The sequence below is a fragment of the Leucoraja erinacea genome, chromosome 10, assembly GCF_028641065.1.
Source record: "Leucoraja erinacea ecotype New England chromosome 10, Leri_hhj_1, whole genome shotgun sequence".
NCBI classification, from domain to species: Eukaryota; Metazoa; Chordata; class Chondrichthyes; order Rajiformes; family Rajidae; genus Leucoraja; species Leucoraja erinaceus.
In genome coordinates this window covers 61,032,037-61,176,215 of record NC_073386.1, presented here as the reverse complement: position 1 = coordinate 61,176,215, position 144,179 = coordinate 61,032,037, and the positions used below count along the sequence as shown (strand labels likewise).

Here is a 144,179-nt window from a genome sequence, read left to right as displayed (position 1 = left end):
GATTTAAAAGAGTGGAGTAAATGTAATGAATGATTGCAGATCCATTTCTGGGTCACCTGGTTTGGGTGCCATCTTGGTTCACGGGGTCGGTGGACGGCACAGTGGCGCAACAGTAGAATTGTTGCCATACAGCGCCAGGGACCCGGGTTCAACCCTAACTGCGGGTGCTGTCCATACAGAGTCTGCACATTTGCAACACATCCCTGTGACCGCGTGGGTTTTCTCCGGGTGCTCTTGCTTTCTCCCACACTTCAAAGATCTACAGGTTTGTAGGGTAATTGGCTTCTGTAAATTGTCGCCGGTGTGTAGGATAGTGCTAGTGTTACAGGTGATCGCTGGTCGGCATGGATAGAGTGGGCTGAAGGGCCCGTTTCCACACTGTTTCACTAAACTAAGCTAAACGTGACTATAATATACCTAAACATAAACCAGTCACTGTATACAACTTAATCTATCTTCATTCTAGATCACAGATACAACATCATATTACAAATGTAATATGAGGACATTACTGATAATGTCAATGTTTTATGATCCTTCCTTAATCACCCCTAAAGTTTAATTTAGCTTAGTTTTTAGTTTAGAGATACAGCATGGAAGCAGGCCCTTCGGCCCACCAACTCCATGTCAACCAGCAATCCCCGTAAACAAGCACTATCCTACACACACTGGGGACAATTTACAATTATGCCAAGCCAATTAACCTACAAACCTGTGCATCTTTGGAGTGTGGGAGGAAACTGGGGCTACCCAGAGAAAACCCACGCAGGTCACGGGGAGAACGTGCAAATGCTATGCATACAGCACCCACAGCCCATGTTCCACCATTAAGAAGCAATTTGCAGTTAGCCACCGTGTGGGTTCTCGAGTCAATAAAATGTGCATTCAGCTGTCTTTACTGGCACACCCTTAATGAATCAGCCCGTTAATAACAATCTTGTGGTTTTTGGCATATTGTTGCAAATAATTCCTTTCTTATTCCAATTGATTCCAATTACTGAGTTGTACAAACATGCGATAAAATTTGCTCAGAGACCACAGTGGAACTTATGATTCTATTCCTGTAAGTCAAGTGTCGCAACAAATTCATGTCCAATGCGCCTAACATTCCAATTATCAACAAGATGGCTTGAATGTTTTGAACTTCGGCGGCATGGTGCCTCAAAACGCCAGAGACCTGGGTTCAATACTGACGATACTGTCTATACGGAGTTTGCACGTTCTTCCTGTGACTGCATGGGTTTTCTCCGGTTTCCTCCAACATTCCAGAGATGTGCAGGTTTTTAGGCTAATTGACTTTTGTAAATCTCTCCTGATGTGTAGGATGTGAAACTGGGATAACATAGAACAGCGGATTTTACCATCGAGAGCTCGCAGTCTCGGAAGTGGCCGAATCGGGAACTCCAACGACGCAGAGTCACGACCAGCCCCGACGTTGGGTCTGATCGCTGGTGCGGGGAAGCTGACATACCCCCCCCGATGCAGGAGTTGATCGCCCCGATGCGGAGGGCCCAAACGCCGCCCTACGACAGTCAAGATCGTCCCGTCAAAGGAGGGCTCGAGGCCCCCGACTGCGGGAGAACAATGAAAGGAAGAGATTGAACTATTTTTCACTTTCCGTCACAGTGAGGAATGTGAAGGAGTCACTGTGGTGGATGTTTATGTTTGACTAACCCGACCGTGGGAGGACAAAGAGGAAGAAGATTGAACTTTATTCCCCTCCATCACAGTGAGCAATGGGGAATCCACTGTGGTGGATGTTTATGTTACCTTTTATGTGGTTGCTTTTCACTTAGTATGGCTGTATGGTAACTCAAATTTCACTGTACCTTACCTGGTGCATGTGACAATAAACTGTCCTTGAAACTCTGAAACAGGAGCACCCGGACAAATCCCATGTGGTCACAGCGCCCGGGGTAAGGATTGAACCCGGGTCTCTGGCGATGTGAGGCAGCAGCTCTACCTGCTGCGCCAACATGACGTTGAGATAATGAAGTTATACAAGAAGCACAATCAGAATCTTATTCCCATGCGTGGAATCGTCCAACACGTGAGGCCATCACCATAAGGTGAGAGGGGGAAAGTTTAAGGGGATGCACGGGGTGAGTCTTTTTACACAGAGAGTGGTGGAGATCTGGAACACATTGCCTAGGTGTGGTGGTGGAGGCAGGTACGATAGTGGCATTTAGGAGGCTTTTAGATAGGCATGTGGATGTGCAGGGAATGTAGGGATATGGATCAACTGCAGGCAGATGAGACCTGTTTAGTTGTCTCATAAATTCATTTCGTTGTCTCAAATTAAGACAATGACAATAAATTTGTTCGGTTCGGCATAGACGATATGGGCTGAAGGGCCTGTTTCTGTGGAGTGCTGATCTGTGTTTCATGAAACACAGAGTATTAAGTAAGAGGGAAAGTAGAGAATGGGAAGGAAGTTGCTCTTCAGGTTTTGAGCAGCTGTGTGGCACTGGGTGTGTTAGTCCATGGTTTGCTGAGGTATTGTTTGACTGCGAGTGACTGCATTAACACTGCAGGCTGAATCCAACACACATGTTATGCTTTCTACCAAAGATCCTATAGCGAGGCTTCTTTGCTTTCAACCATCACTGGCCTGTGGTGAATTAACCAAAGCACCCTAGTCACCCTGGTGTGAATTGCTAGGCCATTTCCTGTCATCTTACCTGAAGCTGGACGCGACATTTAAGACTGAGCTGGTCGAGTCTTTTGGGGGACTTCCAGTTTCACCTGTTTAGGCTGAAAGTTAAGGATAGTCAGTATCAATCTTCCCAGAGGTGCTGCGCTCAGTTTGTGTCAACATGACAATACATTGAGGAAAACCCCTCAGCGAATCTCCACTTACACAAGAAGGTTAAAAAAACAGACGCTTACTTCAACAACAAATATTCCTAAATGTCACAGTTGGCTTAATTACGTTAAGTTCAGACAGATACCTGCCATTTGGCGTACAATTCCAACCAGCTTGGTGCTGTCTTTCTCCAATTGTTTTGGAGAAATTTGCTCACAGTTGACCTCGGGCACAAACTATAATGTTAATCAGAGCTTTTTAACGTAGTTTTAGTTTAGAGATACAGCGCAGTAACAGGCCTTTCAGCCCACCCAATCCGCGCCGACCAGCACACTAACACACTCGGGACTCGGGACTTTTCAACTGAGGAATTTGGTTTGTAAATTGGCAAATTAGGCAATTTAGCAGTGATGGCTCTTAGGGAGCGGCCTTGTGAGGGAAGTGCCCTGTGAGAAAAGTGCGAGTCTTTGGCTCGAGAGTCTTCGGCGAGGAGGCTGAGGAGAGGATGCTACGCAAAACGCTGGAGAGGGAGAGACGAAAGAAGGAGATGTCAGGCAAGCTGATTCAGTGTGATGCTTGCAGTATGTGGGAGGTCAAGGACACCGCTGGTGCCTCTGGCTGCTACAAATGCGAAAAATGCATCCAGGTACAGCTCCTGAAGGACCGTGTTGGGGAACTGGAGAAGCAAGTGGATGACCTCAGGTTCGTCCGAGAAACGGAGTTGTTCCTCGACAAGTCCTACAGTAAGCCCTACATGTTTCTAAGTAAGATTGTTACACCTATGGCAGTGAAAGAGAGAAGGTGGGAGACAGTGAGAAAGGGAGGGAAGCATGGGATGCAAACGTCCCCGGGTGTTGTACCTCTTGTGAACAGGTTCGCCCACTTAGAAGTTGACAGGACAGAAGACGTTATCACACTGAGTGGCGGACTGGCTTGCGAAGCAAAAAGGGCGGTTGAGCCAAATCCAAAGGGGCCAATGTCAGGCAACACCATTGTAGTTGGAGACTCCATTGTGAGAGGTAGGGACAGAGGCTTCTGCGGCAATAGACGGGATTCGAGGATGGTATGCTGCCTTCCTCATGCCAGGAACCAGGATGTCACGGACAGAGTGCAGAAAATCCTCAAGGGCGAAGGTGAAAAGCCGTAAGTGGTAGTGCATGTCGGCACAAATGATGTCGAAAAGAAGGGGATGAATATTCTGCAGCGTGACTTTAGAGAGCTGGGAAAAATGCTGAAAAGCAGGACCTCCAGGGTTGTTATCTCCGGTTTGCTTCCAGTTCCTCGTGCTGGTGAGAGCAGGAACAGGGAGATCTAGGACCTGAATGTGTGGCTGAGGAACTGGTGCACGGGGCAGGGATTTGGATTCTTACATCACTGGGATTTGTTTTGGAGTAAGGGGGGACTGTACAAAAGGGATGGATTGCATCTTAACAGGTGGGGGACCAGCATTCTGGCAGGCAGGTATACCACTGCTACACGGGTGGTTTTAAACTGAATAAGGGGGGTGCGGTGTCAAATGGGATAGTCGAGGACGGAGTTAAAGGGAAATAGTGTATAGGGATAGAATGACCCCAGAATTAACGGGAAAGGAAGCTCACAAAGGGATAGGAGAGTATGGCCAAGTGTAATAGGGATCGATGTGAAAGGTGAGATGTGTAAGGAATTAAAAGTATTGTATATGAATGCGCGAAGTATAAGAAGTAAAGTAGATGAGCTTGAGGCTCAGTTAGAGGTTGGTAGATATGACATTGTGGGGATTACTGAGATGTGGCTGCAGGAGGATCGGGCCTGGGAACTTAATATTCAGGGTTATACATCCTATAGAAAGGACAGGCAGGTGGGCAGAGGAGGGGGGGTAGCTCTGCTGGTGAGGGATGGAATTCAGTCCCTTGCGAGGGAAGACATAGGGACTGACGAGGTAGAGTCACTGTGGATTGAGTTGAGGAATTGTAAAGGCAAGAAGACACTAATTGGTGTTATCTACAGACCCCCAAATAGTAGCCCGGATGTAGGGTGTAAGTTGCAGCAGGAGTTAAAACTGGCATGTAACAAAGGTAATGCCACTGTGGTGATGGGGGATTTCAATATGCAGGTAGACTGGGAAAATCAGGTTGGTTCAGGACCCCAAGAAAGAGAGTTTGTAGAGTGCCTCCGAGATGGATTCTTAGAGCAGCTTGTAATGGAGCCGACCAGAGAAAAGGCAATTCTGGATTTAGTGTTGTCCAATGAACCAGATATGATAAGAGAACTCGAGGTAAAGGAACCGCTTGGAGGTAGTGATCATAATATGATTAGTTTTAATCTGCAATTTGAGAAGGAGAACATTAAATCGGAAGTGTCAGTGATGCAGTTGAACAAAGGGGACTATGAAGGCATGAGAGGGGAGCTGGCCAAGGTAGACTGGAAAGGGATCCTAGCAGGAATGACGGTGGAACAGCAATGGCAGGAATTTCTGGGCATAATCCGGAAGACGCAGGATCATTTCATTCCAAAAAGGAAGAAAGATTCTAAGGGGAGTAGGAGGCAACCGTGGCTGACAAGAGAAGTTAGGGATAGAATAAAACTAAAATAAAAGATGTATAACACAGTAAAGAGTAGACGGAAGCCAGAGGATTGGGAAACTTTCATAGGACAACAGAAGGAAACAAAACGGGCAATACGGGCTGAAAAGATGAAGTACGAGGGGAAGCTGGCCAGGAATATAAAGAAGGACAGTAAAAGCTTCTTTAGATATGTTAAGGGAAAAAGAGTAGCAAAGTCAAATGTGGGTCCCTTGAAGGCAGACACGGGTGAAATTATTATGGGCAACAAGGAAATGGCAGAAGAGTTGAACAGGTACTAAGGAAGACACAAACAATCTCCCAGATGTACTGGAGGACAGAGGATCTAAGGGGGTAGAGGAACTGAAAAAAATTCCATTAGGTGAGAAATAGTATTGGGTAGGCTAATGGGACTGAAAGATGATAAATCCCCTGGGCCTGATGGTCTGCATCCCAGGGTCCTCAGGGAGGTGGCTCTAGAAATAGTGGAGGCATTGGTGATATTTTCCAATGTTCAATAAATTCAGGATCAGTTCCTGTGGATTGGACGATAGCTAATGTTATCCTACTTTTCAAGAAAGGAGCAAGAGAGAAAACGGGGAATTACAGGCCAGTTAGCCTGACTTCGGTGGTGGGAAAGATGTTTGAGTCAATTATTAAAGAGGTAATAATGGGGCATTTGGATAGCAGTAAAAGGATTAATCCAAGTCAACATGGATTTATGAAAGGGAAATCATGCTTGACTAATCTTCTGGAATTTTTTGAGGATGTGACAAGTAAAATGGTTGAAGGGGTGCCAGTGGATGTAGCGTATCTAGACTTGCAGAAAGCCTTTGATAAGGTCCCGCACGGGAGACTGGTGACTAAAACTAGAGCACATGGTATTGGGGGTGTAAGATTTGAGACGTTTTTCCTCATGCTACAATCAACAAAACCAAAGAGCTGCATTTTGGACATTTTTTTATACGGGACTGGGACTGACAGAGAGAAAAGCTGCGGTCAGTTTTAACAAGGGATGTCACAATCAGTGGGGCCCAAGATGGCCGCGGGACCTCGTGACCAGCCACAAAAACGAAACCCCACAGCCCAGTCTCTGGGTTTCTGCAAAGTCACGGCCTGATGGATATTGACTGTGCAGAAACCCCCAAAACCAGGTCGAAGTCCAGACACTGGGCGCTGACATCAGCAGGCATCACAATGCCCCAAGCCGACCTACATAGTTAATCTCGTTAAGGGAGCACAATAGCCCATAGAAACCTACCTGGCCAGTGATGGGAAAACCAGTTAAACCCATCACCTCTTATCGAGAAACAAATTAACAGACCGTCTAGCCATCACCGATACTCCCAGACATAATGCAGAACAAAGAGAGCGCTCGAAAACCCATCTTGTAAGCAAAGAGATCCCGAGATCTGGCGGGAGATAGGACGGGTCAGGATTAGAATAACTGGCCGCGATTTTTGGGTTTAAGAAGGGAAAAAGGAGGGAGACACAGAAGGAGTCACTGAACGAATCTGGAGACTTGCGGAGAGAGAGGACACAGGACAGCGCTTAAAAAGTACACGGTGTCTAGTATGACACACACTCCGGCTGGAGTCCCCGCCACGTGGAAAGAAAAGGAAAGCAGTAGGACCCCTGGGCGAGGGGAACCCCCGGGACCACCCGAAAGACCGAGACAACCGCCGACGACCCTTCCACAGCCACCTAATCAGAGGAAGCAGCACGACCAGCCAGTAACCTCAGTAATCGCCCCATGGTGAGCATGCACCCCGATCCTGCACATCCTGGACATAGTTTAGTGTAAAGGGGAGGGGGAGGGAGTTATATTAACGTGGGTGTAAGTGTAGATGTGCTGGCAAATGTTACGATGTGCCGTACGTTCCCCATCCTGCACTCGAGTATTGTATCGTAGTTATTGCGTCTATGATCCCGAAACAGGAACTGTAATTATGCATCTGCCTTATAGAACTGTGTCAAAATATTCGCGTACCGTAGTCCCAACCGCTAAATAAAAGTTATTTCCTGTTTAAACCCTGGTCTTCAAATCTGGTCTGGTTGAACTTTCTGCACTATCAACGCTCCTGCAACTAAGTCCAGTGTCTAGAACCGTAGGGGGTGAGTGGGTCGAGCCACTCACGGGGAACCAGTGTGTGCGGCCTGGTCGAGGGACCAGAGCAAACCACAGGGACCTTAGGTCGGGCGAAAGCTCGATGCAGAAAACCCTTAAAGGGGAAAATTGGTTGGCAGACCGGAGGCAAAGAGTAGGAGTGAACGGGTCCTTTTCAGAATGGCAAGCAATGGTGAGTGGAGTGCCGCAAGGCTCGGTTGGGGCTGCAACCGTTTACCATATATATTAATGATTTGCAAGAGGGAATTAGGAGCAACACTAGCTAGTTTGTGGATGACACAAAGCTGGGTGGCAGTGTGAACTGTGAAGAGGATGTTAGGAGGTTGAAGGGTGACCTGGACAGGTTGAGTGAGTGGGCAGATGCGTGGCAGATGCAGTATAATATAGATAAATGTGAGGTTATCCACTTTGGCGGCAAAAACAAGGGGGCAGATTATTATCTCAATGTGGTTAGGTTAGGTAAGAGGGAGGTACAGCGAGACCTGGGTGTCCCTGTACACCGGTCACTGAAAGTTGTCATGCAGGTACAGCAGGCAGTGAAGAAATCTAATGGAATGTTGGCCTTTATAACAAGAGGATTTCAGTATAGGAGTAAAGAGGTTCTTCTGCAGTTGTATAGGGTTCTGGTGAGACCACATCTGGAGTATTGTGTACAGTTTGGTCTCCTAATTGGAGGAAGGACATACTTGTGATTGAGGCAGTGCAGCATAGGTTCACGAGATTGATCCCTGGGATGGCGGGACTGTCATATGAGGAAAGATTGAAAAGACTAGGCTTTTATTCACTGGTGTTTAGCATGATGATGGGGCATCTTATAGAAACATATAAAACTATAAAAGGACTGGACAAGCTAGATGCAGGAAAATTTTTCCCAATGTTGGGTGAGTCCAGAACCAGGGGCCACAGTCTTTGAATAAAGGGGAGGTCATTGAAGACTGAGGTGAGAAACATTTTTTTTGACCCAGAGAGTTGTGAATTTATGGAATTCCCTGCCATAGAGGGCAGTGGAGGCTAAATCACTGGATGGATTTAAGAGAGAGTTAGATAGAGCTCTAGGGACTAGTGGAGTAAAGTCCTATCCTTGCCCAACCTCTCCCTATAGCTCAGGCCCTCAAATCCTGGCAGCGTCCTCATAAATCCACCGTGGCGCAGTGGTGGAGTTGCTGCCTTACAGCACCAGAGACCCGGGTTCGATCCTGACTATGGGTGCTGTCTGTACAGAGTTTGTACGTTCTTCCCGTGACCTGCGTGGGTTTTCTCCGGGTGCTCCGGTTCCCTCACACACTCCAAAGACGTACAGGGTTGTAGGTTTATTGGCCGGGTTTAAATGTCAAATTATCCCTAGTGTGTGTCGGAGAGCATTAACAAGTGGGGATCGCTGGTCGGTGCGGACTCGGCGGGCCAAAGGGCCTGGTTCCATGCTATATCTCTAAACTAAATTAAGTCTGCTCAGCACTCATTTCCAACTTAACAAAATATTTCCTCTAAAGAACCAGAAGGTTTTACAGGTTCATCTCGTCTGTATATTAGCAATCCGATAAAAAGTCCAAGATCATCACGCAGTTATTTGCCAATTAATTCCACAACGGAGTTATTTGCAAAGTTGAAATTTAATTGTGGCACTTCACTGGGTTTGTAGGCTAATTGGGCTCTGTAGAATTGCTGCTAATGTGATGCAAAAATGGACGGGAAAGTGGGATGACGTACAACTAGTGTGAACGGGTGATGGATTGCCGACGTGGACTCGATGGGCTGTTTCCATGCTGTATCTCTAAACTAAACTAAACTAGTGTGAACTGGTGATTGAAGGTCAGAGTGGACACACTGGGCTGAGGGGCCTGTTTCCAGTCTGCACCTCTAAACTAATCTAAAACTAATCTAAACTAAACTAAACTAAACTAAATAAACTAAACTAAACTAAACTAAACTAAAGTCTGAAGAAGGGTTTCGGGCCGAAACGTTGCCTATTTCCTTCGCTCCATAGATGCTGCTGCACCCGCTGAGTTTCTCCAGCTTTTTTGTGTACCTTAAACTAAACTAAAGTCTGGCACGGTGGCAAAGCGGTAGAACTACGGCCTCACAGCGCCAGAAACCCGTGTTTGATCCTGACTACGGGTGCTGTCTGCACAGAGTTTGTACGTTCTCCCCGTGACCTGCGTGGGTTTTCTACAAGATCTTCGGTTTCCTCCCGCACTCCAAAGACGTACAGGTTTGCAGATTAATTGGTATAAAATATAAAAAGTATTCCTAGTGTGTGTAGCGTAGTGTTAATGTGCGGAGATCGCAGGTCAGTGCGCACCCGGAGGTCCGAAGGGCCTGTTTACGGACTGTATCTCCAAACTAAACTAAACTAGTGTGAACAGGATTGCAGGTCAGCGTGGACCTGGTGGGCTGAAGGGCCTGTTTCCATACTGTATCTCTAAACTAACCTAAAAAATGCAAAGGTCTGTTAATGATAGACAACATGCTAGATCCCCAGAGAGCTTGACGTTGGGAAGGTTATGTCGTATCTCCATACACCACTTCTCTCTCATGGCGTCTAAACCAAGGTGTAACGATGACCCTTACAAGTCGACCATGCCTGAGGTGCGTTGGGCCACATTTGAAGCACACTTTGCCTCAAATACAGGCTTTAATGTCATTCAGTATCGGAAAGACCACATCATCGCTAACTGCATCAGGAGCATGAAAGAATACAGTGGCAAACAAAAGCCACAAAACGTCAATGTTTGCGGGTGAAACCTGTGGCCGGAAGTGGTCAATGACTTCAAAGCTGAAGAGATGAAGCAGCTTGTGAATCTACGTCGGCATGTCGAGTGGAAGGTTTTAGTGACATTAAGGAACAACGAGTGGAAGATCTGACACAGGGTGAATGCAAAGGTCTAGGAAAAACTGGTCAATAGACAATAAGTGCAGGAGTAGGCCATTCAGTCCTTCGAGCCAGCACCACCATTCACTGTGATCATGGCTGATCATCCACATTCAGTACCCCGTTCCTGCCTTCTCCCCATATCATAAAAACATAGAAACATAGAAATTAGGTGCAGGAGTAGGCCATTCGGCCCTTCGAGCCTGCACCGCCATTCAATATGATCATGACTGATCATCCAACTCAGTATCCCGTACCTGCCTTCTCTCCATACCCTCTGATCCCCTTAGCCGCAAGGGCCATATCTAACTCCCTCTTAAATATAGCCAATGAACTGGCCTTGACTACCCTCTGTGGCAGAGAGTTCCAGAGATTCACCACTCTTTGTGTGAAAAAAGTTCTTCCCATCATCTCGGTTCTCGGTTTTAAAGGATTTCCCCCTTATCCTTAAGCTGTGACCCCTTGTCCTGGACTTCCCCAACATCGGGAGCAATCTTCCTGCATCTAGCCTGTCCAACCTCTTAAGAATTTTGTAAGTTTCTATAAGATCCCCTCTCATTCTCCTAAATTCTAGAGAGTATAAACCAAGTCTATCCAGTCTTTCTTCATAAGACATTCCTGACATCCCAGGAATCAGTCTGGTGAACCTTCTCTGCACTCTCTCTATGGCAATAATGTCCTTCCTCAGATTTGGAAACCAAAACTGTACGCAATACTCCAGGTGTGGTCTCACCAAGACCCTGTACAACTGCAGTAGAACCTCCCTGCTCCTATACTCAAATCCTTTTGCTATGAAAGCTAACATACCATTCACTTTCTTCACTGCCTGCTGCACCTGCATGCCTACTTTCAATGACTGGTGTACCATGACACCAAGGTCTCGCTGCATCTCCCCTTTTCCTAGTCGGCCACCATTTAGATAATAGTCTGCTTTCCTGTTTTTGCCACCAAAATGGATAACCTCACATTTATCCACATTTTACTGCACCCACCAAACATTTGCCCACTCACCCAGCCTATCCAAGTCACCTTGCAGTCTCCTAGCATCCTCCTCACAGCTAACACTGCCCCCCAGCGTAGTGTCATCCGCAAACTTGGAGATATTGCCTTCTATTCCCTCATCCAGATCATTAATATATATTGTAAATAGCTGGGGTCCCAGCACTGAGCCTTGCGGTACCCCACTAGTCACTGCCTGCCATTGTGAAAAGGACCCGTTTACTCCTACTCTTTGCTTCCTGATTGCCAGCCAGTTCTCTATCCACATTAATACTGAACCCCCAATACCATGTGCTTTAAGTTTGTATACTAATCTCTTATGTGGGACCTTGTCGAAAGCCTTCTGGAAGTCCAGATACACCACATCCACTGGTTCTCCCCTATCCATGCTGCACATGCACATCCACTGGTTCTCCCCATATCCATTGAATCCAATATCTTTAAGAGCTCTATCTAACTCTCTTTAGAAAGCATCCAGTGAATTGGCCTCCACTGCCTTCTGAGGCAGAGAATTCCACAGATTCACAACTCTCTGGGTGAAAAAATGTTTCCTCATTTCCATTCTAAATGGCCTATCCCTTATTCTTAAACTGGGTGGTGGGTGTATGGAATGTGCTGCCAGAGGAGGTAGTTGACGCAGGGAGAATCCCAACATTTAAGAAACAGTTAGACAGGTACATGGATAGGACAGGTTTGGAGGTATATGGGCCAAACGCAGGCAGGTGGGACTAGTGTAGGTGGGGCATATTGGCCTGTGAACAGTGAAAAACCTGGATAGAGTGGATGTGGGGAGGATGTTTCCACTAGTGGGAGAGTCTAGGACCAGAGTACACAGCCTCAGAATAAAAACAATACACCTTTAAAAAGGAGAAGAGCAGCAATTTCTTTTGTCATCTGTTGAATTTGTCCAGTTGAACCAAAGGGCCTGTTTCCACACTATATCACTCTGTGAGTCTATAACTCGAGATGATATTTCAGGACACATCTTCAGACTGATGGAGCAGGGGGGGGGGGTTGCTGGAAAAGGGGGAAAAGGGAAAAGGGAGAGTTGGGGCCAAAACATTATTTCTCCTAGGAGCTACAGGAAATCTTTGCCTACTAAACCCAGGTTGTGTCTGCTAATCCTAAAAATCACGAGTTATCAGAAGGCATGAAATATGTTGTGAGGGTGGTTTTATGTCAAGAATCATCGTTAATATGGGATCTAGGGGGTTCCCAACACGACCACGCCAAATTTAACACAGGCAGAAGCACTTGGCTGAGTAGCAATCAGATAAGGTAATCGGCATTCACAGTAACCCTCATCACCAGCAAACAGAAACGAGAAGCACACACGCAGCTGTGAAATGGAGAGGAGAGAGGCAGCAGGGAAGAGGGAAGAGTTGCCCAACCTTTCCCAGAGGTTTGTAGAGGTCCAGGTGCAGGGGATAACCCCGTGTTTCAGGGAAGGCTAGTTGGGAGGGATGTGGGCAGTTAACACACTGGCAGGAAGAGCCTGGAAATGGAAATTCTCTACAGAGGAGCAGATGCACCAGGAGGCTCATGACCTCATGGGTTAAGTCCAGTGTCGCTGCCTCACTCTGACCCTTCCTCAAGCACACATGTACACAAACACAGGCATGCATGCATGCACACAACCACACACATGCACAAATGCAGGGAAAAACCCAACGCATGCAGATGCAGATGCAAACACACAAACATGTAGGTGCACACACACCCATGCATGCAGATCCAGGTATACACATGCATTCATGCACAAACCCATACACATGTCAATGCATATATGCATGCAAACCCATAAATGTGTAGGTGCATATACGCATGCACAAACAAAGGCAATCATGCGAGCAAGCCCATACCCACACACATGCAATGCATGCGTGCATACATGCACAAACTAACGCACATGCAGGTGCACGAACATACTCATATACATGCAAATGCACACTTGCCGGTGCATGCACCCCCCCTCTCATGTGCAGATGCAGGTACGCATGCATGCCACGTGCACAAATGCATACACATATATAGATCCACATGCATGCAGACACAAAGCCACATGCATGCAGCTGCATGCAATCATGTATGCATACAGAAAGACACACATGCAGACATACATAGCATGGGAAAGGATTGTAGCAGTCTCTGGCGTCTCTGGGATTTCCAAATAGTCAAATCACAAATTCACTGAAGTTGACTAAAATGCCAAAAAGTTACTGTTAAGCTTCATGGGCTGTGGCAGTCAAAAGGAAGGTGAGATGCTTAGGAACGAATTGCAGATGCTGGCTTAAACTGAAGATAGACACAAAACGCTGGAGTAACTCAGCAGGACAGACAGCATCTCTGGAGATTTTTAAAGAAATGTGATAGATGTGACTTGAGAGTCTATCACCTAGTTATGGAGACGGTGAGATCAAGAAAGGGGAGGGAGGTGCTGAAGATGGTCCAAGTGAATTTGAGAGAAGGATGGAAATTGGCGGTGAAATTAATGAATTCCATGAGTTCTGCATGAGTGCAGGGTTACAAGCTGCATGGCTGAAGAAGAGCCTCTACCCGAAACGTCACCTATTTCTTTTCTCCAGAGGTACTGCCTGTCCTGTCGAGTTATCCAGAATTTTGTGTCTATCTTCAGTGTAGAACAACATCTGCAGTTCCTTCTTACACTTGTTCCATTTAAGCAACACGTCATATGATGGACGGCTTGAGCACCTTCCATGCAAGTTGACGTTCCTTCTATCCAGTGATGCTGCCTATTGTGCCTATCGATGGCAAGGTGCTGTTCCTTGATGGTGAAATATAACTGGCAGAGGGATTATAGCTGAAACCATAAGGGTTATGGTAACAAAGAATGGGAAGATCAGGGTTATTCTTGTGGACTGAACAAGGTGTTCTATAAAGCAGACAAAGTCTGAAGAAGGTTCATGACCTGAAACGTCACCCATCCTTTTTCGCCAGAGATGCTGCCTGGCCCGCTGAGTTACTCCAGCATTTTATGCCTTTGTGCCTTAATGCAAGGAGCATTCGTAATAAGGTGGATGAATTGAATGTGCAGTTAATAGTTAAGGAATATGATATAGTATAATGTGGATAAATGTGAGGTTATCCACTTTGGTGGCAAGAACAGGAAGGCAGATTATTATCTGAATGGAGTCAGATTAGAAAAACGGGAAGATGCAACGAGACCTGAGTGTGCTTGTACATCAGTTACTGAAAGTAAGCATGCAGGTACTGCAGGCAGTGAAGAAATCTAATGGCATGTTGGCATTAACTGTGAGAGGATTTGAGTGTCGGAGCAAGGTTGTCCTACTGCAATTGTACTGGGCACTGGTGAGACCGCACCTGGAAAATTGTGTGCAGTTTTGGTCTCCTAATTCGAGGAAGGACATTCTTGCTATTGAGGGAGTGCAGTGTCGGTTCACCAGGTTAATTCCCGAGATGGCAGGACTGACATACGATGAAAGAATGGGTCGACTGGGCTTGTATTCACTGGAATTTAGAAGGATGAGAGGAGACCTTATAGAAACATATAAAATTCTTAAATGATTGGACAGGCTAGATGCAGGAAAAATGTACCCGATGCTGGGGGAGTTCAGAACCAGGGGTCACAGTTTAAGAATAAGGGGTAGGCCATTTAGGACTGAGATGAGGAAAAACTTCTTCACCCAGAGAGTTGTGAATCTGTGGAATTCTCTGCCACAGAAGGCATTGGAGGCCAATTCACTGGATGTTTTCAAGAGAGAGTCAGATTTAGCTCTTAGGGCTTACAGAATCAAGGGATATGGGGGAAAAAGCAGGAACGGGCTACTGATTTTGGATGATCAGCCATGACCATATTGAATGACGGTGCTGTCTGGAAGGGCCGAATGGCCCACTCCTGCACCTATTTTCCTATGTTTCTTTGTCTAACTTTGGTGTAAACCAGCATCTGCAGATCATTTCTACGCACAATCGCTGCTCGCTTTCTGCAGTCAAGAGACAACCGTGTGATGAGCATTGAGTGCAGGAGATGAGAGGAGAAGCAAGTAAACTGCTGCTGTATGAGGAAACATAGAAAAAAGAATAGGCGCAGGAGTAGGCCATTCGGCCCTTCCAGCCAGCACCGCCATTCAATATGATCATGGCTGGTTATCCAAAATTAGTACCCTGTTCCTGCTTTTACCCCATTCCCCTTGATTCCCTTAGCCATAAGAACTAAATCTAACTCTGTCTTGAAAACATCCAGTGAATTGGCCTCCACTGCCTTCTGTGGCAGAGAATACCACAGATTCACAACTCTTTGGGTGAAAAGGTTTTTACTCATCTCAGTCCGAAATGGCCTACCCCTTATTCTTAAACTGTGACAGGTGGGTACAAAATGCTGGAGTAACTCAGCAGGACAGGCAGCATCTCTGGAGAGAAGGAATGGGCGACGTTTTGGGTCAAGACCCTTCTTCAGACTGAAATGTGACACCTTCTTAAACTGTGACCCTCTGGTTCTGGACTCCCCCAACATCGGAAACATTTTATCTGCATCGTTTGTCTCTGATTATTCGCGATCTGATTATTTTCCATTAACACGTGGCACACGCCAAGGCTGCCCATTGTCTCCACTTCTTTTTGCGATTGCAATTGAGCCTCTTTCTATTGCACTTAGGTCAACCACGCTATTCCAGGGCATTAGGAGAGGAAACATGGAACATCGTGTGTCTCTATACGCCGATTACCTTCTTCTTTATGTGAGCGAGCCTACAGCTAGCGGCCCTGCAATCGTGTCCTTGTTAGATCAGTTTGGAACTTTCTCTGGCTATAAACTAAACCTCCAAAAAAGCGAATGCTTTCCCATCAACCTAGCCCTCCAGATCCGACAGGAATCCTTGCCTTTTCCCTTATCTCAAGGTGGTTTTGTATATCTAGGAATACGCATTACCTGCTCTGTTTGAAGCTAATTATATGCCTCAAGTTAGACAAATGAAGGCTGACTGAGAGATGGCGTAGTCTACCCTTTACTATGGCTGGGAAAGTGCAGTCGGTGAAGATGATTGTACTTCCCAGATTTCTTTATTTGTTCCAATGTTTGCCGGTCTTCCTATCCAAGTAATTTTTTAACTCAGTTAACCAATCTACAACCTCCTTTATATGGGGTAACAAGGTTCCAAGGGTCAATAAGTGGACTCTACAAAGAGGTCGTGAAGTAGCTTTTTTGTGTACCTCCAAAAGATATTATTCTGGCTCCACCGATCAGATACAGACTGCTTGAGTCACAGTCTTGTTATTCCTCGTCTCTCCCAGCTTTAGTATACTCCTCCCTGCCATTGAAACCCAAGTCGATTTACATCCAATCCTGTCGTGTCACCCTCAAAATTTACATCCTGCCACTATCCTCAGCTTCAGTTCTGGGTCCATTCACCCCACTTAAACCCCCCCCCCCCCCCCCCCCCCCCCCCCCCCCACTTGACTCAACCTTGAGACAATGGGGATTGAATGGTCTTATGTGCATTAAGGATTTATACACTGACAACATATTTGATAGTTTTGATAACCTGCACAGAAAACATGGCCTCCCACATAATAATTTATTTAAATATCTTCAGATCCACCACTTTGCCATGAAAACATTTCCCTCTTTTCCTGGTCTCCCGCTTGTCACAGTGTTGGATAAACTCACTCTTACCTTTGCAAATAAAGGACTAATCTCTGTAGTATATTCTCAACTGATGTCTTTAGGAGATCAAAACCTGAACAAAGTTAAAACTAGGTGGGAGGATGATCTTGGTATAGATCTGTCTGAGGAATGCTGGACAGAAGCGCTGACAAAAGTCCATTCCTGGTCATCATGTGCTAGATTGGGGCTCATACAATTCAAAGTTTTACACAGGGTTCATTTAAGCAAAGCCAGGCTTGCTAACATATATCCAGGGACAGACGCTGGCTGTGACAGGTGCTCCTTCTCTCCAGCCAATCTAGCTCATGCATTCTGGTCTTGCCCCAAACTTGGTTAGTACTGGGCAGTGGTTTTTAAAACCATCAGTGAAGTCCTTGGGATGACAGTGAGACCTTGCCCGCTTGTAGCTGTATTCGGTGTAGCAGATGAAAATTTGGGTTTAAATACAACCCAGTCTGACATAATTACACTCACATCACTTTTGGCCCATAGGAGAATCTTGCTGCTCTGGAAATCTACCACTCCTCCATCTGCTGATGCTTGGCTGGAGATTGTAATGTCTTTTCTAAAAATAGAAAAGATCAAATTTACACTGAGGGGGGTCTGTGAAAAGTGTTTATTCCAAATGGGAACCTTTTTTGTCATACTTTGAGAGTCTAAAAGAACTACCTACTGACTTAGGGCACCTGGTTGCAGTTGGGGATCTGCCTTCATTCATGTTTTACTTTTATTTATTTACTTATTTTTGTCTACACAAATGTTGATGACCTCACAGGACAGTTGAGGGATAATAAATGAATGTATTCTCAACCATCTGACATGTTGTGCGTATATATGGGCCTGCGCCTTGGAAGAATGTAGAGTTATTGCTGTCAAAATGTGCATTTGTATTTGTGATATGTTGTTTTGTGAACACATCAGCTGCCAAGGGGTGTTCAGGGAGGGTAGGTGAGGGTAACTTTGTTGTTATATATAAAAAACAAAATGGAGGGAAATGTAATGCATTACACCAGCTGTTTTGTATCTTTCCTTCAATAATAAAAAATAAAAAAATAAAAAGTTTGTCTCCCTGAGTGGTGAAAGGGTAAGAGATGAAAGAGCAGGTGTTAGAGCAGTGAATGTAGATGAGTATGAGCTTAGATTGATTTGATTTTATTGTCACGTGTATCGAGGTACAGTGAAAAGCTGTTTGTTGCGTCAGCGGAAAGGCTATAAATGATTATGATCGAGCTATTCACCGTGCACAGATGCAGGATGAAGGGAATAACGTTTAGTTCAAGAATCTCTGGTTTTGTGAGGCTGTTCCAGCACAGTGGCATTGTGCAGGAGTGTTTGAGTGTGGCAATAATACAGTATAAACGCACCAATTCGAGCCCTCTATTTCTCCCCCGGCAACCGATGTTACAGTACCGACACAATGCTTAAAACAGCTTTTAACTTAGAAGTTGTAATGTTTTTTTTTTAATGTGGACAATCAATAAGAAAGATGAGAATGCAGTGTATTTTAATCACTTTATTGATAGTCATATCAAACCAATTTGAAACATAGTATCGTGTATAAAATAAACTTAATCTTAAGATCAAAATATCCAGATTTTGTTCAATAAGCACGTTAACTTTTCCCATTAAATAAGTACGTTACATGCAATAAATAAATACAGCTGGGCCTCAGAGTGCTGGAGCCACAGTGGGTCAGGCAGCTCTGAGAACTCTGGAGAGCACGGACAGGTGATGCTTTGGGTCAAGACCCTGAAGATTCCAGTCCGATGAAGGATCCCGGCCCGAGACGTCAGCTGTCCGTGATCGCCAGGGACGCTGCCTGACCCGCTGAGTTACTCCAGCACTCTGCGTCTTTTTGTGTATTAACCAGCATCTGCAACTCATTGTTTCCAAAATAAAAATACAACTCTCTGGTCCATTAATCTCCATTCCAATCAATGGGAGATGCAGGCTGCTTAAAACACTTTGACAGCTTTAGTCCTGAGATGTTTATAAATAATTCTTAGCCCGATTGGTTTTGAACTTGCAGTCCATTGAAATTTAAATTCTGCCTTTCCAATGCACAGGGATTTCGAGGATTGTAAACTGAATGCGCAAAATCTCCCTCGTTAATATTGTCCTGTCATCACGAAAAAGGAAAGCGCGATGTATCTCTTTCACAAACAAGGGAGACATTCACTGGCACCGTGTAAAATAACGAATGTGCAAAGATTATGGCTAAATACTTTCAAGTTGCTAATTTTTCCTGTATCTATGCTGTAACGGAGGCAAAATACCTGGCATCACGTATCTAAGTCATTAAATATAAAGTAGCAAAAAATATACATTCTTTATGAAAATATTCCTTTTATCCTGAACAGAATATTTCATCCACCCAATCCCAGGATGAAAATATATCTGATCTTGGGGAATGGAATTTGCAAAGAGTTATTTACATTTGTCAGTGGGACAATCACTAAATAATAAATAGGACTTTATAAGTTAAAATAATATGGCGGCCAATATATCCCAAGGCCAGGCCAATCGTGGAACGATAATAATTAATAATTAAGCTTATTCTAGGGATTGGAGGGTGATGGGGTTTGCCATATTGAGAACACAAGGGGACAGAGAGGGAGAGAGGAACACAGAACATAACCCGCAATGTCCGTGCCAGACTTTTTGTTTAGAGAAGCAGCGCGGAAACCACTTCTGACCACTGAATCTGCACCGGCCAGCGATCCCCGCACATTAACACTATCCTACACACTAGGGACAATTTTTATATACCAAGCCAATTAACCTACAAACCTGCACGTCTTTGGAGTGTGGGACGAAACCAATGATCTCTGAGAAAACCCATGCAGTCACGGGGAGAATGTACAAACTCCGTACAGACAGCATCCATAGTCAGGATCTAACCCGGGTCTCCGGCGCTGCAAGTGCTGTAAGGCAGCAACTCTACCGCTGCACCACTGTGCCACCACTTGACGCTGAGCTAAACCAATCTCCTCTGCTCGCATGTGATTCGTATCCCCCCCATTCCCTGCATATCCATTGCCCCATCTAAAAGCCTCCTAAACACCACCATTGTATCGGCCTCCACCACCACTCCTGGTCACATGTTCCAGGGACTCACCACTTCATTAAAAAAAAACCTGCCTTGCCCACCTCTTCAAACGTTGCCACTCTCACTTTATAACTGCACCCTCTAGACTTTGAATTTCCACACTGGGAGGAAAAGGACCTGACTGTCTACCCTATCTGCGCCTCTCATCACTACACACTTTTATCACATCTCCCCTCAGGCTCCGACTTTCCTGAGAAAACAATCCAAGTTTAGTTTATTTTAGAGATACAGCGCAGTAACAGGCCCTTCGGCCCACCAGTTCCGCGCCGACCAGCGATCCCCGCACATTAACACTATCCTACACCCACGAGGGACAATTTGTACATTTACCAAGCCAATTAACCGACAAACCTTGGGTGTGGGAGGAAACCAAAGATCTCAGAGAAAACCCACGCAGGCCACGGGGAGAACGTACAAACTCCGTCTGAAGAAGGTGAGAATCTTAAAAATGAAAAGCTAACAGGCTGGGAGTCAATATTAATCAAACTCTAACTACACTTCACACTACCTCTGGAAAGCAGCCAACTTAATAGAAGACCCTTCCCACTCTAATCATTCCTCTTCCCCCCACTCCGCCCGGCAGTAGGTACAATAGCTTGAAAGGGTGGGCCACCAGACTCAGGAATAATTTCTTCCCCTCTGTTATTAGACTTCTGAACGTCCCTTCCATAACAGAGGCATCCAAATCCTGGCATCACATCAATCCAGTCCTCAAACAACTTCACTGGCTTCCCATCTCCCACCGGATCACCTACAAAATCCTGGTCCTCACCTACAAAGCCCTCCACCATCTGGCCCCCGCATATCTCACTGACCTTCTCTCCCCCTACCAACCCTCACGGTCCCTCAGATCCACATCAGCCGGTCTTCCCTCCATCCACAAGTCCAACCTCCGCAGTTTAGGGGACAGAGCCTTCTCCAGGGCAGCTCCCAGGCTCTGGAACTCCCTCTCCCAACTGATCCGCAATTCCGTGTCCCTCACCATCTTCCAGTCCCGCCTCAAGACCCATCTCTTCACCTCTGCCTATCCTTAGCCCCACGTCCCCCTCCCTTTTCATCTGTGCATTAATTGCCTTATTATTGTGTTTTGTATTGAATTCTGTCTATAATTTGTGTACAAGTCATGTCTCTACTATTTATTTCATTCCCCTTACATGTTTTTCCTCTACCTGCTAAATTTTTGTAAGGTGTCCTTGAGACTCTTGAAAGTCACCCATAAATAAAATGTATTATTATTATTATTAAGAAAGGGTACTGTCTGATTCACCTCGACCTCATTGCGGACATTGGACATCATCTCTGGAACTGATGCGTTACAATGCTGAGAACTATATTCTGCACTCTGTACCTTCCCCTCTGCTCTCCCTATTGTACTTGAGTTTGACTAGATTGCATTTATGTACAGTATTGTCTGATATGTTTGGATAGCGTGCAAAATAAAGCTTTTCACTGCACCTCAGTACGCGTGACAATAGCAAACCTAAACCATCGTGCCACATGTGGCTGCTTGAAACGGTGCAGACAGGAAAGCATTGCCTTGCACATGTCGAATGTTATGATTGAAGACGGGTGACTTCACAACTTCTGCAGATGGCTTCTACATCTGTTCTTGCAGATGGAAACCCAGAAAATAATGCACACACACAAGCAAAGATCCTGCAAGCAAAGACATTGAGGTGGCCACCAGATCCCTGGTTTCCTCTTCCTAATGTAAAAGCATCCCTCTCAGGACCGGTTTTGAGTGCAAAGATAAATGTCGGGCCTGCAGGCCAAGAGAACTCCAAAAATAAAAGCTAAATGTTCACTGCATTTTGGTTGAATGCATCCAGATTCTATGGAAAATTACCCTACTGATGGTTTCCCCTCTACTCAACAAGTGTTATTCCCTGATTTTGGACAATGTCAGTTTTCTCCACCCAAGTTCCCCTGGGGAAAACTGCGCTCAGTGTTTGAGGAATATTTCCTCTCTGCTTGTTTCACGGCACTTGCAACTTTGGAATCTGTGTCCACAATGTCATTCCAGTGCCTTGTTATATTCCACCTCGCATTGTAAATCAGCAGCCATGCGGCCAATCCCTTCATCTCTGCTCCACCAGCTCCCCTCGATTCAGTTTATTGTCCTGCCCAAAATGGCTTCTTGGAGACTTAGCACGTTTCATATCCGGTTCGCTGCTGAATGTTTTTAGAGGAGAAGATAAACGTCATTCCAATTTCGTTTTTCTCTCCTCTACGGAATTGGTAACATGTTTTCCTGACACGTTTTCATGTCCGGCTCGGCCTTCAGTAAAACAATCCCTAAAATGCCATCTACTTCTGGCTTGATGTCAGATTGGTTGAGCTTCAGATGGATAGTTTCACCCTTGCGTAGCTCCGACATGGTCACCAAACGCTGGTTCCAATCCATCTTCCCGAGGGGCCATTCGGCGCCGTTGGATCTCTTCTCGATGATAGCCTGCACGGGCAAATCCTTAGGCCATGCTACCCGCACATAGATCAAGTACAGCCCATCGCAAGGAGCATGGATGACGCCATTTTGAACCCACTGGTTTTTGTTGGACTCCACGTAAACCCTATCTGCGGACACTGTGAGGAGAGAAAATTACAGCGTAAGCAACCAGCTAACCCTTTTTCTCCAGAGATGCTGCCTGACCCACTGAGTTACTCCAGCACTTTGTGTCACAATTTCACATCTTATTGGAGTAGAATTAGGCCATTTGGCTCATCGAGTCTACTCCACCTTTCAATCATGGCTGATTTCTACCTCCAAATCCCATTTTCCTGTGTCGCCATAACCCTTGACATCCGTTCTAATCAAGAATTTGGCTATCTCTGCCTTAAAAAGTATTAATTGACGGCCTCCACAGCCCTCTGTGGCAATGAGTTCCACAGGTTAACTACCCTTTGACTAAAGAAATTCCTCCCCATCTCCTTAATAAAAGAGCGCCCATTAAATATCATAAATCCTTTAATCCTCTGGTCCTAGACTCTCCGACCAGTGGAAACATCCTATCCACATTCACTCTATCTATGCCTTGTTTCTACTTTATTCTACTCAATAGCTTTAGTGCAGGGGAATTCAAGGAGACCACAGACTAATTCGCAAAGATCCAGCTAATTAGCACTCGAGCATCTCATGTCAGGTTTTATACCTGCAAACATGCCCTTAATCACGCAAATCCTGACCTTAACATTTTCTAATATTTGTTTTGAGAAGTATTAAATTGAGTATTTATCAATGCTTACCATTTTTTACTTTAGCATGGATAACCATCATGAAAAGTTCCTAAAGAAAAAAATAATTAAAATTATCATCACAAATGATATCCTCTGTGATCATTACAAATGAAACATTATGATACTTCTAGCCTACTTGGCAATTCACGTCAAACCCATTCAGGAATCAGTTGGTGTCTGGAATGGTAAAGTCGCTGCCTTACAGCGCCAGGGACCCAGGTTCGATCCTCACTACGGGTGCTGTCTATTCAGAGTGTGTAGTTTCTCCCTGTGACCACATGGGTTTTCCCCAGGTGCTCCAAAGATGTACAGATTTGTAGGTTAATTGAATTTGGTTAAAAATAAATTCCCTGGTGTGTAGGATAGTGCAGGAGCAGGGGCGATCACTGGTCAGCGCGGACTCGACAGGCCAAGGGGCCCGTTTCCACACGCGGCCCCTGCTCACCCCCGAAGACCGGGAACCAGAGGGGAGGTGGAGGGGGTAGGCGATGGTGGCGGACGCTGGACAAGGGATGGGAGGAAGAACCAGGTGGGGGTCTCATTTTCCGTGTCCTCCATGTCGACTGCGGGTGGTTCCCTCTCCCCGGGGAACAAGGGCTGAAGATGGCTGGGCGAGGGGAGGGACAACGGCTCACAGGATGACCGGAATGGAGGTGATGGCTGCAACGGGCCTTTGTGACCAGCTGTAGCTGGGACTGGGAACGGGCCCCAAAATAGCGACTCTTGCACATGGACTCAGTGGGCTGTTATGTACATTCTGTATTGACCAGGGCATTGTGCTTATGTATGGGGATAGTCTTGCTCATGTGTAAGCCAAAATAATGTTTTTCACTGTAGTTTAGTGCACATGAAGATACCAACACTACCGAGTATGTTACTACTAAATGTATAGATACTGTTTGTATGAAGAGTTTTTGCATAGTTTTTTTTTTAAATTCTGAATAAAATTTATTAAAAAAAAATATTTAAATGCCAAGATAGGGAGGGATCGTTTGACGAGTCATTTCTGGTTTATACTGTTCATTACTTTAGACCAGAATTTATCTACTTTCCACGCTAAAAGTCAGAAAGGGTGAATATAGTCATTTATATTTTTAAAAGGTAAGTCGTATGTCCTACCAAATGTGAAAAAAGGGTGTGTAAAGAGGAATTGCAGAAGCTGGTTTATAGCAAAGACTGGAGTAACTCAGCGGGTAAGGCAGCATCTCTGAAGAAAAAGGTGGGTGATATTTCGGGTCGGGAACCTTCTTCAGTCTGAGCTACTCCAGCACTTTGTGTCGAAAGCATTTTATCGGGATGCATCACAGCTTGGTCTGGGAACAGCTCCATCCAAGACCACAATAAATTGCAGAGAATTGTGGATGCAGCCCAGACCATCACACAAACCAACCTCCTTTCTATTCCCCTCTCCCCCCCACCCCCCCCCCCCATCAGTCACAGCACCTCATATTCCGCCTGGGTTGCTTGCGTCCGGATGGCATGAACGTTGAATTCTCCCAGTTTTGCTAGCCCTTGCTGTCTCCTCCCCTTCCTTAACCCCCGAGCTGTCTCCTCCCATCCCCCTGCCCTCGGGCTCCTCCTCCTCCCTTTTTCCTTCCTTCTCCCCCCCCCCCACCCCCCATCAGTCTGAAGAAGGGTTTCGGCCCGAAACGTCGCCTATTTCCTTTGCTCCATAGATGCTGCTGCACCCGCTGAGTTTCTCCAGCATTTTTGTGTACCTCCTTTCCATTGACTCCATTTATACCTCACGCTGCCTCAGCAAGGCCAGCAGCATAATCAAGGACCAGTCTCACCCTGTCCATTTCCTCTTCTCCCGTCACCCATTGGGCAAAAGGTATAGAGGTGTGAAAACGCACACCTCCAGATTCAGGGACAGTTTCTTCTCAGCTATTATCGGGCAACTGAATCATCCTAACACAACAGAGAACAGCTGAACCACTATCTACCTCGTGGGTGTCCCTCGGACTATTCTTGTTCAGACTTTGCTGGCTTTATCTTGCACTAAACGTTATTCCTTTATCGTGTATCTATACACTGTAAATGGATTGATTGTAATCTTGTATTGCCTTTTCGCTGACTGGATAGCACGCAACAAAAGCTCTACACTGTACCTCGGTACCCATGACAGTAAAGTAAACTGTAACTATCTTATGGAAAAAAGTGTAATCTCCGATGATGCCCAGGATAATTGCAACATCTCTAACACTCCCTGACTTAGTGTAATGCAGAGTGAGGCTATTCACTCCACTGGCTCCATGCTGGCCCCAACTAAACCGTTTCATCAGTCCCATTCCCCCACTTCATCTAACCCCTAAAGTTGTTTCATAAACTGAAAAGCCAGAGTTTGCTCATTAAAGACTGTCTCTCCAACTTAGACTACACTGGGCTGCTGGGGGAAACGTATGTTCGTAAGTTCATAAGTGAGAGGTGCAGAATTAGACCGTTCTCTGGATGCTTTGAAGAGAGAGCTAGATAGGGCTCTTAAAAATAGTGGAGTCAGGGGATATGGGGAGAAGGCAAGAACGGGGTACTGATTGGGGATGATCAGCCATGATCACATTGAATGGCGGTGGTGGCTCGAAGGGCCAAATGGCCTACTCCTGCACCTATTGTCTATGTCTACTCTGCCATTCAATCATGGCAGATCTACCTTTCCCTCTCAACCCCATTATCTTGCCACCTCCCCACAACCCCTGACACCCGTACTAATCAAGAACCTATCAATCTCTGCTTAAAAATGTCCATTGACTTGACCTCCAAAGCTGTCTGTGGCAATGAATTCCACACATTCACCACCTTCAATGTTCTCTGTCAGACTTGGTCATACATGGGCATCAAAATGCACACATGCACAATCAGCACATGTTGCAATCCAAAATTAACATGGTATAAGCATGATATATCGGCGAGACTAAGCACAGACTGGGCGATCGTTTCACTGAACACCTATGCTCAGTCTGCCTTGGCCTACCTGATCTCCCAGTTGCCAATCATGTCAACTCCGCTTCCCATTCCCACACTGATCTATCTGTCCTAGGCCTCCTCCACTGTCAGAGTGATGTCCAGCGCAAACTGGAGGAACAACACCTCACATTTCATTTGGGCATCTTACAACCCAGTGGTAGAAACATAGAAACATTGAAATTAGGTGCAGGAGTAGGCCATTCGGCCCTTCGAGCCTGCACCGCCATTCAATATGATCATGGCTGATCATCCAACTCAGTATCCCGTACCTGCCTTCTCTCCATATCCCCATATACCCAGATCCCCTTAGCCACAAGGGCCACATCTAACTCCCTCTTAAATATAGCCAATGAACTGGCCTCAACTACCCTCTGTGGCAGAGAGTTCCAGAGATTCACCACTCTATGAATATTGATTTCTCTAACCTTGCTTTCCTACTCTCCCCACCTCTCCCTTACCCAGGCATCCTGCTAGTTTCACTGTTCATATCTCTTCACCTATCACCTCTTCCACATTGAGTTAATGGTGGAGTAGACTTGATGGGCCGAATGACCTAATTCGGCTGCTAGACTGGTCATTGATAATACTGGTGGCCTACCGGAGGCAGCGTGAAATGCAAACAGATAACAGCCAGCCGATTCTCTTAGTTTTGGTACAGTTGCCAATCAGATACATTTTGTTGAATTACACCCTTGGCAAAGCTTCCAGGGTAGGAAATATACTTTCTAATTGTGAGCTCTTTAATGTTTAAACAAGATCGTTAATCTGACGTGATGAGTGATTTAGTGCCAGTCCCTATTCGCACTGCGTGAAATTGAGTCATCTTTCACGCTTGCTTATGCAGCCACTCATAAAGGGCGCTGCACTTGCGATCTAATGTTCAGATCATCCCACACTGCAGAACAGGAACAGGCCCCTCAACCCACAGTCCTTGCTGAGCATGAAGCCAAATTAAAACTAATCCCGTGTCCGAAGGAACTGCAGGTGCTGGTTTACACCGAAGTTCGACGTGAAATGTTGGAGTAACTCAGGGGGACAGACAGCATCTCCGAAGAGAAGGAAAGGGTGACGGTTCGGGTTGAAGAAGGGTCTCGACCCAAAATGTCACCAGTCTTTCTCTTCAGAGATGATGTCTGTCCTGCTTAGTTACTTCAGCATTTTGTGTCTGTCTTCGGTTTAATCAGCAGTTCTATCCTACACAAGCTATAAATAATAGTCTGAAGGGTCTTGACCAGAAACGTCGCCTGTCCATTCCCTCCACAGAAGCTGCCTGACCCCCCGAGTTTCTCCGGCACCTTGCGTTTCAACCTTTAAATAAGTCCACCCCAACATTTATTTAAAGTGAAAATGCGTGTGTACATACATAATCACTTGGTCCAAGACCTAAATCCTTGATAAAGTCCCTCAAATCCCGAGGGGCAATCCCTTTCTGGATTAGTGCAGCTATATTGATTGGTTTAGTTTAGTTAGTCTGAAGAAGGATATCGTCACCCATTCCTTTTCTCCAGGGATGCTGCCTATCCCGCTGAGTGACTCCAGCATTTTGTGCCGATCTTCAGTTTAGATCAGTTTAGTTTATTGTCACTTGTACCGAGGTCCAGTGAAAAGCTTTTTGTTGCGTGCTAACCAGTCAATGGAAAAACAATACATGATTACAATCGATATGAATACATATTTTATCCATTAATAACTCACGGAAATTAAAAAAAACATTAATATTTGTCCACAGGCAGCCCATTCAATCGCCACCGCTAATCATTTACCAGTTGATTTTTTAAAGAAACTTGCGCTGGCCTGGTTCCAGACTGAACACTGAAGATAGACACAAAGTGCTGGAGTAACTCAACGGGTCAGGCAGCATCTCTGGAGAGAAGGGAAAGATGGCGTTTCGGGTCGAGGTCCTTTTTCAACCTCCAGAGATGCTGTCTGACCTATTGAGTTACTCCAGCATTCTGTGTCTGTCCTCGGCGTACAGTAGCATTCGCAGTTCCTTCCTACACGTCCTGTGTAGCATCAACTGGTGATCTAACGCCTTCAGATTTAAAGCCAGACTGCCGATGCCTCACCCTTGCCTCTGGTAAGCCGCGTTTGCTTAAAATCTGACGCTTGTCCGCACTTTGTACGCGTTCAGTTGAGCAGAGGCGTTTTGCGTAGGTAGAAGATGAGGAATTGGTCATTACAGGCAGTCCACCGTCCGGCTCAACTCGCCGAATCTGCCCAACGTAGGAGAAGATTGGATTGACGATGACAAACAAATAGCTGCGGTCTTTGGGGCGGTCACGGTGGCGTAGCCTTACAGCGGATGCAGCGCCAGAGACCCGGGTTCGATCCTGACTGCGGGCGCTGTCGGCTCTCGGTACAGAGGAGAGAGACTGAGACACTGTGATAACTCAGTGTGCAAACAAGGCGAGCGCCTTAATTTCTCACCGAGAACCAAAACGGTGCTGCTAGATGTCCACCCCTTCTCTTTAAGCCCCCTCCCCCCCCCCCTTCCCTCTGCCGTGATGCGGGTACAAAGCAGTCCCCGGTACGGGTCCACAGCGGGAGACACCAGGCGTGAGCATGGAGACCTTTTCTCCGCAGTTGCAGCGAGATGTCACTGCGCCGGCTCGTGGAAACACTGAAGAAGGGTTTCGGCCCGAAACGTCGCCTATTTCCTTCGCTCCATAGATGCTGCTGCACCCGCTGAGTTTCTCCAGCTTTTTTGTGTACCTTCGTGGAAACACTCACTTGCCTTTTCTGTCCGACTCTTTGTCACTCTGTTTTCCCCACTTTCCCACTGGTTTTCTCTCTCCGTTTCTGACTTTCTCTGTTTCTCTATGTATCCCCTCTTTCCTCTCTCTCCTCTCACCCCGTTTCTCTCTGACTTTTTTTCTCAACTTTTCCTCTCTCCTCCCTCTTCCTCTCTGTCTCCGTTTCTCTCTGTTTCCTTTTTTCTCTTTCCCTTCCTCTGATTTTCTCTCCCCTCTCCGTTCTCTCTATTTTCCTCTCTCTCCTCCGCGTTCTCCCCGTTTCTCTCTCTCTTAATTTTTCTCTTTTTCTCTATCTTTGTGCAGTCCGTTGCACCTTCACCCTATCCCTCCCCCCCCCCCCCCCCTCCCCATTTTGTGTAGTTCATATATTAACCAGTTTCAACCTCCAACACTTTGTCTTTTACTCAAAACCAAGCGAGAAGCCACACACACACTCTCTCTCTCCCTCTGAAGAAGGGCATCGCCCGAAAAATCACCGATGAATATCCTCCGAAGACTGGGCGATCGTTCCGCTGAACACCTTCGCTCAGCCCGCCTGAACTAACCTGATCTCCCGGTTGCTGGACACTTTAATTCTCCTTCCCATTCCCTTTCTGTCCTCAGTCTCCTCCATTGTCAGATTGCGACTAAACGCAAATTGGAGGAACAGCATCTCATATTTCCCTTGGGCAGCTTACAGCCCAGTGGTATGAATATTACATAGAAACATAGAAAATAGGTGCAGGAGTAGGCCGTTCGGCCCTTCGAGCCTGCACCGCCATTCAATATGATCATGGCTGATCATCCAACTCAGTATCCCGTACCTGCCTTCTCTCCATACCCCCTGATCCCCTTAGCCACAAGGGCCACATCTAACTCCCTTTTAAATATTGATTTATCTCACGAGTTATTCCCTTTCTCTCTCCCCCCACCCCACCCAAGTCGCACCAGCTTCTCATTTTCACCTTACAAATAGCTAACAATGGCCAGTTTCCTTTATCATCGTCACTTTTTTGCATATCTTTCATTCATTGTTCTTTATCTCACCACATCGCCGTCTCTATCTCTCGTTTCCCTGATCCCTAACCTGTCTGAAGAAGGGTCTCGACCCGAAACGTCACCCATTCCTTCTCTCCAGAGAAGCTGCCTGTCCCGCTGAGTTACTCCAGCTTTTTGTGTCCATCTTCGGTTTAAACCAGCATCTGCAGTTCCTTCTTACACACAGCGTTCTCCGCGGATGCTGCCCGACCCGCTCAGTTACTGTTCAAATTAGTTTAGAGATACAGCGCGGAAACCGACCAGCGATGCCCGCACGTCAACCCTACCCAACGCACACTAACAGAGGCGGAGAGCGGAAAATCAGGAACGCAGTGCGGGTCAGAAAGAAACGGATAGAGAGAAGTGAGGAAGGATAGAAGGAAAAACAGAGAAAAGGAGAGAAATAAAGAAGAAAAAAACAGGAAGTCAGAGAGAAACAGAGCGAGAGAAATAAAAAAGAGGGAAAATATAAAATGAGAGGAACGGAGAGAGAAAAAAAATCCGAAAGAGGAAGGGGAGAATTGCTTAAAAAATTCCAACTCGCCAACGCTGAGGCGACTAATCCAACGTGAACCTGCAAATTTGTGCTGTCATCTCAGCCTGGTGTTATTATTGTTTCATTTTTTAAAGATAAGAAAACAAACATGCAAAAAACTTCCTTCAAAAATCACATCTAAAGGCAGGGAATAGTGAAGGACAGAGGAAGAGCCAGGGTGAGAGGGCGCTTACCTCAACGCGACGCTCTTCTGGTCGCTGCAGTTTGTACACAGCCAGAGCCGCACTCGCCAAACAGATAACAGCGAGGATGGTATTGATAAACTCAAAGGGGAATCTTCTTTCGCGCCGCCTGATGGCGACAGCTTGAGCTTCGGGCTCGTTTACACCTGTGGCCGCTTGCTCCATTTTGCACTTGAATGGACAAGGACAGAAAGGTGCCTAAAAGCGAGCAGGCAGCAAAATAGCGTTGCATGGAAACGCCACTCCGTTTTATTTGCTCGCAGAAGCAGGGGGAAGTTTAGTGACGAGTCTAAAATTCCCTGCCGCCGCTTCTTTGAGGAGGGAAACCGTGCCACCCCCCTCCCACCACACACAAGTTATCTAATCTTATTTTTCACCCCTAAACTTTCATTCCAAGGCATGGTTGGGACAGTGAGTCAAGACGAGGTGCTATTGAGGTTTTTTTTTTTTCTCTCTGTGTGTGATCACTGTGATGTGATCAAAATGTGATCGCTGATACAATCCACATCATTACTGAACATGCACAGAAGTAGAATTCCCCGGTACTCCCATTCATTTGCAACTATAAGTAGTTGTAGCAAATGACTGTAGGAAGGAACTAAGAAGGTGGCTTGCTCTAACTTCGAATAGCCCCTCTCACCCTCCTTCCCCACCCAAGTCGTCCAACTAATTTCACTGTCACCCGACTCATAGGAGTCTCTATCATACTCTCTCATGCGAGTCTGTATAACTCGTTATCACCCAGCCCACACCCCAACAATGGACCATTGTGGGCTCCACCTTTCCTTGATCTTCGTTGTTTTTTTGCATATCATTCATTCTCTATACATCACCTCCAATATCTCTTATTTCTCTTTCCCCTGACTCTCAGCCTGAAGAAGGATCTTGACCCGAAACGTCACCTATCCATTTTCTCCAGTGATGCTGTCTGACCTGCTGAGCATTTTGTGTTTGTCTTCTGCGACAAGTATAATAAACCCTGACTTGGAGTGACATTGAAAGAGGCCAGTTATGTCGGAAGGAACTGCAGATGCTGGTTTAAACCAAAGGTAGACACAAAAAGCTGGGGTAACTCAGCGGGTCAGGCAGCATCTCTGGAGAAAAGGAATAGGTGACTTCAGACATTGTTGTTGAGAATCCAAAAGTCTGAAGAAAGGGTTTCGACCCGAAACATCAAGTTATTCCTTCTCCCCAGAGATGCTGCCTGACCCGCTGAACTACTCCAGCTTTTCTTGTCTACCTTCTGCGACAACTATAACACGCCCCGATTTAGCGAGATGCAGAAAGAAGCCATTCGGTCCACTAGCCCTATGCTGGCTCCAACTAAATCATTTGATCCATCCCGTTCCCTCACCTAGTCTGATACCCAGCATGTCTTTCGAAGCCTCGGTTTGCTAATTAAGGATATAGTCTTTCTGAACAACGCCAGTATGGGTGTCAGGGAAAACTCCATGTCCACTGCAAGATTCATTCTTTACCTTACATGTGCATGAAAATAGATGTCTGGGCCCATGTTTCAGTCCAAAACCAACATGGCATAATGCAGAAGGGCTCAAAGTGCTGGAGTAACTCAGTGAGTCAGGCAACATCTCTGGGGAACATGGCTAGATGATGTTTCGGTTTGGGACTATTCTTCAGATCACTGATTCTGTGAATTAATTCAGCGTAATCCAATCTGAAGAAGGCCACCGTCGCAAAATGTCACCCATCCTTTTTCTACAGAGATGCTGCCTGACCCGCTGAGTAAGGTCGTCAAAGGTCGCGAATTAGGTCGTGAAAGTGGGACAGGGGCCTTACTCCAGCATTTTGTGTCCATCACCAGTTTCTTTATCTTCTGTTGATAGACACGCACAGATCACAGTGACCGTAAATGCACAGTCATGGGTCTTGGAAATAATGACAGAGATTGTTAGGAGTCTCAACCAGACTTCAGACTCAGTCTGAAGAAGAGTCCCGACCCGAAATGTCACCTAACCATGTTCTCTGAAGATACTGCCTGACCCGTTGAGTTATTCCAGCATTTCGTGTCGAACTTTGGTACAAACCCAGCATCTGCAGTTCCTTTATATTACGTTATGGTATAAAGTAGTTTGTTGTATTTGTCCACGTTAAGTTAACATTCAAGCTGTAGATTTCAACATGACCATTGATAGTGGTCCCTAATACCTCCGAGATTGCACACACTAACAATGATGAAGTAGAGTGTCGACCCGAAACATAGGAGTCTCTATCATACTCTCTCATGCGAGTCTGTATAACTTCTATCCAGAGATGCTACCTGTCCTGCTGAGTGACTCTAGCTTTTTGTGTCTATCCTAGGTGTAAAAACACAATCTTCCTATCTGAGCTATCTACTGGCCCTGATGACCTTTGTGTACAATTGTGATTTTACAAGCAGAAGAATCACTTCCCTAACGATGCCGAACCGTTCATGAATCCATCTCCTTGTCTATTGTTGCCAACGAGCCTTTAGCCTGGAGATCAATATGCCCCCTTTCAAACAAGATTTCTTCCTGATTTATTTCTTCATCCAAATTCCTCCAAGCTAAGATTTTAGATGACTGATGTATTTCGATATTTCTTCTGATAGAGGTTGGGATGTGGTGACATTTTAAAATTAAGTGTGACTCAGGATAATCAACCCAATGCAGGATTACAAAGTTACAGCAAAACACTGCAAGGCATAGGAATCAAATACCTCATAACTGAGTAAGAAAATATCATAATACAAATGTGAATTCTAGTTTTATTTGGAGATGCAGCATGAAACATGAAAGGGTAGGTGCACACAATACATTAGTTTAGTTTACAACTTTGGTTTTACTTTGGTTTAGTTAAGTTTAGTTTAGTTTAGTTTATTTTACTTTAATTTAGTTTAGTTTTGTTTAGTTTAGGGATACTGCATGGAAACAGGCCCTTCAGCCCATCGAGCCCACGCCGACCATTGATCACCTGTACACTAGTTATCCCACTTTCTTATCCACTCCTTACACACTAAGGGAATTTACAGAAGCCAATTAACCTACAAACGTGCACATGTTTGGCATGTGGGGGGATGCCAGAGCACCCAGCGGAAACCCACATGGTCACAGGTAGAATCTTTCAACTCGGCACACAGCATCTGGGGTCAGTACTGTGCCCAGGTCTCTGATGCTGTGAGGCAGCAACTCCACCATTGTGCCACTGTGCCACCCTACAGAGAATATAATTAATTGTGAATATAAATGACCAACAACAGTAGCATCAGCACCAATCCCTGTGGTACATCACTTTATTACAGGCCTCCGGTCAAATAAACAATGTTCTTTCACAACTTTTGCTTCCTACCTTCAGGCCAAATATTTCAAATAATCAAGTTGGCAGAGTTTAACAGATGTGTGTTCAAACAAGGATCAACCTAAATATGGCTCCCGGCACCCTGGTCACTCCCTCTGCTCTCCTCTCCCATCGGGCAAGAGGTACAGAAGTGTGAAAACGCACACCTCCAGATTCAGGGGCAGTTTCTTCCCAGCTGTTATCAGACAACTGAACCATCCTGCTACCAATGTAATTGGAGACAATTAAACTATGTTTAATTGGACTTTGTCAGACTTTATCTTGCACTAAATGTTATTCCCTTTATCCTGGACAGTGGACGTCTTGATTGTAATCCTGTATAGTCTTTTGGCTGACTGGGTAGCAGGCAAACTAAAAGCAAAAGCTTTTCACTGTACCTCGGTACACACGACAAGAACCTAAACTGAACTATGGCCACTGACAGTCCAAGGCAGAGTGAAAGGCAATCACTTTACCTCTGCCCTTTGCTGTTATGGACATATCCCCAAGTCAAACTAGTGAGGATTCATGCTGTGATATATTTTAGTAAAGTCCCAAGTGGAATAATCCAGAGAACTCCTAATTGAAACCACGGAAGGAAATGAAGTAACTGAGATCTGCAGGTTGCCCTTTGCTTTGGAGTGGAGAGCTTTAATGTCATATGTCCCAGATAGAACAATGACATTCTTACTTGCTGTAGCACAACAGAATATGTATTCATAATAAATAATATGATAAATGAGAAAAAATAAAAGTTCAGTGTGTATATATACACATACTCATATATGCTATGCATACATATTCAAAAAACAAACAATATCAGTGCAATAATAATAATAATAATAATAGTCTACTGTAGTTCAGAGCTTATGAGGTTGTAGTGCTTAATAGCCTGATGGCTGTAGGGAAGAAGCTGAAACGTCCAGGTTCAGGAACAGCTTCTTCCCTACATGGCAGTGGTGAGAGATGAGTGTTTGGCCAGGATGGTGAGGGTCTCTGATGATGTTGCTGTCTTATTGAGACAGTGACTCTGATAAACCCCTTCGATGGTGGGGAGGTCCTAGCCGGTTATGGACTGGGCAGTGTTCACAACTTTTTGCAGTCTAGAAATCAATGTAAAATTGATGGTGACTGAAATGATTGGAATCAAGGCAGCTGCACTTTTGGCAATCACTTGAACCCAGTGTCATTCATTGTGCTGGAATATGCCTTGCAGCATGAGCTTTCAACCCTTCTGCCCACATGCCAGCATGATATCGCTTTCACTAATGTTACTTCCATTGTTTAACTCAAAGAGGAACTGTTGAATGTCAAACATACGATTGCAAGCAAAGAAAAGTTTTGGGCATTTTACCAAGCCAATTAACCTACAAACCTGTACGTCTTTGGAGTGTGGGAGGAAACCGAAGATCTCAGAGAAAATCCATGCAGGTCACGGGGAGAACGTACAAACTCCGTTCAGACAGCACCCGCAGTCGGTGTCAAACACGGGTCTCTGGCGCTGCGTTTGCTGTAAGGCAGCAACTTTACCGCTGCGCCACCGTGACAGGCAGGAACCAATTTCACCCATTGTGTTAATTGCAGCTCAAATATAAGATGTCACAACACCCGACAGTGTACAATTCAGGGAAGTCAAACGTTTTTAATTTTCAAACACACCAAGAACAGAACAATGAAATTCTGTATGAAGGATCTGCAGATGTTGGTTTACACCGACAATAGACACAAAATTCTGGAGTAACTCAGCGGGTCAGGCAGCATCTCTATAAAGAAGGAATGGGTGACGTTTCGGGCTCGAGACCATTCTTCAGAGTCTTACTTGCTGCAGCTTTACCCATCACTGACATGAAATGTATTCCTTTAATCGATAAAAGTATTGCTTCCGGCAGCTTTTAGTATAATTTATGTTTTTGTATTGCAGTTTGGTTTAGTTTATTCTGAAGAAGGGTCCGGACATGAAACGTCACCCATCCTTTTTCTTCAGAGCTGCTGCCTGACCCGCTGACTTAGTGGTCTATCTTTAGTTTGGTTTAGCATAGAGATTCAGCGTAGAAACAGGCCCTTCAGCCTGCCGAGTCCACGCCGACCAGCGATCACACGTACATTTGCTGCACCAGTACAAAAGCTTTACACTGTACCTTGGTAAATGTGACAATGAACTAAACTGAATTTAATTAGTTCTATGTTATCCCACTTTCTCATCCACTCCTTACACACTTGGGGAAAATCCAGAAAACAAACAGGTTTGTAGGTTAATTGGCTTGTGATGTAATTTGGCCCCAGGGTAGTGTTAGAATGCGGGAATCGTTGGGCGGTGCAAATTTAATGGGCCGAAGGGCCTGTTTCCGCGCTGTATCTCTAAATTAAAACTAAACTTAGTCAATTATTCTACAAACCTGCACATCTTGAAGGAGACCAGAGCACCTGGAGAAAACCCTCGCAGTTACAGGGAGAGCGTGCTAACTCCGCACAGACAGCGGCCGAAGTCAGGATCGAACCCAGGTCTCTGGTGCTGTGCGTCAGTAACTACGGCTGCGCCACCGTGCAGCCCCATTGTTAGGCAATTATCTATAGGTGCCTAAATTAGATGAAATGTAAAGACAGGAGAAATAGGAGTGGAGGTGCACTGTGCCACCGTTTGTGTTTGCTCTCGTGTTGAATAAGATCACGTCTGGCCTAACGCAAGGCTTCAGTATCATCATCAGCCTTGTATGATAGAGTGGTGGAGACAGATATGATCATGCCGTGTAAGAGACGTTTGGATAGGCACACGGATGTGGAAGGTTAGGGCTCAGGTGCAGGCAGACAAGGTTTCTTTATCTTGGTATCATATTTGAGACAGATACTGTGGACCAAAGGCCTGTTCCTCTGCTGTAGTCTTCTATGTGTATGAAGGAACTACCGATGTTGGTTTTCATACAAGATAAACACAAAATGCTGGAGTAACTCAGCGGGTCAGACAGCATCTCTGGAGAAAAGGAATAGGTGACGTTTCGGGTCAAGACATTACTTCAGAGTTCAAAGTCTGGGTCGGAAGCCTTCTTCTGACCCAAAGAATGCTGCCTGACCCGCTGAGTTACTCCAGCTTTTTGTGTCTAACTTCTGTACTGTTCTATCCCCGTAATACCTGATTTCTCTTTAGTTCAGAAATATTTAATGTCTTTGTATGAAAAATACAAATATTTTTTCACCTTGTTCCAGCATTGATTGCCGTTTTTAATATATTGTACTATTGATTATTACATATGATGTGTGTGTTATTATGTTTATGGGTCTGTTAAGGTGCAGCAAGTAAGAATGTCATTGTTCCATTGTTGGTACATATGACAATTAAACACTCTTGACTCTTGAGAAAACTAGACTTTCAGTGTACATCTGATTATATAGAACAGAGCTGCCAACTCTCACGCATTGAGTGTGAGACTCACGCATTTCGCCCAATTCTCACGCTCTCATGCTGATCACAGAATTTCTCACGCACTGTCGTGAGAAATTCTGTGATTAATGAGAATTTCAAAACTAATATCAACTGCTTGTGTGCGCGTCTGTTGACAAGACAGCAGCATTCTTATTCTCTGTTATTCTCACTTGACCGAACCGTCACACACCTCCAAACCATGTCCCCGTGCAAATTTACATTGAAATACACGGACTGGGTAGTGAATGAGTGTCACCCAGCGCAGCAAGTAAGGCCATGTCCTGCTCCCGACGTCAGTCGGAATGTAAGGATTTGCGGGAAGCAGCTGACATGAGCGAGGCCGGCGAGCGGCAGGAGAGAGTTACATGGGCTGCGGAACTGGGGGGGACTGCAGCCCCCCCACCTTTTTGGCCAGACATGTTTCAATGTCTCCAGCTTTGCACGAGGCGCTGCTGTGCTCTGCGCAACCTGGTCGTGGGTGTTGGAGAACCGGGGCGGAGGGAGGGATGGAAGCAGATGTGGATGGGGAGTCGGGGCTGGCGTGTGATTGCCGGGCTGGCGAGTCGCTCGCTGCAGCTCCGGCCGTGGAGCCACCTCAGTGCAAGAATCCCGGGCCATCGGAGGCGTCGGAAGCGTTGCACCGTGGCCGTGTGAGTCTCTGAGCCAAATTCGCCCTGGTGACCGGCATGGACCAGGCTGTAGCTTGGTGCATCCTGGAGGACAAGCAGTGGCTGCTGGAAGTAGGTACCAAGCACTGGGTAGAAACGGTGGAAGATAGTGGACTTCAAATGGGGGTGGTTGGAGAAAGCATCCTGCTTGCCTGCTAGATTTTCACTTACTGTAACTGCAGAAAAAATGTTCCCGATGTTGGGGGAGTTCAGAACCAGGGGGCACAGTTTAAGAATAAGGGTAGGCCATTTAGGACTGAGATGAGGACAAACTTTCTTCATCCAGAGAGTTGTGAATCTGTGGAATTACTCTGCCACAGAAGGCAGTGCAGGCCAATTCACTGGATGTTTTCAAGAGAGAGTTACATTTAGTTCTTGGGGCTAGCAAAATCAAGGGATATGGGGAAAAAACAGGAAAGAGGTACTGATTTTAGATGAACAGCCATGATCATATTGAATGGCAGTGCTGGCTCGAAGGGCCGAATAGCCTATTCCTGCACCTATTTTCTATGTTTCTATGCCTGAGTAAATGGCAATAAAATTCGACCACTTGATTTTGAAGCATTCATGCATGGTGGAGGTATAATGTAGTCATAGAGTGATACAGTGTGAAAACAGGCCCTTCGGCCCAACTTGCCCACACCCGCCACCATGGTCCCAGCTACATTACCTGCTTATGGTCCATATCCCTCCAAACCTGTTTCTTAAGTGTTGGGATAGTCCCTGCCTCAACTACCACCTCTGGCGGCTTGTTCCATACACCCACCACCCTTTGTGTGGAAAACGTTACCCTTTAAAAAGTTACCTCTTAAAAATACTAAAAACAAAAATCATTAAAATCATACTTCTACAATGCCCTAAAACATGATTTTATTAATCAAATTTCAAAAAGTCCCTTTGAACTTTTTCAAACCTCCCACACCCTGTGCACCCCCCTCCCACTCGGTCGTTCCACTGCCTCGTCGGGTACCCTCAAGGCCAGTGATCAGTGATCGCTCAGCCCCCCCCGCTTTCAAAAATGCTCCATGGCCCCTGGTTCAGACGGAGATGTGAGCGGGGAACTGAGGCCAGTTGTCCGTGATGTCTGGATCCCAATGCTCAGTGCTTCGTGTTTCAGAGTTGGCTAATGTTGTTGATTTGTAATTAGCCTGATTTGTAATTAGTGGACAAAACCCTAATTTATTAATCCGGAATATCCAGGGGGATGGGATAAGTGTAATATAATAATGACATGCAACATGTCAGGCTGTCTGTCACAACAAACAGCCCTGATAACCCATTATTTCCTTCAGTTAAATATTGAGAAGGTAGCACTATTTGTCATTTGCTACTCAACTATTATGTTTGTTTACCTCACTGACTATTTCTAACACCCCCCCCGAATTCCTTTGACAGGTTGAATAGAAATGTTCCCAATCTTGTTGTTTTATTAATTGAACATATAGATAAACATCCTCAAGGAGTGTAATCAGATGGAAACTGATTGAGATGCGATGTTTAAGAGCTTGTTCAAAGAAGAGGCATATTTTAAAGTAGTGACGGAGATACTTACAGGGGAATGTGTGAGGGGGTTATTATTTGTCTTTAGTTTTAGCTTGAACCAAGACATCTGAAGATTCAAAGTTTAATATAGTAATTGTGCTGATACTGATTCCAACCAACCACGTAATGAATATCATCCATTCTGGAGGTTTTATTCTTCAGATGCCACTTAAACTTCACTTGGATTTCAATCACGTCAATGTAAAAGTAATTGGGAATGGGGAGCATTGGAACAAAAATTTGCCCTCGGTACATATCAACTGTAATATAATAATGCACGCATGTTGGTAGGTGCAATCAAAACAAAGATCTTTGTATCATTGTTGCTTTATGAATACCACAGAAAATATTATGTACTCTTAAAATCACATTAAATAGAATATTGCTTTAAATATTAAATAGAATTAAATATATATTGTTATTGGACTTTGCATTTCGGAAAAGTCCCAGCCGAGTGGAAGACAGCAAAATACTGAAAACATTGGTGGTGAAAATGACTTCAGGACAGTTTGTAAGGAAAATGAAGGAAATGGTAACAGAATACTTATCCAGTTGAGTGAGTATAATTTTATGGATGAGAAATTGTGTTCAACCAATCGATGGCTTCTTTGACAAAGTAACTAGCATGTTAGATAACAAGGAAGCCAATGGATGTCGCAAATTTTGTTATACAATCTTTGTAAATTATAAGGCAAAATAATAGCAAATATGCGATGCAAGATGCCACAGTCATAGATTCGTACAGCTCGGAAACAGGCCATTAGGCCCAACCTGCCTGTGCCGGCGAAAGTGCCCAAATGTATTTTAAATGTAATAGTACCTGCCTCAACTATCTCTTCTGGTAGCTTGTTCCATACACCCACCACCTATTGTGTGAAGAAGTTTCCCCTCACATCCCTATTAAACTTCTGTTATACAAAATTTGGTCCATGAAGTCCCCATAAAAGATTACCACATTAGATAAGCACCTGTGGACTTGAACGTAATAGGTTAAGTCCAGGGGGTCAGATATGGGGATTTATGTGTGGGCCAGATATATTCTGCAAGGCCAAGTGTGCATCCAGAGCCAAGGTCTGGAATAGTACTAGGTGTGCAGTCAAAGTGGGACAATGGGAGTGTTTCAGCACTGGGAACCTAAGCAGGTAAACAGCTATGATCAGGGTAGAATAGGGGGCCAGGTGTAAGGCTGGACTTAGGGTCAGGAATGAGAGAAGGTATGCAACCGGAGTCAAGGTCAGGAGTAGTACCAGGTGTGCAGTGCGACCCAGGTTGGTCAACATGGGACAAGTATTTGATTATAATCTGATTTCCATACATGAATACACTAACACCATTCATGTGCTGCAACTGTTGATCAGAGCCTGGCTCTACCGTGGAATGTAATTAGGAATGTAATTTAGCCTAACCTCATTCATAGCTAATCCAAATTCAAGCATAAATATTGCATTCAAGTGTAAGTTAAAAGACTCGCTACAGTATGCACCAGATTGCACAATTTCAAGCTGAAAAATGCAAAAGCTCCGCCCCTACGTCGCTACACTCCCTTGGGCTTGGTTTCTCGCAACTCCTCACTCCCAACTCTCACCCAATGTTGGCAGCCCTGATTATAGAATTAAGTAAATATTGAAACTGCAGAATGCATTGGCAAATGTCTCAAATATAGTTCACTAGCACCCTCTGTTGATGGAAGACGGAATAACAAATGCAATGGAAAGGGTACGGAGAAGATTCATGGCAGAAATCGAGGGTCTGAGTCTGAGAGGTTGGGCAGGCTGGGGCATTACTCCTTGGAGTGCAGGAGGATGAGGGCTGTCCTAATAGATGTGTATGTGGTCATGAGGGGAATAGGTAGGGTAAATGCACAGAGTATTTTACCTAGAGTAGGAGAATGAAGAACCAGAGGACATAGGGCGAGAGTCAAGAGTGTTTTATTGTCATATGTCCCAAAACGGAGCAATAAATTCCTACTTGCATACAATAATAAACAACTACAGATATACATATATATATGTGTGTGTGTGTGTGTGTGTGTGTGTGTGTGTGTGTGTGTGTGTGTGTGTGTGTGTGTGTGTGTGTGTGTGTGTGTGTGTGTGTGTGTGTGTGTGTGTGTGTGTGTGTGTGTGTGTGTGTGTGTGTGTGTGTGTGTGTGTGTGTGTGTGTGTGTGTGTGTGTGTGTGTGTGTGTGTGTGTGTGTGTGTGTGTGTGTGTGTGTGTGTGTGTGTGTGTGTGTCCTGAGCCGAAACATCACACATCCTTTTTCTCCAGAGATGCTGCCTGACCTGTTGAGTTTCTCTAGCACTTTGTGTCTATCTTTGGAAAAAAAACAGCATCTGCAGTCCTTTGTTCCTATGTTTACATGCTTAAAAATATATCATATATACAGTGGCTTGCTAAAGTATTCATACCCCTTGAACTTTTCCCCATTTTGTCACGTTACAACCACAAACGTAAATGTATTTTATTGGGATTTTATGTGATAGACCAACACAAAGTGGCGCATAATTGTGGAAGGAAAATGATACATGGTTTTCAAATTTTTTTACAAATAAAAAACTGAAAAGTGTGGCGTGCAAAAGTATTCAGCCCCCTTTACTCTGATACCCCTAAATAAAATCCAGTGCAACCAATTGCCTTCAGAAGTCACCTAATTAGTAAATAGAGTCCACTTGTGTGTAATCTAATCTCAGTATAAATACAGCTGTTCTCTGAAGGCCTCAGAGGTTTGTTAGAGAACAATAGTGAACAAACAGCATCATGAAACCCAAGGAACACACCAGACAGGTCAGGGATAAAGTTGTGGAGAAGTTTAAAGCAGGGTTAGGTTATAAAAAAAATCCCAAGCTTTGAACATCTCACTGAGCACTGTTCAATCCATCATCCGAAAATGGAAAGAGTATGGCACAACTGCAAACCTACCAAGACATGGCCGTCCACCTAAACTGACAGGCCGGGCAAGGAGAGCATTGATCAGAGAAGCAGCCAAGAGGCCCATGGTAACTCTGGAGGAGCTGCAGAGATCCACAGCTCAGGTGGGAGAATCTGTCCACAGGACAACTATTAATCTTGCACTCTACAAATCGGGCCTTTATGGAAGAGTGGCAAGAAGAAAGCCATTGTTGAAAAAAAGCCATAAGAAGTCCCATTTGCAGTTTGCCACAAGCCATGTGGGGGACAAAGCAAACATGTGGAGGAAGGTGCTCTGGTCAGATGAGACCAAAATTGAAGTTTTTGGCCTAAATGCAAAACGCTATGTGTGGTGGAAAACTAACACTGCACATCACCCTGAACACACCATCCCCACTGTGAAACATGGTGGCAGCATCATGCTGTGAGGATGCTTTTCTTCAGCAGGGACAGGGAAGCTGGTCAGCGTTGATGGGAAGATGGCTGGAGCCAAATACAGGGCAATCTTGGAAGAAAACCTGTTAGAGTCTGCAAAAGACTTGAGACTGGGGCGGAGGTTCACCTTCCAGCAGGACAACGACCCTAAACATACAGCCAGTGCTACAATATAATGGTTTAGGTCAAAGCATATTCATGTGTTAGAATGGCCCAGTCAAAGTCCAGACCTAAATCCAATTGAGAATCTCTGGCAAGACTTGAAAATTGCTGTTCACAGACGCTCTCCATCCAATCTGACTGAGCTTGAGCTATTTTGCAAAGAAGAATGGGCAAACATTTCAGTCTCTAGATGTGCAAAGCCGGTAGAGACATATCCCAAAAGACTTGCAGCTGTAATTGCAGCGAAAGGTGGTTCTACAAAGTATTGACTCAGGAGGGCTGAATACTTTTGCACGCCACACTTTTCAGTTTTTTATTTGTAAAAAAATTTGAAAACCATGTATCAATTTCCTTTCACTTCACAATTATGCGCCACTTTGTGTTGGTCTATCACATAAAATCCCAATAAAATACATTTACGTTTGTGGTTGTAACGTGACAAAATGTGGAAAAGTTCAAGGCGTATGAATACTTTTGCAAGCCACTGTACACACACACGTGTTAGTTTGTGTGTACGTGTGTGTGTGTGAGTTTGTGTGTGTGTGTGTGTGTGTGTGTGTGTGTGTGTTTGTGTGTGTGTGTGTGTGTGTGTGTGTGTGTGTGTGTGTGTGTGTGTGTGTGTGTGTGTGTGTTTGTGTGTGTGTGTGTGTGTGTGTGTGTGTGTGTGTGTGTGTGTGTGTGTGTGTGTGTGTGTGTGTGTGTGTGTGTGTGTGTGTGTGTGTGTGTGTGTGTGTTTGTGTGTGTGTGTGTGAGTGTGTGTGAGTGTGGACGTCTGTGCGTGTGCGCGTGTGTGTGTGTGCGCGTGTGAATTTGTGTGTGCGTGTGTTTGTGGACGTGTGTGTGCGTGTGAGTTTGTGTGTGTGTTTGCGCACGTGTGTACATTTGTGTGTGTGTGCGCACGTGTGTGTGTGTGTGTGTGTTTTTGTGTGTATGTGTATACTGAACTTTTTTGCACCATATATATAAAAGAAAACAAATAAAGTTGAAAGCTAGAAGGGGATAGATGTAATAGGAATCTAAGGGGGACCTTATCACACAGAGGATGGTGGGAATTTGCAACAAGCTACCAGAGGAGGTGGTTGAGGCAGGTACGAGAACACCATTTGAAAGACATTTGGGTAGGTACATGGAAGGGAATGATTAGACGGGTGCTGTCTGTATGGAGATTGTACATTCTTACTGTGACCGCGTGGGTTTTCTCTGAGATCTCCGGTTTCCTCTCACACTCCAAAGACGTAGGCTTATAGGCTTCTGTAAATTGTAAATTGTTCCTGGTATGTAGAATAGTGCTAGTATACATGGTGATGGCTGGTTGGTCGGCACAGATTTGGTGCTTCCTCACTGTCCCGAAAGTCTAAAGTCTTATCTCGTCAGGTTACTTTCCTCATGAAAAGGGAAGGTAACTGGATGACTTAATAAAGAAATGTAAAATGTAAAGACGATTATATTAATAATTTCACACCCTGCTGCCATCCATTCAATGCATTATTTTTATCTATTTATCTCCTACCCTCACGACCACTTAAAAATAATTTGTGTAGGAAGGAACTGCAGATGCTGGTTTACCCCAAAGATAGACTCAAAATGCTGGAGTTACTCAGCGGGACAGGCAGCCTCTATGGAGAGAAGTAATCGGTGACATTTTGTGTCATGGCCCTTCTTCAGTCTGAAGAATTTGTCATTGTGATCTAAGTACCTGATCTACAAACACACACGTACACATGCGTGCACGTACACACACACGCACACACACAAACACGCACACAAACAAGTCTGAAGACTTGTCATTGTGATCTATGAACCTCATGCCCTGTGAACACCATCAGGACAATGAATTTACAGCCTCCCATCTTTAGAGGGTTTAGATTTAGACAGATTTAGAGGGATATGGGCCAAATGCATGCAAGTAGGATGATTGTAGATGGAACATGTCGGTTGATGTGGACAAGTTGGGTCGAAGGGCTTGTTTCCATGCTATATGGCTCTATGGCTCTATATTCTAAGTAATGCCAAGGACAAGGAATTTGGAAGATTCTACTCAGCAGCGGTGGAAAGCATCTTGTCCGGAAATATTACCATCTGGTTTGGGAATTGCTCTGCCCAGGACAAGAAGGCTCTGCAGAGAGAAGTGCGTTCGGCCGAATGCACTATGGGTACTTCACTCGCCCCCCTGCAGGAACTATACATCAGGAGGTGCAACTCCAGAGCCAATAAAATCATGGGAGACCCCTTCCACCCCTGCAACGAACTGTTCCAGCTGCTACGGTCAGGCAAATGCCTCCGTTGCCATGCTGTGAGAACGGAGAGGTTGAGAAGGAGTTTCTTCCCAGAGGCCATTCGGACTGTAAACTCCTATCTCACCAGGGACTAACTTTACTAAACCTTTTTCCTTCCACCCACAATATTTAATATGTAAAAGAAAATGTGATACTGTTTGTAGTTTGTTTGGTTGATTGTTTGTTTGTCTTTTTACGTAATGTCCGCAAGCATTGCCATTTTTCATTTCACTGCACATCTCATATGTGTATGTGACGAATAAACTTGACTTGACTTGACTTGACAAGGTGGCTAACTCCTCAGGTAGTCCTCCCGCATCGGGCAAAAGGTATAGAAGTGTGAAAACGCACACCTCCAGATTCAGGGACAGTTTCTTCCCAGCTGTATTCAGGCAACTGAACCATCCTAACCCAACAGAGAGCAGTGCTGATCTACTATCGGGGGGGAAGATTACAACCTTCATGTGGTCCGCCCTGTTTCGACAGAGCCTGCACAATCAAATAAGATCAAATAGAACAACTTTAGGCTGTGCATGCCATACGCAAGAAGAACTACTATCTACCTCTTTGATGACCCTCAGACTATCCTTAATTGGACTTTGCTAGCTTTACCTTGCACTAAACGTTATTCTAAAATCACGTATCTGGACACTGTAAATGAATCGATTATAATCATGTATTGTCTTTCTGCTGACTGGCTAGCACGCAACAAAAGCTTTTCACTGTACCCCCATACATGTGACAATAAACTAAACTGAGTATTTAAATTATTGACCCTTGTCCTAATTTCTCAACTGTCTGCATCTTCCCCACATTCCAAAGTCTCACAACACCACAAGAATTCTCTGAATCCTGCCCTTTGTCATTCATACATATCTCTGTATATTCTTGTCTAGACAGGAGAATTGGAGATCTCCGTCTCTCTTCCTACTGCTTGTCCCAGCCAAACCACAGTCTTCTGACGATAGACACAAAAAAGTGGAATAACTCCATGAGGCAGGCAGCATCTCTGGAGAGAAGGAATGGGTTACGTTGCAGGTCGAGACCATCTTCAGTGAGAGGGAGTCTAGAGACATGGAAGGGCAAGGTGTGAAAAACGAGAGATCAAAGCAGATGTTGATAAGGAAATGTGGAACAGTTCATTGTTAGCTAAGGGGAAGGTGACAACGAGGCATACAGTCAGTAATATTTAACCAGGAGGACAGTAGAATCAGTCGGAGATCTGGGATGGTGGCGGGATGGAGAGTGCAGGAATAGAAACATAGAAACATAGAAATTAGGTGCAGGAGTAGGCCATTCGGCCCTTCGAGCCTGCACCGCCATTCAATATGATCATGGCTGATCATCCAACTCAGTATCCCGTACCTGCCTTCTCTCCATACCCTCTGATCCCCTTGGCCACAAGGGCCACATCTAACTCCCTCTTAAATGCTGGGGTTATTTGAAGTTAGAGAAATCAATATCCATATCGCTGGGGTGTAAGCTGCCCAAATGAAATGTGAGGTGCTGTTCGTCCAAATTGCATTGGGCCCAATTCCTCCATCAAAACTGACCTCACTGGAGCAGTTTAAAAATGGAGCGGGTCCCTGTCACCTTTATTGGGGAACAGCTGAAGGATAATCTCATGGATTTTTTAAGATGAGAAAGTTAAAAAATTTCCAACAAGGATTTGAAAGAAACGACAGATGCAAAACCAAATAGAAAGGACCATGCAAAAATATAAAATTAAAATCATGAATATAAATAGAAAGTAATGCGTAGGTTAGCATATGATGAGCGTTTAACAGCACTGGCTGTTCGCTGGAGTTTAGAAGGTTGAGGGGGGACCTCATTGAAACTTACAGAATAATGAAAGGCATAGAGTGGATGTGAAAAGTATGTTTCCACTGGTGGGAGAGTCTGGAACTGGAGGTCACAGCCTCAGAATTTTACTTCGGAGTCACGTGAGTGACTACGTGAAGAACCCACCCAGTGCGCAGGCGCGGCATTACGCCAGCAGCGCAACAGCGGCGGCAGCTGGAGTCGGGCTCTCCAGCTGCAGGATAAAAACAAGACCTCAGGTTAGTGTGTTTTTTGTTGTATTGGAAAAAGCAGTCACTAGTATGGCTACGAGAAAGCGACTAGCAAAAAGGACTGCCTGCCCGACTCCCCCTGAGGAGGGTTCGATATCCGGGCGGCAGCCACTGGCGGCGGGACAGCTGTTCGAGCGCTCCCCAACACCTGAACCCGAGCCGCTCCCTGTGCCGCCGACTTCTACACCGCGCACAGGGAGGAAGTCCACCTGAAAAACGGACCGGCCGGTGGTCTCTGACTCGTCGGAGAAACAGGATTAGTCTCCCCCTAGGAAGCGGAGAGACAGCCGCCTGAGCTGTATGAGGCAGCTCCTCGAGCAGATGCTCGAGCAGGAGATGCGAGAGAAGCATCACCACGGAGGACGGGCTGAGGCCTCCTCAAAACTGTCACCACACCCCTCTGCTCTCTGCTCCCTCTTTATTTGAGGTTAGCAAGGGAGGCCAGGGCTGGGCTGGCTTAACTCATGGGCAGGCGGACGACTGCGCCAGTATGCCAGGGGAGCAGGAGCACGAAGAGCTGCTGGGTGTAGTTGACCGCTATGCGGCACCTCCAAGGGCAGGGAGAATGCTGGAACCAAGGATGGCAGCAAGCATAAACAGGCTCTCGAACAAAGCCCTGCAGGAGAAGGTGATTCTAGAGGCACTTGAAACCTACACAGCACCTGAAAACTGCGAGGCGCTGCGAGTCAAAACAGTCAATGGACAAATTTGGAGCCAGCTCGGACAACATATCCGTAGCCAAGAGCTGAAGATGCAGCGCATCTTAAAGCTCCACACAGCGGCCATCACCGCCTTTGCTCGGTCCGCTGAAAACACCGACCTCACCACCTGTCAACAGGACGTACTGGCACTCATGTGCAACACCCAGTATGAGATGAATAATCTGAGGTGGGAGAACATTAGACCTGCCCTCAACTCCAAATATGCGGGGCTATGCAAAGCCCCTGCGCCAGAAAAAGAGGCACTGCTGTTTGGGGCCGACCTTGCAAAAAGGCTAAAAGAACTGGAAGAGGCAGCCAAACCTGTGGGCCTCATGAGGGCAGGCCCAGCACCGAGCACGGCGAAAACACCCAGTTGGCAGCACCCCTCGGCATCCACCAGCAAATACCGACCAAGGACTGGTGAAAGCCTGGCGACCGCTCCTCATTACCCCACAGTTCTTTTTTAGAGAGGGGCCCAGAGCGGAGCCGTGGGAAGATGCGCCGCCCTATGACAGCACCGTTAACAGTACCACAGACCCAAGCCTACAAAAGAAGACGTTCCCAAAAATAAGAATGAACTTGGAGGTAGGTGGGTCTGGTTCCTGTCAACATACACTGAACAAGGGTGCTCTATTAACAGGAGGGCGACTACGCTTGTTCAAAAACGTTTGGGGTACTATCACTAACAACAAATACATACTCAACAGTCTTAGTGGATACAAAATTGAATTTAAAACAGGCATAATACCGCCGGTTCAGCATATACCCCAAAGGGTATTCCTTCCCACTGAGAAAGAAAAGCGGGAAGGACAAGCTGAACTAGATAGGCTCATGTCAAAAGGAGTCATTGAAAGGATCAGACATGAGCCATTGGAATTTGTATCAAACATATTTACCAAAACCAAAAAAGATGGTGGATGTCGCATCATCATTGATCTAACATCACTAAATGAATCTGTTGAGTATATACATTTCAAAATGGAGACATTTTTGTCACTGCCAGACAACTGATCTCAAAAGGATACTTCATGGCAAGCATAGATATCAAAGATGCTTACTATTTAGTACCCATTCATAAGGATCATTATAGATACCTAAATTTTATCTGGATGGGGCAACAATGGCAGTATAAAGCATTGCCCAATGGCCTAACGTCAGCCCCCAGATTATTTACCAAAATACTTAAAGTAGCCATGAAAATACTAAGAGAACAAAAATATATAGTCATGGCATATCTGGACGATATTCTCATATTAGGAAGAACCAAGGAATTAGCTGTGGCAGCAGTTTCAGCTACTAAACAGCTCCTTGAAACGTTGGGGTTTGTCCTACACCCAGATAAATCAAAATTGAAGCCGTCAACTAACATGGACTATTTAGGCTTCACGATTGATTCAATCCATATGACTGTTACTCTGCCAAGGGATAAAAAGGTTGCATTAGCACTCACGTGACTCCGAAGTAAAATAGTAAGATTAAACGAGTACTTACCAGTACAAAGTTTGATCTGTATTTTATGAGGAGTTACGATGAGGGATTACGTGCCCTCCGCTCCCACCCTCATTATATGGATCAAACTAGAAAACTGATGTCCCCTTAATCTTTACTATCTTTACTTCAACTAGTGTCTATCTGTGATTCCACACCGCTGCTTGGAAGTATGCCGCGCCTGCGCACTGGGTGGGTTCTTCACGTAATCCCTCATCGTAACTCCTCATAAAATACAGATCAAACTTCGTACTGGTAAGTACTCGTTTAATCTTACTATTAAAGGGTGCTCTTTTAGAAAGGAGGTGAGGAGGAACTTCTTTAGTCAGAAAGTAGATAATCTGTGGAACTCATTGGCACAGAGGGCTGTGGAGGCCAAGTCAGTGGATATTTTTAAGGCAGAGATAGACAAATTATTGATTAGAACGATTGTCAAGGGTTATAGGGAGAAGGCAGGAACATGGGATCAGGAGGCAGAGATCAACCATGATTGAATGGCGGCGTAGACTCAATCGGCCGAATGGCCTAATTCTACTCTTAAACTTTGTGAACCACTATGAGAAAATGTACCAACTTCTAGCAGCCACAGGTTGGCCTCCATGATGCACCGAGCTGCAGCCTGGTCCATGCCAGTCACCAGGGCGAATTCAGCACAGAGACTCTCACGGCCGCGATGCAACGTTTCCGACGGCCCGGGACTCTTGTGCTGAGACTGCTCCATGGCTGGAGCTGCAGCGAGTGACTCGCCAGCCCAGCAATCACTCGCCAGCCCCAACTCCCCATCCGTATCTGCCCCCGCCGCTGCTTCTGCTTCCATCCCTCCCTGCGCCCTGGCTCTCCAACACCCACGACCAGGTTGTTCAGAGCACAGCAGCGCCTCGTCCAAAGCCGGAGACATTGAAACATGTCGAGCCCATGTACCTCTCTCCTGCCGCTCGCTGGCCTTGCTCATGTCAGCCGCTTCCCACAAATCCTTAAATTCCAACTGTTACTGGGAGCAGGACATGGCCTTACTTGCTGCGCTGGGTGACACTCATTCACTGCCCGGTCCTGTGTCTTTCAATGTAAATTTGCATGGGGACATGGTTTGGAGACGTGTGCGGTTCGGTCAAGTGAGAATAACAGAGTATAAGAATGCTGCTCTTTTGTCAACAGATGCGCACACAAGCAGTTGATATTAATTTTGAAAAATTCTCGTTGATCACAGAATTTCTCACGACTGTGCATGAGAAATTCTGTGATCAGCGTGAGAATTGGGTGAAATGCGTGAGTCTCACGCTCAATGCGTGAGAGTTGGCAGCTCTGGGAATAGATAAACTGATTGCACAGGATAGGGGAATTAAAGGCAAAGGAAATAGGTTTAACGTGAGAGGGGGAAACATTTAATAGGAATCTGAAAGGCAACTTTTTCACTCAGAAGATGGTGGGTATATGGAATAAGCTGCCAGAGGGAGGTAAAATAATAACATTTACAAGACACTTGAACAGGTACATGACTGGGAAAGGTTTAGACTGACATGGACCAAATGCAGGTAAATGGGGCCAGCTGAGATGGCATCTTGGTCGGCATGGACAAGTTGGGCCGAAGGGCCTGTTTCAGTGCTGAATAACTCTATTAATCCATTTCAAACTACTCCCTGGGTTCATGTCACTTTGGGCCATTGTGATAGACATTACTCTTTAATTACTGTAGTAATTTAATGCTGATGAATGTGAGGTGCTACACCTTGGCAGGACAAATCAAAATAGGACGTACATGGTAAATGGTAGCGAATTGAAGAATACAGTTGAACAGAGGGATCTGGGAATAACTGTGCATAGTTCCTTGAAGGTGGAATCTCATATAGATAGGGTGGTAAAGAAAGCTTTTGGTATGCTAGCCTTTATAAATCAGAGCATTGAGTATAGAAGCTGGGATGTAATGTTAAAATTGTACAAGGCATTGGTGAGACCAAATCTGGAGTATGGTGTACAATTTTGGTCGCCCAATTATAGGAAGGATGTCAACAAAATAGAGAGAGTACAGAAGAGATTTACTAGAATGTTGCCTGGGTTTCAACAACTAAGTTACAGAGATAGGTTGAATAAGTTAGGTCTTTATTCTCTGGAGCGCAGAAAATTAAGGGGGGACTTGATAGAGGTCTTTAAAATGATGAGAGGGATGGATAGAGTTGATGTGGACAAGCTTTTCCCTTTGAGAATAGGGAAGATTCAAACAAGAGGACATGACTTCAGAATTAAGGGACAGATGTTTAGGGGCAACGTGAGAAGGGAATGGAGGGTTATGGTATGAGTGCAGGCAGGTGGGACTTAGGGAAAAAAGTTGTTCGGCACGGACTTGTAGGGTCGAGATGGCCTGTTTCCGTTCTGTAATTGTTATATGGTTATATGGTTAAGCAAGATTACAATGTTCAAACATGCCCAAATACTTTATTCACCTATTTCTATGAAATGAGTGCTGTTGCAACTGTGTTACTTTGCTACCTTGAAATGAAAAACATTTCAGCCCCCTTACGAGCGAGCATTGAATAATGTATGTAACATTATCATATGCTGTTGGTAGAAGTCCCACATATTTCAAACACGAAAGGCCAGGCACCAGTTCAATTATATTTTGGCATGACATCATCTAAAGGCTAGACAAGTGCTTACGTTCTGAATAGTTACACAAATGTTGTGGCCTAGACTCTTCCCAGGGGTTTCAAGATTGTACTTGCCAATATAATTTGGAGAGAAGGGCCTACTTTCATCCGGTTACATTTCAGCCACAGAGGTGGAATGTATTTGTTTAATGGGTATGGGCTCACTTGGCTGTTGAATAAAAAGTGCCGAAGAATTTCAAGTGAAAATGCTAAACGTTGGTACCCTGCATTCTATGGCACAATATATAAACATAGAACAGCACATCACAAGAACAGGCCATCTCATGTTCGGCACAGACATTGGGGGGTTCTTCAGTCTGAAGAAAGGTCCTGATCTGAAACGTCACCTATCCATTATCTCCCGAAACGCTGCCTGACACGCTGAGTTACTCCAGCATTTTGTGTCTGTCTGTAGGACAGTACAGCACAGGAGCAAACCCTTTGGCCCATAATATCTGTGCCGAGCATGATGCCAAGACCAACTCCTATCTTACCACTGAAATAATTTTAACATATTATGGGCCCACCACGTCCACACCGACCAGCCCGCACATTAATACTGTCCACTAGGATTAACACCAGGGACAATTTACACTCACACCAACCCAATTAACCTACAAACCTGTCTGTCTTTGGAGTGTGGAAGGAAACCAAAGATTTTGGAGAAAACCCATGCAGGTCACGGGGAGAATGTACAAACTCCGCACAGACAGCACCCATAGTCGGGATTGAACCTGGGTCTCTGGCGCTGTAGGACAGCAACTCTACCGCTGTGCCACCGTGACCGCCCTAAAGTTACATCTCCTTAAAACCTTGCCCTCTCACCTTAAATCTATGCCGTCTTGTCTTTATTATCGCCACCTTGGGAGAAAGGTTCTAACTGTATCCCCATCAATGCCTCTCGTAGTTTTATGTACTTCGATCAGGTCTCCCCTCATCCTCTGATGTTTCAGAGAAAACAATCCAAACATGTCCTCCTCTAATACGAGCACCATTCTGGTAAACCCCTCCTGCACCCTCTCCAAAACCTCTTTGCCTTCCTGAAATGGGATGGCCAGCCTGATCAAACACATGTAAAGCTATATCATGCGTCTTGACTCCTATACTTATTGCCCCAACTAAGGAAGGAAAGCATACCATATACCTTCTTGGCATTGTCATACAGTGTGGTAACAGGCCCTTCGGCTCAACTTGCCCATGCCGACCAATATACCCCATCTGCACTAGTCCCACATGCCCATGTATAGCCCATTTCAATCCAAGCCTATCCTATCCATGAACTTGTCCATATGTCTCTTAAATGTTGTGATAGTTCCTGTCTCAACTACCTTATCTGGCAGCTCCTTCCATACGTTCAGTCCGCCTTACCCCACGTGATCTCCCAGTTACAAACTCCCCTTCACATTCCCACACTGTACTTTCTGTGGTGATGGGGGATTTCAATATGCAGGTAGACTGGGACAATCAGGTTGTTTCAGGACCCCAAGAAAGAGAGTTTGTAGAATGCCTCCGAGATGGATTCTTAGAGCAGCTTGTAATGGAGCCGACCAGAGAAAAGGCAATTCTGGATTTAGTGTTGTCCAATGAACCAGATTACATTAATAACAGGTATAACCTAAATATGAGTGGATATTCAGTCAAAATACATTGGTGGAACAGCAATGGCAGGAATTTCTGGACATAATCCGGAAGACGCAGGATCATTTCATTCCTAAAAGGAAGAAAGATTCTGAGGGGAGGAGGCAACCGTGGCTGACAAGAGAAGTTAGGGATAGAATAAAACTAAAAGAAAAGATGTATAACACAGCAAAGAGTAGCCGGAAGCCAGAGGATTGGGAAACTTTCATAGGACAACAGAAGGAAACAAAGTAGGCAATACGGGCTGAAAAGATGAAATACGAAGGGAAGCTGGCCAGGAATATAAAGAAGGACAGTAAAAGCTTCTTTAGATATGTTAAGGGAAAAAGAATAGCAAAGACAAATGTGGGTCCCTTGAAGGAAGACACGGGTGAAATTATTAATGGTAACAAGGAAATGGCAGAAGAGTTGAACAGGTACTTCGGATCTGTCTTCACTAAGGAAGACACAAACAATCTCCCAGATGTACTGGAGGACAGAGGATCTAAGGGGGTAGAGGAACTGAAATAAATTTTCATTAGGCGAGAAATAGTATTGGGTAGGCTAATGGGACTGAAGGATGATAAATCCTCTGGACCTGATGGTCTGCATCCCAGGGTCCTCAGGGAGGAGGATCTAGAAATAGTGGATGCATTGGTGATCATTTTCCAATGTTTAATAGATTCAGGATCAGTTCCTGTGGATTGGAGGATAGCTAATGTTATCCCACTTTTCAAGAAAGGAGCGAGAGAGAAAACGGGGAATTACAGACCAGTTAGCCTGACTTCGGTGGTGGGAAAGATGCTGGAGTCAATTTTTAAAGAGGTAATAATGGGGCATTTGGATAGCAGTAAAAGGATTAGTCCAAGTCAACATGGATTTATGAAAGGGAAATCATGCTTGACTAATCTTCTGGAATTTTTTGAGGATGTGACAAGTAAAATGGATGAAGGGGTGCCAGTGGATGTAGTGTATCTAGACTTTCAGAAAGCCTTTGATAAGGTCCTGCATGGGAGACTGGGGACTAAAATTAGAGCACATGGTATTGGGGGTAAGGTGTTGACATGGATAGAAAATTGGTTGGCAGACCGGAAGCAAAGAGTAGGAGTGAACGGGTCATTTTCAGAATGGCAGGCAGTGGCGAGTGGAGTGCCGCAAGGCTCGGTGTTGGGGCCGCAACTGTTTACCATATATATTAATTAGTTGGAAGAGGGAATTAGGAGCAACACTAGCAAGGAGCAACACTGTGAAGAGGATGTTAGGAGTTTGTAGGGTAAGCTGAACAGGTTGAGTGAGTGGGCAGATGCGTGGCAAATGCAGTATAATATGGATAGTGTGAGGTTATCCACTTTGGCGGCAAAAACAAGGGGGCAGATTATTATCCTAATGGGGTTAGGTTAGGTAAGGGGGAGGTGCAGCGAGACCTGGGCGTCCTTGTACACCGGTCACTGAAAGTTGGCTTACAGGTACAGCAGGCAGTGAAGAAAGCTAATGGAATGTTGGCCTTCATAACAAGAAGATTTCAGTATAGCAGTAAAGAGGTTCTTCTGCAGTTGTATAGGGCTCTGGTGAGACCACATCTGGAGTATTGTGTACAGTTTTGGTCTCCTAATTTGAGGAAGGACATCCTTGTGATTGAGGCAGTGCAGCGTAGGTTCACGAGATGATCCCTGGGATGGCGGGACTGTCATATGAGGAAAGATTGAAAAGACTAGGCTTGTATTCACTGGAGTTTAGAAGGATGAGTGGGTATCTTATAGAAACATATACAATTATAAAAGAACTGGGCAAGCTAGATGCAGGAAAAATGTTCCCAATTTTGGGCGAGTCCAGAACCAGGAGCCACAGTCTTAGAATAAAGGGGAGGTCATTTAAGACTGAGGTGAGAAAAAACGTTTTCACCCAGAGAGTTGTGAATTTGTGGAATTCCCTGCCACAGAGGGCAGTGGAGGCCAAGTCACTGGATGGATTTAAGATATAATTAGATAGAGCTCTAGGGGCTAGTGGAGTCAAGGGATATGGGGAGAAGGCAGGCATGGGTTATTGATAGGGGATGATCAGCCATGATCATAATGAATGGCAGTGCTGGCTCGAAGGGCCGAATGGCCTCCTCCTGCACCTATTTTCTATGTTTCTATGTCCTGGGCCTCCTCCACTGTCAGAGTGAGGCCCAATGCAAATTGGAGGAAATTGCACCCGATATTTCACTTGTGCAGTTTACAGCCCGGCGGCATGAATACTGATTTCTCTAACTTCAAGTAACCCCTGCACCCCTCTCTCTCCGTCCCTCAAACACCCTAGGCGTCGTACTAGTTTCACTGTCGTCCTTTTGAGTTTCATTATCTGTATAACTCGTTATCATGTAACCCACAGCCAACAATGGACTATGTTTCCTTGTTGGCTACTTTCATCGCTACTTGTTGCATATCTTTCATTCAATTGTTCTTTATCTCCTCTATCACCGTTTATATCTCTCGTTTTCCTTTCCCCTAACTCTCAGGATCTCGACCCTAAACCTATTCCTTTTTCGCCAGATAAACAAGAAATAGAAACAGTGATATCCTAGAGAAAACCCACATGGTGACGGGGAGAACGCACAAACTCCATACAGACAACACCCATAGTCACGATAGAACCCGCTGTAAGGCAGTAACTCTACCGCTGCACCATCGTGCCGCATCATGTATAATCCTTAACCATGTTTACGGGGTAATATGTTTACACATCCGTTATGCTGTTGCAAGTAAGAATTTCAGATCTGAAGACGGGTCTCGACCTGAAACGTCACCCATTCCTTCTCTCCAGAGATGCTGCCTCACCCGCTGATTTGCTCCAGCATTTTGTGTCTACCTAAGAATGTAATTGTTTAGTTTCGGGACATATGACAATAAAACACTGATGACTCTTGAGGTTCAAGGCACACAAATCTGAGAACCAATCTGAGAACCAATGCCTCAAGGTTTAATAACAGCAACTATTAGATTCTTCAAACAACTGCACAACCCTAACCACAACCACAACTCAGCACTGGTTAACTTGGTGGGCCAAAAGGCCTGTTTCCCTGCTGCATCTCTAAACTAAACATGCCATTAATCCGATAGACACAAGATGCTGGAGTAACTCAGTGGGTCAAGCAGCAACTCTGGAGAAAAGGAATAGGTGATGTAGAAGGATCCCGACCGGAAACATCACCTATTCCTTTTTCTTTAGAGATGCTGCCTGAGTTACTCCAGCGTTTCCTGTTTATCTTTGGCGTAAACCAGCATCTGCAGTTCTTTTCTACACATGCTATTAGTCTGTCCTGGAGAAATGTTCTTGCACTCTTTCAAAGAAAGTACCACGATGACTGACTTACTCAAGGCGGTGCAATTTAGCAAGGCTATGACAGATTTTTTTTTTTTTTTTTTTTTTTTTTTTTTTTTTTTTTTTTTTTTTTTTTTATTTTTTTTTTTTTTTTAATTTTTTTTTTTTTTTTTTTTTTTTTTTTTTTTTTTTTTTTTTTTTTTTTTTTTTTTTTTTTTTTTTTTTTTTTTTTTTTTATTTTTTTTTTTTTTTTTTTTTTTTTTATTATTATTGGAGATAAGTACATAGTCTATTACATCATTACTGTCTTACATTTTTAAAATGATAACATTGACAGTTATTATTACATTGTCTCCAATATTTTTTACATTTTTCTTCGTTTTTTTTTTTATAACTAGATAGAACTAAAAGGATAGGTGAAATAGAGGGAAAGAAGAGGGAAAGAGAGGGGGAAAATTAAAAAAAAAAAAAAAAAAAAAAAAAAAAAAAAAAAAAAAAAAAGAGAGAGGGGTGAAAAAGGTAATTAAGGAAGAATGGAAAAGTTTGTTTAAGTTTAAAGACATCATTCGAGATATGTTCGTATATTTCAAAGTGTAGTATTTCATCCAATCTTTAGTCCGGGTGATGACAGATTTTAATGGCCAACTTTCACTTCAGTTTTTGGTTGAGTCAGTAGGGAGACTGTCAACTGCCTTCTGGCTGATTAAGTTACTGACAAAGCCCTGGAAACATGTAGGCCGGCACACAGCTACAGCGTTGGGATATAAAAATGTAAAAGCTACACTTTAACTGAGTAAAATTCTGGACACATTTCGAGGAATAGTTACCAAGGGAAATCTGAGAAGACCAGGCATATACTGTATGAGTTTCAAATGATCAGAAATAAAGCAAGTCTTCCCCAGGCTCCAGAAACTGGAAAGGGCCTGTACCACTTTTACGACCTAATTCACCACCTTTTTTACTCGTGGACATTTTTCATCATGTTGAAAAAACGCCCCGACCTACTTGATGCCACGAGTACCCACGACTAGCATCACAACCTCCTATGACCTCGTGACGACCATGCTGCGAGTATGAGTCAAGGGCAAACTCGGCAGAGGTCGGTAATTAGGTCGTGAAAGTGGGACAGGCCCTTAACAAAGAATGGAAGGGATTCAAGCCCAAAGCATGGAGGAACTCAGTTCCCCTCGTTTCCTTCCCTCCCCAACCCACACCCACGCCCACCAAACCCCAACCGCTCCCCCTCCCCTGTTCCAGTTCAGTTTAGTTTATTTACACCTATGCTGAGCTACAGTGAAAAGCTTTTGTGGCATGCCATGCAGTCAGCGGAAAAACAATACATGATTACAATTGAGCCATTTACAATGTATAGATACATGACAAGGGAATAATGTTTAGTGCAAGGTAAACTTAGACTTAGACTTAGACCCTTTATATGTCATTCAGACCTTTCGGTCATAACGAAATGTCGTTGCCTGCAGCCATACATGTAATAATAAACAACAAAACACACAATAAACACAAATTAACATCCACCACAGTGAGTTCACCAGGCAAAAATCTTAGGGTTGCTGTCTCTTCCCTCCTCTTCTCACTCTGCGCTGAGGCGATACCCCACCGGGCGATGGTAAGTCAGTCCCGCGGCTCACCGAGTTCCGCGAACGGGCCGGTTCAAGCTCCGCGGCCCGGGGTGGTCAAAGCTGCCGCCCTCCAGTCCAGCGGACGCAGCTGTTGCCGCGGGATCTCCAGAAAACAGGCACCAGTCTGTGACCTGAGAGCTCCCGACGATGTCGCCTACTGGCCCGCGGCCGAGCCCCGGATTCAGAACGCCGCCTCAGCTGCCGGAGCATCGTCTCAGCCCCGCGCCAGACCGCCCTCACGTGAGCGCCATCTCAGCACCGCGCCGGGGCCGCCACAGTCACCGGGGCACCGTCCCAGCCCCAAGCCGGGCTGCCCTCACGTCAATCACGTCCGGCAACTAAAGTCCAATCAAGTATAGTCCGAGGGTCACCAATGAGGTAGATAGTAGTTCAACACTGCTCTCTGGTAGTGGTAGGATGGTTCAGTTGCCTGGTAACAGCTGGGATGAAACTGTCCCTGAATGTGGAGGTGTGCGTTTTCACACTTCTACACCTTTTGCCTGATGGGAGAGGGAGTGGCCAGGGTGTGACGTCCTTGATTATGCTGCTGGTCTTGACAAGGCAGCGTGAGGTAAAAATGAAGCAAATGGAAGGGAGGTTGGTTTGTGTGATGGTCTGGGCTGTGTCCACAATAAGCGAGTTCGGTATTCCGAATGCATATGCCCAGGTCAAAGGTCACTGTGCATAAACAGCCCTGGGAAGCAGTGAAGCAGTGGACCTTCATTTTCCAGCTTTGATTCTTCTAGTTAAGAAAATATTGCTTTCAAACTATGAAATAGTTGAATTTATTGTTCCTTTGTTAAAAGCTAAGATTATTTTGTCGTTTTTATTGCTGTATTATGTTTTGGTGAGTGAACGAGATCATGCTCGTCCGTGGTTGGTGTCGGCCTGGATCTGTTGAGTTGCTGTTGGGCCATCCCCGTCCCTTCCAAGGTGTCTCGTCCCTGTCCAAGGGCGGCCGGAGGTGGCCGGAAATGTTGTGACCAACGACAACAGCGGTCCCAGGCCCACAGCCAGCGTGGAGAAGAAGCGCCAACTCCAGCCCAACCCCACTCCCCGAAGCGCCGGAGACCGCCGGCAGCCAACTCCCCTAGCGCCCACGGAAGCCATGCACCAGCCATCAACCGAAATACACAAAGCGCTGCAGCAACTTGGCGTCCTCCCTGTGCCGGCTGCAAGCACGACCCGGCCCAACACCTACAGCCGCTCCCGGACAGGGATGAGACACCCTGGAGGGGATGGGGATGGCCTAACAGCAACTCAACAGACCCGGACTCGACACCGACCACGGACAAGCACGATCTCGCTCACTCACCAAAACATAATAAAGTAATAAAAACGACAAAATAATATTACCTTTTAACAAAGGACCAATAAGTACAACTATTTCATAGTTTGAAAGCATTATTTTCTTACCGAGAAGAATCAAAGCTGGAAAATGAAGGTCCACTGCTTCACTGCTTCCCAGGGCTGTTTATGCACAGTGACCTTTGACCTGGGCATGCACAGTAGGAATACCGAACTCGCTTATTCTCTGCAATTTCCTGTGGCCTTGGATGGAGCTGTTCCCAAACCAAGCTGTCATGCATCCTGATAAAATGCTTTCTACGGCACATCTGTAAAAGTTGGTGACAGTTGTAAGGGACATGCTGAATTCCTAAGCCTTCTCAAGAAGTAGAGGTGTTGGTTTTCCCCTTGTTATGCCACCAACAGATAAATGCAGCAAACTGCCATTGTGAATTTCACTGTGAAGAGTAAATTGTTCATGTCTTCCTGTCAAATGTTAAAGGACACAAGTAAGGTTTGTCGTAGGAACAGACATCTCCTTAGGGCAAGATCGGCCTTTCAGAGACTTGGAAGTTGAGATAGTGCTGGAATGTGGCGACTCTCTGATTGCTGTTCCAGAAGAGGATCTACTACAAAATAAATCCTGGATCAGTAAGGCAATCAAAAGGAACTGCAGATGCTGATTTATGCCAAATAGAGACACGAAATGCTGGAGTAACTCAGTGGGCCAGGCAGCATCACTGTAGAAACGGATAGTTGACATTTTGGGTCGGAACCCTTCTTCTGTCTGAAGAAAGGTCCTGCTGTGAAACATCACCTATCAATTATCTGCAGAGATGCAGCCTGACCCGCTGAGTTATTCCAGCATTTTGTGTCTATGTATAGAACAGTATAGCACAGGAACAGGCCGTCCGGCACACATATCTGTGCGGAACATGATGCCAAGATCTACTCAAACCCGTCTGCACATAATCCATATCCCTCCATTTCCTGCATATCCATGTCCCTATCTCCAGGTTTCGTAAACACCACTATTTGATCTGTCTCCACCACCACCCCTTAGCAGCGCATTAAAGGTACCCACCATTCTCCGTGAAAAACTTTCCCCACACATCTCCTTTAAGGGCCTGCCCCACGAGCATGCGACCTGCATGCGGCAAGCGCGACCTAAAGGGCCGGTCCCACCAGCATGCGCCTGCATGCGGCAAGCGCGACCAAACCAGAAGCAGGAGCCGCGCGGAGGTCGAGTGAGTGACATGAAGTGCGAGTGAAGTCCGCGGGAAGTTCGCGTGGTGTTTACGGTGTCGAGGCGGCTGCGGGCCTGCAGGCCGTTGCCACGCGGAATTTTTAAACACGGTCAGTTTTTCAGAGCCCCGCTCGATGTCGGGATCAGCTCCGCACAACTCCAAATGGCTCCAGCGATCGAAGTGGGACCGACCCCGCGAGGCCGTACAGCTCAAGCTTTCCGCATTGGTCGCGCTTGCCGCATGCAGGAGCATGCTGGTGGGACCCGCCCTTTAGGTCGGGCTTGCCGCATGGAGTTGCATGCTCGTGGGACAGGCCCTTTAAACTTTATTCATTTCGTCTTAATGCCATGCCCTCTCTTCTTTGACATTTCCACCCTGGAAAAAAAAGATTCGGACTGACTACTCTATTTATGCCTCTCAAAATGTTATATAGTGTGGGAGGTAACTGGAGTCCCGGAGAAAAGCCACACGGTCACGGGGAGAACACACAAACCGTACGGACAATGTGTTCAGGATCAAACCCGTGTCTCTGGCGCTGTGAGGCAACAACTCTACTGCTGTGCCACCGTGCCGCCCAAACTGTTCTTCAAACCTCATCCATTCCATTCAGCGTTGCCGATGTGGCCTCCTTTACATCGGCGGAACCAAACGAGACAGGCAGCATCTCTGGGTAGAAGGAATGGCTGACGTTTCGTGTCGAGACCCTTCTTCAGACTGTCTGATGAAGAGTCTCGACCCAGAACGTCACCCATTCCTTCAACCCAGAGATGTTACCTTTTCCGCGGAGTTACTGCAGCATTTTGTGTCTATCTTCAGTATACACCAGCATCTGCAGTTGTTTCCTATACATGTTCTATGCTCCACTGCGATATGTCTTCTAGGTATGTCTACTTTGAAGAAGTTCTCCTCCAGTCTGAAGAAGGGTCTCGACCCGAAACATCACCCATTCCTTCCATCCAGAGATGCTGCCTGACCCACTGAGTTACTCCAGCATTTTGTGTGAATCTTTGTCGTAGACTAGGCGACTGTTTTGCCAAACTGTCACGCTTTACCAACCAAAGCCTCCTGGTTGCAAACCAATTCAACTTCCCTTCCCAGTCCCATATCAGCCTTTCTGTCCTGGGACTCCTTCACTGTCAAGAGTGAGGCTACAAGCAAACAGGAAGAAAAACATCTTACAATGCCCTCCATAATGTTTGGAACAAAACCCCATCATTTATTTATTTGCCTCTGTACTCCACAATTTGAGATTTGTGATAGAAAAAAATCACATGTGGTTAAAGTGCACATTGTCAGGTTTTATTAAAGGGTATTTTTAAACATTTTGGTTTCACCATGTAGAAATTACAGCAGTGTTTATACATTGTCCCCCCCATTTCAGGGCACCATAATGTTTGGGACACATGACTTCATAGGTGTTTGTAATTGCTCAGATGTGTTTAATTGCCTCCTTAATGCAGGTATAAGAGAGTTCTCAGCACCTAGTCTTTCCTCCGGTTTTTCCATCACCTTTGGAAATTTTTATTGCTGTTTATCAACATGAGACCAAAGTTGCGCCAATGAGAGTCAATGAGGACATTATGAGACTGAGAAATAAGAATCAAACTGTTAGAGTCATCAGCAAAACCTTTGGTTTACCAAAATCAACGGTTCTTCCGGTTTGGTCGCGCTCGCTGCTTGCAGGCGCATGCTGGTGGGACCGGCCCTGTACGGGGATCACTCGACATCCCCACAGCCCCCGCTTCCGGTTTGGTCGCACATGCCGCATGCAGGTCGCATGCTCATGGGACAGGCCCTTTACTAATCGCAAAAGGATTGGTAGCACAAGGAAGACCTCCACAGCTGATGACAAACAATTCTCTCTATAATAAAGAAAAATCCCCAAACACCTGTCCGACAAATCAGAAACACTCCTCAGGGGTCAGGTGTGGATTTGTCAATGACCACTGTCTGCAGAAGACTTTGTATTGTATTGTATTCAAATTTATTTAAAAGACATCATGAACAGAAATACAGAGGCTACACTGCAAGATGCAAACCACTGGTTAGCTGCAAAAATAGGATGGCCGGGTCACAGTTTGCCAAGATGTACTTAAAAGAGCAACCACAGTTCTGGAAAAAGGTCTTGTGGACAGATGAAGGGGACTAGCCCCCAAAACAAGCATAAGCTAAAGATGGCTGCAATACAGGCCTGGCAGAGCATCACCAGAGAAGGCACCAGCAACTGGTGATGTCCATGAATCACAGACTTCAAGCAGTCATTGCATGCAAAGGATATGCAACAAAATGCTAAACATGACTACTTTCATTTACAAGACATTGCTGTGTCCCAAATATTATGGTGTCCTGAAATGTGGGGACTATGTATAAACACTGCTGTCATTTAAGAAGGGAGGGAGAGATTTAAGAAGGGAGGGAGAGAGAAAATGGGGAATTACAGACCAGTTAGTCTAACATCGGTAGTGGGGAAACTGCTAGAGTCGGTTATTAAAGATGGGATAGCAGCACATTTGGAAAGTGGTGAAATCATTGGACAAAGTCAGCATGGATTTACGAAAGGTAAATCGTGTCTGACGAATCTTATAGAATTTTTCGAGGATGTAACTAGTAGCGTGGATAGGGGAGAACCAGTGGATGTGGTGTATCTGGACTTCCAGGAGGCTTTCGACAAGGTCCCACATAAGAGATTAGTATACAAACTTAAAGCACACGGCATTGGAGGTTCAGTATTGATGTGGATAGAGAACTGGCTGGCAAACAGGAAGCAAAGAGTAGGAATAAACGGGTCCTTTTCACAATGGCAGGCAGTGACTAGTGGGGTACCGCAAGGCTCAGTACTGGGACCCCAGCTATTTACAATATATATTAATGATCTGGATGAGGGAATTGAAGGCAATATCTCCAAGTTTGCGGATGACACTAAGCTGGGGGGCAGTGTTAGCTGTGAGGAGGATGCTAGGAGACTGCAAGGTGACTTGGATAGGCTGGGTGAGTGGGCAAATGTTTGGCAGATGCAGTATAATGTGGGATAAATGTGAGGTTATCCATTTTGGTGGCAAAAACGGGAAAGCAGACTATTATCTAAATGGTGGCCGATTGGGAAAGGGGGAGATGCAGCGAGACCTGGGTGTCATGGTACACCAGTCATTGAAGGTAGGCATGCAGGTGCAGCAGGCAGTAAAGAAAGCGAACGGTATGTTAGCTTTCATTGCAAAAGGATTTGAGTATAGGAGCAGGGAGGTTCTACTGCAGTTGTACAGGGTCTTGGTGAGACCACACCTGGAGTATTGCGTACAGTTTTGGTCTCCAAATCTGAGGAAGGACATTATTGCCATAGAGGGAGTGCAGAGACGGTTCACCAGACTGATTCCTGGGATGTCAGGACTGTCTTATGAAGAAAGACTGGATAGACTTGGTTTATACTCCCTAGAATTTAGAAGATTGAGAGGGGATCTTATAGAAACTTACAAAATTCTTAAGGGGTTGGACAGGCTAGATGCAGGAAGATTGTTCCCGATGTTAGGGAAGTCCAGGACAAGGGGTCACAGCTTAAGGATAAGGGGGAAAATCCTTTAAAACCGAGATGAGAAGAACTTTTTTCACACAGAGAGTGGTGAATCTCTGGAACTCTCTGCCACAGAGGGTAGTTGAGGCCAGTTCATTGGCTATATTTAAGAGGGAGTTAGATGTGGCCCTTGTGGCTAAGGGGATCAGGGGGTATGGAGAGAAGGCAGGTACGGGATACTGAGTTGGATGATCAGCCATGATCATATTGAATGGCGGTGCAGGCTCGAAGGGCCGAATGGCCTACTCCCTGCACCTAATTTCTATGTTTCTATGTTTCTATGCTTCTGCACGGTGAAACGAAAATGTATAAAAATATCTATTATTAAAATCGGACAGTGTGCACTTTAACCACAAGTGATTTTTTCTATTACAAATCTCAAATTGTGGAGTACAAAGGCAAATAAATAAATAATGGGTCTTTGTCCCAAACATTATGGAGGGCACTGTAGATTCCACTTTGGTTACTTACAACCCTAAGGTATGAATTTCAAACAAGATGTCCTCTACTCTCGCCTCTCTCACCATGTTCAGGAATAGCTACATCTCCACAGCCATCAGGCTAGTAAACTTGGCTCGGACAAAACTCTGAACATTAATAGCCCATTATCTGTTATTTGCACTTCATCAGTTTATTTATTCATGTGTATATATATTTATATAATGGTATATGGACACACTGATCTGTTTTGTAGTCAATGCCTACTGTGTTCTGTTGTGCTGAAGCAAAGCAAGAATTTCATTGTCTATCAGGGACACATGACAATAAACTCTCAAGAATTTTGAATACACCGCTGAAAAACAAGCTTCCTTATCTATATATTGTTTAGTTTAGGTTAGTTTAGTGATACAGGTCCTTCGGTCCATTGGGTCCACGCCGACCAGCGATCCCCACATATTAACACTATCCTACACACACCAGGGACAATTTTCGTTTTACAATTAACCACCAAACCTGTAGATCTTTGGAGATTGATGCTCTTCCAGGATGAGAACGGCAGGAGTTAAATTGCTGTGCAGTTGTGACACCTCATTGTTCACAGCTACTTTGTACTAGACACAGCTCTTGCAGCGCCGTTTTATCAGAAACAACAATCCAATCTCTGCAAGACATTCAATTCTATCAATAATGTTCAAGCTCCCACATCGACCATAAAATAGAACTTAGCAGGTTGAAAGAACTCAGCAGGTTAAACAGCATTTGGTGGAGGCAGTAGATGTATGGTGATATTTGTCAGTGTATGCATCAGGATTTGTTTTGAATTCAAATATCCAGCATGTGCAGATTTTTGATTCTCATTCAGCGTAGAATGCAGAGGTGTACCTTTCTTAGCCGTTCATCAGGTGACAACTCTTTCAATCCCAGGTATTCGCCTAGTCAATGGTGTAATGGCACAGTGGTAGAGCCACTGCCTCACATCGCCGGAGAGCCAGGAGCGAAACTGACATTGGATGCTGTCTGTGTGGAGTTTGCATTCTCCCTGTGCCCTCGTAAGTTTCCTCTGGCTCATTTCGGTTTCCTCCCACATCCAAAAGATGTGTGGGTCTGTTGGTTAATTGGCCTCTAAGTTTCAGAACACTTTGTTATCCGGTTTCGGAGCAGTCTTTCCATAAGCTAGGATACTGTTCGTTACTCAACCATCCCATTGCGGACATTGGACTTTGTCTATGAAACAGATGTGCTACAATGCTGAGAACTATATTCTGCACTCTGTATCTTCCCCTTTGCTCTAGCTATTGTACTTGAGTTTAATTTGATTGCATTTATGTATAGCGTTATCAGATTTAGTTTAATTTAGGGATATAGCGTGGAAACAGGCCCTTCGGCTCACCATGTTCACACCGGCCATTACCACTCGTTCTATGTTATCCCACTTTTGTTTCCTATATACTAGGGATAATTTACTGCGATCAATTAACTGACTTTGGAATGTGTAAGGAAACCTAAGCACCCAGAGAAAACCGCACGATAACAGGGAGAACATGCAAACTCCACACAGACAGCACCTGTAGTCAGGATCGAACGTGGTGTCTCTGGTGCTGTGAGGAGGCAACTCCATCACTGTGCTGCAAGAACATTGATTGTATAGTGTGCAAAACAAAGCTTTTCACTGTACCTCAATGCACGTGACAATAAACCTAAACCGACTCATTCAGTCAATAAAAATTCACAGCAAAAATTATTTGGTGATAACTTAAGGTGGTGTATGTCAGGGATGTACACAGTGCCTCAAACCTCAGCATACACCTGTAGTGTGGGATGATGAGATGATATATGGCAAATAATGAGCCAGAAACGTCCCCTGTAGAAGCTGGAAAGAGTGCAGAGAAAATTTGAAAGGAGGTTGCCAGGATTCAAGGTGGGCTATAGGAAGAGTTGGGCAGGCTCAGACTTTATACCTTGGAGTGCAGGAGGCTGAGGAGTGTTTAGTTTAGTTTAGAGATACAGCACGGAAACAGGGCCCTCCGCCCATCGGGTCCTCGCTGGCCAGCGATCCCCGCGCACAAACACTATCGTACACATACTAGGGTCAATTTACAATTATATCCAGCCAATTAACCTACAAACCTGTACGTCTTTGTAGTGTGGGAGGAAATCGAAGAACCCGGAGAAAACCCACACAGGTCATGGGGTGAATGTACAAACTCTGTACAGGCAAGCACCTGTTGTGAGGTTCGAACCGATGTCTCTGGTACTGCGCCACTGGTAATCTTATAGAAATGTATAAAACCTTGAGGGGAATTGATCTGGGTAAATTGGTACGGTGTTTTACCCAGGGTAGGGGAATTAAAAACAAGAGGACATTTGTTTAAGGTAAAAGGGTCATTGATACAAATACATCGATAGATGCTCCTGAACACATCATCAGTGATGTAACCTAGGGTCATTGGGTGTTTCGGGTCTTTCAACATCAGACACCCTCACCCAGGCGACCCAGCCGTGGTTGATCAGACCACGACTTGTGTTCAGGTGGCATTCGCTCCTCCCCATGGACCTCCTCTCCTGATCCAGAGCCATCTCGAGGCCTTCTCCGCTGCCTCTTTGGTGTTCTTGATGGCCCTTCTCCTCGCCACTCCGTTTATGCCCAGTGCACTCAAGGCTTTGTAGAGCGATTGCCCTGCAAAACCTCTGCAGCCAACCTCGATGGGCATACACCTTGCCTTCCAGCCCTGCTCACGGCAGTCTATGACCAGCTCATCATACTTGGCCATCTTCCTCTCGTGGGCCTCCTCCAGACGGTCCTCCCATCTGGAGGAGGCCCACAAGAGGAAGATGGCCCACAAGAGGAAGAGGAAGGCAGTTCCAACAAGACGATGTTTTTGGTCGCCTCTGAGACCAGGAGGATATCTGGCCTCGGGGTGGTCGTGGCAATGTGCTGTGGGAACTTCAGCTGTTTCACCAGGTCTACGGAAAGCTGCTAGTGCTGTGCAGTTGCCAGGATTCCTGACTGATTCCTGGCTGCTGAGGTTCTTGGCAGCTGCACTCCGGCCTTCACGAAGGTGATCATCTGGGTGGTGGGGCATTCTCGTCTGCAGCTGCTGATTCCCATGCTGATGGTTTCTGCAATGGGTTTAAGAACCTGGTCGTGATAACCATATAACCATATAACAATTACAGCACGGAAACAGGCCATCTCGACCCTTCTAGTCCGTGCCGAACACATAATCTCCCCATGTCCCATATATGATGCCATGTGTACGGGCCCTGCCCAAGAGCCTTTGGGCAACAGCTCAGGACGTGTTCCAACGTCCCCTTGCCTGAGCATTGCGGGCAATCTGAAGATTCCACATTGCCCCAGATGAAGAGGTTCGATGGGCTGGGCAGGACATCATACACTGCCTGGACCAGGAACTTGATGCGCTGTGGTTCAGCCTGCCAGAGCTCAGTCCATGTGACTTTACGGTCCATGGCATGCTCCCACCTTGTCCAGGCCCCCTGCTGCCTCAATCCAACTGCTCTGGTTAACATAAACTTCAGGGTCAGTTCAAAAGTTTTCCATGTTTATAACCTGCTCCACTTTCAATTATACCTCTGAATAACTTTGATGGTGCAAAACAAAGGACTACTTTACATCCGAAATGAACGCTTTGTCTAACTTATAGATATTTAATATATTAACAAGGGGGCAGAGTCTTTTACCCAGGATAGGAGAATCACAAGAAAGGTGAGAGGGGCAAGATTTAATACAAACCCAAGGGGAAATCTTTTCACTCATAGGGTGGTGGGTATACAGAACGAGCTGCCAGTTAAGGCAGGTACTATAACAGCATTAAAAAGACACTTGGGCAGGTACATCTATAGGAAACGTTTTGATTTATACTAGACTAAGGGGAACCCGTTGGGTCCCGTCCCCTCAACGCGCGGTTGCGCGGGGGGGCGGGGGAGTGGCCTGCGGCGTCACACACACACAAACCACCCCCCTTGTTGTTATATTAATATTATTCATTTTACCCCATCCCCGCCCTATCCACTGACGCATCTCCCCCACCTCACAGGCTGCGAGGGGGAGGGGAGGGGGGGAGGGAGAGAGGGGGCAAAAGAGGGGGAAGAGAGGGGGGAGAGGGAGGGGGGAAGGGGGAGAGGTGGGAGAGGGGGAGGGGAGGCGGAGTAGGGGGAAAGAGAGGGGGAAAAGGGGGAGAGGAGGGAGTGGGGGAGAAGAGGAGGAGGGGAAGAGGAAGGGGAGGAGGGGGAGAGGAGGGGAGAGAGAGGAGGGGGTGGGGGGGGAGAGAGAGGGAGGGGGCGGACTTGAACTCGGCGAGTGGGCGGCGCAGACACTGAGTGGGCGGGGCCGACTGCAAGAGGGTGTCGGGCCTCGGACCTCTGAAGCCCATTTTGTGAACATTTTTAATAAATAACTCAAGAAATAATTAATCAAATTTTCAGAGAAGGTGATTTTTGAAATCATGAGGTTAATCTCCATTGGAATTATGTAAAAATGTCACCGTTAGCTCACAGTGCTTTCGAAGAGATGTGAAACACACACACACATACACCCACCCACCCACATCCAAGATCAGAGTTTTATAAGTATATAGATGGGCTGATTGCAGGAAAATGGGACTAGCTTAGATGGGGCTTCCTGATTGAACGGGACTGTTCGTGTGCTGGGTGGCCCGAATTGCAGGACTATTACTTCAGGAAACTGAAGTCAGAAGGTTTGGAGTTATTGCGGTGAGTATGGGTGGCATGTTTGAATTTCCTTGCTGAATATATCTGTGTTCACTATGCACAAGTATTGAGCATTTTGTAGATACCAATTATATAATTAAATGCTGTACATTCTCGCCAATAGCTTGGTAAACAATTTTAGATAACCTTTTAACGGGCGGCACAGTGGTGCAATGGAAGAGCTATGGCCTTACAGCACCAGAGACCTGGCTACTGGCTTGTCTGCACAGAGTTTGTACGTTCTCCCCGTGACCTGCACGGGTTTTCTCCGAGATCTTCGGTTTCCTCCCACACTCCAAATACGTGCAGGTTTGTAGGTTAACTGGCTTCGGTAAAAATTGTAAATTGTCCCCAGCGTGTGTCGGGTAGTGTTAGAATGTGCGGCGGTCGCTAGTCGGCATGGACGTGTGGGCCGAAGGGCCTGTTTCAGCGCTGTATCGCTAAACTAAACATTTAAATCAGCCTCAGAACATACATTCCAAATTCAGAGATTAAAATACTTTCAACATAGTCTAAATGACATTTGACTTTATTGAGATTTAAATGAATTGATAACAGCTTTTTTGCACATGAACTACAAAATAAAATTATAAATACACAAAACATGTAAAACAAAAATGTAAAAAAACATGTATACAAAAAGCACTTGTATTATACAGATTAAATCTCAATTTCCTACCGTACAAAAATAAACATATTCCATGTCGTTATTACAATGCCTTGACAAATCATGCACTCCTGATAAGGATATTTTCCTTCAATTAAAACATTTCTGGAAAAAACTAGCAAAAGCAAAGAGGAATTTGAAGTTGCCAAGCAAAGTTATTTCATCACGTCAGTTCACAGATGTTAAACACCAAAGGCAAACCACACAGGCCTTGAATATTTATGGCTATTTCTTGCTCAACCTGTTTTATGTGTAATTATCAACTCTTCTTCAGCAGAGTGGGTAACCAGTTTATGCGTAGGAAGGAACTGCAGTTCCGAAGGCACCCTGTTACCCCAGAGAGAGAAACATAAAATGCTGGAGCAACTCAGCGGGACAGGCAGCACCTCTGGATGTTTTTGGTGGAGAAGACCTGAAACGTCACCAGTTTCTTCTCTCCAGAGATGCTGCCTGTCCTGCTCAGTTACTCCAGCATTTTGTGTTTCTCTTTCTGGGTTAACCAATTTACTTCAGAATTCATGCTACAACAGGGTGGCTGCAGGAAGTACAGCTGATTAATTGTTCCAGTGACCTGGGTTTGATCCTAATGCTCGGTTCTGCCTGCGTAGAGTTTGCAACATTCTCCACGTGACCGCATGGGACTCCTGGCACATCCCAAAGAGAAGTAGGATGTGACCTTGTGCAGGAAGAAGCTGCAGATGCTGGTTTATACACAAGATAGACACAAAATGCTGGAGTAACTCAGCAGGACAGGCAGCATCTCTGTGAGCTTACTTGACGACTGAATATCATCTTCAGAATAGGTGGCAGGTGGGAGAATCAGGTGTGCTAATGTGCATGTATGGAAAAATAAGTTAACGGGAAATAACTTGTAGTGGGGGGGAGAAGGAGTTGAGATTGTTCTGATGTCCAAAATAAATTATTATCATCAAAGCTGATGCAATTGTGCAAGGTTTTGTTAGTTCATGTTGCACGTTCTGGGAAAGGATTTTAGACAACCAATCTTTTAAAACGATCACAAACTATATGCAGCACTGTCACGGGAAAATATGAAAATACAAATAGGGTATTTGAGAACATCATGAGACAATACCACAAGCGGCAAGCTGAAATGTAGACCGCTTCAAAGCTTGTGTGGCCACACCAACCGTCTGTGGTGCATGTATGCCAGCAATGTTGCTGCCTCAGTGGATCAACATTTCTAAGACATTTATGGTGCATATTTTATCAAAACTGTCAAACTGAAGTAATGCCTTGCATTTGTTTAGACTCACATCTGCCAATAATGCCTGCTAGTGTGGAGATTATCCATTGATGGTACGGACACAAAATGGAGGTTGAGGATGGATCTAACGTATTTGTTTTAAGCAGTTGATGCGACGCAGGTTCTGAGCTCCAGAACTCAGACTACAGCCAGTCAACATACGAGGCCCTCTTTGGCTGCCAGCCTCTGTCGGTGAATCTTATCTTGTTCGAGCTCCTCGTGGCTCGGGTGCCAGAGTCGAGCCAATATCCTCTCTATATTCAAGGCGTAGACTGTGTGCGCTGGTATCACTTCCCGGTGTACCTGCGGAGGGAACACAAAGCAATACCTAAGTACGCAAGGAAGGCAGCAAGTAAAGAGGAAATAACTTGTGAGGATTATTTCTTGCCCTTAGTATATTTACCCCCATCAGGAAATAAAATCCACACAGATCAACCAGTCTCCTTCTCATTAGATTTGGCAGAATGTATTACCAGCTGTTGTATTAAAAAAAACCCAGCTAAAGTTTGATTTCAGGGAATATAGGGCGTTAACATGTTTTGGTTTCTTTCACATTGAATTCTCTCTCCACAGATACCACAAGACCTGTCGTTCAAATTCCTGAATCACAATGTTTTCATAAGTTATTGGAGCAGAATCAACTCCGCCATTCAATCATGGCTGACCTATCTTTCCCTTTGATCCCCATTCTCCTTCTTCTCCCCATAATCCCCGACATCCATACCAATTAAGAATCTCCGCCTTAAAAATACCCAGACGGCTTCCACTGCCTTCTATGGTGATGAATTCCATAGATTCACCACCCTCTAACTAAAGAAATTCCTCCTCATCTCCCTTCTAAAGGTACATCCTTTTATTCTGAGCCCATGCATAGCCTCTGGCCCTAGATTCTCCCACTAGTGGAAACAGCTTCCCCACATTCACTCTATCCAGGCACTATTCGGTAAGTTTCAATGCTATTCAGAATGGTTCCTAAAATTAGATTCTGCTGCTTTCAGTACAAAATCCTGATCAAATGTTTAAGAAAATCATTATGCTTTAAAACCATTAATTTTGTGCTTTTTGAACATTCCTCCAACTGAAGCTGAAATGTCGTTTTAATTGGGCAGAACCAAAAGTTATTATGTGCCTGTATTTGATGTGATCGACGAAAGCAGCTTTTTGTTTTAGTTTAGAGATACAGCGTTGAAACATTCTCTTTGGCCCACCGAGTCCACACCGACCAGTGATTACCACGTACACTAGTTCTATCCTACACACTAGGGACAATTTGTAGAAGCCAATTAACCTACAATCCTGTACATCTTTCGAGTGTGGGTGGAAACAGGAACACCCGGCGAAAACCCACACAGATCATGGGGTGAACGTACAAACTCCGTACAGACAGCAGTCGTAGTCAGGATTAAACCTGGGTCTTTGGCATTGTAAGGCAGCAACTCTACCGCTGTGCCACCGTGTCAATTTAATATAATAGCTGGTAATACATTCTGCAAAGCTGTTTAATACTGCAGTTGAATACGAAATAAAATATAGAGCAACTAATTGCACGAATGTTATGTTGGGTTACCAGGCCAAACTTAATTAAGGATAGGCATATTTAACATAGAAACATAGAAAATAGATGCAGGAGTAGGCCTTTCGGCCCTTCGAGCCTGCACCGCCATTCAATATGATCATGGCTGATCATCCAACTCAGTATCCCGTACCTGCCTTCTCTCCATACCCCCTGATCCCTTTAGCCACAAGGGCCACATCTAACTCCCTCTTAAATATAGCCAATGAACTGGCCTCAACTACTATCTGTGGCAGAGAATTCCACAGATTTATCATTCTCCGTGAGAAAAATGTTAATGTCATCTCGGTCTTAAAAGACTTCCCCCTTATCCTTAATCTGTGACCCCTTGTTCTGGACTTCCCCAACATCGGGAACAGTCTTCCTGCATCTCCAACCCCTTAAGAATTTTGTAAGTTTCTATAAGATCCCCCCTCAATCTTCTAAATTCTAGCGAGTACAAGCCGAGTCTCTCGAGTCTTTCTTCATATGAAAGTCCTGACATCCCAGGAATCAGACTGGTGAACCTTTTCTGTACTCCCTCTATGGCAAGAATGTCTTTCCTCAGATTAGGAGACCAAAACTGTACACAATAGTCCAGGTGTGGTCTCACCAAGACACTGTACAACTGCAGTAGAACCTCCCTGCTCCTAAACTCAAATCCTTTTGCTATGAATGTTAACATACCATTCGCTTTCTTCACTGCCTGCTGCACCTGCATGCCTACTTTCAATGACTGGTGTACCATGACACCCAGGTCTCATTGCATCTCCCTTTTTCCTAATCGGCCACCATTCAGATAATAGTCTACTTTCCTGTTCTTGCCACCAAAGTGTATAACCTCGCATGTATCCACATTATACTGCATCTGCCATGCATTTGCCCACTCACCCAACCTATCCAAATCACCTTGCAGCCTGCTAGCATTCTCCTCACAGCTAACACTGCCCCCCAACTTCATGTCATCCGCAAACCTGGAGATGCTGCATTAAATTCCCTTGTCCAAATCATTAATATATTGTAAATAGCTGGGGTCCCAGCACTGAGCCTTGCGGTACCCCACTAGTCACTGCCTGCCATTCTGAAAAGGACCCGCTTACTCCTACTCTTTGCTTCCTGTCTGCCAGCCAGTTCTCTATCCGCATCCATACTGAACCCCCAATACCGTGTGCTTTACGTTTGCATACTAATCTCTTATGTGGGACCTTGTCGAAAGCCTTCTGAAAGTCCAGATATAACACATCCACTGGTTCTCCCTTATCCACACTACTAGTTACATCCTCGAAAAAGTTTATAAGGTTCTTCAGACATGATTTACCTTTCATAAATCCATGCTGACTTTGTCCAATGATTTCACCACTTTCCAAATGTGCTGCTATCCCATCTTTAATAACCGACTCTAGCATTTTCCCCACTACCGATGTTAGACTAACTGTAATTCCCCGTTTTCTCTCTCCCTCCCTTTTTATAAAGAGGGGTTACATTAGCTACCCTCCAATCCTCAGGAACTACTCCAGAATCTAAAGAGTTTTGAAAAATTAACACTAATGCATCCACTATTTCTGGGGTTACTTCCTTAAGTACTCTGGGATGCAGCCTATCTGGTGCTGGGGATTTATCGGCCTTTAATCCATTCAATTTACCTAACCTGGATTTCACTCAGTTCCTCCATCTCATTTGACCCCCGGTCTCCTGCTATTTCCGGCAGACTATTTATGTCTTCCTTAGTGAAGACAGAACCAAAGTAGTTATTCAATTGGCCTGCCATGTCCTTGCTCCCCATGATCAATTCACCTGTTTCTGATTGCAAGGGACCTACATTTGTTTTAACTAATCTTTTTCTCTTCACATATCTAGAAAAGCTTTTGCAGTCCGTTTTTATGTTCCCTGCAAGTTTTCTTTCATAATCTATTTTCCCTTTCCAAATTAAGCCCTTTGTCCTCCTCTGCTGGACTGAATTTCTCCCAGTCCTCTGGTATGCTGCTTTTTCTGGCTAATTTGTATGCTCCATCTTTTGTTTTGATACTATCCCTGATTTCACTTGTTATCCACTATTGTATGCACTACCTTTCCTGATTTATTATTTTGCCAAACTGGGATGAACAATTGTTGTAGTTCATCCATGCAGTCTTTAAATGCCTTCCATTGCATATCCACCATCAACCCTTTAAGAATCAATTGCCAGTCTATCTTGGCCAATTCTGGTCTCATACCCTCAAAGTTACCTTTCTTTAAGTTCAGAACCCTTGTTTCTGAATTAACTATGTCACTCTCCATCCTAATGAAGAACTCAACCAAATTATGGTCACTCTTGCCCAAGGGCCCATGCACAACAAGACTGCTAACTAACCCTTCCTCATTACTCAATATCCAGTCTAGAATAGCCTACCCTCTCGTTTGTTCTTCTACATGTTGGTTTAGGAAATTATCCCGCATACATTCCAAGAAATCCTCTTCCTCAGCACCCCAGCCAATTTGATTCACCCAATCTATATGTAGATTGAAGTCACCAATTATAACTGTTTTACCTTTGTTGCACACATTTCTAATTTCCTGTTTGATGCCATCCCCAACACCACTACTGCTGTTAGGTGGCCTGTACACAACTCCCACTAGCGTTTTCTGCCCCTTAGTGTTCCACATCCCCCAAGCTAATGTCCTTCCTTTCTATTGCGTTAATCTCCTCTCTAACCAGCAACTCTATCCTGCCTCCTTTTCCTTTCTGTCTATCCCTCCTGAATATTGAATATCCCTGGATGTTCAGCTCCCCGCCTTGGTCACCCTGGAGCCATGTCTTCGTTATCCCAACTATATCATATTCTTTAATAACTATCTGCACATTCAACTCATCCACCTTATTATGAATGCTCCTTGCATTGAGACGCAAAACCTTTAGGTTTGTTTTTACAACATACTTAACCCTTATACAATTATGTTGGAAAGTGACCCTTTTTGATTTTTGCACTGGATTTGTTTGCCTGCCACTTTTACTTTTCACTTTGCTACCTATTCCTTCTACCCTCATTTTACACCCCTCTGTCTCTCTGCTCATGCTCCCATCGTTAGTTTAAATCCTCCCCAACAGCACTAGCAAGGAAGAAGATTAACTATTTTATATTGGTTGGAGATGGTATCAAACAGGAAATTAGAAATGCGTGCGACAAAGGCAAAACAGTTATAATGGGTGACTTCAATCTACAAAAACTACAAAAATTGTTCATCCCAGTTTGGCAAAAGAATAAATCAGGGAAGGTAGTACATCCGTGGATAACAAGGGAAATCAGGGATAGTATCAAAGCGAAGGATTATGCGTACAAATTAGCCAGAAAAAGCAGCATACCGGAGGACTGGGAGAAATTCAGAGACCAGCAGAGGAAGACAAATGGCTTAATTAGGAAAGGAAAAATAGATTATGAAAGAAAACTGGCAGTAAACATAAAAACTGCAGAAGTTTTTATAGATATGTGAAAAGAAAGAGATTAGTTAAAACAAATGTAGGTCGCTTGCAGTCAGAAACAGGTGAGTTGATCATGGGGAACAAGGATATGGCGGACCAATTGAATAACTACTTTGCTTCCGTCTTCACTAAGGAAGACATAAATAATTTGCCGGAAATAGCAGGGGACTGCAGGTCAAAGGAGTTGGAGGAATTGAGTGAAATCCAGGTTAGCCGGGAAGTGGTGTTGGATAAATTGAATGGATTAAAGGCCGATAAATCCCCAGGGCCAGATAGGCTGCATCCCAGAGTACCTAAGGAAGTAGCTCCAGAAATAGTGGATGCATTAGTAATAATCTTTCAAAACTCTTTAGATTCTGGAGTAGTTCCTGAGGATTGGCGGGTAGCAAACGTAACCCCACTTTTTAAGAAGGGAAAGAGAAAACGGGGAATTACAGACCAGTTAGTCTAACATCAGTAGTGGGGAAACTGCTAGAGTCAGTTATTAAAGATGGGAACCCAGCTGTTTACAATATATATTAATGATCTGTATGAGGGAATTGAAGGCAATATCTCCAAGTTTGCGGATGACACTAAGCTGGGAGGCAGTGTTAGCTGTGAGGAGGATGCTAGGAGACTGCAAGTTGACTTGGATAGGCTGGGTGAGTGGGCAAATGTTTGGCAGATGCAGTATAATGGGGATAAATGTGAGGTTATCCATTTTGGTGGCAAAAACAGGAAAGCAGACTATTATCTAAATGGTGGCCGACTAGGAAAAGGGGAGATGCAGCGAGACCTAGGTGTCATGGTACACCAGTCATTGAAAATAGGCATGCAGGTGCAGCAGGCAGTGAAGAAAGCGAATGGTACGTTAGCTTTCATAACAAAAGGATTTGAGTATAGGAGCAGGAAGGTTCTACTGCAGTTGTACAGCGTCTTGGTGAGACCACACCTGGAGTATTGCGTACAGTTTTGGTCTCCAAATCTGAGGAAGGACATTATTGCCATAGAGGGAGTGCAGAGAAGGTTCACCAGACTGATTCCTGGGATGTCAGGACTGTCTTATGAAGAAAGACTGGACAGACTTGGTTTATACTCTCTAGAATTTAGGAGATTGAGAGGGGATCTTATAGAAATGTACACAATTCTTAAGGGGTTGGACAGGCTAGATACAGGAAGATTGCTCCCGATGTTGGGGAAGTCCAGGACAAGGGGTCACAGCTTAAGGATAAGGGGGAAATCCTTTAAAACCGAGATGAGAAGATTTTTTTTCACACAGAGAGTGGTGAGTCTCTGGAACTCTCTGCCACAGAGGGTAGTCGAGGCCAGTTCATTGGCTATATTTAAGAGGGAGTTAGAGGTGGCCCTTGTGGCTAAGGTGATCAGAGGGTATGGAGAGAAGGCAGGTACGGGATACTGAGTTGGATGATCAGCCATGATCATATTGAATGGCGGTGCAGGCTCGAAGGACCGAATGGCCTACTCCTGCACCTAATTTCTATGTTCTATGTTTCTATATCTATAACAGACATTAGGACAGGTACAGATAGGAAAGTTTTAGAGGGATGTGGGCCAAACAAGGGCAGGTGGAACTAGCATAGATGGGACATGGGTGAGATAGCTCAGCATGGACAATCTTGGTCTGAAGAAGGGTTTTGAACCAAAACGTCACTTTTCTCCAGCCTTCCCACATTACATTCCCCAAGACCATTTCACCGTTTCCCCAGAGATGCTGCCTGAGTTACTCCAACATTCTGTGTCTATCTTGTGTTGAAGGGCCTGTTTCCGTGCTGTATGACTATGACTCTATTTCCACTTCACTGCTGAATGCACAGGTAATGTTATTGAATATGTTGCTCCTCAGTTTTGGATTCTCATACTACACATTCTCTGCAGAAATTGCACCTCTTTGCTGAAGACATTGTAAATGAATACTGTTCCGTTTCTAAATTCATTCCATGAATATCCCCTCCGAGTGACATCATTAATAGTAAGGAAGTTCATGACTTTCCATGGCCAAATTTTGATTTTCCACATCTTAAACGTTTTCAGGTGCATTTTCAGAACTGTTTACTTTACTTCTTCATTATATATGATTCACATCAGCAGATTTACAAATCACTGACAGGAAATATATGTGCGTGCCACATGGCTCATTAATATTTCACAATATGCGTCAGGGCAAACTGGAGGAGACATGTACATAGCACAAATCCTTCAACACATCAGACACAAGCATTAACCCATTCAATGCTTTAGCTTTTCTCTCTGCTGGTCGACAGAGCAGTTATATTGAGTACGAACTATCCTGAATTAAAATTATACTTCTCGACTGCTCACTTATCTTTCAGTGCTGTGAGGAATTGCAATTCAAGCCACAAACACTTCATTTGCCATCGTTTTGGCAAGGGGCCGATCTAGCTAAACAAAAATCACTGTAGATAGCGACACAAGGAACTGAAGAAGTTGGTTTACAAGTAACAAAGGTCCGTAATTATATTCTTTAATTAAGAGGGGCAACTGAGCAGGTTTATCTAAGGGTAATTCCCAGCGGACCTGTGAAATGCTCTTGGAGTATGTAATGTGGGAAGTCAGAAATACCTCCATGGGGTAAATGTACAGATGTACATCCAGCTGTAGCTACTGGCTAAGCCCAGCACAGAAGTGTAGCTGGAGATGTGTTCATGGTGCAGCATTCACAATGCCAAGATGTGCATGGATAGTAGGTTTAGTGAGGTGTTCTCACCATGGGAATATACCGAATAGAGAGGACGGAAATTGGTGACAGTCAGACAGAGTGCAGAGGTTTGAGAGTTAGGGCAGTAAAATGGCACAGCGGGAAGAACTTCGGTCTCAAAGCGCCAGAGATCCGGGATCGATCCTGACTTCGGGCGCTGTCTGTGTGGAGCTTGCACGTTCTCCCTGTGACAATGTGGGTTTCCTCTCACATCCCAAAAAGATGTGCGGGTTTGCAAGTCAATTGGCCCCCGTGGTGTGTGCGGAGTGGATGGGAAAGTTGGATAACATAGAATTAGTGTGAACAGGTGATCAATGTTCAGCATGGACCCGGTAGGCTGAAGGGCCTGTTTCCATGCTGTATCACTAACAAAATGAAATGATCTCCTCAGAACACATTGAGTGGAGGTTAAAAACAAGGGACATAATCCATTGGCAAGAATACTACACAGGAATGGGTACAAATTAATAAATCAATGGGGTTGTAAAAAAGGTGCAGTGCAATGATCACACAAAGACTGTAATCTTTGTGCTCATTTGGTGAATCAAATTGAAAAAGGTAGCTGTAATAATATATGCCGAGTACATGGACAGTATATAAAGTAAATTTCTCTTAGCACTTAGAGCTATAAATTACGAAGCAGGTGATTTTCGATGTTGAGGCGGTTTAATGAGTAGAAATTCTTCAAGGAAGTAGTTCAGTTTAAAGGGCCTGTCCCACTTTCATGACTTAATTCAAAACCTCTGCAGAGTTTAAAGGACCTAAAAAAAACAATCAAGATTGTGGTCATCTACGAACTACTACGACCTTCCACGACTATGTTCACAAACTCCTACGAGTATGTCTACGAATTCCCACGACTATTCCGATGCCCTCCTTAGGAGTAAAAAGTTGCAATTTCTTTCACCCCGACCATTTTTTTAAAATCGTGGACATTTTTTTATCGGGCTGGAAATAAACGTCCCGACTTACCTGATGCCATTTTACCTACGGCATAACGAGCCGCTACCGACATATCTACGAACTCCTACGACCTCCTACGGACTCGTTACGAACATTCTGGGAAGACTTGTGAGAATTTGTGAATAACTCGGGAAAGTGGGACAGGCCCTTAAGTGAGTGAAGATTGGGTCCAGAAACAGTTTCACTTTAATGAAGGGGATTAACATAAAAGACACCCGGGTTCCATCCTGACTATGGGTGCCGTATGTATGGAGTTATTACGTTCTACCTCCGACCTGGATATTCTCCGGGTGCTCCGGGTTTCTCCAAAGATGTGCAGATTTGTAGGTTAATTGGCTTCCGTAAAATAAATTGTAAATTGTCCCTCATGTGTAAGATAGTGTTAGTGTACAGAGTGATTCGCTGGTCGGCGCCGACTCGGTGGGCTGATCGGCCTGATTTCTCCCTGTATCTCTAACGTCTAGAGCCCTGCTAATGACCAAGGGCAGCCAAACTATTAAATAGCAATAAATTGCATTTAAATCCCATGCTCTCTGGAGCTTTCTCATAGTAGGCCATTTACTTGTGTCTGCAAAAGGAAAACTGCAACCAATAAACTAGGGCAATGTTTACACAGGACAACTTACCTGGAGGGCTCCAAGAAGGTCATACATGTTCACTGGTGGCAGAGAGGCCAACATATCTTCACCAGAGCAGGCTAAAAGGAGGGCTGCTTGTTGCTCTGCATCATCTGATGAGATATGGGAACCAGGGCTCGGTCCAGTATTTACAGGTGTACCTGGAGGGGGGCTGGGTCAAAAGACAAAAAATAAGGAAAATCATCTTTCTTTGGACAACACACATCCCCACTGTTTTTGGTTGCAAGTTCTTATCACCTGTTAATTAGCACATTATAAACAAAAATAACAATTGCTACATAAAAATGCAAATATATGCACCTTCGTTTTAAGTATTGGTTCATTCTATACGTTTTTAAATACTTTACTGCAGAAAATTAATGTGAGCAGTAATTAAAACAATTCATGCTTAAAAAAAACAAGATCCTGAGTAACTCAGTGGGTCAGGTAGCATCTTCAGGTAGAATGTGGATAGGTGACATTTTGGGTCAGGGTCCATCTTCAGACTGATTCACAGAGAGGGAGCAGTGAGAATTAGTTTAAAATGTTAAGTTTAGTTTAGAGGTACATCGTGGAAACAGACCCTCCGAGTCCACGTCGACCACAATCACCCGTACAATAGTTCTATCCTGCATGCAATACACCTCCATAATGTTTGGGACAAAGACCCATCATTTATTTATTTGCCTCTGTACACAATTTGAGATCTGTAATAGAAAAACACATCTGGTTAAAGTGTACATTATTAAAGGGTATTTTTATACATTTCGGTTTCACCATGTGGAAATTACAGCAGTGTTTATCCATAGTCCCCCCCATTTCAGGGCACCATAATGTTTGGGACACATTGCTTCACAGTTATTCGTAATTGCTCAGGTGTTTTTAATTGACTCCTTAATGCAGGTATAAGAGCGCTCTCAGCACCTAGTCCTCCAGTCTTTCCATCACCTTTGGAAACTTTTATTGCTGTTTATCAACATGAGGACCAAAGTTGTGCTAATGAAAGTCAATGAAGACATTATGAGACCGAGAAACAAGAATCAAACTGTTAGAGACATCAGTCAAACCTTAGGCTTACCAAAATCAACTGTTTGGAACATTATTAAGAAGAAAGAGAGCACTGGTGAGCTTACTGATCGCAGAAGGACTGGCAGTACAAGGAAGACCTCCACAGCTGATGACAGAAGAATTCTCTCTATAATAAAGAAAAATCCCCAAACACCTGTCCGACAGATCAGAAACACTCTTTCAGGAGTCACGTGTGGATTTGTCAATGACCACTGTCCGCAGAAGACTTCATGAACAGAAATACAGAGGCTACACTGCAAGATGCAAACCACTGGTTAGCCGCAAAAATAGGATGGCCAGGTGGCAGTTTGCCAAGTAGTACTTAAAAGAACAACCACATTTCTGGAAAAAGGTCTTGTGGACAGATGAGATGAAGATTAACTTATATCAGAGTGATGGCAAGAGCAAAGTATGGAGGCGAGAAGGAACTGCCCAAGATCCAAAGCATATCACCTCATCTGTGAAACACAATGGTGGGGATGTTATGGCCTGAGCATGTATGGCTGCTGAAGGTACTGGCTCATTTATCTTCATTGATGATACAACTGCTGATGGTAGTAGCATAATGAATTCTGAAGTGTATAGACACACCCTATCTGCTCAAGTTCAAACAAATGCCTCAAAACTCATTGGCCGGCAGTTCAGTCTACAGCAGGACAATGATCCCAAACACACTGCTAAAGCAACAAAGGAGTTTATCAAAGCTAAAAAAATGGTAAATTCTAGAGTGGCCAAGTCAATCAACCGATCTGAACCGAATTGAGCATGCCTTTTATATGCAGAAGAGTAAACTGAAGGGGACTAGCCTCCAAAACAAGCATAAGCTAAAGGTGGCTGCAATGCATGCCTGGCAGAGCATCACCAGAGAAGACACCCAGCAACTGGTGATGTCCATGTAAAGGATATGTAACAAAATACTAGACATGTCTATTTTCATTTACATTACATTACTGTGTCCCAAACATTATTGGGGGACTATGTATAAACACTGCTGTAATTTCTACATGGTAAAACCAAAATGTATAAAAATGCCCTTTATTAAAATCTGACAATGTGCACTTTAACCACGTGATTTTTTCTATTACAAATCTCAAATTGTGGAATCAAATAAATGACTGGTCTTTGTCACAAACATTATGGAGGGCACTGTACTAGGGACAATTTACAGAAGCCAATTAACCTACAAACCTACATGCCTTTGGAGTGGGAGAGAAAATTGGAGTTCTTGGCGAAGGATGTGCTGGCTCTGGAGAGGGTCCAGAGGATGTTTACAAGAATGATCCCAGGAATTAGTAGGTTAACATATGATGAGCGTTTGACGGCACTGGGCCTATATTTGCTGGAGTTTAGAAGAATGAGGTGGGACCTCATTGAAACGTATAGTGAAAGGCTTGGATAGAGTGGATGTGGAGAGGATGTTTCCACTAGTGGGAGAGTCTAGGACTAGAGGTCATAGCCTCAGAATTAAAGGACGTTCCTTTAGGAAGGAGATGAGGAGGATTTTCTTTAGTCAGAGGGTGGTGAATCTGTGGAATTCTTTGCCACAGATGGCTGTGAAGACTAAGTAATTGGATGGATTTATGGCCGAGATAGAATTTTGATTAGTTAGGTGTCAGAGGTTATGGGGCGAAGGCAGGAGAATGGGATTTGGAGGGAGAGATTAATTAGCCATGATTGAAAGCAAAGAAGAATTGATGGGCCGAATGGCCTAATTCTACTCCTATCTCTTAAGGTCTTATGAAAAAACCCATGCGCTCACGGGGAGAATGCAAAATCTCTGTATAGACAACACCCGCAGTTAGGATTGAACCCGGGTCTCTGGAGCTGTAAGGCAGCAACTCTACCACTGTACAATTCTTCTGTAAGTTACAGAAGAGGACAAGCACCTTGTCGCACATGATCACAGTGAGCAAAAGATTCATAAACAAGACAAAACAGCAAACACCCTACAGTAGGAAACCATGTACAAAACGACACGAAGATGCAACAATGAATTTTACCTTCAGACTGGCTAAGATACATCAGTAAATATGCCACAAACCAACAAGTCACTCAGCAGTTTTATATTAACTTTTATTTCACATGGGTCAAACTCAATGTTGCCACTTAGTTAAAGTGACTACAGTAGGAACTGAAGCAATCTGCAATTATGTTCTATTCTTAATGTAGAAACATATCAAGCACACTCTTAATATGTGAAGCAAATAATGCCAAACAAAAAAGAAATATGTGATCAAATGACTTGAAAGTTTTCAACTTCTTGCCCGAATCCTATTCAATACCCTTGGAGAAAGCTTACCAATATCAATTCTTCCACAAATTCTCTAATGTAAAGTTTTCCAAAGGTTCACAACCTTCTGATTTGAAATCATCCTGTCCGACCTCCATTCCAAATGTACACTTATCCTAAATTCACGAACATCCCAAATCTAATTTCAGATTCAGCAACCAAGGGAATCTAACCTGGTCCTTTGTCAGCATCTAATATTTCAATAAGAGTACCAAATACCGAATTTGTGCATTCTCCCTGTGAGTCACAAGCTGTGACCACGTGGGTTTTTCTGGTTTCCTCCACATTCCAAAGACGTGCAGGCTTGTAGGTTAATTTGTTTCTGTAAATTGCCCCTCGTGTGTAGGATGTGAAACTGGAATAACTTAGGATTGGTGAACAGGTGATTATTGGTCTGTGCGGACTCCATGAGCTGCTGTCCACACTGTATCTTTAATTAAACTAAACCTCACTCATTTAAATTAGAGCAAAAATAAGTCCAATCACTAAATCTTTCCTCAAAAGACAGCTCTGTCATTCCATGAGACCAGAGCTGAAGATGGAAAAGTAAGTACAGTGAAGCAAAGTGTGTATGTAGCAAAGTGTATAATTCACCTGGAGCTTCAGAAAGCACATATAATGATCTGTAGTTTAAATTCCTTTGGTTCTGAGAATGGAAAGAGAGTGGAGTGAAGCGTTACAGCAACACAATATGTGGCAACGTAGAATTCACCTGCAGCTTCAGTAAGCACGTGGACCACACACGGCCTACAGCAGCAACGACTACGCTTGGCCAGGCTGACCCTGCAACGCCGCCAGGGCAACAGAGCTTCATGGTCAGGTCAAGACCCCTGCGCTTACAACAACTGGGACTTGAAAATGGGGCCAAACTGGCAACTCTGTGTACTGTCTCAGTGTACTACTACTATACACTTGTACTCTATCTGAGATGCTTATCTAACATGAATCTAAGTGCTTATGTATGGTGATATGTACTGAACTGTATACAAAAATGAATTTTGCTGTACTCGGTACATGGAATAAATAAAGTACCACCCCATACCATGCCCGTTTAAATTCCTTTGCTTCTGAGAAGTGGAAGGAAGGGAGTAGGGGAGGAAGCTAAGCGGAGGTAGGTAACTGAGGACTGCGCCAGAAACCCAAAAATGTTTGTTAGTGGCCAGAGGAACTCAAGTAATCCAGAGGTCGATTTCAACCCCTGAATTTAAAAAGGTCACTGCAAAGTCTAATTGATTCTGAAGATGGGAACAAAACACAAAGTGACTGAATGAAAGATATACATTCCAAACCTATGCCATATACTACCACAGCTGGCTGGAGAAGTCAGCAACAATTTATAATGCAGGTGAACTGAGGGAAAAACAATTATTACCTGACAAGATTAAAATAACTGCAGAGATTAAGAGCAGTGACAAAACCATTAGTTGTGAACTTTTATGGCGTTCTCTCACAAATACACGCTAACCTTTTACTTTCCTATCTATGTTTTCTTCAACAAATTAATTATGGATTACTCTTACAAATACATATTAAGTTGTGTTTTTTCTTATTTATAGTTTCTTCAACAAATTAACATGTCAATATACGTTTGATATATTCCTTACCAGTCAATAATGTTGTTGTAAGCAATAATGCTGTTCTTTAAATATGGCTGGGGATTGATGCTACTTCCAAACGCATATTTAAAATGGCCGTCACGTAAACGGTATGATCTTCTCCTGGATATCACTGCCGTTAGGATGTCCTTCAGGTGATTCTGGGGGATGTAAGACAATTGTTTGCAATTACAACAGAAAATGCAGGAAAACAGTAGTGACTCTGCAAAGGGAAACAAAGTTAATGTGGAGGATTTTTCACATTCATTATTCACCATTCTAGTCCTTTAATAATTCAAATAATTTCAGGAAATGGTCCAGTGATTTTGTTTTCTCAAATCCCTTTGAGGACAGCTGGTAGAGTGAATACGAAAGTGAGATAACAAAGGTGAACGTGTGATCAATGGTCAGTGTGGACTCGGTAGGCGAAGGGCCAGTTTCCATGTTGTACCTTTATTAAATTAATACGTTATTGAGTTTTCGTCACATTATTTACTTAGTATTTTGTGTTGTGTTGGTTGGGCTAGTCCTGTAATCTTCCCAAAGCCGTATTGAGTTTAATTTAATTTATAATTTGTACTGAGGTACGGTGAAATGCTTTTTTGTTGCCTGCTATCCAGTCAGTGAAAAGACTATACATGATTACAATCAATTTTACATCGGCAACTAAAGATACAGAACTGAAACATGTAGGCTGCTAGTGTTCTCTCTGAGGTATGAATCCCTGTCCCCAACTTGCAGGGAAACAAGCTACATATCTAAAAAGACAGGACCCAGAGTAGCAGCATGCATCGTGGGCAGGTCTTAACAACCCTACCCACAAATCAGATAAAATAAAACTCTGATTTAGACTTGAGATAGTGCAGAAACAGGTCCTTCGGCCCACTGTGTCAGCGCCGACCAGCGTTTAACCCCTTAAAGGGCTTTCTCACGGTGCGACTGACGCAAGACTTAACAAGAGTTTAACATCGTGGGAACCTCCTGCGATAACAGTACGGCATTCGTGGACCACCGAGGACCTCCGTGGCGCTAACGGCAGGTAGTCGTGTAACTTGTTAAGGTCGGGAGAAAATTCAAACATTTTTGAATTTCTCCAAGAGTGACTTGAGCAGCGTTGCAACATTGTATGAACGCAGATGCCAGTGCGATATCCGTGCGATATCCGTAATGACTCTTGCGGGTACCGTGGGAACTCCTGCAAACGGTAATATGGGTTGAGCACAACACCGGCTGAAAGGAGGCCATCGAGAAGCAGATGTACGCCTTTGAAAATTTTTGGGCATTGGCTTTTTAAAATGTTTTATGTAATTTATGTGTCTTGAGTTCTATGTGCAAATCCTTTTCAGTTCCAGGTATCAGAGCGTTGGAAGCGATGCCAGAGGCCACTCTAGCCTGCTAGGATGGTCACTGCACTCTTCGGGCCAGTGCAGGGGTGCGAGCGGATGGCCAGCGTAGACCACTGGCAGCAACGTTACCCCACCCACGTGGCCGATGTGGTCCTGGTGTGCCGGCAGCTGTCCGAGCGATGGCTACAGGTCAGTGCCCCCCTTCCCCTCCCTCTCCAACGCTCACCCCCCCCCCCTTCACTCACCCCCCTCCCCATTCCATCCCCCACCCCCCCCCCCCCCCCCATCCACGTGCCTTGATGTGTCAGCAGCTGTCCGAGCACCACCTGTGGGTGTAGAGCCCCAACCCCCGATCCCCTCCCTCTCCCCCACCCGGGAGAGAGGGAGGGGCGGCGGGTGGGAGTGGGGAAGTGAGCGAGGGGGAGAGACGGGGGGGGGGGGTAGAGGGAGAACAGTTGACTGTAAACTATCACAGCTGGAATCTTGCTTTGCTTTACTGTGCTGTCCCTCTGCTGATGCGGAATACCTCCCTACTGGACTCCTCGGTCAGTGGGGTTTTCCACTGGTCTGGCAATGAGCAGATGACCAAGTTCCAGATGGCTTGCACCATGGCAGACGTCTTCAGACTCCCCAATGCCCACCTGCGCCCGGTAAGTGTGTGTGGGTGGGGGGGGGGGGGGGGCAGGCTAGAGTGGCTGAGTGGCCTCTGGCATCCTGCTTCCAACGCTCTGATACCTGGAACTGAAAAGGATTTGCACATAGAACTCAAGACACATAAAAACATAAATTACATAAAACATTTAAAAAAGCCAATGCCAAAAAATTTTCAAAGGCGTACATCTGCTTCTCGATGGCCTCCTTTCAGCCGGTGTTGTGCTCAACCCATATTACCGTTCGCAGGAGTTCCCACGGTACCCGCAAGAGTCATTACGGATATCGCACGGATATCGCACTGGCATCTGCGTTCATACAATGTTGCAACGCTGCTCAAGTCACTCTTGGAGAAATTCAAAAATGTTTGAATTTTCTCCCGACCTTAACAAGTTACACGACTACCTGCCGTTAGCGCCACGGAGGTCCTCGGTGGTCCACGAATGCCGTACTGTTATCGCAGGAGGTTCCCAAATGTTAAACTCTAGTTAAGTCTTGCGTCAGGTCGCACCGTGAGAAAGAGCCATTACACTAACACTAACAAAAGGGTCTCAGGTCGTCTTGGACTCCATGCCACTGGATCCTGACCCAGATCTGTCAAGGACCGTGGGGTGGCAGTCTGTGCACGTTAAACAAAGTCACGCACAGACGTCCAGGACAGTCGTACTCGTTTCAAGTGACCGCCGATGATGATGACACTTCCACTATCCTACTCACTCGGGACAATTTACAATTTTTACCAAAACCAATTAACCTACAAATCTGTATGTCTTTGGAATGTGGGAGGAAACCAGAGCACCCGGAGAAAACCCACATGGTCATGGGGAGAACATACAAACGTCTGCAGGCGGCACCTGTAGTCAGGATTGAAACCAGGTCTTTGAAGCTATACCGCTGTGCCGCATTAATATCTGATAACTAGCAAGACAGCCCTCCAGCTTTTCTTGATGTCAAGGAGTTTGAAAGCTTTTGATTGCCCTGACATTTAGAAGCATTCAAAACTAAATTGTACAAAACATTTTAAAATATATAACCATATAACCATATAACAATTACAGCACGGAAACAGGCCATCTCGACCCTTCTAGTCCGTGCCGAACACATAATCTCCCCTAGTCCCATATACCTGCGCTCAGACCATAACCCTCCATTCCCTTCCCATCCATATAACTATCCAATTTATTTTTAAATGATAAAAACGAACCTGCCTCCACCACCTTCACTGGAAGCTCATTCCACACAGCTACCACTCTCTGAGTAAAGAAGTTCCCCCTCATGTTACCCCTAAACTTCAGTCCCTTAATTCTCATGTCATGTCCCCTTGTTTGAATCTTCCCTACTCTCAGTGGGAAAAGCTTTTCCACGTCAACTCTGTCTATCCCTCTCATCATTTTAAAAACCTCTATCAAGTCCCCCCTTAACCTTCTGCGCTCCAAAGAATAAACTATTTCCTTAATGTATGAAGGCTCACTACAAAATGCCTTTGGCTCTTTAGGTTGCAAGTCTTCCATATGCCACGTTATCTTTCATTATAACAAATGGCATGTATAAAATACGCTGTACCAAAATGGCCGCTAGCATTTCACTATGGATCACAGCCCTCTTGGCATTCTCCCACTCCATTGTGTTGTCAAAGGGATTACTCTGCTCTGTAAGTAACTGTGAATTATTACCCTGCATATTGTAGACACAAAATGCTGGATTAACTCAGCAGGTCAGGCAGCATCTCTGGAGAGATGGAATGGGGGACATTTCGGGTTGAGACCCTTCTTCAGACTGATGTCAGGGGAGTGAGTGAGACAGAGATAGTATGTAGTCGAAGACAGTAAGACTGGTGGAAGAACTGGGAAGGGGAAGGGATGGAAAGAGGGAAAGCAAGGGCTATTTGAAGTTTGAGAAGTCAATGTTCATAATGCTGGGGTGGGGTGTAAGCTACCCAAGCAAAATATGAGGTGCTGTTCCTCCAACTTGTGATGGTCCTCATTCTGACATTGGAAGAGGCCCAGGCCAGAAAGGTCAGATTGGGAATGGGAGGGGGAAGTTAAAGTGTTGAGCAACCGGGAGATCAGGTAGGTGAAGGCGAACTGAGTGGAGGTGTTCAGCGAAACAATTGTCGAGCCTGCGCTTGGTCTCACCGATGTACAGAAGTTGATACCTGGAACAGCTTTCCTACACACCATGCATATTGTGTTCCCCTCATAATAGCTTCAAAAGCCCCAGCAGTTCCAAAGAAGTCACTTTCATCAAAATATTGCGGCAATAACATGCTGGAAGTAATTAACAAAAGTAAATTGGTGGACATTAGTTTTAGAGATACAGCATGGAAACAAGCCCTTCAGCCCACTATCTTCACACCAACCATCGATCACACTAGTTCCATGTTATCCAATTTTCTCATCCACTGGAGGCTCACACACTGGAGGCTCTTTAGAGAGGGCCAAATATCCTACAAACCCACACGTCTTAGGGATGTGGGAAGAAACCGGAACACCCGGTGAAAACCACAGGGTGAACGTGCAAACTGCACACAGATAGCATCTGAGGTCAGGATCAAACCCGGGTCTCTTGCGCTGAGGCTAGAGCTATTCATTACATCTTGCAGTATCTCAGTGCAAGCTTGCCTTAACAGCACTGAGAAAGTCAACAATATAAGAAACAGTTACCATTTCAGTGATTCAAATTGAAGATGACCAAAGACCAAATATTTAGAGTATTGTGTTCAGTTCTGGGCACCATGTTGTAGGAAAGGGTACAGAGAAGTTTTATAAGGATGTTGCCAGGACTCGAGGGTCTGAGCTATAGGGAGAGGTTGAAGCGCAGGAGGATGAGGGATGATCCTATAGAGGGTGTATAAAATCATGAGAGGACTAGATCGGGAAGATGCACAGAGACTCTCACCCAGAATAGGGGAATCTAAGACCAGAGGACATAGGTTTAAGGCGAAGGGGAAAAGATTTAATATAATCTGAGGGGTAACTTTTTCACACAAAGGGTGGTGGGTGTACGGAACAAGCTGCCAGAGGAGGTATTTGAAGTTTAAGAAGCAGTTAGACAGGTACATGGATAGGACTGGTACATGGATAGGACAGGTTTGCAGGATATGGACCAAACGCAGGCACGTGGGACATGTTGGCCGGTGTAGCCAAGTTGGGCCTGTTTCCACACTGTATAACTCCGTGACTGTGTGACTCTAAGCTGTAACTGAAGGAGTCTGCAAGGCTCATTAGAAATATTGGAAAAGGGAGATTAGAACAAGGGTAGGATCTTTAAAATCATATGGCCATAAGTGATTGTAGAATTAGGCCATTCGGCCCATCATGGCTGATCTATCTATCCCTCCTAACCGCATTCTCCTGCTTTCTCCCCATAACCTCTGATACCCGTACTAATCAAGAATCTATCTGTTTTAAAAATATCCACTAATTTGGCCTCCATTGCCTTCCGTGGCAAAGAATTCCACAGATTCACCTCCCTCTGACTAAAGAAAATTCCCCTAATTTCCTTCCTAAAAGAACATCCTTTCATTCTGAGGCTATGACCTCTAGTCCTAGACTCTCCCACTCATGGAAACATCCTCTCCACGTCCACTCGATCTAAGCCTTTCATTACTCTGTAGGTTTAAATGAGGTTGCCCCTTATTCTTCTAATCTCAAATCAAAGTGCTTAACAGTGAGCTGTTGAGTTATAGAAACATAGAAACATAGAAATTAGGTGCAGGAGTAGGCCATTCGGCCCTTCGAGCCTGCACCGCCATTCAATATGATCATGGCTGATCATCCAACTCAGTATCCCGTACCTGCCTTCTCTCCATACCCCCTGATCCACTTAGCCACAAGGGCCACATCTAGCCACAAGGGCCACATCTTATCGGGATCATGTACAAGTTAGGATGATGATAATAGATTAACTTAGAGGGTAGAAGACAGAGTTTATTCCAAAACATTGCTGGAGTAACTCAGTGGGACAGGCAGCATCTCTGGAGAAACTGAATAGGTGATGTTTCAGGTCGGGACCGAAACGTCATTTCCCCGTTCTCCAGAGAAGCTGCCTGACCCGCTGATTTACTCCAGCACCTTGTGTCTATTTTTGTAAACCAGCATCTGCAGTTCCTTGCGTTTCCATTTATCCAGAAACAGTTTGGAATACCAGGTCTAAGTGTTACACAGAGATAGCAGATGAGATGAGTTGAGATGGAGTGAGGCAATAGTAGAGAACAATATAGGCAACTAGACCAAGTGCAGACCCGTTGTCACTGGATCTTGGACTTTCTGACAGAGAGACCGCAGTCAGTCCGTGTGGGCAAGAACACTTCAGGCTCGATCACGCTGAGCACCGGCTCCCCTCAAGGCTGTGTGCTCAGCCCGCTGTTGTTCACTCTGCTCACACATGACTGTGCTGCCAGATTCAGGGAAAATAAAATCATAAAATTCGCGGACGACACTATAGTGGTGGGACTCATCAGTGGAGATGACGAAACAATGTACAGGGAGGAAGTAGAACAACTGGTGGACTGGTGCGGCAAAAACAACCTAGAATTGAATGTCGACAAAACTAAGGAGATGGTTGTCGACTTCAGGAGGGCGCAGCCAAAGCATACACCGCTCAACATTAGTGGCACTGCAGTGGAGAGAGTGGAGAGCATAAAGTTCCTCGGTGTGCAAATAACGGACAGCCTCACCTGGTCCAGGAACACCACTGGGGTGGTGTCAAACGGGCCCATCAGCGACTGCACTTCCTGAGGAAACTAAAACAGGCCTCACTCCCCACCAACATCCTCAGGACTTTCTACAGGGGCACGGTGGAGTCTGTACTCACGTACTGCATAAATACGTGGTACTCCACCTGCGGCAACTGTTCGGACAGGAAGGCTCTGCAGAGGGTAGTGAGGGGAGCAGAGAGGATCATTGGCGTCTCCCTACCCTCGGTACAAGAACTGTTCCAGAGCCGCTGTCTGAAGAAAGCACCCAGAGAAGGCATGCACCCCCTCCACGCACACCTGGATCTCCTGCCATCAGGCAAGAGATATCGTAGCTCAAAGCCCGGACTACGAGGCTGCTAAACAGCTTCCTACCACAGGCTGTGAGGCTGCTAAACAGTCACTCTGCACCCACAGTCACTTGACTTGACTCTGCGGCTGGCACGGACACTTTAATACTGGCACTGGCCACTCGAATCAGCGGCCCCGGACATTTTTTATGATTGGTTTATTGAATTTTAACATTGTGTTTTTTTTTTACCTGCTTTTAACTATTTATACGGTTCCATCAGGGACTGGATTGTTTTTAGTGTTATTATGTGTGAAGTGTTTTAAATTTCATGTGCGATGCTCCGCTATTCACTGGGAAACGTCTTTTCATTTTGCACTGTACTAACTGTTAAGCAAGATGACAATAAAGGTGATTGATTGATTGATTGGGTCTGCTCCCCCAATGGTGTGATCCCCCAACCCAATATTCCACCATGCACCCGTCTCCTCCATTGGAACTGAGCCCGTTCCCAAATGTAAGATTGCAGCCCTCCCCTGCCTGCTGCAGCAGTGAAAAGTTCAGTGTTCCTCTCTTGCAACTTTGTTTCGAAGTGTGTTGGAAGCTGACATGTAAATGGAGAAGCCTGTTTATTTTGTGCACCTGTACTTGGGGGTGGGTGGGGGGGGGGGGGGAGAAAGGATTTGATTAAAAACATGTACTTCAACACGACGAAATGAAATGAGGAGCGGATACTTAGAATGAAAAGCGAAATGTCTACGGAAATGGAAAATATCTCGGAGATTGAGCGTCTGGATTGGGCGTGGCAATGAATCAAAGGAAGAAATGCAGCCGGCAGCCGTACATGCAAATGAATCCATTCCGATTGGACATCTGCGAGCATCGGCCATTCCGATTGGACATCTGCGAGTATCGGGCACGAATCGAAAGGCAGGAAGGGATCCGTACTGCAGGCGGACGGACGGATTTGAGTTTTATATATAGATAGATAGATAGATCATGACAGGGATATACGGTTCAAAGCCCAAGTTCAGTTTAACCAGCACCTTCCTGCCTACAAATTCAGTTTAACCAGGGTAACAACAGTCAGGTTAACTGTCAAACGGAGAGAAGGGCGGAATTGATGGCAATTTAAAAGAAACTGCGGCAGCAAACTAAGGTCATAACTGGGCAGTTCCATAAATATGTCAACCAGTAGGCCAAATTTTCAAAATAATCAAATTGGTTCAAATGTTATATCATTTTAAAGGTAAAGATGGGAACTATCAAAATATGTAAGTTACAGATACACTGGACCAAGTTCAAGGTCACCAGACTGCTCCGACGGAAGCATTCAACGACAACCAATATTTTGCCACTTGCATGTACTAATTCATTTCTTGTTTTTTCTAATAGAAAATGAAGTGAATTATGTCACTCACTATGATAGATAGAAACAGTATAACCAATGTATCCATGATCATACATTAGAAATTGTGAAACTTTTTAAAGTTATGATTTATTACTTATAATATTATATGTACGTTGGTCATGTATGTCCTTCATTTAAAAAAAGTGATTTTTAATTTTACAAAAAGACAAAGAACCCAATAAACTGCAGGATCTCAATCCAAAGCAAGTTTTTGATCCTCTGCAAAGACTGTACATTAGATTTATTTAATTATCTCTAATTAAATAAAACATGTATGATCGGACGTTCACTTTTTTTGTAAGTCCGACATCATATATTCATGTACGTCTGACACGGCATTTATGTGAATAAGTTTCTTATATGCCTTATCTTATATTTATAATGAATACGTTTCTGCCATATTAATATGCCTTAAGGCCTTGTAATTACAGCACAATATCTCTGCATCATTATAAGTGTGTAGCAATAAAACTATTTAACATAAGTGTTAATAAAACTTTGTTTCCAACACAAGTTTACTAAGATCATAATTTCAAAAGTATGAAGCCGATGGAAAAGAGAAGTTCTTGCACACTGTGGTGTGTTCAAACAGGTAAGCATTCATGTAGGTTACACAAAAAAGCTGGAGAAACTCAGCGGTTGCAGCAGCATCTATGGAGCGAAGGAAATAGGCAACGTTTCGGGCCGAAACCCTTCTTCAGACTGATCGGGGGCGGGGGTGGGTGGGGACAAGAAAGGGAAAAGGAGGAGTAGCCAGAAGGCTGGGGGATGGGAGGAGACAGCAGGGGGGCTGAGGAAGGGGAGGAGACAGCAAGGACTAACAAAATTGGGAGAATTCGATGTTCATGCCCCCGGGTGCAGACATGTAGGCCTTCATGCCTCATGATGTGATCCAGACTTCTCAAGATCCTGAGTGTCCAGCTGCTAAATGTGTCATTTTCAAGGCAACTTGAAGATATTTATGGCTTGGATTCTGCATTGTAGGTCACTAGTTCTATAAATTTTGCTTCACCAAAATTGAGCAACTGCCCCAAAGTGTTTCAAGCTTTAGCAGAACACACGTTTTGACCATGTGCATTTGTGACAACACTTACATGGACTACACTCTACATTGACGAGAAAGCATCCTTCAATCAGCACAGTCCATGTGGTATCAGATAGCGCCAGCTCACAATTCAAACAGAAATTCCTCTTTTCCAACTTGGCCAAGTGGGAAGAGGACATCGCCATCAGTCGAAAGTGGCATTTCTTTGCTACGTCCCATGGCAAGGGTGAGGTTCAATGAAGCGGTCGGTTCGGAGATTTGTTCATAGTGGAAAAGAAATGGCATCAATGCCAATTACTTCCTCTGAAGTTGCAGTTCACAGAAACCCTACCTTTGAGATCTTGTATATTTCCAAATATGCAATTGTAGAAGAGAGAGAGAGAATTTGGAGGCATTCTGGCAAACCACAATACCTGTACCAAACACGCACAAAATTCATAGTGTGCTACCAGTTGGACAACATCACTTGTTTGTCAGTGACGTGTCCAACAGTAGCGAGTAACGGCATGTTTGCATCAGAGAGAGGTTGAAGATCTCAATGAGTCCCTTGACAGCATGGATGAATCACCTGATGATGAAAGTGATGAATTACAACTGCAAATAGGAGACTGGGTGTTGGTTGCCTATCAAGGGGAATCTTTCCCTGGTGAAGTCATTGAATTTGGTGCCAACAACACTGATCTCAAGGTCACTGTTATGCATCAAGCAGGTGGGAACTGGAGATGGCCACAACACCCAGATCAAATTTTCTATTTCAGGAAAATGTTATCATCACAATTTCTCCCCCAGTGGTCGCTGGCAGCAGGGGACAGTACGTTGTTACTTTCTAAACCCTTTTCCCCAAGGTCTTCCACCCCTTTCTGTGTAAACGTGCATGTACAGGATAGCTAAAACTACCATGGTTATAATCTTTTCACATGTACCTTAGTGGTTATGTTTCTAATTCTGAGTCATTAAAATAAAAACAATATTCATTTGTATAATGTGTGAGAGGAACGAAAAAATCAATTTGCGAGAATGTTCTGCCATTGTTTGAAGGCATGACAATTCAGTAAGTGTGCTAAAGTTGTTGGATTAAATGTTACTTTCACAGTTGTATTAACAGTATTCAATTTGTACTCCAATATACAGAATTATATACCAGATCTCAAATTTATGAGCAGCTTTATTTTCAATTTAATAATTCTGAAGGGAAAAGATGTTCCAGTTCTAATGACATGATCCCAATGCACACTGTACATTAACATCTATTTGTCAAATACATTAAACCCGTTTTAATGTTGAAGTGTTATCAAGTATATGGTTAATAGTTATTTTCTTTGTTTTGTGTTGGATGAGGTTTCTTTTGTTTAAGTTTGATCTTGTTTTGTTGAGTTTTGAGATAGGTGTAATATTTGGTTGTTGTTCACAGCCCATAGAAACATAAGGTACTAGACTAAGTGGGACCCGTTGGATCCCATGTTCACACAGGAGGGCAGGTCCCCCGACGCAATATTCCACCTCCCCACCAATTACTTCAACCCAAACAACCATTTGCAGTGCATTTTTACTTCAACCCAAACAACCATTTGCAGTGCAGTTTTACTTAAAACCAACCATATTTTCATTTTCAAACCACATTAAGGGCACTCACAGTTGAGTAGACATGTGTTCAGTGTTATTCAGAGCTCAGAGAGACGTGACCCTCTGGCTTCCTCCATCTTCCAGACACTAAGTGAGGCACACCACTTCCTGGTTTTATAGTCCCTCCCCTTCCCTCCAGCAGGGGCAGCAGAGAGAATGGATACTTTTTTTAAAAACATTAATATCTCTCTGATTTTTCATTGATGGGAAAAATCCTCTGGTCCCGGAAGGTGGAGGGGGTTCTGAGCGACGTGGCCAAAAATGACGGCCGTAGGTGGCGGCGTTCTCTTTCGGAAATCACAGCACAGTGAGCCAAAAGCGGTCAAGATCAGACTTTTAGTAATATAGATTGTATTAAGTGCTATATCAATGTCATTAATATTATCAATAAGTAATGCTACCAATGGTGTGTTTCATTTGTCATGTCAGACAAAGTCAAGTACAGGTGCACAACCTTTATCCGAAATTCCGGAAACCGAAAAGCTCCGAAAAATGGACATTTTTTCCAGGATGTCGTCTCCACACCAAAGCTCGCGTTTGGCGCCAAACTTGACCCGAAACGACCCACGGTCAACCCAGGTCTGTATTACTGTAGCGGCTGCCTCTTCCCCGGAGACCGGGGAGACACTTAAACATCTGTAAATCATTGCTTAAATGTTAGTCAGACTAAATTAAATAAAATCTTTCCTAATGTTTCACCAATCTGTGATAAATGCCTGTGTCAAGAAGCTACCATAACGCACTCTTTTGTTTTTTGTACAAAAATCCAAAAATTCTGGTATGAAATATTTGATATTTTTTCAAAATTGATCAAAATAAAACTGGTACCAAAACCAGAATGGATTATCTTCGGAATATCGGAAGGTAACCCTGAATTAAACGTGTTTCAGAAGAATTTATTTAATTACGGGCTAATAATGGGAAAAAAGCTTATACTTAAATTCTGGAAAAATGCGCCGACACCAACAATAAAAATGTGGATATCAAATATGTTTGAAACATTACATCTGGAAGAGATGAGATTCCTCCTAGCAGGTAAAGCAGACCAATTCCAAAAGACGTGGTCTATGTTTCTGGACCTATTACAAATATGAGGTGCAATAGTAATTAAAAAAAAACAAATATATAAATAAGTGGTATCAGGACCTGGTAACGGGAGGTAAAACAACAAAAACAGACTTGGTTGGTAGTCCCCTTTCTGCGGAGTTTAATGTTATAATAGAGCGATTGTTTCTATTTTCTCTTTCTTTCTTTTCTAGGGTCTATTTTCTCACTTTACTTCCTTCTCTAACTTCTTTCCTAAGGGGCTTTCTTTTCCCAACACTCTTGCACTTCACGACTCTCTTGCACTTTCTTTACTTTCCTTACTTCTACCTTTTTCTTAAAGCTCAAAAAAAATGAAGCGGTACAAAAAATGTATTAAGATATATGTGTTGTGTAGGATTGTAATTTACCGTACTTCTAATAAAAATAAAATTTAAAAATAAATAAATAAATAAATAAATAAATAAATAAATGTAGCTCCGACCCCGGCAACTTTACCCCGGCTGCGCGGCGCTCCAAATCCAGCGCCGCCCGCGGCCGGACGCCCACAGCCCCAGCTCTGCAATGTTGGGAGTCGGCGGCCACAGCGCTCTGGAGCATACTGCACGGCGACCCGGTAAGGCATTGACCGCTCCCCACCTCTCCGACCAGGTAGGGGACTAAGAATTAAAGTTTCCCCCTTCACCCCCCCCCCCACCACATAAAATCCCTCCAAACTAACCGACTAACATTTAAGCAATGATTTACAATGATTCCCCGGTCTCCCCGGGGAGGAGGCAGCCGCTCCAGACTTTTCAAGCCGCCTGCGCTACCTACCTAATCTACGCTAAAAATCTTCAATTCCAAAATCCGAAAAATTCCGAAATCCGGGAAGTGTCTGGTCCCAAGGCTTTCGGATAAAACGTTGTGTACCTGTAGTTAGTAATGTAGTAAGGGCTTAATTACTAACAAAATGTCTGCAACAAATAGACATGCACACGTACATCCGACATGACAATACTGTACGTCCGACATTGTACGTCCGACACAAAGAAAAAACGTAATTATTCATTACTGGAAAGTAGAATTGACACATTATTCTTGCCATTTCTCATCATTTTACATCTAACTGAAATGGTTATGAGTGATTTTTGAGAAAAAGCCAGTATACTTCAGAGATTTGCAGTTGAATTTCCAATGTCAGAAAAACGCACTTTTCTGTGTACGTCCGACTACGTGGTGTTTTTTAAATAGTACAGTCATTATGGTGTTTGTACTATATTTATATCTATAATTGTTTTCTACTCAGTAGATGTCACATATTGGTCAAATAAAAATTCCTTGTTTGTAATTATTTTTCCATTGGCAACTCATTTAAGTGTCTGAAATGTACATCCAAAATTATGGAATTGCCCAACTTTGGTCTTCCCAGCATCCAGGTGAAAGAAACATTGATTTATTTAGTTTAGTTTAGAGATACAACACATAAGGAGGCCATTTTGCCCACCTAGTCCGCGTTGACCAGCCCATACACAAACACTTTCCAGCACACTAGAGACAATTTACTGAAGCCAAGTTAACCTACAAACATGTACCTTTGGAGTGTGGGAGGAAACTGGGGCAGCTGGAGAAAACCCACACGGTCACGGGGAGAAGGTACAAACTCTGTACAGACAGCACCTGTGGCCAGGATCGAACCTGGGTCTATGGCGCTGTAAGGCAGCAACTCTACTGCTGTGCCACTGTGCCGCCCAGCTTTACTGCTAGTACATGGGATGCAACTTTGGTTAAATGAACAAGAACCAAAATATGTTTGTAATGAAATAAAACAACATAATGCAGTACCTCCAATGCATGCACCACTGCTGCCACTGCATCTTCAGAAACATTATCCAACCCACATTCAAATGCTGTTACGATCATCCGGCCTTCTAATTGCCCTCTTGAGGGAAGCACCATGGTGTGAGTGCAAAACTTCACATCATCCTCCTCTTGGGGATCCTTCATTACAAAGTTCTGTGCCCCTGACAAAGGGTTCTGTGCTTGGAAACGATGCTGGAGGAAGATGCAAGTACTTCAGCAAAAAGCTTCATGAAATATGAAAACTATCGGATTGCTAAATTAAATGAAATGTTTACACACACACTATCTACTGAAAAAAAATGGGATCTGATCCTGGCATTAAGTTGACAAAAAAGATCAAATACAATGTTATTCCAAATTTACTATTTTTTATAAGCAATTCTAACATTATCTCCATTGTAGATGGACCAGGGCAATGTTTGGCTGAATGTTGCTGGATCTGGGTCACTGCCTGCATATACTGACCTGTGGAGGCCCATTCCTATTAATCTTCTGTACCCATGAATCAGGCTACAAGGCATGAGTTCATAAGGGATAGGAGAAGAAATAGGTCATTCGGCCCATCATGTCTACTCCACCGTTCAATCAGGGCTTATCTAACTCCCCCTCCTAACCTCACATCCATAACCTCTGTCACCTGTCTAAACAAGGATCTATCTATCTCTGCCTTAATATTATCCATTGACTTGGACCTCACAGCCTGCTATGGCAATGAATTGCACAGATTCACCACCCCCGGGCTATAGCAAGATTCAGAAGTATTTCCGCTGGACCCCCTGCCCATTCACCCTGGGTCCCATGCATCCCCTCCCCTATAAACCCCCCCTCCCCAGAGCCGATCTTGCACCCATCTCTTCCCTCCCCCTTCATTCTGACACAACTCGAACCTCGTCAATCCTCTAGCTTCACAATTCGCAACTCACTAATCCTTTTATTTCGCACCTTTGTACGTGATCATCTCTGGCCTTTGTCCAAATATCTGCCCATCACTAACCTGCCTCGCCTGTGTTCACCCATGACCTACCATGCTTTGTCCTGCCCCTCCACCCCTCTGGCTTCCTTCCTCCCACACACGCAATCAGTCTGAAAAAGTGTCCAGACCCGAAACGCCACCTATCCATGCTCTCCAGGGATGCCACCCGACCACTGAGTTACTCCAGCACAGTCTTTTTCCTCAGGAGCCTCTGATGCTCAGATTCATTATTCATTAGTTCAAGGAGCATGATTAGGCCATTCAGCCCATCAAGTCTACTGTGCTTTTTAATCATGGCTGATCTATCCTTCCCTCTCAAAACCATTTGCCTGCCTTCTCCCCATAACTCTTGATAGCCCTATCCATCAAGTATCTGTTACTCTCCACCTTAAAAATACCCTGAGAGGGATGTGATTCGGCGATGAAAATGTGAGTTTCTATCTTTAAAACCCATGGATTGAGTTAAATAGCCATCATCAGAGCATGTTTTGGTTGTAATTGTCGATGTGAGACCAGCATAGACTGATATTATTTAAAAGGTTGATGTAAATAATGGAAAAAAAACTAGTTGACCGAAACTAACTAATCAAAACGCAATAAAACAAGCCATAAACACATTAAGTTAATTAATAAGATCTTTTGTCTTCCCCATCCTCCAGGCCTGGAAACCAAATAAAGCCTCCAACCACATAACCGAGATGGAGATATGCTGGGTGACTACAATCTGCTGCTTTCAATATTTAAACTGTGAAGATTTTTATTTAGTGATCATTGTTAAATGGTAACACAGTGCAAATAAAAACATAATAACACTTTTTTCTTTTGCATGCTTTTTTTGCCCTCAATCACCCCGTTATAGTCATATAATGTGGAAACAGACCCGACCTGCCCACGCCGACAAAATTACATCATTATTCATCAACGGAGTATCAGGTGCCTTTAGTTTGTTCTTTTTAATTACGGGAAACGAAAATAATTTTACCAAAATGTCTTCCCTAACGAGCTCAGCAAGTAGCCAAAAGAAGAATAATCGTCGGCTCGAAAGTAACTCACTTCAAACTTTGCCCGGAGGGATGGGAACTTTTTTTTGCTTTTAGGTTTACCGGGTTTAGCAGCCGATTGACTGTTCCATAGTAGAGAGGACGTACCTTCTGTAACGTGAACAGTACAAAGGCAGTATGAGTTGGCTTCATTTCTTAAGAGTCACTAGTAGTCTTTGCGAATGTTGTTGATAAAGTTATCCTGCGGGTCACACAGGACATTTATCAGCAAAATGCATGGCACGTGCCACATTCCCCACATGATTTAATAAAATGGAGGAAAGTCCCGCAACACTGTTCCTGTGAAATAAGGTGACAGGAATGAGTGGGTTAGCATATGATGAGCATTTAATGGCACTGGGCCTCTACTCGCTGGAGTTTAGAAGGATTAAGGGGGAACCTCATTGAAACTTACCAAATAGTAAAAAGCCTGAATTGAGTGGATGTGGAGAGGAAGTTTTTACTGCTGGGAGAGTATAGGTCCAGAGGTCATAGCCTCAGAATTAAACAACGTTCATTTAGGAAGAAGATGAGGAGAAATTAATTTAGACAGAGGATGGTGAATCTATAGAATTCATTGTCACAGAAGGCTGTGGAGGCTGTCAATAGATCTTTTTAAGGCAGAGATAGATAGATTCTTGATTAGTACAGGTGTTATGGGGTTGTGGGGAGCAGGCGGGAGTATGGGGTTAGGAGGGAGAGATGGATCAGCCATGATGAGCCCAATGACCAAATTCTGATCCTATCACTTATGAAGGAAACTGGGATGATTGAATGATACGTGCGCAGGTGTCACCTGAGAGAACAGAGAAATGACTAGTAGAAATAGTAGAAACAAGGAACTGCACCCTGCTGGTTTAACAAAAAAGAGACACACTGCCGAAGTAACTCAGCGGCTCAGGCAGCATCCATGGAGAACATGGATAGATGACATTTCCGGTCGGGACCCTTCTTCAGGCTGATCTTTGTTACATCTCCCTGATATACCTATTGATATTCACTAGCCTTCACCCTGTTCTATCAGCTAACAGCATCACTTATATCATTCACTCATTCTCGGTCTCCACCCAAGAGCACAGGAGCAGGGCAGAAGAACTTTCCTCCATTTTATTAAATAATGTGGCAAATATTCATGCATCATTTTGTAAGAAACATAAGATCACTGCAAAATGAGGTGGCCAGAATGGGAGGAGTTACAAATGTAAAGGTTGAAGAATAGAGAAGAGCAAAAACAGGGAGGGATTTGAAAAGGTCGATGAGAATTTTAATTTGCCACATCTCAATTAGAAGACAGTAGCCCGTAAGCAGAGGGATAAAGACACAGCATGAGTTACGAGTAGCACTAAAACAGATAAGTATTGGGTATTTTTGCAGAAAGTATAAAAATCTCATTTACCTGGAGCTGAAACCATAATCTGACATCTCGTGAGGATGGCAAGCAAGAAGTCATTATGTGAGTGCACTGTAAAACAAAAATGAGTTTTTCCTTCAGTAATTTCATGCTTAATCCACCACAGTTTAGAACCAAGTCCAAAACGGTTGTCAATGCAGAAAAAGAAAGATGAGCAACACTCACTTTTCCATGTTGTCTCAAAATTATTTGCTTTTCAATCTAATTCAATTAAAAAAGTTATTATTGAATCTATTGTCTACAATCATTTAGGGATTTGGCTGCTGTGAGGCAGTCCTTTAGCCTCACGATCGACAATGTTCACCTAAACTATCCGGACATTTTGGATGTTGAGCGGAACATTAGCTAAATACATTTCAGTGAATCCCCACTTGCAACAGAGAGAGAACATACCTCATCAGTCTGGTAAGTTGTTCATCAAGTTTACTCCAACTGATTTAAGTTACTGTATTATGATACGATAAAACTTTATACATCACTGGAGGGAAATTGGGGTGTCACCTGTTTCCCTTGGAAAATACTCTAGCTTAGTTTATTGTCACGTGCACCAAGGTACAGTGAAGAGCTTTGTTGCGTGCTAACCAGTTAGTGGAAAGACAATACACGATTACAATCCAGCCATCCAGTGTAGATACATGATAAAGGAAATAACATTTAGTGCAAGATAATGTCCAGAAAGTCGAAGTAAAGATAGTCCGAGGATCTCCAATGAGGTAGATAGTAGCTCAGGGCCGCTCTCCAGTTGGTGGTAGGATGGTTCAGTTGCCTGGTAACAGCAGGGAAGAAACTGTCCCTGAATCTGGACGTGTGTGTTTTCACACTTCTGTACTTCTTGGCAAATTGGAGAGGAGAGAAGAGGGAGTGACTGGGGTGAGACTAGAACCTTGATTATGCTGGTATCCTTGCTGAGGTAGTGTGAAGTGTACATGGAGTCAGTGGAAGGGAGGTTGGTTTGTGTGATGTTCTGAGCTGTGTCTACAACTCTCTGCAATTTCTTGTGCTCTTGGATGGAGCTGTTCCCAAACCATGCTGTGATGCACCCTTGATATATTTTGAATGAATACAAAAGGACGGTTGCATGAGGGAATACAAGCATTGATAAAATGCTTTCTGCTGTGCATCTGTTAAAGTTGGTGAGAGTTGTTGGGGACATGCCGAACTTCCTAAGGCTTCTAAGGAAGCAGAGAGGGTGGGGGGCTTTCTTGGCCATTGCTTTGACATGGCAGGTCCAGGCCAAGTTGCTGAGTACAAAGTCACCTCATTGTTTTCTGTCAAAAAGTGTACAGATATATCTCAAAGGAAAAGGAAATAAGCAATCATATATCTTACCATTATCATGAGTAAGGAGCCTCCTGGCTTCCAAATCAAACTCCTCTTTACTTATCTTTTGCTTGAACCAAAGTTTCAAGTTTGCCCAGTATCTGAAAAATGTTTAAAAAACTGGAGATGAGAATTGTGTACCAGGCACCTTCAATAAATGACTTTTATACAGTGTCTTTATGGTACAAGAATGTCATAATGCACAGTGTTACACATTACATGGGTGGCACAGTGGTGCAATGGTAGAGATGCTGCCTCACAGCACCAGAGATCCGGGTTCCATCCTGACTACGGATGCTGTCTGTTTGGAGTTTGTACCTTCTCCATGTGACCGTGTGGGTTCCAGTTTCCACCCACACTCCAAAGACATGTAGTTTTGTAAGTTAATTGGTTTCAGTAAAAATTGCCCCTGGTGTTATTTCTAATCACACAATTTCCAACTCCAAGCACACAAAGGCCATATACTTGTCACGCTTGATTGCTTCTTCCCAAGCTCGGGTCTAATTTCATTCTGTATTACGACCTCCCCCTTCTATCTCTGGAGGAAAGGAATGTAAGGCGTCTTCACTAATAGCATACTACACAACAAATGAAAGATTATCAAAACAGAGTTACTTTATCAGTTTTCTATAACCATAAGAAACCCTTTTGCATAGGTCACACAACCATCACCCGTGCCTTATCTCTTATCTCAACATAAATACATTTAAACAGCACAAACCATCTCACAGACTAGTATCTACCCTTGGTGCCTACAACCCAATATAGACAACCATAAATCCCCTTTATGACACAGCCGAGCTCAAAGATGTGTCACAAAGAAAATACAAATGGTGCCTGTCCTGGGAAGAGATCCCATTAACAACCTCCACTCTAAGCACCAACCTAATCCAAATACAACCTCTGACAGTTATAGCCGCTTCAAAGCAAACAAAGCTATGCATATTTATATCGACATCTCCATGTTATAACAAGCCATCTGCTTTCCTATGTGTGCTCTTTATTCCTTTGTGGGCTATGTATCCAAGTCCTTCTCTTGCAACTTAACATAAGTTCCTTAAGAACTTATCAGTTTCCACCCACACTCCAAAGACATGCAGTTTGTAAGTTAATTGGTTTCAGTAAAAATTGCCCCTGGTGTGTGGAGGATAGTGATAGTGTACTGGTTGACACGGACTTGGTGGGTCAAAGGGGCCCCTTTCCGTGTTGTGTCCCTAACATCAGGTAATGGTATGGTTATGGTATGAGTGCAGGCAGGTGGGACTAAGGGGAAAACAAATTTGTTCGGAACGGACTTGTAGGGCCGAGATGGCCTGTTTCCGTGCTGTAATTGTTATATAGTTATATGGTTAATATAATGATGTTGCCCGCTACAGTGAGAGATTGGGGAAGCTCGGACTTTATTCCTTGGAGCGCAGGAGGCTGAGGGGTGATCTTATAGAGGTGTATAAAAAGTGAGGGGAATAGGGTGAATACACAGTGCTTATTTCCCAGGATAGAGGAATTAAGAACCAGAGTAATAATTGATCCATCACAACTGATCCATAGTGAGGGCAGTTATTGGATGGAGGGAAAATGCCAGATGTTATTATGGGGAAGGCGACTTAGAGGTTTATTAAAACATTCGAAAGGCTTTCGAAGGCGGTGTTGGCGGCAAACTTCTCCCTGGCCAGGTTCTCGATCACCTTGGGCTCGACTCCGCAGTGCTCGGAGAAACTGTCCAAGCCCGAGCAGGCTCGGGAGAAGCGACAGCTGAGGTCGGAGTGCGAGCACCGCAATCCGCCTTCACCAACCCGCCACTTGAATGGCTCCTTGTGGCGACCTGCTGCAGCTTCTTAGTGACTGGTGGGAGGGAGAGGGGGTTAGAGGAGGGGGGGGGGAGAGAGGAGAGAGGCTGGGGGAGGGGGAGAGGGGGGAGGGGAGAGGCTGGGGGAGGGGAGAGGCTGGGGAAGGGAGAGGAGGGGGAGAGGAGGAGGGGGGGAGAGGTGGGGGATGAGATGAGAGGGGAGGTGAGGGGAGAGGAAGGGAGGAGCAGTAGGGAGCGGACATCAACCAAAGGAGGAGGGAAGGGTGACGACACCCGCAGTGTGAGCAAGACAGCGTAGACTTCAAAGTTTGTCAGATTTTTGAAGATTTTCATGAATAACTCGGGAAATAAGCATGAATTTTTCAGATATGCCAATTTTGGACTCCAGGGGAAAAATCTCTACCGGAATATGTAACAGTTTTACCCTTACCCTTTTCAAGAAGATGTGATTAAAGACACACACGGACAAGCACACACACATCCAAGATCAGACTGAATGATTGAATCAAAATCAAGAATTATAAATTCACATTTCAAAAATGGTTTCACAGTTCAGTAATACTGATTTTTAGTATTCCATACTGATATTTGAGAATAAATGAGGTTGCATGCAAAATACTGATTTTTAAAATCCAGTTTCTGTGAAATACATTCTCTTGCATTTACGTGAGAAATACCAATTTCCCCAACAAAATTTCAGTCATCAAAATACGGAAATGCTTGGTGAAACATGGCAGCTCTGCAATTATTCAATCACATTGTGTTTGAGAATTCAAAATGTGTAATGATGTAAGTGATGTGAATACAACATTTCGTTCGACTTCAATTTCATCATGAAAATTTAAGTCAAACTAAACAGTGCATTTACATTACTATGACCACTTTCAAACTACCCTATTTTACTGTCATACTATTATAACAAATTCTAGTTCCATGATGACTCATAAACAAGATCACAAATTGTTGTGATGCTGCTGTTCAAATAACTGAAGCCTTACACCATTACATTTATTTGCAATATTTTATTTGCAGTTTTTGTATGTTGCTTTATAACATTTTACATAACATTTTACAACAGTAAAACTTGTTTATTAAACCAAGGACAATTTAAATTCTTGATTTAAAAAAATCATCCCATTCCACCCACTCAATACTCCTGACTCAACCAAAATTATTTCTGAAATATTGGTCATTGATTTGGTGCAAAATTGCTCTAAAATAAGGATCAGAATTCAGAGAGAGCATCTAAAACCCCAGAGCTTCCAGGGCCCTAGACCCCGGCCACGAAGGACTTTGAGCTTTGCGCTCGTTTTGTGCGCTGCGCGCACATTATTTCACATAAAATGTTTGTAATCCTGTCATGTCACCCTACTTTTTGAAAAGCTTCGTATAGGCCTGATTAACGTAAATAAAAATTGAATTCTGTAGCGCTCTCGCTCAGATCGCCAGCTCAAGTACACACGTCTGAAGAAGGGTTTCAGCCCAAAACATTGCCTATTTCCTTCACTCCATAGATGCTGCCTCACCTGCTGAGTTTCACTAGCACTTTTGTCTACCTTCGATTTTCCAGCATCTGCAATTCCTTCTTAAATTCGTACACACACGATTAGTACCACATTGTTTTACAGATTTCGCGCACTGCACAATCTGTATTGTTATGTCACAATACCATCTTCGCCTTGTGATCATAACAGAACCACCTCCCTGTGTGCACGATGCTCGCATGTTATGTGAATGCTTACTACATTGCAGTGCGGGCTGGGAAGATTCTGTGAATCACTGTTTTGATTCCCAGCGAGTCAATGTCTTGATTCCCATGTGTGTCATTCTGATGATGAGCCCGAATGTGTGTTGTTCTGATGTGTGTGTGTGTGTGTGTGTGTGTGTGTGTGTGTGTGTGTGTGTGTGTGTGTGTGTGTGTGTGTGTGTGTGTGTGTGTGTGTGTGTGTGTGTGTGTGTGTGTGTGTGTGTGTGTGTGTACAGAAATATACCCTGTTGCAGCTTGTGGCATGCAGGGGGGATGAGGGCAAGGAGGCCTGACATGGGAGAAGACCCAGCTGCAGCATCTGCCTCGGGATCTCACCCTGACAAGTCTGATGAGCAGGATGCTCTGCTCGAGAGCGACTCAGATGACAATTAAAGTGACTTTTAGATGTATTTGGACAGTCTTTACTTTGCTTTTCAGGATATGGTTTAAATATCAAGCAGACAAGTTGTGACAAGTATGTTTCTGTTCATTTAAAGTTGATATCCCCCCCCACCCTCCCCCCAAAAAAAAAGCCACTTCAGCCATTGTTATTTAATCTCACTTGCCAAGTTCCAGGATTGATTCATTATAGTCACCTACTTCCATGACTCATCTTCTTAGTGGGCACAGAGTAAAAGAGGTACTATGTACATTCAAAAGTATGGTATAGGTCTGGTCAGGTAGTAATAATAATACAGTAACAAGTATGTTACAATAAACAATGTTACAAGAAAAAGAAAATCAAAGTACCATTCTCTTTATTTATTTTAAATTACAGAATCCGAGAGCAGAAGGGATATATTATGTATCTATCTTTGGGGCAATTATAACGCTGGAGGAAATTGTATTTGATATGATGTGTGTTGAAGAATGGATTACTGAATGCGGCCTCTCCTTAGGCCAGAGGTCATCTGCTCTTTCTCTATGGCATTCTTGAGCTGTGAGGTTATGCTGAGATCGAGACAGACTTCAAGGCTGAGAGATAATAGACTCTATAATTAACATTGGCTATGTTAAATTATAATGAGGTTGTGATAAGGATGGATGCTTAGAGAGGAAAATAATTGATGGGTTGATGGATTTGTTTATAGAAAGTCAAAGAAGCAGATGTAATGGTCTGAGTTGTAAATCTACTTTGTGTTCTGCCTTGTACATGAGATTGGAAATCCAGCTTCCAGATAACAGGAATGGGGTTACAATTTAGAATTGAGTTGTATCCTGGCACCAAACACATTAATTAAGTTGACAGATTTACGACCCATGTATGCTTGGTTGGGAGGTGTGTGCGGGTTTTGAACTTAGAAACTGTAATTCAGCAAAAAATCATATAATTAATGTTTTAAATACATAGGTAATAGTATTTTAAACTGTGTAAAATTGTAGTGAAACAATTTATGAAATGTATTGTCTTAGTAGGACTGTAAACATTAGACTTTGTTTAGATTTATAGAGATATCTTTCTTCTTGGTATGGAAAGTGTGTATGACTTGTGTGATCATTGTATTACATATGTATCTTATATTTTGAGGAGAGGTCCATGATAATTGAGCCTACTGGGGTTTTGCCGTGTTGAAATAAAATAATTCTAAGCAAAGTTATACCACAGGCAAACAAAGGTTGTAAGATGAGGCCAGGGAAGGGGGATCATGTGACTGATGCTGTAAATCACCAGAAGGACTCAGATGATTGGTTACTAGCTTGTCATAGCCTCTGTATCTGAAATGGCTAATACCTATACAAATGCCAACGTTACTCTTCTCTGGACCCGCCCTAGAGCATCAGCTCTGTGTTGGAAGATTCAGAGACTAGTCTCAGCAGAATAAAGAATCGATTTCAACAGCTACAAGCGTTTGAGTCAAGTTGACTTTAGATTGACAAAATAACTCAGTTTAACAAGACTGCTCGCTTGCTGCAACACCGGCCGGCCGACAGCCCGACCGACTCCTCGCAGCCCAACGCTCACCTCCTGGCGGAGACCCGGCCCAACCCGCACCACCCGGCAGCCCAACCCTTACCTCCTGGCAGCCCAACGCTCACCTCCCAGTGGCCCAACCCTCACCTCCCGGCTGAGGCCCAGCCCAATGCTCACCTCCCGGCAGAGGCCCGGCCCAACCCTCACCACCGACGGCCAGACTGACAGACTGACAGCCTGACTGACAGACAGACAGATTGACTGACAGACAGACTGACTGACTGGCTGACTGACTGACTAACTGACAGACTGACTGACAGACTGATTGACAGACTGGAAGACTGACAAACAGACTGACCCTAATCCTAACCCTAGCTCTACATTTGTTATTTATCAGTTTTATTTACCAGTACACATTATAACAATATAAAGATAAATCAAATGAAAAACAAAATTATCAGCAAGGTTAGCATACCTTTATCCATGGAAACCTTGCAATTGCTATTGATGTAATGAGGAGGCAGCCATGATCCCAGTGTCCTTGCTGCCTAGCGACCATAAAACAAAGCGCAGGATTGGCCAATTTGCATCTGACCTCAATGTCAAACGTGCATTGATAGTAAGATTAAACGAGAACGGCGGCTGTCACTCTACTCAACAACGTACCTCGGTGACTGCCAATCCCCCCCGGACACTTATTATTATTTATTCAAATCGTTTGCTATGTCGCTCTTCCAGGGAGATGCTAAATGCATTTCGTTGTCTCTGTACTGTACACTGACAATGACAATTAAAATTGAATCTGAATCTGAATCTGAACTTACCAGTTTGAAGTTTGATCTTTATTTTATGAGGAGTAACGCTGAGGGATTAGGTGAAGACCCCGCCAGTACGCATGCGTGTCAATCTTCAAAGCAGCGGTGTGAAATCACAGACAACAGTTATTGAACTGAACATAGTAAGATAAGAGAAACTAGAACACCAGTTGACCTTTATGATAGAGGGTGGACGTGAAGGGCACGTAATCCCTCAACGTTACTCCTCATAAAATAAAGATCAAACTTCAAACATGTAAGTTCTCGTTTAATCTTACTATTTTACTTCGGAGTCACCTGAGTGACTACATGAAGATTTTAAAGCTCAGCTTCATGCCATGGAAACGAGTCTAGGCGTCATACACTGCATCAATAGGCCAATGATGAGTGAACATTAATAATGCATTCAGACATGACATAGATATAGACATGTTGATGCTATTAATGAACAATTGTGGCAATAGTAACCTCCCTCAACCGGGAGGAAGTATGAAACAGACCTAACATAGAGTTGGCAAATACCCCCGATCTGGCAATGGGTTTATTCTGAATATTTGGACAGATCGTTAGTTTGACCATCCTGCAGCCGCTAGGATGTAGTCCATAACACTGCTGCTGAGGTATAGCAGTCCTGGTGGAGTGAGACTCAAAATGTCAATGTTCACCCCTGTATATGCCAGACCCATTTAACCCCCTGGAGAAGGTTTGTAGTGATTCCTTCTAACAAGGTTTTATGTAACTAACAATATTGCTAGTCAGAGTCTATAAGGACCTTAGGGACCTTGACATACTGGTGTAGATGCGTGATCACACGCAACCCAAGGTCCATGGGATATGCAACATTTAGTTTAGTCTATGTCCCTGTCTACGCTGCTTGACTAATCATAAACAGCGGTTTAGTGGAGCAACGCTGAATACTGTTCATCCACCATTGTGACTTTGATAGTTTCAGCTGGGAATAACAGAGGTCTAACCTTTGTCTCCGAGTGGAATCCCAGACAAATAAATGGATTAATAGTATCCCAATAATCAATAGTTTCAGTTGGTATCAACATAATTTAAATTTAACTGGACGGGTGAGAAACCCAATTCTCAAATATAACTATGGCTGATAAGGCTAATTTAGTAAAATACAGTATGTTCAATATCATCCAGATTGGCCATAACACTTATTTGTTAGCTCTGTGCAGCCGAAGCACTGATTGTAGTGATGCTGCTGAGTGTATCATTGCCTCATCCGGTTAAATTTCAAATATCTCCGAACCCTGTGAGCGGAAATGATCACATGGAAGTTATTCAGAAAAGTCTATACTGCACATGCGGGTTGAGGCTGTTGACAATGATCAGTCCACATCTCCCATAATTGTGAGCCTACCTTGAAAGGCAACTCCAACCATACCTGTTGTGCAGTATAAACTAATCTCATGTTATCCCAAACAGTGTAAATATTCAAACCAGTTTAAATATTACCAACATGTATCCGTGACAGGAGACATCATCGATGTGGCTCCATACCTTTATCTGAATGGAAGGACTTATGCAACCCGACCCAGGAGCTGCCTTAACCATGTGTGCATGATTTTTGCACTTCTGCTCCTGGGAGGTAGAGGAGCTCGAGTACGGGGTTGGCGCATCTTCCAGGAAGGCCGTTCTAGGCTGTGGCCTGAAAAAGACCTTTGTCCTGGTCGTACGGCCTTCAAGCTTTCACCAGCTTCAGTGTATCGTGGTTTGCTGGTGGGTGCGTAGGGGTGCTGCCACTGGAGATGTGAGGTCTTGTGTGATGATGTGGCCTTCATGAGCCCGACGGCCCTCATCGAGCTTCTTGACTTGTTTCAACAGGTTGCCCAAATGGCAGTATCCCTCAGATAGCTGTTCACCGCAGGACACTGAAACACAGTTCCCTGGTGCTGGGTATTTGGTAGTTGTGATTTACAGCCTGCTCCTGCTGCTGGTTGTGTTGTTCCTGCACCCCCAGCACACTTGTGGTATCTTCAGCCAAACTGTCTTCTGAGTCAGCCCAGAAGTGACTCCTAATGCTCCCCTCTGTCGAGGGAGATGCATTATGCAGCCCTCAATAAGGTGCTACCAATGGGCGTCCTAGGACCCCATGGTGACTAGACTCTATATACAGGAGCATGTCACATTGGAGCATCTGCTCCATCAACCGCTCCATGCGGGATATGCGATCACAGTCGCTCATGCCGGCGGTGAGTCTTCACAGCCCGACTCGTCCGAGTCTTCGGGCCTGTCCGACTTCTGCTTGGCCTTACCGCCAGTCTGTGGCGTCGATTCCGACTGTGCAGGTGCAAGACTGCTGATTGAATAGCGATCCAGGTGCATGCGCTCGATGTACTGGAGAGGCTCCCGATCCAGGTAAGCCCCAGGCCGCCTCGGCCCGTGAACTGACGTCCCTCTCCTCGCCCGACTGCCTGTGTCCAGAGGATGCCTCCTGCAGCCGGCCTTGAAAGCGCTGGTGGCAATACACAGTTCCCTCACCTCGTGTCCGTCGTCACCAGTGGCTACCTCCTCCACGACTCAATTCGGGGCCAAGTTCGGTGACTTCCCAGCTTCTCCCCTGCAGTCCGTGCTGTACCTTATGGTGTTAGACTTGAGGCCACAACTGCATGCTTCTGCATCATGCATGTTCCATTTGTGCAATAACCAGCCACATTGTCCTTGTAGCGATGTTACAAAACTTACCTTCAGCGGCGCTGCAGTTCTGCCACTGGCCGTGTGCGTGACTTTGGCGCCTTTGAGGGGGGGGGGGGGGGGGGGATTAAAATGCCATTTTCTCCTGCCTGTTGGAGGCGGATTTCCTAGGGCTGCCAGCCGCTGCAGAAAAATCGATCCGCATCCCTTTCGCGCTATATATATTTTTTAAATCGCTGGACAATTTAATATTTGGATTAAAATAAAAAGTTACTTTGAATGCCCTCAATGCCTACAACATGACAGATCTCAAGTACGGGACGAAACAAAGTGTAAGTTGTCAATAAACTTGCTTCTTGGGATGACTTTAATCGATCCTCTATAAGCAAAAATGTGATTTGGGTCCCATACGAACCGGCAGTGTTTTTCCTGCCGATATGGGGTTCAAATTCACCGCAAATGCAACGTTCCAATCGATCACATTCCAGAAGCGAGATGATTAAAACGCCCTTTTTATTTGGAGATAAGCCGTCTAAATTGTCTATATTTTGTGTTATTCTCTCTCTCTCCATGATCAATATATTTAAACTAAATATTCACATCAGTTTCAGTCACATGTATTGTGCAAAAAACAATAATTTGAATATATTTTGGGTGGATGTTTCTAGATTAATTTATGGGAATTAAACATTAAATTCCTTCCATCTGGGATATAAATTCATGACAGTGAGATTTAAAAATCATGTTATATTGTGAATTCTTATGTGAATGGGATTAGTTTGTTATTTGGATACTTAGGCTATTTAAAAAAATTATCCTTTTCTTAAGAAATGGAATCTACAGGACATTGTTAATGGGAAAGTAGTGGGCAGAAAGGCATGTCATGCATGGTTTGAAGAGCAAAAACTTGTAGTTTACAATGCCAAAATTGAAGAGTTGAGGAAAAACAAGGTGTACAGAGTTGCCTATTGGTTACAATCTGAGGAGTACGATGATGCTACTGATGATGATATGCCAATGTACCAGCTAGCAACTGATCTTCTCCATAAAGACTTGGTTTATTGCTAGAAATTGTAAATTATTTACTTATCTGTTACAGACTTATTATACAATAATATTAAAGTTCTGATCTTGAGAATATCACATTTTTGAATTTTCAAGGCAGTTTTTACTATTTCCGTCACAACGGTCAATTTTGTAATTAGCTACAATTAGGTAATTAACTAATTATATGCTTTAATTTCAGGTCATCCAAGTAAGATGTTTTATATTTGTTTCAGAATGCTTCAATCGATAATAACTGAAAATTTCATTCAGTTCTCTTAATTTTTAAGGGCTTTTGACTGTCCTCGATTACAGCTTTTGTGTTAAGTCAATGGAAAAGCAATCGGGAACAAAATGCTAATTTCCGAATATGAAAATGGCCATAACATTTTTAATACTGAAGATATGAAAGTGAATTAGGTGTCAAATTAAACTTCTTTTTATGCTTTATCAGATGAGATAAATTGCAGACTTGATTTTTTAAATCTCAAAATTTTGTAACATTGCTATGTCCTTGGCTTGCACAAAGTCCCACGACATCTGACCCCTGTACGCAAGCCTTGGGATTATCCCCCCACAATAATGTTGTTGCTTAAAGCATTTGCGAGATGAATATCAGAATTTTAGTTAATTAGGTCAATAGAAGCCCTTGCTGCTGCTTTCAGCATATTCACGTGGCAACCTAATCAAAGCCAGAGATCTCTGCTGCCGGGAAATAAGGTAGTTGTTCTCCTTGTTTCGGATGTGTCTCATTTTCTTCCATCGGAACAACGTCATGTCTCTGCTATTAATTTGACCACCATGAACTGAAGTCACTGATGCAATTAAAAGCATTTTTGAGGCAACTTTGTTAATAGGGAATTCATTTTGCATTTCATTAACAAATTATGTGTCCACACACTAAACTTTGTGCAGCTATTGTCAGCTTTAACCATATCTACAATGTTGCAAGTGTGCCAGAGAATCTGTGGAATAAGCGAGTTTGTTTTTCCAACTGCGCATTCCCAGGTCATAGGTCACTCGCAATAAAACAGTCTTGGCAATGGTGGTGCTGCATTGTGTGCAGGCTTGCGTTTCGTCCGTAGTCGGGGTTGGCTGTGGATACTGTTGAGTTGCTTTTGGGCTGTCCCCACCCCCTCCCTGGTGTCCAGTCCCTGCCAGGATGTGCCCGGGGTGGCCCTGGACTTGAAGCCGGTGCTGCAGCCGCTGGCTCCAGCTCGGCTCTGCCTGTCCCGCCGGGTTGGCCGGCAGCCCTCCACCTCCACCCCTCACCCCTCAGTCCGACACCGAGATCCTGCTGAAGATGGGCAACTTCCAGCCCTGCTCGAAGACGGGCGACTCAGAGCCGCTACTGCTCGAGTCATCCTGGTCGGAGAGAGAGTCTGTGGATGGGCAGACTGGGCACCCGTTGGAGCTGTTGGTGATTGTGGTGCTGGCGGCAGCAGCAACCTCCTTCCCCTCCCTTGCCCAGCCAAGCCCAGAGTCCGGGCCAGCTCTAACTCCAGGTCGGGGCTGAAGGCCGCCTGCAGCGCAGCCCACTCAAGTGCAGGGCCGGAGGAGGCTGAGCCCAGGCTGGCGCTCTGGCGCAGGCGAGGTCGGGGCCCTCGCTCCTCCTCGGATTTGTGGATGAATTGGCAGCGGGACAGAAGCCAGTGGTATGCAAGGTGCAGCACGGCTCCGCCTTGTACTTGGGGTGGCGGCTGAGAGAGCGCAGCTCTGCCAGGCCGTGGGCGAACTGGCACATGTCGCCTTAGCGGCCAATAGGGGAGCATGTTCCTCTAGAGCAGGAGCGGGGTTGGGCTGGAGTTGCCGCTGGCTGTGGGTCTGAGGGTTTTCCGCCCTGGAGTTATACTCACAGAATCTACAGCGCTTTGTTCGATTTTTATTTATAGCGTCGACCTTTGACAAATCCCATGATTCCTTGTGTTGTTCGGTATACCGAACTCGCTTATTTATAGCCACAGACGGCTGTGGAGGCCAAATCAATGGATATTTTTAAGGTGGAGATTCATAGGTGCTTGAATATTACGGGTGTCAGGGGTTATGAGGAAAAGGCAGGAAACATAGAAAATAGGTGCAGGAGTAGGCCATTCGGCCCTTCGAGCCTGCACCACCATTCAATATGATCATGGCTGATCATCCAACTCAGTATCCTGTACCTGCCTTCTCTCCATACCCCCTGATCCCTTTAGCCCCAAGGGCCACATCTAACGCCATCTTAAATATAGCCAATGAACTGGCCTCAACTACATTCTGTGGCAGAGAATTCCAGAGATTCACCACTCTGTGTAAAACATGTTTTTCTCATCTCAGTCCTAAAAGATTTCCTTAAGGAGAAGGTGGTTGAGAGGGAAAGATAGATCAGCCATACTTTAATGGCGGAGTAGACAAGATGGAGATACAGGGCTTGGTAGTGTAGTGTCAAGCTAACAACCTCTCCCTCAAGATAGACACAAAAAGGTCGAGACCCGACCCGAAACGTCACTATTCCTTTTCTCCAGAGATGCTGCCTGACCGGTTGAGATACTCCAGCTTTTTGTGTCTATCTGCGGTTTAACCAGCATCTGCAGTTCCTTCCGACACACAACCTCTCCCTCCATGTCAGCAAAATGAAGCTGGTGGTCAACTTCAGGAAGTAGAGTGCAGTACACTCTCTAGTCTGTATCAATGGTGCTGAAGTGGAGATGGTCAAGATCAGTATCAGTATCAGTATCAAGATCAAGTTTCTTATAGAGGTGCATAAAAAGTGAAGGGAATAGGGTGAATACACAGTGCTTATTTCCCAGGATAGAGGAATTAAGAACCAGATTACTAATTGAGCCTTTGCAACTGATCCACCGTTATCAATAGTGAGGGCAGCTATTGGATGGAGGGAAAATGCCAGAGGTTATGGTTGGGAAGGTGACTTGGTGGGTTATTAAAACTTTGCAGCAATTGGAAAGGGAATTTTATGACAAGAGTTAGTTTTTTTTCTTTAATTTCAATAGGTCTTGGGGTTACCAAGAAATTGCAGAGTTATGATCACAGCACAGTTTATCACACAAACCAGCCTGCCATCCCTCCAACTCTCAAACATCTATTGTGAGTTCTAACACGGTAGACAATTACAAAGCAAAGATTCATGGATGTTCTCAAAGGGTCTTTGAAGCAATCCAACATTCCCATGCCACTGAGTCCTGGGAACCTCTGGCCAACGGCCTCTCCAAATCGAGAAGCAGCCGGGATGGTGTGCACAACCTTGGTCCCTTTGCAGATCACAAACACCAGCCGACAAACTACCCAACAACCCTACCCGGGGATCAGTTAGTGGCCTCATCAGCCACCTCAGAACCCACGACACTGACACCCCCTCTCTACCCCTCCCACTGCCGCTTCCTCGCTCTAACCCCACTCCCTTTAACATCTTTAGCCCATACCTGTTCCTCTCCATCTACCCCTCTCAGTCCCTATCCCTCACTCCAACCCGTCTCCTTCCATCCCTCTTTCCTCCTTCGGCCCTCTGTCTACCCCCTCCACCGTTTGCCCGGCAACTCCTTCCTCTTCCACACCAACCTATTCCATCCTTTCATGCCCTCCACTCCTATGCCTTCTTAGCTCCTTCTATCCCCTTTCCACCTCTTTCTGACCCCCTTCCCTCCTGCTATATACCCCTCCCAACCTTACTCCTCCCTCTCCCACCAACCCTTTTCCACCACCATCCACACTTCCCCAACCCATTCCCACCCTCCCCTTCAGCCCTCCTCCCTTCTTTCACCTCCCTTCTCCTAACCCCTCTCCCCCTCCCCTCCCATTCAACCCTACTCCCTCACCCATGTGTTCCCTTCACCCCTCCCTCTCACTCCTCACTCCCACTACCCCTTCCTGCCTCCGCCTCCACTTCCCCCACCCTCTCCCTTCATCCTCCCCTTACTCCCCCTCCCCCTTCTCCTCCCTCTCCCTTCTCCCCCTTACTCCCCATCCAGGCCCTCGCCAGTGATCACATGACAACCCAGTGGCTCCGACCCTCCCCCTCCCGCCGCCACTCACTGCTTCATGTTCTCCCCCAGCGCCTCCGTCAGGGTTTTCTTCGCCGCCTCCAGTTCGCTGACTTGAGTCGCCATCTTCCCTCCTCCTCCTCCTCCCCGCCTCTGCCCGGCTCCTCCAGCGGCCCGGAGCGCCCCCTGGTGCCGGGAGGATCCATCACACCCCCATCTTCATTCCCGCCGCCGCGCCCCCTGGTGGCCGGGAGGATCCATCACACCTCCATCTCCACTCCTACTGCCCCGCCCCCTGGTGGCCGGGAGGATCCATCACACCTCCATCTCCACTCCCGCCGCCGCGCCGCCTGGTGGCCGGGAGGATCCATCACACCTCCATCTCCATTCCCGCCGCCGCGCCCCCTGGTGGCGGGAGGATGCATCACACACCCCATCTCCACTCCTACTGCCCCGCCCCCTGGTGGCCGGGAGGATGCAACACACCCCCATCTCCACTCTTACTGCCGCCCCCTGGCTCCGGGAGGACTCCTCAGCCCCGCCCAAAGATTATAGAGGAGCAAGATTGACCACTCCTCGAAATCTAAACGACCCGACCTGTCATTCTTTAGGTTCCCCAATAAAAAAGAAAGGTGAGAAAATATTTTTATTATTTTCAGTCGATATTCTGTGGTGAAAATGTTATTTTCTGTTCTCCCATCAACAGCCATTGGGAAACTAGGTTTGTCGGTACATTAGAAATAGTCAATAGTCAATGGTCAATTTAATTGTCATTTGGACCCCTTGAGGTCCAAACGAAATGCCGTTTCTGCAGCCATACATTACAAACAAATAGACCCCAGACACAACATAATTTACATTTTACATAAACATCCATCACATTGCTGTGATGGAAGGCCAAAAAAAACTTATCTCTCCACTGCACTCTTTCCCCCCCCCGCCCGATGTCAGAGTCAAAGTCAAAGCCCCCGGTTGGCGATGGCGATTGTCCCGCGGCCATTAAAGCCACGCCGGGTGGTGCGAGGTCGCACACCGGGTCTTGATGTTGGAGCCCCCGGCGTGCGCTCGCAGAGTCCCGCGGCCATTCCAAGCCGCGCGGGGCGGTGATGTCAGGCCCCGCTCCAGGAGCTCTTCGACCCCGCAACTCGGGCGGGAGAAGTCGCCGTTGCAGGAGCCTTGAAAAGCGGTCTCCCTCCAGGGACCCGCGGGCTCCCGGTGCCGCCGTCCGCAGACCCGCAGTTGCAGCCTCCGCATCAGCAGCAGCAGTGGCAGCAGCAGCAGCGCTCCACCACCGCTCCACCCGCTCCGGACTCGGCCAGCTCCGCGACGGTGAGGTGAGTCGGCACCAGAGTCCCCGGCTTCTTCTGTTGGAGGCCGCTCCTCATTGCAGCCCCAACGACAACTGAGACCCGACAAGAAAAGGTCGGGTCTCCAGTGCAGGGAGAGATTTAAAAGTTTCCCCCTCCCTCCCCCCCCCCCCCCCCACACACACACCCCAACAAAAAATAACAAAAACTACATATAAACATAGACAAAAAATAATAAAAACGCTGACAGGCTGCAGAGGCCGCTGCTGACGAGAGTCGCGCCGCCTACCGGATGCGGTAAGAAAGTTATTAGACTTATTTTTAATAGGTCTTTACTTACCACAATAATAAAGACAATGTTAACACTTCTGTACGTTTTTGGTTTTGTTCTTGTAAGGGATTGGTCTCCACAATATGGCCCGCAGGCCACATACCAGAAGTCGCGTGTCGCATTAAGAAATGGCGGCCGTGACGTTCCGTCACGTACTACACGCCATCCATTGGATTTCGGAGCAATGGTCTACCTTGCTCCTCTAGGATCTTTGGCCCTGCCTGAGGCAGAGGGAAAATCCACCAGCACCACCTCCTCTCGTACCGCACCACCCCTGACTCCCCAATCTGAAGAAGGGTCTCGACTAGGGTCGCCAACTTTCTCACTCCCAAATAAGGGACAAAAGGTCAAAATATGGGACAAATTCCCGACGACAATTCATTGACTGACACGGCCGTGGCTGGGTGAATGATGAGTTGGCCCGGGTGCTGGACTACACACAAAGCCCAGCCGGTGGGACAGCTGAGGAGTTTTGGCCCGGGTGACGTCGCTCGCAAAGTCCGGCACCCCATCCAACTCATGATCCGATGATCGGCCATGAGAAGGAGGGGTGGTGGTGTCGGCGGTAAGCGAAGGTCCGAAGGTCAGACAGCTGGCCGGGCTGCCGACCGACGGGGCCACGGGCGAGGCGCTGCTGCTGCACTCCATGGGCTGCACTATGTCTGGACGGGTGAGGCGGGGCCGGACGTGGCGCTCCGACCTTACAGTCCCCTCGACCCGAGTAGTATTAGTCAAATACGGGGCAAGGGCAGTACCGTATGGGACAAACCAATTTAGCCCAATATACGGGATGTCCCGGCTAATCCGGGACAGTTGGCAACCCTAGCCTAAACCTGAAACGTCACCCGTTCCTTCTCTCCAGAGATGCTGGTATGCAGAGAGGCGAATGGTACGTTAGCATTCATAGCAAAAGGATTTGAGTTTAGGAGCAGGGAGGTTCTACTGCAGTTGTACAGGGTCTTGGCGAGACCACACCTGGAGTATTGCGTACAGTTTTGGTCTCCTAATTTGAGGAAAGACATTCTTGCCATAGAGGGAGTACAGAGAAGGTTCACCAGACTGATTCCTGGGATATCAGGACTTTCATATGAAGAAAGACTGGATAGACTCGCTAGAATTTAGAAGATTGAGGGGGATCTTATAGAAACTTACAAAATTCTTAAGGGGTTGGACAGGCTAGATGCAGGAAGATTGTTTCCGATGTTGGGGAAGTCCAGAACAAGGGGTCACAGTTTAAGGATAAGGGGGAAATCTTTTAGGACCGAGATGAGGAAAACTTTTTTCACACAGAGAGTGGTGAATCTCTGCAATTCTCTGCCGCAGTAGGTAGTTGAGGCCAGTTCATTGGCTATATTTCAGAGGGAGATAGATTTGGCCCTTGTGGCTAAAGGGATCAGGGGGTATGGAGAGAAGGCAGGAACAGGATACTGAGTTGGATGATCAGCCATGACCATATTGAATGGCGGTGCAGGCTCGAAGGGCCGGATGGCCTACTCCTGCACTTATTTTCTATGTAACTGTCAACCATGTCTATGTCTCTCAGGTATGAATACATTAAATATACTTCTGTCAAGTCTCCCAGCAACATCTCATTTTCTAAAGAACCAATCCAAGTTTGATTTTACTTCCCTGTTTGCCACACCCTACGATACTTTCAGAGTAAGGTATGGTGAAATTCCTGTTTTGTTGAAGCAGCATTCTTATTTTAGATTAAGTAATAATAAGAAGTAAAAGTCCAAAAGACTTTCTACAGTCAGAAATACATGCAACATTGGAGGGAGATGGACGCAAGATGTTTTGGGTCAGAAATCTCCTTTAGACCGAAAAGTCAACAGTCAATGGTACTTTATTTGTTACATGTGCAGGATCTCACTGTGTGGATGCACATGTAACAAATAATGTGCCATTGAGTATTGACTTTTCGGGTCTAAAGGAGATTTCTGACCCAAAACATTGTGCGTCCATCTCCCTCCATCGACCCAAGTCTACCTGACCCGCTGAGTTCCTCCGGCACTTTGTGTTTTGCACAATGTATTAGACTTCTTGCTGCAGACTGCATTTCCCAGAGTATTGACTGCATTTCCCAGAGTATAGACAACGTTTCTGTACTGTACTGTGATCAGTTTGAACCAGAAACCATTAGAGCAGGCTGCGATCCAAGGGGGATTTCCACTTCATAGACGTTAGTCGTTACTTCAAATATTGGGCGGTGTCTATGGAAAAGTGGAATGCTGCAAGCGGATGTTTCCAAATGTACACTGAAATGGAAAGATACGAAGGTGTTGCAAGAACCAAGAGGAAGAAAGTGGTTGAAATGAAGATCTTGCTATTGAGGGAGTGCAGCGTAGGTTTACAAGGTTAATTCCCGGGATGGCGGGATTGTCATATGCTGAGAGAATGGAGCGGCTGGGCTTGTATATTCTAGAATTTAGAAGGATGTGAGGAGATCTTATTGAAACATATGATTATTAAGGATTTGGACAAATATTGAATGGCGGTTCAGGCTCGAAGGGCCGAATGGCCTACTCCTGCACCTATTTTCTATGTTTCTATGTTTTTATGCTGCCTTTCCCGCTGAGTTACTACAGCTTTCTGTATCCACCTTCAATCACCACCACCACGTTGACTGGCAGGGCTGCCAACTCTCACGCTTTGAGCGTGAGAACCACGCAAGTGAATGAACTCTCACGCCCTCACGCTGATCAGAAATTTCACACGCTGTGGTGAGAAATTCTGTGATCAACGAACATTTCAAAACTCAGATAAACTGCATGGTCCGCGGGTGTTGGAGAGCCGGGGCTGAGGGAGGTATGGAAGCAGCGGGTGGATACAGATGCGGGGAGTCAGGGCTGCCGAGTGTTTGCGGGGCTGGCGATTCGCTCGCTGTAGCTCCAGCCTTGGAGCAGTGCAAGAGTCCCGAGCCATCAGAGGAGTTGGAGGCGTCGGAAGCGTTGCACCAGTGCCATGACAGTCTTTGTGCCGAAGGGACAGACTCTCAAAGGGAGGTGGAGAGAGGGGAAGAAGACAGGGGGGAGAGAGAGAGAGGGGTGAGAGGAGAGAGAGGGGAGAGAGATAGGGAGAGAGAGGGGGGGAGTGAGATGTGAGGGGGGAAGTGAGAGAGGGGGTGGAGAGGGAGGAGAGGGCAGGAGAGAATGGGAGGGAGAGGGGTGGTAAAAGAGAGGGGGATGAGGGAGAGAGGGAACGGGAGAAAGAGAGAGAGAGAGATGGTGGGGCAAAGAGAAAGAAGAGATAGAGACAGAGGAGAAAGAGAGAGGGGGGAGAGAGCAAGGGTGAGAGTGATGTGGGAGGGAGAAATGGGGGAGAGAGAGGGAGAGAGAGAGAGAGAGAGAGAGAGAGAGAGAGAGAGAGAGAGAGGAAGGAGAGAGAGAGAGGAAGGAGAAGAGAGGAGAGGGGAGAGAGAGAGAGAGAGGGGAAAGAGGGAGAGACAGAGAGAGAGAGAAAGAGAGAAAGAGAGAGAGAGATAGGGAGGGAGAAAGAGAGAGAGGGAGGAAGCGAGGGGAGAGAGGAGAGGGAGAGCGGGGGAGAGAGAGAGAGAAGAAAGAGGGGTTAGGTAGAGAGAGGGAGAGAGAGTTAGGGGAAAGAGAGGGAGGGAAAGTTAGGGGAAAGAGAGGGAGAGAGAGAGTCAGGGGAAAAGGGGGAGAGAGGGAGAGAGAGGAGGGGGGAGAGAGAGAGGAGAGAGAGGGGGGGCGAGAGAGCGGGGGGAGAGTGAGGTGAGGGGGAGAGAGGGAGGGAGAGAGAGGAGAGCGAGAGAGGGGGAGAGAAAGGGAGAGAGAAGAGAGGGAAGGGGAGTGAGAGGGGGGAGACAGGGAGAGAGAGGGTGAGAGGAGAGAGAGCGGGAGAGAGAGGGGGAAGAGAGGTGGAGGGGAGAGATAGAGGGGGAGAGAAAGGGGGGTTGAGAGGAGAGAGAGCGGAAAAGAGAGGTGGGGAGAGTGAGAGGGATGAGAGTGAGGTGGGAGAGAGAGGAGAGAGAAAGAGAGGTGGCGAGAGCGGGGAGGGAGAGTGGGAGAGAGAGGAAAGAGAGAGGGGGACAGAGAGAGGAGAGATGGGGGGAGAGATGGAGAGAGAAGGGGAGAGAGAGATGGGTAGAGAGAGAGGGGGAGAGAGAGAGGGGAGAGAGAGAGAGGCTGGGCTGCCAACTCCCATGCATTGAGCGTGAGAATCACGCATTTCGCCAAATGCTCACGTTGATCACAAATTTCTCTCGTGAGAAATTCTGTGATCAACGAAAATTAAAAAACTCATATCAACTGCATGGGCCGCGGGTGTTGGAAGCAGAAGCAGCGACGGAGACAGATGTGGACGAGGAGCGGAGCGGAGCTGACGAGTGTTTGCCGGGCTGGTGAGTCGCTCACTGCAGCTCCGGCCATCGAGTAGCATCAGTGCAAGGCGTCAGAAGTGTTGCGCCGCTGCCGTTAGAGTCTCTGTGCCGAATTCGCCCAGGTGACCGGCATGGATCAGGCTGCAGATCGGCGCATCCTGGAAGACAACCAGTGGCTGCTGGAAGTAAGGACCAAGCACTGGGTAGAAACGGTGGAAGTTAGTGGACTTCAAATGGGGGTGGTTGGTGAAAGCATCCTGCTTGCCTGATAGATCTTCACTTACTGTAACTGCAGGAAAAATGTTCACGATGTTGGGGGAGTTCAGAACCAGGGGTCACAGTTTAAGAATAAAGGGGGGGAGGGGGCAGTTAGGACTGAGATGAGGACAAACTTTCTACACCCAGAAAGTTGTGAATCTGTGGAATTCTCTGCCACAAGGCAGTGCAGGCCAATTCACTGGATGTTTTCAAGAGAGAGTTACATTTAGTTCATGGGGCTAACAACATCAAGGGATATGGGGAAAAAACAGGAAAGAGGTACTGATTTGAGATGTATAGCCATGATCATATTGAATGGCAGTGCTGGCTCGAAGGGACGAATGGCCTATTCCTGCACCTATTTTCTATGTTTCTATGCTTGAGTATATGGCAATAAATCTCGATCACTTGATTTTGAAGCATTCATGCATGGTGGAGGTATAATGTAGTCATAGAGTGATACAGTGTGAAAACAGGCCCTTCGGCGCAACTTGCCCACACCCGCCAACATGTCCCAGCTACGCTACCTGCTTGTGGTCCATACCTCCAAACCTGTCCTATCCATGTATCAGTCCAACTTTTTCTTAAATGTTGGGATGGTCCCTGCCTCAACTACCTCCTCTGGCAGTTTGTTCCATACACTCATCACCCTTTGTGTGGATAAAGTTACCCCTTAAAAAGTTACCTCTTAAGAATACTTCATACAAAAAACATTGAAATCATACTTCTACAATGCACAAAAACATTATTTTAATACATCAAATTTCTAAACGTTCCTACCCTGGGAGGGGGACACACGCTTCTTCCACACCCTCTCCCCACTCGTCTGTATTACTCCCTCACTGGGTACCCCCAAGGCCAGTGATCAGTGATCGCTCAGCCTCCCCCCTTTCAAAAACACTCCAATCCAATTTAAAGCATATATATTGCATTCAAGTGTAAGTTAAAAGACTCGCTACAGTATGCACCATATTGCACAATTTCAAGCTGAAAAATGCAAAAGGTCCATACCAATGGGAGGGGAAAACCCTACTCCCACCTCATACCGCATCCCCCCCCCCCCCCCCCGGTCGCTATGCTCCCTCGGGCTTGGTCTCTCGCAATTTCTCACTCCCAACTTTCACCCAATGTTGGCAGCCCTGTACTGGGTCTCCCGGTTGTGAATAAGCCTAATTCCACTTCCCATTCCCTTCCTGTCCTGGGCCTCCTCCATTCCCATTGGAATCCACACACAAACTGGAGGATCATCACCTCATATTTCACTTGGGCAGCTTACCAATTTTAGGTAACTAACCCCCCCCCCCCACCCCCCACCTTCTTACCATGTCCCCCCCTCCCTTGCCCTTTGTCCCACCTGGATTTGTTCCTATTTCACCTCTTCTGCCTACATTCGTTCCTATAGCTTCACAAAGTGCAACTTCATTCATTTTATCTCACACCTTTTGCCTTTGTATCATCTTTGTCCAATGATCTGCCTATCAACCCCTCCCTCACTAGTGTTCACCTCTTTCTGTCTGCCGAAGGGACTCGACCCAAAACGTCACCTATTCCTTCTGTCAAATGATGCTGTCTGTCCTGCTGAGTTACACCAGCACATTGTGTCTATCTTCGGTATAAACCAACATCTGCAGTTCCTTCCTACTTATTTCACCTCTTACCTGTCAGGCTTGTTCCTGCCTCTCCTCTCTGCCAGAATTCATCCCCCCCACCCCGCTGCCAAATCAGTCTGAAGAAGAGTCCCGACACAAAACCTCACCGATCCATATTCTCCAAAGATGCTGCCTGACCTACTGAGTTACCCCAGCACTCTGTGAAACGTCATCTATCCATGTTCTCCAGAGATACTGCCTGACCCGTTGATTTACAGCATAACATGGGATGAGTATTCCATTACACTCCTGACGAGTGTCTTCCACTTTTCCCCATTGACACAACCATTTTTCCAATGTAATTTTCTACAGTATGAGGTTTCCTAGGAATGCATGTGTGGAAGAAAATATTAATATCCTTTCTTACTTAATTAAGGTAAAATCAAGGGTAGACATAAAATGCTGGAGTAACTCAGCGGGTGAGTTATGGAGAGAAGGAATTGACAACGTTTCGACTGAAGTCAGGGGATTGGGCGGGACAAAGAAAGAATGTAGGTGGAGACAGTAAGACTAGTGGGAGAACTGGGAAGGGGGAGGGGATGGAGAGGGAATGCAAGGGCTATCTGAAGCCAGAGAAGTCTATGTTCATACCACTGGGGTGTAAACTACTCAAGCGAACTATGAAATCCTCATGTAACACGGCATTATATAGGTAGATACAAAATGCTGGAGTAACTCAGCGGGTCAGGCAGCATCTCTGGAGAGAAGGAATGGGCGATGTTTCTGGTCGAGATCCTTCTTCAGACTGACATTATGTATGCGCCCCCTTAATCCTGGGTACCAGGAAAAAGTTTCCCCCTAGTTGAATAAGCTCGACAAACTAACAGTGACCCATTATTTGTTTTTTGGAGTCCCGGGATGAGGAATAATGGTCCACCTCTGTCAATTGGCATCTCTCGTTGACCTGGTGTAGAAGAGGTTTGTGGGAATCGGCAAAGTAAGATTAGATGGTTTACCTCTTATCTAGGAATGTATTGAAGGGTGGATGGTAAATGTAAACATGAAATAGTAGATGAAGATAAGGAAGCTTGTTTCTCTCAGCAATGTGTTACAGTAGACCACCATCTTCCTGTACCACTAGTAATATAGATACGTTGCAGTAAATGGGGGGCTTATGCTTGGCTCGGACAGGGGATGGTGGCACGGTGTGACTAAAAGGTGAGATAGAATAATGTCAAGATGACTTGTATTAACCATCTGTTGTTGAATAAGATTGACATAAGAAAAAAGTATATTAATGGGCCTGTCCCACTTGGTGATTTTTTAGGCAACTGCCGATGACTGTCATAGTCATAGCAGGTTGTCGAAAAACGGCAACAACCTACGTCATCCTGGCAACAACCTACGACAACGCCCACATCAGGAGAAGTCAAGCTACGCTCATTGGCGTCAAATACACTATCTCCAAAAAAATGTCAACATGTTGAAAATTTAGCGTCAACCAGAAAGACGCTACAATTTTTTGCACAACTGAGGAGACGACTCCCGGCGACCACCAGTGAACATGTGGGGACAAACTTGTCGCCTGTAGTTGCCTAAAAAATCCTCTAAGTGGGACAGGTCCACAAATCTAATGAAATAATTGCTACCCATGAGTAGTAGATGGTATATTTTCATATAGTTGTATCTAACAAAAAACAGAAGTTGTTTACTGCACAGTATAACTGTCGGCTAATTCTGCTGCAAAGTCAGAGACCTGATGAGATGTTAACCATCGCCAACCCCCTCATGATATCAAGCAATAAAATCTCTTGAAGCAAACTTGCAAAGTTTCCGATTTTCAGTTCCCTTTAATTTCCCTCTAAATTAATTTCTTCCACAGCATGTGTATAAGATCATGAGAGGAATGGATAATGTGAATGCAGTGTCTTTTACGCAGAGTAAATTCATAAATGGTCAGAGCAGAAATAGGCCATTCAGCCCATCGGCAAGAAAGTACAGGAGTCTGAAAACCACAAGCACCAGGTTCAAGAACAGTGAAGGAAAGAATTGCAGATGTTGGTTTAAACCGAAGATAGACACAAAATGCTGGAGTAACTCAACGGGACAGGGAGCATCTTTGGAGAGAAGGAATAGGTGACATTTTAGGTCACTCAGCAGTATGAACATTGACTTCTCTAACTTCGTAACCCTAAGGAAACAAAGTGTAGGGATTAACGGGTCCCTTTCAGAATGGCAGGCAGTGACTAGTGGGGTACCGCAAGGCTCGGTGCTGGGACCGCAGCTATTTACAATATACATCAATGATTTGGATGAAGGGATTCAAAGTAACATTAGCAAATTTGCAGATGACACAAAGCTGGGTGGCAGTATGAACTGTGAGGAGGATGCTATGAGAATGCAGGGTGACTTGGACAGGTTGGGGGAGTGGGCAGATGCATGGCAGATGAAGTTTAATGCGGATAAATGTGAGGTTATCCACATTGGTAGCAAAAACAGGAAGGTAGATTACTATCCAAGTCAAGTTGGGAAAAGGGGAAGTACAACGGGATGTGGGGGTCCTTGTTCATCAATCTATGAAAGTAAGCATGCAGGTACAGTGAAGTAGAGTGAATGGCATGTTGGCCTTTATAACAAGAGGAATCGAATATAGGAGCAAAGAGGTCCTTCTGCAGTTGTACAGTTGTGAGACCACACCTGGAGTATTGTGTGCAATTTTTGTCCCCTAATTTGAGGAAGGACATTCTTGCTATTGAGGGAGTGCAGCGTAGGTTTACAAGGTTAATTCCCGGGACGGCTGACTGTCATATGCTGAGAGAATGGAGCAGCTGCGCTTATACACTCTGGAGTTTAGAAGGATGAGAGGGCATCTCATTGAAACATATAAGATTGTTTAGGGTTTGGACACGCTAGAGGCAGGAAACATGTTCCTGATGTTGGGGGAGTCCAGAACCAGGGGCCACAGTTTAAGAATAAGGAGTAAGCCATTTAGAACGGAGACGAGGAGACACTTTTTCGCACAGGGAGTTTTGAGTCTGTGGAATTCTCCGCCTCAGAGGCAGGTTCTCTGGATGCTTTCAGGAGAGAGCTAGATGGAGCTCTTAAATATCAGGGGATATGGGGAGAAGGCAGGAACGGAATATTGGGGATGATCAGCCATGACCACATTGAATGGCGGAGCTGGCTGGAAGGGCCACATAGCCTACTCCTGCACCTATTATCTATTGTCTATTGTTTATTGGTTCCCCTCTTTCTCCATCCCTCCCCCTTCCCACTTCTCCGACCAGTCTGACTGTCTCGAACTACATTTTATCTCTGTTTGCTCTGTTGTTACCTTTTCCCAGCTAACAATGATCTATTCTACATTGTCCTTGTACTTCATCCCCTTTGTCCTGTTTTTGCACCTTACACTTCATTATTTATGTATCTCCCTCTCCCCTGACATCAGTCTGAAGAAGTGTCTCGACCCGAAACATCACCTAATCCTCCTCTTCAGAGATGCTGCCTGTCCTGCTGAGTAACTCCAGCATTTTGTATCTATCGTAGGTTCAAGGACAGCTTTTTCCCAACAACCACCAGACTCCTGAACACTAATGTCACTGCTATGAATGTCTGTGGACATATTCTTTAGTTGAACCCTGAACTTCAGCTTTTTGTGTTATAATTAATTGAATTCTTTGATAATTTTTATGTAGGGCGGCACAGTGGCATAAAGCTACTGCATTACGGTACCAAAGACCCAGGTTCGATCCTGACTATGGGTGCTTGTCTGCACTGAGTTTGTACGTTCTCCCTGTGACTGCGTGGGTTTTCTCCAAGATCTTCAGTTTCCTCCCTCACTCCAAAGATGTACAAGTTTGTAGGTTAATTGGCTTGGTGTCAATGTAAAATTGTCCCTAGTGTGAGTGGGATAGTGTTAATGTGTGGGGATTGCAGGTTGATGCGGACTCGATGGACCAAAGGGCCTGTTCTGCACTGTATCTCCAAACTAAACTCTGTGCATTGTGTTTACAGGCCTGTTATGCTGCTGCAAGCAAGAATGTCGTGCTTCCATAGTCGACACATTCGACAATTAAACACTCTTGATGCTTGAGCAACGAGGACAAAGGAACATTAGCAAAGAATCGTCCCTGTGAATGGTTTAGTATTTCTGAACAACCGACCAAACTCCCAGACACCCTGTCCTGAATGGTATTATAATGTATCTTGTAACTTCCGTTCAAGCAACTTTCCAATACGGCTGTGTAGGAAGTTGGAATCAGCTCAAATTTCACTCAGACTGCCTGCCACTAGGGTAAGTCAATAATTGCCAGGGTTTTACATACAATGGTGGTGTTTAAGAGGCTTTTAGATAGGCTTTTGCAAGTGCAGGGAATGGAGAGAAATGGATCACGTGTGGGTAGAGATTAGATGAACTTGGCATCATGACAGGAACAGAATTAGGCCATTCGGCCCATCGAGTACTTCGCCATTCGATCATGGCTGATCGATTTTTCGCTCTCAACCCCATTCTCCTGCCTTTTCCCCATAACTATTGCTGTCCTTCCTAATCAAGAACCAGGGGCGGCACAGCGGTAGAGTTGACGTCTTACTGCGCCAAAGACCCGGGTTCGATCCTGACTACGGGTGCTGTTTGTACGGAGTTTGCACGTTCTCCCTGTGATCACATGGGTTTTCTCCGAGTGCTCCAGTTACCTCCCACATCCCAAAGATGTACAAGTTTGTAGGCTAATTGTCTTCTGTAAATTGTTCCTGGTGTGTAGGGTAGAACTAGTTTATGGGTGATCACTGGTCGGCACAAACTCAGTGGGCCAAATGGCCAGTTTCCATGCTGTATCTCTGAACTAAACTTATCAATCTCCATTTTTAAAATAATGGAGATAAAATACCCAGTGACTTGGCCTCTATCATCGTCAGTGGCAATGAATTCCACAGATTCACCAAGTTCTGGCTAAAGAACTTCCTTCTCAGCTACATCATCTGCACTCTGAGGATGGTCAATCTGTGGAATTCATTGCCACAGATGGCTGAGACCAGGTCATTGGGTATATTTAAATGTAGAAAAACAGCTGCGACTGATAATTGTAACGTCCAGGTTCAGAAGCAGCCTCTCCCCTACAGCCATCAGTCTATTAAACACTACAACCTCCAAATAAGCTCTGAACTACATAGACTTGGGGACAATGTTTCTGACTTTACACTATTATTGTTCACCTAGATTTTTATATCCATATACACTGTATACTGAGCTTTTGTAGTTGTTGGTTACGGATTTTACAGGGTACTATGTTTACATACCTGTTGTAAGAATTTCATTGTTCCGTTTCGGGACATATCACAATAAGACATACTTGACCTTGAGAGCTTGACTGTGGGGAAAAGGCAGGAGATTGAGGTTGAGACGGAAAGATAGATCAGCCGGGTCTGAATGGCAGAGCAGACCCGATGGGCTGAATGGCCTAATTCTGCTCCTATGACATGGGTCGAAGGGCCCGTTCCTGAGACGAACATTGTTCTGTGTTTTATGCTCTGTCCGACAGGCAACATAGTCAGACAATTAAGCAATTTTCCCTCTCTCTTCCCCTCATCACACTGAAGAAGGTTTCCAAAACGTCACCCATCCCTTTTTCTCCAGATATACTGCCCATCCCGCTGAGTTCCTCCAGCATTTTGCGTCTATCTCGGGTATAATCCAATGAGTATAATCCGATAGTACGATGAGGGATTACGTGAAGAAGGCAGTCATCCCACTTGGCGCGTCATACTTCAAAGCAGCGATATGGAATCACAGAAACAAGTAGTTGACCATGAACATAGTAAGATTTTGAGAACTGGAATTACCGTATGACCTTGATAATATGAGGGTGGGAGCGGTGGGCACGTAATCATTCATCGTAACTCCTCATAAAATCAAGATCAAACTTCAAACTGGTAAGTTCTCGTTTAATCTGACTATTTTACTTCAGAGTCACGTGAGTGACTACGTGAAGATTTCAAAGATCTGTGATTTCACGCCAGAACTGAATCCATGCCTAACACACTGCATGAAGTGACCAAGGGTGAGTGAAAAAAGATTCATGCATTCAGACATGACTTGGTTTGTTATGCTGATGCTTGATCATCCAACGAAATTGAATCTGAATCCAATGAAATTAATAGCGACTCCTTTCATCCAGAGGAAACTATTAACAGAGTCAAAAAATGGAGTTGGCAAATACCCCCGATTTGGCAACGGGTTGTATTAAAAGTTGGTAAAGTATGTACGTTTGACCATCCTGCAGCTGCTAGGATGTGGTCCAAAGGAAACATACATTATCCTATGAGCTGATGTGGTAGCTGCCCCGGTGGAGTGCATGTCAAAATATTAGTATTGACGCCGGCATTCGCCAAACTCCCGTTTTACCACCTGAAGATGGTAGAACTAAACTTATCAAATTCATATCTATATATTTCTTCCATAAAATATTGTTTCGTTTGGAGCCTTAAGGCTCTAAGTGATCTAGACATATTATTGTGAATGTGTAACCTCACATTCCAGAAGGTCCATTGGGTATGCCATGAAGCTGTATGTACCTCACGCCTGCTTAGCTCTGGTTTCTTAGATCAAAACATAATATATTATGTTATTAACATATGTAACCACCCTGTCCATTCGTATGTTGTGACTGGACCCGTTGCACTGAGGCCAGTGCAATGAGGATTATTACCTTTTGAGAGCCGGCTTGAGATAAAGATGTGGCTGGAGCCCCCTGCTGAAGTAATGTTAATATTACATCATGTCCCATACTCCCATGTTACTGGGCCTGGGAGAACCTGTGTTAAGATATCCTATATAATTCTGGATATCAGAGGGTGAGACCCGACAGAATGGGTTCCACTTGCTGCCGCAAATATGATGAGAAGCACGTCTGCACCGTTTAATGGCACTGTAACTGAGAATTGTCAAAGACTCATATGAAAATGAACTCTAGGACATCAGTTATTCATGCTGTATAGCATGTACCATGTTTATTCTGCTAAAACCATTTCCCATCTGTTGAAGTGGAGATGTCCTGCCTCTTTTGGTGCTATCCTGCATTGTGCAGTGAGCACTCCACGGATTTGTCTGACAACCCGCGGCGCAGAAATCGTCTCGGAGTCTTCAAGTCAATGACTTGATGTATCATGCGGATGCTGGTCTCCCGAGTCACAGGCTGTACCAGCAAGTTTTATGCTTTGAATAACTATATAGGTTCTATATAATTCCCTATATTAGCGGGAACCATGGCTGCGTATGTCAGTCAGGCAGATTGAGGCCTGAAGCGGTGTCTTGCTGGATAAATTGCAAAACCCCACTGATGAGGCAGAATGGAGAAAACACACATGCAATAATTCCTCCACCAAGTGGCGATAATGTATCTTTTGCCACTGTATGCCACATGTTTTACAGCTGGTAAATAAGCCTGTATGTAAATATATCGATATTCAATGTTCCATCGAGCCAAAATGACATTATATACTTTATAGTCCAACATCCATCCTGTGTTTCATAGATTTCACATGACACAGTAGTTTCAAAATAAGATTAGGTAAATATCACAGGATATTTATCTTCATAGCACCTATGTGACTAACACATGCCACCCCCATAGTGTATCAACTTGGAGTTGAGCATGCAGATTGCGCACATTCTTACAATAACCTTTAACATATAGAATGCACCGAGTTATAAGTAGTTGATACCAATTACTGAAAATTGGTAACTTATGCAACCCGCATCCGCCTCCGTAACTGGAGATGGCATACCATACTTCTCATCTTTGAGCACTAGCATCAATTTGTAATACTAAGTATACCTGACCAAAAATACTGGAGCAATGCTGAATACTGCCACCATCATGATTTCGGTAGTTTCAGCTGAGAATAGCATAGGTTTATTAGTCGAGCCAGGATTTTGCCATAAATGCCATAAGCGCCTTTTCATGCCTTTTTTGATGATTTCAGGAAGATAGTATTTTTCATGAGTGCCTAAATCAGCCTTTTTTTGGCTATTTTAACGTAACCTACAAGAAAATTTTCACTACGGGGCGAAACCCAGCTGTAAGTGTTTGTGAAGTGGTGATTGGAGAGGGGTGCGTGGGAAAGGGTCCAGTCTTTGCAGACTGGAGTCATGCTTTAAGTAGGTGTGAAGTGGTAATTGGGGAGGAGTAGGTGGGGAAGGATCTAGTCTGTTCAAACTGGAGTCAGGCTGTGAATAGGTGTGCAGTGTTGGTTGGGGATGGGTTGTGGGGGATACCAGGGTTAAGTTTCTGTTTATCGCACCTGCAGTAGAACTCATTCAGGTCATTGGTCAGCTGACAATTGTCCAAGGAGCGGGGGGTTTTTCCTCTTGTAGCTTGTGATTTCTTGCAAGTCATTCCACACTGAAGAAGAGTCATTTGCTGAGAACTTGCTCTTCAACTTCTCAGAGTACCTTTCCTTGGCAGCTCTGATTCCTCTTCTCAGCTTGTACTTGGCCTGCCTATAGAGGTCTGCATCCCTGCTCCTGTAGGATCTACCCTGCAAGCGTCAAAATGTCTAAAGTCGAGTCAATGCCTTGTAAAAAACTGAACGATTTGGTGAGAGTGTACGGGAGTGATATATTTTCTACAGACAACTGTTTGCTGTTTTGCAAAGCATGTGAGAAAGCAGTGAATCATGAGAAGAAATATTTTGTCCCCCAGCATGTACAGACAGCTAAACACAAGTCGGCGGCAGAGAAACTGAAGGTAGGAAACACGCAAGCTTGTCTCCCCACAACATTTACTGCTGGCTCCAGTCGCAAATCTGAGTTTTCAAGTGATCTGGGCAAAGCATTCATTGATGCTGGAATTGCACTGTGGAAATTGGAAAACAAATCTCTCAGAGTTTTTTTTTAGAGAAATACACAGAAGAACATATACCGAGCGAGTCATCATTATAGAAACATTATGTTGACAGATACTTCAACATTGTTGTGCAGAAAATTAGAGACAAAGTTGCACGCAACAAAATATGGATCTCAATAGACTAGACAATTGATGCTGTAGGGAGGAATGTTGCCAATGTGGTCATCGGTACACTGGAGGCAGGTCAACCATTTTACTTAGACATCAGAAGTATTGTAGAAGTCAAAGAGCACAACTATTGCTCAGTTGTTTACATCTTCACTTGCTGTGCCTTTTACTTAAAGTTTCTGGCGATGTAGGGAAAGACATACAAGGAAAATGTGAGAGAGTGATTTTAGCTAACAAAGATCTTGAAGAAATAAAACATAGCTAAAGTTCCCAAAGGTAGTTGTAATGCACAAGATATCAACATGAATGTAGAGTTTGTAGCTTGTTTCAGGTATGTACCAGTGACCTTAGCTGGGGTAGAAAGAAGTTTTTCACAACTGAAGCATATTCTGTCTGACAGACGGCATAGTTTAACACCAGATAATTTGATAAAATGCTCGTAGTTATGTGCAACCAGGCAACTTTGGTAATTTAATGTAGTATACCTTTATATTATCATTTTTAACCATATTTTGGTCATGGAAATAATTGCGTTTTTATGCCTTTTTTGTCAATAAATGCCTTTTTCGTGCCTTTTTGTAATTTTATTATGCCTTTTTGCCTGCCTATTTTATAGATTTTTAGCGCCTAAACATCCTGGCTCTATTTATTAGTAATGACCTATATGGTACTAGAGAGGTTAATTCTTTGCATGTTTTAACTTCAGGTAATGCAAAGCCCAATTTGTACCGCTGATACACAGCTGCTATATTGTCAACTACATCTTGATGAATAGAAAGCTGCTTAATAACCAACGAGGTTGTTACAGGCTTCTGTTAATTGCATCTCTTACTCCAAGGCTTTCACATCAACTTGTTAGTTGATTGTTAAATGCTGATCCCAATAATCATTAGCTCTGATTGGTATCAACTTAAATTTAACTGGATGTGTGGGACCCTGATTCTTCAAATATAGTTTGGGCCTATAACAGTTAATTTTTAGCATAACCCAGCGTTTAACATCATTCCAGATAAATGATAACTAATGTTCTTGAGCTCTGAGCAGCCCAAGCTCCGTTTGGAAATTTGGTAAATAAACCTGGGAACTGTAGTTAGCCTATTTTGCAAAGCTTTTACTATTATTATTGCACCATCCAGGTAAATTTCAAATATCCCTGGTGATTCCAATGAATGGGAAACTGCATAGCATGCATCTTTGAGATTGATGCATGCATGATGCATTGAGTACAGTAGGGGGCGCTGTCTGTGCACGGCTGCCCAGCCAGCAGCTGTCTGTCTTTTCATCTTTTTATTTTTTATTTTAGTTAGTTAAGTGTTTTGTTTGGATATCTAGACTTTTTTATGTGGGGGGGAAGGGGGAAACTACCTTTCAGTGTCCCTACCTGGTCAGAGAGGCAGTTTTTGTCCGGGCTGCAGCTTCGACCCGTCCTCACAGCCCACCAGCGGGCATGGAGTGGCGTTTCCTGTTGGGGACCGCCCAGAACCTCGGCTGGAGCGCTATCGCGGTGCGGGTGATGCCTTGCCCGGGTCGCCGCGCTGGAGCTCCGGTGAGCTGAAGATCGCTGAGGAAAACATCGCGGAGCTGCGGGACTGTGGAGCAACCAGCTGCGGGCGGCGGTGCTGACTTTACACCGGGAGCCTGGGATCTCTAGATGAGATCGCCAGTTGTGGAGCTCCAACCGGCGCGGCCTTGTTGGCTTTGGAAGCCGCGGCCTCCAGTACGGAAGCGACCATTCCAGGGTTCCCAAGCCGCTGAGAGGACTCTCCCGACGCCAGAGCAACATCACCCGGCGAGAACGGCCTGGAACATCGGGCCTCCGTGGAGGCAACTGTGGAGGCCTCAATGGGCCCGACTATGGGTGAACTGGGGTTGGGGACTGGACTTTGTGCCTTCCCTCATAATGGGAACCATTGTGGGGGGATGTTCTTTATGTTTAAAACTCTTATTAATGTTATGTCTGTATTCCTTCTTTATGTGCGGCAAAATGGCAAGAAGCATTTCACTTCACTACACCTAGGTGTATGTGAATGTGACCAATAAAATACCCTTTGATACCTTTTCCATATAGCTCCTATAAAACAGTTGTTAGACCATAACAAAATTTACTATTCTGAAAATCTGTACTGCACATAAGAGTTAAACCTGGATGAAGTGACATCCTCCATCTGTCACCAATCCTGAAAGGCAATCCTGTCCATAATACTAGGCTTGCCTCAAAGACAACTCCGGTCCCAATTCCAAGTCTGCTTGGAACCTCTGTATGTGTGCAGTAAAAGTAATCACATGTTACTATCTGTTTTGTTTTTTTTAAACCAGATCTGAAACTCATGTTGTTTTTCATGACATTTTGAACAAAAACACAAGAGTAAGATTACCAACATGTAACTGGTCCACAATCCTTTGTTTCAGTAAACTCAGACCCACCTACCTCCATGGCTACCGGTGGTCTTGTGGTAAGCTCAAAGGCCGCTGATGCGGGTTCCTTTTCTCTCCTTGATAAGGGACAAGGACTGGTAGGTGGATTCCATCTTCTCCTGACCCCTGCTTGGGTCTAGGTCTGAACCCTCATCATACTAAGCCTGCATTGAAGACAATTCTGGCCATAACTCTGAATCTGCCTTGAAAGACGACTTTGGTCATATTCCCGTGCCCAGCTTTCAAGCTACCACCGGCTTCAGTAAACCGTTTACCCCCTATGGAGGTGTGGGTGTGTTGTTGCGTACTGATGAAGCTTTGCTCATTGTTGTTACCTTGATCAGTCCGACAGCTTTAGCTTCCTTCTTCTGGTCTTCCCTGAAGAGCGGATTCGGCGGCTGGTTTCATTACCTGGACTTTGTCCTCCAATGTCACCCTGATAGCGCCGTTCCTTTTGCCAGCACTTGTAGCGTGAGAACTCTGGCCCCTTCTGAGTATTCTGCCAACGGCTGGAGACCAACTCTTCCGGTAGCAAACCCTTTTGTTTGTGAGTCTCTTGAGGCCATTTGCATGTGCTTCAGTATGTTCATACTCTAAATTCGAGATCAGTTACCTACTGACCACTCTCACTCCCCTCCACAGAGAGTGAATTCGTAGGCTGCCCTGAAACAGGTGCTGCCGCAGGCCCTTGAGGATACCTGCGTTGACATAGCCTCTCCAGCCGACCTATGTCAGGTTCTTTGCTTTTGGTCAGACTGAAACTGGCCCTGGCTGCTCCTCTCCTTGGTGCAGACGACATTTGTGCAGCCCTGAAACAGATGCTGCTGCCTGCGGGTTCTCCATAATACCCGGGCTGATAACTCCCTCCTTTGGAGTATATCATTGTGGAGCACCTCTCCATCAGGTGCTCCATGTGGGTTTGAATGTTTAAACACGTTACCCATGAAGGAGGGAATCCTCCTGGCCTGACTTGTTTGCGGGCTTTCTCCTTGTGCTCCCTTCCTCAGAGAGAGAGAGAGAATATAGTGGCTAACCCTCCAATTGGGTTTGCCTAGGTACTTCTGGCCCGTTATGTTTAAATTAATTTAAAATCTTACCTTGTTGGTTAAAACTTACCGCTGGACAGCACGAATGCTGCCGCCACTCAACTCGTTTGCGCAAAGCGAGTTAACGTAATGATGCGCCAAGTGGGATGACGGCCTTCTTCATGTAGTCACTCACGTGACTCCAAAGTAAAACCTGCACTAAACCCCAAATTTGCTGGGTTGTGTAAAACAGCTGCAACAAAAACACAAATACTGCTATTTGGGGGAAATTTGTCAAAGCAAGTCAAAGAGCTCGATGAAGAGGCTAAAGCTGTTGGGTTCATGAGGGCATCACCAGGAACGAGCAAGACCACACACCCTAGACGGCAGCACCCCTATGCATCCACCAGCAGGCATCGACACCAGGATGCTGGTGAAAGCATGAGGGCCGCGCAGCAACCACAGAGGTCTTTTTTAGGCCAAGGCCCAGAGTGACCCTCATGGAAAATGCGCCAACCCCGCACTCCGGCGCCTCATCCGTAGAAGAGGCAGAAGCCGAAGAAGTGAATGTGCCACCGGTAACCATGGTGGTATGTGGGTCTGGCTCCTTCCAGAAAATAAAAGGTGTAGGTTCTGTACTAACAGGGCAAAGGTTACACCTGTTTTGGGAGGCATGGAGGTCTATTACTACTGATAATTATATACTACAAACATCATCCCCAAGACTATTTACCAAGATATTAAAACCGGTCTTGGTAATACTCAGGAAACAAAACATATTGTCATGGCATATCTTGATGATATATTAATGTGGGGAAAACCTTGGAACTAGCTAAGTCAGCAGTCTTAGCTACCAAACATTTGTTTGAAAAACTGGGGTTCATCATTCATCCAGATAAATCTAAGTTGACGCCATCCACAACTATGGACTGTCTGGGATTCACAATTGACACTATCCACATGTCTGTAACATTAACAAAGAATAAATCAGCAGACTTGATGGGGCTGGAACAAATTGGTTGTCACGAGTCAACCATCCATTCCACAGGTGGCAAGAGTAATTGGGAAACTAGTAGCATCATTTCCAGCTACACAGTTTGGACCTTTGCATTATCAAAATTTACAAAGGGCAAAGGTGCAAGCACTAAAAGGACATGCAGGTAATTTTGATCGACCTATGCAATTACCAGCCAAAGCGATCTCGGAGTTACAATGGTGGAAGCAAAATATTTGGCATAGTTCCAGCCCCATCATTATTAGTTACCCATCATTCACATTACAAACTGATGCCAGCGCTCACGGCTGGGGAGCTACTAACACTATATCCTGTACTGGTGGTAGATGGAACATACGGGAATCATCGTTACTACAAACACTGGGTATCAATTATTTAGAGACGTTGGGTGCGTTTTATGGGCTAAAAGCATATAGCTCAACAATGCACCATTGGCATGTCCGCCTACAAATTGATAATACCACAGTGGTGGCATATATTAATCATCTGGGTGGAATAAAATCGATATCGTGTGACAATCTGGCCAATACAATCTGGCAATGGTGTATCAACAGACATATATGGCCATCAGCAACCTACCTACTAGGTAAGCTTAATACAGAGGCAGACACCAGGTCACAAAAATTTAATGACAGCACTGAATGGATGTTGGACCACAAAGTATTTGCTGAAATTATTATGCCATATGGAACACCAGATATCGATCTCTTGCATCTAGACTCAATCACCAGTTACCAACATATGGCGCTTGGGAACCAGACCCTGGGGCAGCAGCGATGGATGCTTTCTCGCTGGACTGGGGGAAATTGTTTTTCTATGCTTTTCCCCACTTCTGCCTCATCAGTCGGGTACTATGCAAAATACAAATGGACTCAGCATCAGGTATTTTGGTTGTACCCGATTGGCCTACACAGCCATGGTTCCCTGTGCTCCTCGACATGGTCTCGGAATCATATATGTCCATCGCTAAACGACCAGATATTTTGGTCCATCCTGTAACGGGCGAGAGTCACCCATGCCATGACAGGATCAATCTGTTGACTTGCAGAATCTAAAGAGACCATTGCTGGATCTGGGGCTGGAACAGCACCATGAACATGATCACGGCGGCCTATCGAGAGTCAACAAAGAAGCAGTACCTCTCGAGCATAAGAAAATGGGAGTTGTATTGCTCAAGAACTGGTGTAGCGTATAACACAGCTACAGTCACCAATGTCCTGGAATTCCTGCCCAGCCTTCATTTTGATGAAGGACTGAGCTACAGCGCTATCAATTGTGCTAGGTGTGCCTGTCAGCATACTTGTGGCAGGGACCAGGACAGCACGGTGGGCGGCGCGACTCTCGTCAGCAGCGGCCTCTGCAGTCTGTCCGCGTTTTATTATTTTCTGTCTATGTTTTTTATGTAGTTTTTGTTATTTTTTGTTGGGGTGTGTGTGTGGGGGGGTGGGGGTGGGAGGGAACTTTTTGAATCTCTCCCTGCACGGGAGACCCGACCTTTTCTCGTCGGGTTTCCGTTATTGTTGGGGCTGCAACGAGGAGCGGCCTCCAACAGGAAGAGACCGGGGACTCTGGTGCTGACGACTCACCGTCACCGTTGCGGGGCTGGCCGAGTCCGGAGCGGGTGGAGCGGTGGAGGAGCGCTGCTGCTGCTGCTGCTGCGGCCCGACCGGAGAGTCGGAGGCTTCAACGGCAGGTCTGTGGACGGCGGCACCGGGAGCCCACGGGTCCCTGGAGGGAGACCGCTTTTCAGGGCTCTCGCAACGGCGACTTCCCCCGCCCGAGTTGCGGGGTTGAAGAGCTCCTGGAGCGGGGCCTAACACCACTGCCCCGCGCGGCTTGGAATGGCCGCGGGACTCTGCGAGCGCATGCCGGGGGCTCTAACACCAAGACCCGGTGTGCGACCTCGCACCACCCGGCGTGGCTTTAATGGCCGCAGGACAATCGCCATCGCCAGCCGGGGGCTTTGACTTTGACTCTGACATTGGGGGGGGGAGAGTGCAGTGGAGAGATATGTTTTATTTGGCCTTCCATCACAGCAATGTGATGGATGTTTATGTTAATTATGTTGTGTCTTGGATCTATTTGTTTGTAATGTATGGCTGCAGAAACGGCATTTCGTTTGGACCTCAAGGGGTCCAAATGACAATTAAATGTATCTTGTATCTTGTATCTTGTTTTCCATGGGATCCCACCCTCTAGTGGCTAAACTCATGAGGGGTATTTACAACACAAACCCTCCTAGAGCGAGGTACTCCCAGATATGGGACGTCAGTGTTGTATTAACATTGCTCAGGGGTTGGTCACCAGCAATGTCCCTGTCCCTGGAAAAGCTCACGTTATGCTCACGTCTCAGCTCAAAGGGTCCAGTCCCTACATAAACTGAGATTGGACAATATGATTGCATCAACAGGCAAGATAAACTTTCGGATCTTGGAGTTGGTTAAACAAAACAGATCAGGAACATCAGGACTGAATTTGGAATTCCAGGCATACCCATCAGATACCCGACTGTATGTTATGACACACCTTCGGCTATATCTCAAGTCCACTAAAACCTTAAGAGGTAGTGAATTGGCGCTATGGATCAGCCATAAACAGCCTCATAGCAGGGTATCAGCAAAGATAATCTCTAGATGGCTGACAGCTTTTTGGGAGCGGCTGGGGTGGATACTGACATTTTAAAATCTCATTCCACCAGGGCAGCAGCAACACCGGCAGCTAGATACATGGAAGTGCCTATGGACCATATCCTGGGTACAGCAGGATGGTCTAGAGAGACCTTCCAACTCTTTTATAATAAACCGATCATCAAACCTGCGCTCTTTGCAGAAACAATTTTGAATTCTGTAATGTAATTTATTCCAAGGGATCATTATTTTTTGTTAAAATAAATTGTTATTGTTTGAATTTGATTTATGTCTGAATACGATAACATATTTCCTCCCGTGGACGACTACGGCAGTGAGTGAAGCATGGACTCGTTCCACGGCATGAAATCACACATCTTTAAAATCTTCACGTAGTCACTCATGTGACTCCAAAGTAAAATAGTAAGATTAAACGAGAAATTACCAGTTTGAAGTTTGATCTTTATTTTATGAGGAGTTACGTCGAGGGATTTACGTGCCCTCCATGCCCACCCTCTATCATAAAGGTCAACTGGTATTCTAGTTCTTCTTATCTTACTATGTTTATTTCATCTACTGTTGTCTGTGATTTCACACCACTACTTTGAAGAATGTCGTGCATGCCTGCTGGCGGGGTCTTCACGTAATCCCTCGACTTACCTCCTCATAAAATAAAGATCAAACTATTTTTCGTGGATGTTTCCGTAACCGGCTTCAGACTCCGCACTAGTATCTTTGCTCCGCTATGAGATCTTTGGTGCGGAGACGGAAGCCGGTTACGGAAATGAGGCCTATAATTACCCATGAATCTGCCCATCACCGTACTATGTCTTTTTCATCGAATGATCTATCTTGATCGCTATAGGATCTTTGACGGAGACAGGATGGAACCGGGGTCTCTAACACTGTAAGGCAGCAACTCTACCACTACACCACCTTGATCTGCTGAGCTAATCCAACACATTGAGTTTAGGCAGAAGACTGTACACCTTCCAGCATCAAGGAACCTATGTTTTATTCCTCACCTCTGTCTTCTGAGAGGATCAGGACAAGCTGATAGTCCTTCCAATCTCCTTCCAGTTTGTGCATTATCATGGCTTTCTGGATTACGAACGGGGACCTGTCTTGGTTGGTCACCTGGAGAGGAAGGGAAACAGTATTTACTTCAGACGCTAGGTG

General features: G+C 45.0%; 1 protein-coding gene and 1 long non-coding RNA gene across 4 annotated transcripts in view; one reads left to right on the top strand and one right to left on the bottom strand.

The window, feature by feature from the left end:
- LOC129701292 (uncharacterized) overlaps positions 1 to 2,315 on the top strand; it is an 11,967-nt gene extending 9,652 nt beyond the window's left edge. For both annotated transcript variants that reach the window (XR_008724178.1, XR_008724179.1), the window contains exon 3: positions 1,324 to 2,315. This is a non-coding gene — a long non-coding RNA (uncharacterized LOC129701292). The remainder of the gene's footprint in view (positions 1 to 1,323) is intronic.
- Positions 2,316 to 70,765: 68,450 nt separating this feature from the next.
- Positions 70,766 to 119,259, bottom strand: tada1 (transcriptional adaptor 1). 2 transcript variants are annotated; one of them, XM_055642458.1, is made up of 9 exons: positions 119,133 to 119,259; positions 105,142 to 105,233; positions 103,798 to 103,863; positions 102,415 to 102,512; positions 100,371 to 100,580; positions 86,451 to 86,602; positions 81,498 to 81,660; positions 71,694 to 72,486; positions 70,766 to 71,369 (listed from the first exon to the last, which is right to left on the bottom strand). In XM_055642458.1, exons 1-8 carry the CDS (start codon positions 119,204 to 119,206, stop codon positions 72,337 to 72,339), a joined length of 1,005 nt encoding a protein of 334 aa, XP_055498433.1. In that variant the 5' UTR covers positions 119,207 to 119,259; the 3' UTR covers positions 70,766 to 71,369; positions 71,694 to 72,336. The 2 variants fall into 2 exon arrangements, with proteins under 2 accessions (XP_055498433.1, XP_055498432.1); XM_055642457.1 differs by having other exon boundaries at positions 70,766 to 71,365.
- Between the last annotated feature and the right edge of the window lie 24,920 nt (positions 119,260 to 144,179).

Excerpts from the sequence above, each read along its gene's own strand:
- tada1 (XM_055642458.1), bottom strand. The coding sequence starts at position 119,206 with ATGGCGACTCAAGTCAGCGAACTGGAGGCGGCGAAGAAAACCCTGACG. Across the intron at positions 102,513-103,797 it reads GATTATGGTTTCAGCTCCAG|AAGGTACGTCCTCTCTACTA; the intron begins GTAAATGAGATT and ends TTCACGTTACAG. Across the intron at positions 100,581-102,414 it reads CCCTCCGGGCAAAGTTTGAA|CATCGTTTCCAAGCACAGAA; the intron begins GTGAGTTACTTT and ends ATCTTCCTCCAG.